This window comes from Chiloscyllium plagiosum, unplaced genomic scaffold (genome assembly GCF_037043375.1).
Source record: "Chiloscyllium plagiosum isolate Xiang-an unplaced genomic scaffold, Cpla_swu_hap1 HiC_scaffold_7, whole genome shotgun sequence".
NCBI lineage: Eukaryota > Metazoa > Chordata > Chondrichthyes > Orectolobiformes > Hemiscylliidae > Chiloscyllium > Chiloscyllium plagiosum.
Window position 1 is genome coordinate 41,214,008 of NW_028270145.1, and position 144,179 is coordinate 41,358,186.

The window sequence follows — 144,179 nt, forward strand, 5'->3', positions numbered from 1 at the left end:
ATTTCACTCACTGTGTTTCTATTTTGGTCAAGTCCGGTATATCTATGATACTTGATCACTTTTGAATGGTGATTATTTCGAAATGTTGGTAACTTGATGTATTCCCAACTCTAAATTGGCCCCGTTATCTAAATCCACTAAAATTCGAGGTACCTTAACAGTTTCCCAACCCCTATGTGTCTTTGAGAAGCTGCTTTTCTGGTTAACTGTTATTTTGTTTCAGAAATGGTAAAGTTTGTTGCTCTGAGTGCGTGTGCAGTTCTGCTGATCTGGAATCCGAGTGCAGGCTCCGAGCTGTGTGTTGGCAACAGGACAATAGCGGGCAGTTTCTCACCCTATCCCCGTTCTGAGGGTCGGAGAAGGGGCGGGGGGAGCTGCAAAACATCAGCACAAGGGGTTTCCGAATCAACGCGTTCTGATTCTGGGACATGATAGCGAATTGAAGGCGGGCTGAGTGATGTCACAGGAAGCGGGAGGCTTTCCTTTTCTCGGTGATGCTCTTGTATTGATTGCTTGCTCCCTGACAGGGTTCCCAGCTCTAAACTTAAAGCCGACAGTAGCGAGTGCAGTTTGCACACTCCGAGAGGGTAGAGCGTGAGAGCCAGTCCTTGCCCTGGATTATCCCCTCACTTTGCAGATCCTGTATTGAGTTAGCGAGCCGCACAGAGTCTCCCCTGCAATCCTAAGGATTATTCTACTGGAACCACAATCCAGCTCCGGCTGGTAAGTAGAATACACTACTTATTCTGTCATCTAACTGGAGAACATACACACACACACACACACAAATCCCCCAGGAAAGCCATCTACCGATATATCACACAGAGCTTGTTGCTTGATCTTTCACAGCCGAGTTAGCATCTGTAAAAATAACTGCAGTCTCCAGTGTAAAGCATGTGAGCGATGTTTTCAGAAACTCGCCACTCTGTTCCATCAGCCAACTGTCTCCTTACCACTAGAGTTTCATCTGAGGGCGGGTGAATTAGATTTGCACCTATTTTGCTGGGTTTTGGGGAAAATGTGCTGCATGTTTTTATTTGGTTTGTTTGCAGAGGATAGTTAGACTTACACTCCTGGAAGCGGGTGCTGTAGCTGAGATTGTAACATGCCTTGCTATTTTAAGACGACCGGAGCTTATGTCCCTATGTTCTGGCAGAATAAGAGTTTAGCAACATATACCAAACAGCATGGAAATCCCAAACGCTCAGGATCATTAATCATGAGGGGGAAAAACATCCGCGCACACTTTAGCATAGCCATCAAATGGATTGTCCTTCATATATGAACTGATTTAATAAAATGATTAAGTATACACAGTAATGTCTGCAAATATATTGCAAGCTTCTCCGTGGAAGATGGCAGGAGTGGATGGTTAGCAGACCTTGTATTGAGTATTGATTCAGTTACTTAAAAAATACATTTTCAAATAAATGATGCTCACTTTTGCATTCTACCCAAGTTTAAAATAGTATCACACTGTCAATACACAAATAGTATAATATCTTTGCATATTACAGGTGGTATCTACCTGTAAATATGTTAATCATCCCGCGGATGTTACAGCCGCTTCACGGAGATGATTAATTGTCTACCAAACATTTATCCAGCAATTTATTAAGGGAGAGAGGACCCGTTTGATACAATGAAATGTTGAACTTGAATACTTGTCGGCATTCATTCGACCATGCTGACAATCAGATTTGAACTTTTCTTTCAGTTGAATTTATTGTACTTCAAATAACAATGGCTTGGAAAGTACCCTTTGTTTTATGGTTGGCTTCATTTCGTTGTAAGAGGTAAGGAAAAGCAAGGAATGCAATCACTTATACAGGCGTATTTTTATGATCAAAACTTTTAACAGCAAGAAAATTGAGGGACTTACTAAATATTCCCTCTTTAAAACACTGGTATATACCTTGGGTGTCTTGTAATAGAAGCAAATGTTGACTTAAAGATAAGGTAAAATCTGTAACATTCTTGCGGGGGCCGATAACCCTGTTATCAATCGGGTGATGTAGTATAGAATGCTGCCTGAAGGGGGTGCCGCAAGGATGGCTTTATAGCAAATGGTGGGGAAAATGTTTTTATTGTATTTCGTTCATTAACAAGGCATCTAAAGTAGCTGGAAGCTCTCCGGACACTAACATCAGTTGATTGTTGTATAGCCATTTGGCAGGTGTGTGTGTTTTTTATAGGGTCTGGCAGAATACATTTGCTCTTGCAAGGAGCGCAAATTCAGGGGCAGCTTCTGAAGCTGCAAAATGCTGTCATTACATAACTGTACATTGTAAGGTTTGAATTCCTACTCGTTTAAAGTGAAAATAAATATGTTTAACTGAATACAACACGTTTATCTTCCTCATATTATTCACCTCAGCCCCCTTGTGCACATTTGATCAGGGTAAACACATTTATAATTCTAAAACTCAGTGACACTCCTGCAAGGTTAAAAACAATGAATGCCAACACAAGAGGGAAAATCAAACAAAATGCTGGAAAAACCTCAGCAGGTTTGGCAGCATCTGTGAAGAGAAAGCAGCGTTAATGTTTTGCAATCAGTGACTTCTTCAGAACTGACTGTAGCTAGGAAAAGGTTAGTATCTATGCTGAAGAAGGGGTTTTGGGGGTGTGGGGGGATGGAGTGGGGGGAGGAGTATAATATAGGTGGAGATAGCGCCCAGAGATAGAATAGCAATTGGACAGAGAAGGGATCCAGTAAAGGTCAGCTTGGGAGAATCATGGTGTTCATGGTGACCATTAGGGGCCGTCAACAGGTTGCTTGTATTTTTTAAAAATTTTATCAAACAATACAGTTTACAAAACAGTTAACATTAATAGCTGTATACAAAGAAACAACAATTTTACAAGGGAGAGGGGCAGCAAAGCCAGGCCCCAATCCCCACTGTTCAACCAGTTTTCAGAAAAATGAGGACAAACCCGAAATTCCCAGTTTCAATTATCACAAACAGTAACAATAACAAGTACATATAAGACAATCCAATTCACAGGTTGCTTGTAATAGCAGCCTATGCGATGACAAGACCTGGTGTGTCAAAACACAAGAGAAGGTGCTTAGGCACTCAAATTATTCAACTCAACATTAAGGCCCCAATGAGATGCTGCTCTTGCAACTTGTACAGAGGTGTGCTGCAGCAGTGCAGCAAGGTTGAGACAGGAATGTTGGCCAGAGAACATGTCGAAGTGGCAGGCAAACTAGACCTGCTGAGCTTTTCCAGTATTTTCTGTTTTTGTTTCTGATTTCCGGCCTCAACAGTTTTTTGGGCTCTTTGTTTAAGGAAAAGATACATCACAAAAAGCAGAAAAAGTTGCAGAGGCTGGTTTGAAGAAAAGTCTTCAAAAAAAAGGAAGAGGAATTTTAGGGAATGAATGCCAGAACTGAAGATGTTGTGGGGATAGCAGCTGGAGGGAGGAATGTGTAGAAGGTCAGATTGAGAGGAATGGAACATATATCAGTGATGGAGGAAATTGTATTGTTGGAAGAGGTTACACAAATGGATGGGTCAAGTAGTGGAATTACTTTAGCTTTAAGATAAACATTTTATATTGGAAGTACGCAGGGTTAATAGCCAAGATACGTTGAAAGAGGCAGCAGTAATTGTTAGCTATAAGTTGCTGTGGGATAGGATGTGAGCAACTGATTTACAGATGAGTACTGACTTTTGAGGGTGGACAATAGGAAGTTTAAACTTCATAAACACACAAAAACTTTCTGAATGGTAAAGGAGTTTGAAAATAACATGTCCTGTTGATCTAAAAATGAAATTTGAATTGGCTATATATAGTTAAAGCATTGCAAGGTATAAATTGGTGATGAGACAGAAACTAGTGTGAAACAGGCATCACACCTGGATGGTGCACTCAAAGATGTTGATCCAACATTTTCTGCTAATTGAGCCCCAAGGCTTTAGCTGCAAAAAATTGGGAAGCAGTGGATGGTAATGGAGCATCTTGCAGTTAAGACCTTGGGGGTGGAAGGGGTAGGAGTGAGTGGGAAGCTATAAGTTGTGTGAGCCTGGGCTAGCATTGAAACATTATTGTGGTAGAGAAGGACTGCCTGGTTTGTTTCATGAGTACTACATAGAGCATCCATTGGGCGGCACGGTGGCTCAGTGGTTAGCACTGCTGCCTTACAGCGCTGGGGACCCAGGTTCAATTCCAACCCCAGGTGACTGTCTGTGTGGAGTTTGCATGTTCTCCCTGTGTCTGTGTGGGTTTCCTCTGGGTGCTCTGGTTTCCTCCCACAGTCCAAAGATGTGCAGGTTAGGTGAATTGGTTATGCTAAATTGCCTGTAGAGTTAGGTGTATTAGCTAGGGGGAATGGGTCTGGGTGGATTACTCTTCGGAGGGTCAGTGTGGACTCGTTGGGCTGAAGGGCCTGTTTCCACATTGTAGGGCATCTAATATAATTAAAAGGTTTCCAAATTATTGTTCTGTGTTTTCAATGATCTCTCATTATATAGGAGTTATCATCAATCAGATTGTAGGAAACATACAGTTTAACCAGTCTTGGAAACACACTAGCTGCAAATAAGGAGAAGGGGCACATGTGCAATTCCTAGTGTTAATGTTACAGATCTAATCTTCACAAGCAAAAGCTCAAATTCCATGAAGAGCAACTCTTTTTTTATTCACTCTTTGGATGTGGGTGTTGCTAGCGGTAAGCTGCTGTCTTGAACTGCTGCAGTCCATTTGATGAAGGTACACCCATAATGCCATTAGGGAAGGAATTCTGGGATTTTGAACCGCACCCCCCAACACTGAAGAAATGGTGATATGTTTCCAAATCTGGATGCCGAGTGGCTTGGAGGGAAACTTGCAGATGGTGGTGATCCCATGTATCTGCTGTCTTTGTGACCTTCAAGATGAAAGTGGCTGTGGGTCTGGAAGGTGATGTTTAAGGAGCCCTGGTGAATTTCTGCAGTGCATCTTATAGATTCTGCACACTGCTGCCACTGTACATCAGTGAAGAGAAACTGAATGTTTGTGGGTGTAGTGCCAATTAAGGGCTTGCTTTGTTTTGGATGGTGATAAGTTTCTTGAGTATTGTTGGAGTTGCATTCATCCAGGCAGGTTTTTCTTTTATCTATTCTGACTTGTGCCTTCTAGATGATGGCTAGGTTTTGGGGATTCAGGATGTGAGTTACTCCCTACAGTATTCCTAGCCTTTGATCTGGTCTTGTAGCCGCAGTAGTTCTATTTCTAGTCAAGTTCAGTTTCTGGTCAGTGGTAACCTCCAAAGGTGTTGATAGTGGGGGATTCAGTGGCAGTAATACCATTGAATGTCAAGGGACAGTCATTAGATTTTGTCTTACTGGCAATGATCATTGCCTGGCACTTGTGTGCTCTGAGTGTTCCTGACTACACATAAAGTTATGAAAGGTTTTTCTTTTATCTATTCATCAGATGCTTTCAGCAATTCTTTGTGTGGTGGTTATTACAGGCATTAACATCAAGTTTGATAGCTGAATGCTAAAACAAACATTAAGGTCCTGATCAAGGAGTTGAATGACAATTTTATGGGAGTGCTCTGGATATTTGACAGTCACCAACTGCCAATATGAAGACTGACTTCTGCACCTTTATGTTTTGGCCAGTAATAAAAGATTTTTTTGCTCCTAACAACTAAAAATGCTGGAATCTTCAACTGGTCAGTAAGCATTTGGAATTTGAAGGTGTTTTAAATATTTGGGTATTGTTTAATCATTCACAAAATAAACTAATTGTACACTTCGGGGATTTCTGTTTTCATTTCAGATTTATAACATTTGTCTTCATATTTTTATCCAGTTCTGTGTTTTTTTTTCAAAATTTGCCTTAGTTCCAATGTTCTGGGGTTTTATAAGCTGAGAGTTATATGTAAGGAATTCGGCTAAGATTTTTATTATCGGTTGCTTTTTTGGATGGATCCCGGCAGAATTATGTGATACAGTCGACGAGTGCAGAATGTGTAATTATGTTGTCACATAACTCAGGGCTGTAACAATTCTATGGTCATGTGATCTGAGCCAGGTATTTGTGTCCTTCGTATATGCCCTGAATGCCTCCCTAAGTTTCTAAATTGTGGACAAGTAGATGTGGGCGACACGGTGGCCCAGTGGTTAGCACTGCTGCCTCACAGCGCCTGTAGACCCGGGTTCAATTCCCGACTCAGGCGACTGACTGTGTGGAGTTTGCATATTCTCCCCGTGTCTGCGTGGGTTTCCTCCGGGTGCTCCGGTTTCCTCCCACAGTCCAAAGATGTGCGGGTCAGGTGAATTGGCCATGCTAAATTGCCTGTAGTGTTAGGTTAAAGGGGTGGATGTAGGGGTATGGGTGGGTTGCGCTTCGGCGGGTCGGTGTGGACTTGTTGGGCCGAAGGGCCTGTTTCCACACTGTAAGTAATCTAATCTAATCTAATGTCTGGTCGTAAGACAATGTTAATATAAATTGTAAAGTTGCTTTATTTCATTGCTTGCACGGGTGTAAAAAGTAACAAGTGATATTTAGAATTCAAACAATATATCTTTGTTTAATATTGCAAATAGACTTAACATGCTGAAGTTCCCCACCCTATTGGACCAGCTTGCTTATACAAAATACCTTAATAAATGCTCTCCTACACAGTGACTCTTTTGTGTATTTTGTGGGACTACCTTTGGAGCTTTCCATTTAAGAAAACTGTTTCCTTTTATTCACTAACCATAGGGAAAGTTTATGCAAATAATCCCTGTTGAGCATTGAGGGCCAGTGACCTCCCAGTACAACACGTATAGGAGTTGTTTACCAAAGGTCAGGAGAGGTTAACCAAGTACTTATCATTTACAGTCTTTGGGGAATCAGGATTAAAACCAAGTCTATTATCACTTTAAGTATTTTTAATTTGCTTTGAAGCATATCCCTTAAATACAAATCTTCTTTTCCAAGTCTTTCATATGACAATATTGTTGATAGACTATCACAGAACACTAAAAGATATGAGCTGCTTCTCATAGTGATTTTGGTGAAGAGGTAATAAGAAACTGCTTTTGTTAGCTAGAATATCCGACTAGCCAAACTTCCAAGAGTAAAAACACTGTTTCTAAAACTGTATGCTTATATTCTGTTAGAAATGATTGCGTTTGTCAACAAACTTCACATAATGAAATCAAATCAAGCATGTCTAACAATAACATTGAGATAAGCAAAATGTTAGCTAAATGCTGTGATGAGCTGAAGACAAATACAACCTTAATGTGCCTGTTGTAGTTCAAGTATCCTTACAGTGTTTTAGATTTTGCTTATGATCAAAAAGTTGTTTCTTCATATGAAACAATTCTCCCACAGGTTGGAACTGGCACGTACTGAGAACAACGTCTGAAGTGTCAATAATATTCTTCTGCTTATTGATTCTATCTGATCCATTGGGTGTTCCAACTTTATCAATTTTGTTACCTGCAATCTCATGTTTGTTTTGGAAAGTACACAACAGAATTAGGAATTACTCCTTAACCGTCAACAGAATAACCTTCAATTGCCATAGTATAGCTATTCATTGAACATTGTGTGCCTGTTCTTGCCATTATGAGATGCTGAAATATGGGGCCTGTCCAGTAATGTCTGAACACAGCAAATAACAATAAATCCTAGAAGTGTGTGTGCTCTGAACCTGGGATCACCAAGGCCTTAGCCTTAGTGTAAATTAAGGTTAAGTGCCATGATAAATTTGGAATCTGAACAACACCTGGAAGAGATTTAACACCAATACAAACTGGGGAGAGAATGAATTTCAATTTTACTCAATTTCAGCCTTTCTTGCTAATCCTGTAATGCTAATGTAAAAAAAATTGAAAGAACTGTGGATGCTGGAAATCAGAAACAGAAACAGAAATTGTTGGAAAATCTCAATAGGTCTGGTAACTATAGAACTTAAGCGTTAATGTTTCGGATCCAGTGCACTGCAGAATTTAAGTTCTGAAGTGCGCTGGATCTAAAACATTAACTCTGATCTCTCTTTGCAGATGCTGACAGACCTGCTGAGATTTTCCAGCAGTATCTGACTCTGTGGGCATTCTGTTTTGTAGAAAAAAGGTTAGATCAAGTTATCAGAGCTAAAATGGGAGCTTCTTAAAACTGAACATTAACAATTACTTCTGCTAGTTTCTTCCATGGATAGGTATTGTGTGGTTTAATGGATCATGTTCTGGAAAAACAGATTCAGAGAAGCCCATATTTTGTGTTAAGAGATCAATGGAAGTCTATTCTAATTGCTGCAAACCTTGTTATTCATCTTAGACATTTTTACCTTGATACATTGGATATGATGTGAATGCAATGATTTTCCAAGAAAGTCATACACTCCTACCTTCAGATTTATAAATCATATCAATAAAGACGGAGACTATCACCAGTCATAATGAAGATAGCCACAGCTCTGTGTTTTTTCATGCTTCAAGAAACAAAAGGAAGGATCTGTCCAAACCCCAATCTTCCAGGATACATGTATCACGCAGATTATACACGTTTTGCTTGCCCAGAAAACCTCAATTCATTATTGAAACACATGAGGCAACATGACAGGAACTACTAGTTTACCAGCTGCGCATGATGCGAGACATTATTGATGGTATGGAGTGGGTCACTCTTGTGAACTGTTTGTGGCCCTTTCCTGTAAGCTACCTTATTCACTTTACTTGCAGTTTACAGTTTACCAGACATTTGGGAGATGCAAACTGCTGGGGAAACCAGGCTGTCTACTGCAATGATAGCTGTTTCTCCCATAAGAAATCCATGGGTAAGAGGTAAATAATCATATAATGAGGCATGCAATGTTACCAAGTTCTTAGAAAATTGACCCTTAAAACATGGCCAGATGCTGGCACAAAGTTAGGAAGTGCGACACTGCAGCCTACAAAAGGTTTCCATAATGTTGTTCGAGGGCTTTAAGCATCTTATTATCTCGGGCTGTTATCGTGGATCACTTTCTGGGAGACCTGCAGTGTTTACCAGTCTCAGAAGGACAGCAGATCCAGTGACAAACAGGGATGATGCAATTTCTGGGTTGACTTTACAGAGTTGAACTTCATAATCAAGCTGAGAAAACGTTGTGGCATAATGTTATGAATAAAGGAACTTCTCATGTCACTAAGTCAAGGAATATGCACTTGTCCAAGATAAATCATAATTATGCAAATAATAGGTTTAGCCACATCACTCCGAATTACCATTTTGTCCACTCTGGGATCTGCTCACATACAGCATTGTAAAACTAAGGTAACATAGAACAGAAGCTGGAAGGACTTGACATTGAGATTCCAAAAATTGATACAGATATTAATTTGTCTTTTATCAAAAAAATGTTTTCCTCTTTATTTTAGAAGGTGTAGATGATTAGGTAGTCAATCCTTAGACTATTTTCATATGGGAAATCAGGTTTAGATAAACTGTGAATGTTGTTGGAGGGTGTCCTGGACAATAGCAGAAAACCTAAGAAATCTCTGAATAGCAGAAAACCTGAGAGGTCCTACTTATGAGAAAGCAGCACAAAGTGTCTCCATGAAAAAAACCTAGCTACCAGGGTATATGAATCAGAAGATTTTGTTTGAGAATGTCACTGGAGTAACCTGTAAAGAGGCTATCATACAATTTTCATCCAACCTGCAAGGAAATCTGCAGCTCAGTCCCTTAGAGGAACAGCACAGCAGTCACTGTGCCTCAGTAAGTCGTCACTGCACTTAAGTTCATGGCCAGAGGCTTATGCTAAATGGCAGCAGGCAACTACAGTCAGGTCAGTCAGTTTGCTCTCATTACAGAAGGCAAATAATTACTTTGCTTTTTGTAAGGATAAGAAGACTCATTGTTTTGGACATGGGGGAAAGGCAATTGTGTGAACAGGATTGCTGACTGCTTGCTGCAAAATAATCCATTCATGTGGTCATAAAATCTCCCAAGATAAATCCAAATCATTATATAAAATGAAAGTGATTTCATTCTCATAATGGTCTGTAAGCAACCACAGGTTTCTGTCCATCAGAGTCCAGTATCTAGGGAGTAGCCATGATTTATTTATCTTTTGACAGTCCAGTGCCCTGGCCTTCCTTCAGAATAAAAGTGAAACCTTTTCTTCAGACTAGATTAGATTACTTACAGTGTGGAAACAGGCCCTTCGGCCCAACAAGTCCACGCCGATCCGCAACCCACCCATACCCCTTTAACCTAACACTACGGGCAATTTAGCACGGCCAATTCACCTGCCCCGCACATCTTTGGACTGTGGGAGGAAACCGGAGCACCCGGAGGAAACCCACGCAGACACGGGGAGAATGTGCAAACTCCACACAGTCAGTCGCCTGAGTCGGGAATTGAACCCGGGTCTCTGGCGCTGTGAGGCAGCAGTGCTAACCACTGTGCCACCGTGCCGCCCACAAACTAGAGGTACCAAATATTGCTGTGACTGTTTCTGCCATCAGTGAAGCAGCAAAATGTCACAAAAAAGAAATAAAAACTCAAATTAAAGTGAAATACTTGGAATGCTGAAGGATATTAATCATTATGACTTTTCCCTTCATCCTTATTTCTAGTTTAACACTGTGCAAAATGAAGGTTTGAGATCTGAGAAGCAGATAGCTGCTTCATTTACAGTAAAAGGCTGGTCAGGGCTCCTGTGGTGCAATGGCAGTATCCGTACCTCTAAACCTGGAGGCCTTGATTCATATCCCAACAATTCTGACCAGGCTGATTTAAAAAATAATATGATTGAGGTAGCCCATGTCTCATGTCAATTGAGTCAAAGGATAAATTTATGATGGATAACGTTTCTGGGGTTGGATTCTTCACCTCAGCCTGGGAGTCTAAAACCGGGGTTCGTTGTAGTTTTGGAAGATAGAAAGTCAGTACCATCTCCTTATCTGAGCTTCAATTTCTTACATTGAACTACACAGAACTCGCACCAGAGGTAAAGGCCATTGAATCAAATTGATCGTTCTCGTGTGTCTGCTCTATTTGAGCCTCCTCCCATACCACTCCATCTTATCCTTTTAGCATAGCTTCTATTCCCTTCTCCTTCATGTATTTATCTGGTTTCTTCTTCCATGCAAATAGGTTATAATAGATTTTCAAGAACACAGGTCTGATGAAAATAAATGATATCCTAATCCATAAGTAAGAAAGGGCCTTTGTAACCCCATTGATTCCACTGCTTCCTTTAAGCTAGCATCCTCTAATGGCTCTATAAGAAAGTGCATTCGGCTAGGCCTCCTACTGTACATTTTCTTTTCTTCACATGTGTTTGATGTTGTACTAGGTTTCTTCTGAGACATTTGCACTTATCACCCAAATGAACTTCAGCTAAGGACTGATATTTCCTGGATAACTGCTCAGGAAAAATTGCATCACTCTCACCCAGTAGCCCCTCCCCATCTGATCTGTGCCCATCAGATTGACTCTAAAGAACTGGTAAGTGTGACAGAGAGTGTGCTAACCAACTCATGAATTACCAATGATTGTTCGTGCTGTTGAGCGTTTTGCTATTGAGTGCAATTCTTTTTACTGCTCTGCTTCCAAATCTGTGAAGTAAGTAAAAGAGAAATGCAACATATTTCTTGCTCACCTTTATTTTCTTATTGTTCTGCTGGTGTAAAGATTCCCTTACGTCTGAACTTCAGAAAAGTAGCACAAAACAACTCTCGGTACAAGAACTCTCATGTATTGTTTCCTGACCACCTCAGCTGAGTGCAATCCCAATATCTCAATATTCTCCTTCAACTGCATTAATGAACAAATGTACACTGTTCAGCTTGCTCCCAAACCTACACACAAATCTTTGCCCATGCAAGAAGAGAGCCAGAGAATAGTTATTTGACAACAATTGGAACACTTTTATCATAGCTTTTATGGAGCTCCCACAGAGATTTACTTATTTCAATGCATTATCATACTATGACTGGACTTTGAATGAGCTATAATGCAATGTATATTACTGCAGCAACGATAGTGCACAAGGGAAGTAGAGGAATTCTGGAAGCAAATAACAGATAAAGACAGAACAGTTTTCCATTATAGTTGTTGAATTTTGATGAAGGAGATGGCCAGGAGCTGCTGCCATATTAAGATACATGTTAAAAAAAATCAAATTCCTAATTTTGGCTTTTAGGATACTTCTGAGATTTTATTTTAGATGAACATTGCAGAGGTTTACCTTGTGGCATTATTTGCTGAATGAGCCTTTTAAAGATCCATTTCATTTTAAACTCTGTGATGTGAAATTTGGATCCATGCCTCCCCTGGAGATGGTATTTCAGAAGCTGAAAGACCTATGAAACAGCCATGCTTTTCCCACAGCCATTTGCACCCCTTCTATCTCAGCATCATATTCTGAGAAGCTACTTGCACAGATATACTCCATGTCTCTTAGAAATCTTGCAGCTGGTGCTGTCATCACATCACTCCACCTCCAGCCAATTTGACATTGTACTTGCAAACCTGGAGCGCTCAAACATAGACAACATAATCATTTACAACTCAGCCAAGAATATACATTCAGCTGCAGGAGGGCCCCTGCATTATCATTACTTAAGGAGCCAGCCAATCAACTTACAAATAAGGTAACTTAGAATACCTTCATTATTGCAAAGTCTCTGGAAGTACTCTGAAATGTTCTGTTTTCTTTGGTGATGAGTTCCTGAATTTGATGGGGACTGTTCCTGCATCCGCACAGAGAAGACAGAGGATTTGGTGACTTGTCGACACAATTTAGAGGGAAGCAGAGACATGGAAATGGAACAGAAGCCGCACAGAAGGCAAGCTCTGCTTCATTCATCTTCCAAGTTGGACGTTGACTCTCTATTATGCTCCATGACAATGTCTGGAAACTGTTTGACAGACTAACCAATACACTCAGCATCTCAATGTGCATGCCTATCAGAATTCTCCTACATTTTGCCTCGTTGAGGTTCTCATCCTGCATCATCTGCAAAGCCACTGTCCAGGACACAAGAACTGTCCTGTCTGGGCTATCTACAGCCTGCTGCTGCAGCGACCCACAGTACATGTGGTTATCAACTCTATACATGTTGCTAAGATACATGCAGTAGCAATATCAGAGCTACTGACTGCGAGTGTAAGATGAAGTGACAGTGCCTTTTTATCAGTGCTGTGCTGTTACTCACTATTTGGGTAGGTAGCAGCAAGGAATCAGAAGAGCAAGGTTGGTATGAAGGAAAGTATAAGAGGAAGAAATTTATAGATTGTGGTAATACTATCACCAATTACATTTCAGGGCAGACAGTAGGAAGACTGTTAGCAGAAGCTGAGAAATTGTTTAATTATCATTCTCCATGTTCTCAGTGATACCAATTACCCCAGGCTCTGTTGCAGTCAGCCTGAAGGTGCAGAGAACCATCTCCATTGTAGGGCTGAGGAGAGGCAGAAGTCGTTGTCCTCTACCAGTTGCACCCTGCTCCCTTCTATTATGTGTCACTGTATCCTACAAGGGAGAGGACAAAATTGTATTGCATTGTGTCCAGCTGATGTGCCTACTGCAGTTGGAGAACAACCAGAAGATGTGTGGAGCAGTTGGATCTTGCTGTGAAGCTGATATAATTAGAATGTGCATTGGAGATGGCTATATGGAAGTTTGATTGGAGTGCTGCGTGCCAAGGAGGTACTGTTGAGTGAATCATGAAGATGCGTGATTCATTGAGAGGCTTGAGAGATTGGTGGGTTGGAAATGTCATGTGGTGTTGCATTCCCTGTCTATTTGTGTAAGTTCATTATGTTAATTGTGTCACTGCTAATGTTCTATAACTTTATAGAATAATGCAAAAATATTAATTCTGTTTACTAGCACTGAATAAATAATTATTTTAATATTGATGGTTATTTCATTATCTTTGTACATTATCTGCATGATTTTTATCAGCAAAATTTAGGTTGGCAAAAATAAAATGCTGTTTAGAAGCAGCAAAATCCAGTGAATGAAAGAGAAAACTTGCATTTTTTATAAGGTCTGTCATGACCTCAAATGTCTCAAGGAAGTTCACACCCAAAGAGGAAACGTTGAACTTCAGAGGCTGAGGTGTGACCTTATAGAAGTTTATAAAATCATGGGGGGGCATGGATAGGGTGAATAGCCAAGGTCTTTTTCCCAGGGTAGGGAAGTCCAAAATTAGAGGGCATAGGTTTAAGGTGAGAGAGAGGAAAGATTTAAAAGGGACCTAGAGGGTGACATTTTCATGCAGAGGGTGGTGTGTATATGGAATGAATGCCAGAGGAAGTGGTGGGGGCTGGTACAATTACAACATTTAAATGGCATCTGAATGGGTACACAAAGAGAAAGGGTTGAGAGGGATATGGGCCAAATGCTGACAAATGGGACTAGATTAATTTAGAATATGTGGTCGGCATGAATGAGTTGCACCCGAAGGGTCTGTACAAATTTATGACTCTAAGTGTTGTTATTATTGAAATGTGGAAAACACAGCAGCCAATTTTCACTCAGCAAGCCCTACAAATAGAACATCAGTTGAGCTATATGTATTAGTCTATCGGGGATAACTCCCTAGCTTTGCTTTGCCATGGGATCTTTAAGTTCACTTGAAAGAGCAAATGGAAGCTCAGTTGATTGCTGATCTAAAAGATAGCACATGTTCCCCTAGTACTATGCTGAAGAGTCAGCCTGGAAAACCCATGCACATTTGAAGGTCAGACGTTGATTTGTTAGTGAAAGGGCAGACATTGAGTCCAGACTGGCAACTTGAAAATATTGGTGAACTCAGACGTCAATCTCAATTGCAGAGGTCAGATGCACCAGATTTCATTTTGCACTGCATTTTCTGGCACTGTGCCATCTGTGATCAATTTAGTTCCATCAGAAGTTTCATTCATCTAGCCTCTAGAATTTTATAAGTTGATTAAGAAGGACAGCCCTCTACGGCAGCTAAGTTTCTATCTCAAAGCTGAATTTTTGATAATTGTACATGCACATCAATGTCCTTAATAGTTAATGCTGACTTGCCTATTCTAGAGGATATAATTCAACATTTTGGATTTTCAATAAGCATCCAATTTAAGATATTATATATGAGAAATTAAATATAAACTGACTTCTGTATTATGCTATCCAAAAAGCAAAATTTCCATACATTTTAGCTCTTGCCCATGTCTTTAGCTATATTAAAAGCTCATAAATTATAAGCTCCATATGTCATAATATTGGTACATTAAAACATCATTAAACCTCAGCTGTAATGACAAACAGATGTGTGTATTTGTTAATCTTGGGTAGCACAGTCACAATTTACATTTTCAAATAGAGTAAATGCACAGAAACAGAAAATGCACGTTAGCAATATTAGATATATTTTGTCCCACGATAAGCAGTCTTACACGTATATAATAAATTGCTAAGTTAAGATGATCTGTGTCCATGTGAGATAGGAATTAGCTTTTATATGGCATTCAACTTTACAATACTTTCTGACCTTTTCTTCACTTCAGCAGATTTATTTATTGATTTCTTCTTTGCATGAGATGATGAAGGGAAAAAGAAACAGCCAACTTTCCTGTGCTCTGTATTTAGGGTAAAGTTGACATGAAAAAGCAATCAGAGTTTTCTCCTACATTTCCAACAAAATTTAGTTGTTAACTCCTTGTTAATTCAGAATTTTCTGACCACTCTGCTCAGAGATATTATTAGACATAGGGCCTCCTGATCCATTGTACAACAAGAACCCTGTAAATTCAAAAGGTATCTATCTTTGTGGTATCTAATGTTTCACACATAATGCATGTCTGTATTGTAATCAGATTGGGAGCTGCTGTGTGGGCCTCAGTGAGGCAGTACCCATTTTGCACAAGTACAGATTGATGTTTTACTATAAAGCTGCATACTCAGAACCACTTCTCAACAGTTTAATGTTTGTAGATCTTGGGAACCAGTTCGAGTATCACCTCAGTTGTTAAATAAGTTCAAGTACCTCTGCCAAACATAACTGGGGTGAGTGTATCACCCCTGTGGATTCTCACCCAATGTCAATTAAAACTTAAGCCTGAATTTATGGCATCCTTAATACCTGGAATAGATTTCACAATGATTCTATACTGCGATAAAAATACATTTTCATTAACAACTTCAGCAGCAACTTACTTTTTATAAAACTTTTAATATAACTTTTATTAAACTTTTTTTACATTCCAGGCAGTTTTGTATTAAATATCCCAAAGCTTTAGAAAAGTACTGTCAAGTAAAATTTGACCCTGGCCTGCATAAAACAGCATTATGCTTGCTCAAAGAGGTAAGTTTAAGGTTTTAAAAAGCATCATAAAGGAGGATAGAATGAGGGAGAGATCATGGGGAAGGAATTTTAGTTCTTAAGGCTTGACAGCTGAAGGAAAGTGATTGTACTTGGAAATGCTTGACGTGCTGAGTTCAGAAACTTTGTTTGGGGAGAGGGTTTGCAGGGATGGAAGATGGGAATGCTATGGAGATTTAAAGAAAAACGAGGCTGTGGAGAGATTGAGGGATTTGCAAGATGAGCATTTTAAAATTAACCTGTTGCTTAATTGGGAGCCAGTATAGATCAGACTTCTGTGTGAGTTAAGACATAGGCAGCAGAGTTTTGAATTGTTTTTTCCCGATTTGGAATGTGGATGTCAAGGCATTTGCCAACAAATGGCATCTTTAATCATTTTTTAATTCTCCTTGATGGCTATTTCAGTGTGTATTACTGTGGGACTAAACTCACAGCTAAGCCAGATTGGATAAGGACAGAAGACTTCCTTCCCATTTTCCACTGTATTTATAACAAAATACATGTGACAATCAATAATATGAACCAGATGAGTTTTTACAGCATTCAGTGATTGCCTTCTGGTCACCATGAAAGGGACAAGCCTTTCAATCTCACTTATTGACTGAATTTCTATTCTGCCAGCTGCTTTATAAAAATTAAACCTGAGATTAGCATGGGCCTCTGGATTGCCAGTCCAATGACATTGCCACTCTACCACTGTCTCGCCATAATTCCTTCATGTTTGCAGAGGTGAAACTAGGAGGGACATGCCAGAAGTGTGTTGGAATAGTCAACTCTGCAGGTAATAAAGACTTGGATCAAGGTTTCATCAGCAGATAGCTGAAGCAAGGGTAGAAGCAGGTAGAAGCAGGTGGAATTTGATGCCAGGCTTTCATTAGTACTCAGGTTAGAAAGCTGTGGCTTTTGAGAATTATCAAAAATTTAATGCACCCCATTTAACAGTCACTTCTGTAAAGGTACTAGGAAGCTATTACTCTGCACTGAAAAACATGCAAACTCCAGTTTGAACTCTTGCTGCACAAAAAGTAGTCCTGGCAATGTTATGTGTTTTATTGGGAAATTAATTGCTGCCACATATAAGGCCCTATCGGAATATTAATCCCCTTCCCTTCAAAGCATCAATTAATGGCCAATTTCTAAGCTGCACTAAATTGTTCACTCATTCCCCAAAAGTAGTCAAATTTAACCCAACAATGCAACATGAGAGTTTACATTGCTACTATAACATTAACATTAAAGCATGCCACATCAGCCAGGCATTTGCTTGTGACCTAAGTTTTCTATTGCACTTTGGAGAACTATGATTTCACAATACAAAATGGCAGGGAAGAGCACCTTTGCTGCATTTTAAGTCTATGAATATTCATTTTAGAATGTTATTATCAAATGCAATTCTTCTCTCCTTGCAGGTTTTAAATCTGTTTAAATGATCCAAAATCATTTTCGAGTTAGGCTTTTAACAGAAAAATAACAGTCGAAAAAAAATCCATCGTTGCAAAATGATAAATTATCAGCTCTATTTTGGACTTCCCCTCTGAAATTAGAAATGTTGCAGGTTAGAGATAGGAGGACAGCACAGCAGACAAAAACATTTTTCTCAGGACCATTAATCACTCGTGCATGCTGTCCAAATGCTGCTTATTTTCTGTTGTGATTAAACTAGCTAAAATCGAAAAAAGCACAGCATCTTAAAGGTTGCAGAGGAAATTGAGTGAAATAATGGGGCTATCAAGCTATGTTTGAAATTAGATCTGGAATGCTTCGCTGAAGTTTTCGAAGTAGATGCTAATTAATTCAGTATCACATAAAGATAGTTTCGGTTTAATAATACAAGCTCTTAATTTGAAACAGAAGTACCCTGAAAAAGTTCTTGTGTAATACTTACCTGTGGCCTTGAATTCAACACTCATGTGAAAGTCAAGATCTACTATGATCATGGACAAGAAAATAACCGTAGAGAAAACGTAGATGAATTTTGTGCAAAAGACTCTGAATGTAGTGAGAAAGACAAGGATGAGAATGCATGCATATGAGGAATGAAAGAGGTAACTGTGCAAATGTCTGCATAAAAAATGAAAATGTTAATACATTGCAAAATTTGAGCATCTTTTTATATTATCCTCTGCTATTATCCTCTGCTCCTCTCTCATTTGGGAGGTGTTTGGAAAAATGGTTCAATAATTATGTCCTTGATAATTATGTACCTGTCAGGCAGGGAGGAAAGGGTCGTGCGAGGGAGCCGTGGTTTAATAAGGAATTGGAATCCCTTGTTAAATGGAAGAGGGCGGCCTATCTCAAGATGAGACGTGAAGGTTCAATTGGGGCGATTGAGAGTTATAGGGTAGCCAGGAAGGACCTGAAGAGAGAGCTAAGAGCAGCAAGGAGGGGACATGAAAGGTCCTTAGTCGGTAGGATTAGGAAAAACCCTAAGGCTTTCTATAGGTATGTTAGGAATAAAAAAATGACTAGGGTAGGAATAGGTCCAGTCAAGGATAGTAGTGGGAAGTTGCGTGTGGAGGCGGAAGAGATTGGGGAGACACTGAATGAATACTTTTCTTCAGTATTTACTCAGGAACAGGGCATTGTCGTCGATGTGAATACTGAGTCACAAATAAGTAGAATGGATGGCTTTGAGGTATGTAGAGAAGAGGTGTTGGAAATCCTGGAAAAGGTGAAAATAGATAAGTCCCCTGGGCCTGATGGCATTTATCCTAGGATTCTCTGGGAAGCAAGGGAGGAGATTGCAGAGCCATTGGCCTTGATTTTTATGTCCTCTTTGTCTACAGGAGTAGTGCCAGAAGACTGGAGGATAGCAAATGTGGTTCCCTTGTTCAAAAAGGGGAGTAGGGATAACCCTAGTAACTATAGGCCGGTGAGTCTCACTTCTGTTGTGGGCAAAGTCTTAGAGAGAATTGTAAGGGATAGGATTTATGCACATCTGGATAGGAATAATGTGATCAAGGATAGTCAGCATGGTTTTGTGAAGGGCAGGTCGTGCCTCACAAACCTTATTGAATTCTTTGAAAAGGTGACGAAGGAGGTTGATGAGGGGAAAGCGGTAGATGTGGTATATATGGATTTTAGTAAGGCGTTTGATAAGGTTCCCCATGGTAGGCTACTGCAGAAAATACGGAGATATGGCATTGAGGGTGAGTTGGAGGTTTGGATTAGGAATTGGCTGGATGGAAGAAGACAGAGGGTAGTAGTTGATGGCAAAGTTTCTTCATGGAGTGCCGTCACTAGCGGTGTTCCGCAAGGATCTGTTTTGGGACCATTGCTGTTTGTCATTTTTATAAATGACCTGGAAGAGGGGTTAGAAGGTTGGGTGAGCAAGTTTGCGGATGATACGAAAGTCGGAGGAGTTGTTGACAGTGAGGAAGGATGTGGCAGGTTACAGCAGGATATAGAGAAGCTGCAGAGCTGGGCAGAAAGGTGGCAAATGGAATTCAATGTAGCTAAGTGTGAGGTGATTCACTTTGGGAAGAATAACAAAAAGATGGGGTACTGGGCTAATGGTCGGATACTTGGTAGTGTGGATGAGCAGAGGGATCTTGGTGTCCATGTACACAGATCTCTGAAAGTTGCCACCCAGGTAAATAGTGCGGTGAGGAAGGCCTATGGCGTACTGGCTTTTATTGGTAGAGGAATTGAGTTCCGGAGTCCTGAGGTCATGATGCAGTTGTATAAGACTCTGGTGCGGCCGCATCTGGAATATTGTGTGCAGTTTTGGTCGCCATACTATAGGAAGGATGTGGAGGCACTGGAACGGGTGCAGAGGAGGTTTACCAGGATGTTGCCTGGTATGGAAGGAAGATTGTATGAGGAAAGACTGAGACACTTGGGGCTGTTTTCATTAGAGAAAAGAGGGTTTAGGGGTGACTTGATTGAGGTGTACAAGATGATTAGGGGGTTAGATAGGGTTGACAGTGTGAACCTTTTCCCGCGTATGGAGTCGGGTATTACAAGGGGGCATAGCTTTAAATTAAGGGGGGGTAGATATAGGACTGAAGTTAGGGGTAGGTTCTTCACTCAGCGAGTCGTAAGTTCATGGAATGCCCTGCCAGTAGCAGTGGTGGACTCTCCCTCTTTATGGGCATTTAAGCGGGCATTGGATAGGTATATGGAGGATAGTGGGTTAGTATAGGTTAGGTGGGCTTGGATCGGCGCAACATCGAGGGCCAAAGGGCCTGTACTGCGCTGTATTCTTCTATGTTCTTCTATGTAATGGCTGCTTACAGTTGTGCATGCATAATGTGATGCATTTTTATAATTCCTAAAATTGTCATAAGTTGAGCGATTTGAAATATTGTTCCATGCATATATCATATTAAGTCATATAATGAGTTAGTGAGATACACAGTGAATAATAGGAAAAAATACCCAAGAGGCATATTTCGGTACAATGGGGTAATTCCACCCGAGCAAAAAAGATTGCTGCAATAATAAATGAAGGTTAAACATGTGGCTGAAAGTGAATAGGAGATGAGGATAAAGTACATGCTTTCCTCATCATGACGCGTCCAGATGTTTTTGAGGCATTATCTAACAATTGTTACCCTTGAGGCCCAGGACTGTGGATTATTCTGAAATTAATTAGATTCTGCACTCATACTATGGCATGACCAAAACTGAAATTACACTGAAAGGAGCTGCCAAGTGAACCTATTGCAGGTTATTCAGTAAGGTGCAGTTTAAACTCGAGTGAGGGAACATTACCAAGCTTTATCAAATGTTACTATTGAAAAGTCATGGTAAGAGGTTACATATTTCTGGAACCTTATAGGCTCCAGTCCTGTGTGAGCTGACGTCACTACAACATAGCTTCCTCTTGCATATGCTCAATAGCTTTTCTACAGTAAATAGCTCTTCAAATTCTTTGATGGTAGCTCTTTTAATCATTAGCATTTAACCATTAATATTCAACTTACAGTTCACCTTCTGGCTTTCTCACAGTTTCCACAACTCCATTTGGTGTGATGTATTAATCTCCAAGAGCATTCTTAACGATCTGGGAGAACATATAGGATGCATGGGTTTATTTATTCTTGCTTGGGAGGGAGGGTGCAATTGTGGGGTGGAATGGCTGTTTCTCTGGATTGGACTTCTGAAGTTTCTGCACAGCATTGTTGTTTGCAGGCTGGATGCCAATTTTGTTTACTTCTCTGCATACGTCATTGTAGATCAGTTTCATTTTGCCAATGATCTCCATCACTAATAAGGACTTGCTTCCGTAAGGTAGTATGTCTAATTGCTATATCAATTGCCAGAGAACACTGGTCAATTCTGCCGAAGATTTTCAAAATCTGTTGTGGCCTTTCATTTTCAATCTCCAGGGTGTGATTGCAGCGCCTGACTAAATGCACTATAACTGGGCCTTTAGGTCAGTTAGATCTTTTTGAGGTAGTTAGACTGCGATAGTACTTTGAACTGTTTGAGCTTCTTTTTAGACTTGACTTTAAGTTGTCAAGAAGCATTCTGCTTTCTAGGTTTTGCCTAAAGAAGCCTCAGTGCTTCCATAGATTACTGATGGAGATCCAGTTGTAGGCTTTTGTTGGGTTTTTTTACAGACCAACACTTTTGAACATTGAAGATTATTGGCATCTTTCAATTTTGATGCAAAGTATCCCTTATGCTGCACATGTTTATATTAGCTACTTGTTGGACAACGTATCTTGTAGTATCTTCCACCTGGTAAGTTGCAGTCTAAGGTGATATGTTTTGAAATGTTCTTGCTGTATGGAGAAGCCTCCTGTGTTACTGCTTTGGCAACCTACCCAAAAATTACCTATTGAATGTATGCATAGCATTCAGCATTGAAGAGCTGAGCAGATTTGACACCAGTATGAAACTTTGCCATTACAACTCAAGACAAAAAACAATGTAAATGTGGTGTGTTTGCTTCCCCTTGTGCCTATTGGCTTCCCTATGTGTAAGTAGCTCTCTGATTAACCAAGTGGATTAAGTGAGTGGGCTGACCCACAGAAAAGTATTTGAGCCTTCAGATATGGGAACTCTAGTTCTTCTCGTAGAATTGAGTTACTCTGGTGAATTGCACTGCTTACATGAGCATAAGGTCCCTTTCAGACTGTAAAAAATCTGGTAATATTTAATCCTGCACACCCTCTACAACATACTTCCATATGAGATCCTCTTCCACTTTTCAATATTGGCAATTACCCGCGAGGGCAGTATAAATTATTTTGAAGGGAATCAGTAGTTTCCCTAGAAGTTGGCTGCACCGAATAAACAATTCCCAGTCAATTTTCAAAACTGTTCTCCCTTAATATTTTTCATTCTGTTTAATAATTGTCTTTGCTGAATCTCTGAATAAGCATTGTGGGATTTGTGTTACCTTGTGAGATTTGTGTTACCTTGTGACTTGCTTTCCTTCCACTCACGTTTTAATTCCAATTGCAGAGTATTTGATGTTTGTTGTTGTGACTCAATGAGAATATCACTATATCGAGGTCAGAAAATTTGGATTCAAGTCCCACATGTTCCAGACGTGTATCATGATATGTCTGAACAGATTGATTAAAAATATCTATAGTGGGGTTTTGCTTTAATTTTTCCAAGGTGTCAAGGATTTTAATTGCATCATTGACTGTTGGAGTTTCTTCTTCTTCTGGTAAAAATAGCATCAGCAATGCTATCGATCATGTACAGCAATTCTATGATCCAGTCATAGTCTGCCTTTGTATTGAGACTTGAAGCAATATGATACCGAGTAAACTGTGGATGCCATTGTGTACAAAAATGACCAAGTCAAAGCCCTCTGCATTCTTGAGAGAGTTGGTGAAGACCAAATGTATTTACTCTGTGGCAAAAGCGACCAAAATGCTTCTTTTCATTCCGATGCATTTTAAGCTTTTGTGCAGCTTTCCCTCTCCAATGTCCATTTATACATCCCTGCACTTCTGTGATTATGCCTTTCTGTATATCTCTCTGATTAGTTGGATTTTTATCATGTATTGTTGCTTTTTTTTTCTGACTGTCCCATTTCTGCTATTTTTTTCCCACTTCTGCACAGGCTTACTCTGTACATGGTTTGGTCTCTAAATTGGCTTTGATGTCCATTGCTTCTTGCTTCATGTTACTGCTGAGGTTCTCTCAGGTTTCTCCCCACTTTTTGGATTATACTGCTGATGTGGCATTGTTTTTCTTTGTACAGTCACTGTGCTTTACTTTATGTATGCCTGACTGCTTGTCTCTTGTTCCATGGATTTGGTCAACGCTTCTATCATGCAGTGAAATGAGGGTTACACTCTTATGAGTGAACATTAATAAGTTTTATTAAATATAACTATTTACAATGTATAGTCCAAGACAACATCTTTTGAGAATCTTGCAGATTCAGGCTTCAGTTTGATGTGATCTGATGTCACGGTGATGTGGAGGACAAAGTTAAAAATCACACAACACTAGGTGATAGTCTACTGGGTTTATTTGGAAGCATTAGATTTTGGAGCACTGCTTCTTCATCAGGTAGCTGTGGAGCAGGATCATAAGACACAGAACTTATAGCAAAAGATCACAGTGTCATGCAGCTGAAACAATATATTAAACCTAGATTACTATTAAGTCTTTTATCTTTTAGAATGGGTTGCATGTTTCAGTTCATTACTATGTAAATCCCAGAACTTCTTTTAAATCACATTCTCGAGATAACTTAAAGTTTTATCAAAAAAGGTGCCATCTCAACTCAAACAACGTATTAAAGGTATGAGGTTAGAGTCTGTCTGTATACCAATCTTGAGTCAGACTGGTTCTATTTCCAAAGTAGGAATTTATAAGATGTTACATGGATTGACTGCCTGCAGATTGTGTGTTTTTTGGGCAAAATAGAATGTATATTTCCAAATACAATTCTGCAAATGTAAATTCACTGCATAAACTTATATGTGTGTGTGTATGCATGTGAGGGAGAGAGAGATTGTTTGTGCATGTGATTGTGTGCATTTAAGTGTTAGTGCACATGAGAGAATGTGTGTTTGTGTGTGCTTGGGTAGAGTGTGTGCATGAGTGTGACAAAGTATTAGCCTGTGAGAGGGTGTGTGCCTGGGTGTGTGTGTGGGGGATGTATGTGCGTGTGTTTGAGAAAGCATGTGTATGAGAACGGGTCTGCGTGAGTGTGTAAGTATGTAACAGTGTGTGTGTATGTGTGTGTGTATATACTGTAGTAGGGTTACCTGTCATGTGACATGAGCCCATGGTCCCGGTTGAGGCCGTCCCCATGGGTACTGAACCTGGCTATCAGCCTCTGCTCGGCCACTCTGTGTTGTTGCGTATCCTGAAGTCTGCCTTGGAGGATGGTCACCCAAAGATCCGAAGCCAATTGTCCCTGACCGCTGAAGTGTTCCTTGACTGGGAGGGAAGATCCCTGTCTGGTGATTGTTGTGCAGTGTCCATTCATCCAGTATCATAGCGTCTGCTTGATCTTGCCAATGTATCCTGCCTCAGATTATCCTTACCTGCAGTGTATGAGATAGACAACATTGAGTTGTCTATCTCATAAGCCCTTCCTGAAGAAGTCCCAAAGTCCATCTGATAATCTTAAACAATGTAAGATGTAACACAGTCTGGATTGTTTTATAAATGTTGTTCAATTACAGAATCACAGTTTATGGTGTTTTGAAGTGTCTCGCATGGGCTGGTTGGGTATGATTGGTATGCTGAAGAAGGGCTTATGCCCGAAACGTCGATTCTCCTGTTCCCTGGATGCTGTCTGACCTGCTGCGCTTTTCCAGCAACACATTTCCAGCTCTGATCTCCAGCATCTGCAGACCTCACTTTCTACTCATGTGACTCAGCCAATGTTGTCTATCTCATACGCTGCAGGTAAGGATGCCCTGAGGCATGGTAATTGACAAGACCAAGCAGAGCTATGACAACAGATGAATGGATACGACAGAACAATCACCAGACAAGGATGTACCCTCCCAGTCAGGTAACACTTCAGTGGTCAGAGACATTCAGCCTTGGATCTTCGGCTGACCATCCTCCAAGATGGACTTTGGGATAAGCAATAACGCTGAGTGACAGAGCAGAGACCGATAGCTAAGTTCGGTATCCATGTGGCTGGCCTCAACTGGGCCCTTGGGTTCATGTCACACTACAGGTGACCACACTACACTATACACTCTCATGCACACACACACAATCACACATACATACATATTCTTATATACTCACACACACACAGACTCTTTCTCATACACATGCTTTCTTAGACTCACGCACATACACTCCCCACACTCACACCATGCACATACCCTCTCACAGGCTTATACTCAGTGAAGCTCACGCACACATTCTTTCCAAATACACACACACACAAACACACACTCTCTCACTTGCACTAACACTCACACACATACACTCACATTCACACTTTCTCTCTCTCTCCCTCACTTGCACACATACACACATATAAGTCTGTGGGGTAAATTTGCATTTTCAGAATTGTATTTGCAGAAACATTCTATCTTGCACAAAAAGCACACAAGCTGCAGGTAGTCTATGCAGGCAGTTAGTCCATGTAACATTTTATAAATTCCGACTTTGGAAATAGAACCAATCTGACTCAAGATTGGGATATAGCCAGAGTCTAACCTCACATCTTTAATGCATTGTCTGAGCTGAGGTGGCACTTTTTTTTGATAAAACCTTGTTATCTTGAGAATGTGACTTAAAAAAAGTTCTGGGATTTACATATTAATGAACTGAAACTGAATATATCACTTCAGTTGCATGACACTGTGATCTCTTGCTATAAATTCTGTGTTATGATCCTGCTCCACAGCTTCCTGATGAAGGAGCAGCGCTCCAAAAGCTAGTGATTCCAAATAAACCTGTTGCACTATATCCTGGTGTTGTGTGGTTTTTAACTGATGTCACTGTGACATAGCTCCTTTCACCCAAGAAAATTGGTAATCTTCGAACAATTAACCCTTTACTTTACAGATTATATTCCTAAAGTAAAGAAATTCTCTCATCACTGAGTGATGTAAGCTTAGAAATTGATCTTAGAGACAAGTTCAGAGGTGGCCTAAACAAAAATAAAATTTAAGTAAAGACAATGAACTAATATATGAGGATGGCTGTAATATAGTCACAGCCATGGAAATAGTGGAAAATGATAATAGTAAATTGTGAAAGAGTTCCTTCCTAAACGAGCAGGGGAAGTACACTCAATATCAACGACGCCTCCTAGCAGAGCGCTTTAGGGAACATCTCCAGGACACCCGCACCAATCAACCACACCGCCCTGTGGCCCAACATTTCAACTCCCTCTCCCACTCTGCCGAGGACATGGAGGTCCTGGGCCTCCTTCACCGCTGCTCCCTCACCACCCGACGCCTGGAGGAAGAACACCTCATCTTGCGCCTTGGAACACTTCAACCCCAGGGCATCAATGTGGACTTCACCAGTTTCCTCATTTCCCCTTCCCCCACCTCACCCTAGTTCCAAACTTCCAGCTCAGCACTGTCCCCATGACTTGTTCTGCCTGCATATCTTCTTTTCCACCTATCCACTCCACCCTCCTCCCGCCCCCGACCTATCACCTTCATCCCCTCCCCCACTCAGTTATTGTACTCTATGCTACTTTCTCCCCACCCCCACCCTCCTCTAGCTTATCTCTCCACCCTTCAGGCTCTCTGCCTTTATTCTTGATGAAGGGCTTTTGCCTGAAATGTCAATTTTACTGCTCCTCGGATGCTGCCTGAACGGCTGTGCTCTTCCAGCACCACTAATCCAGAATCAATGAGAAGCAGACGGCAATCGCCAAATTCGCAGTCTCAGAGTCAGATATTTAGATTCTACCATTGCTTCCGTCACCACCAACCATTTAAATGCCTTTAATTCCAGTGGAGAAGCTCTGCCTATGGGAAGGTCGATTATAGACAAACAGTATGCAGCAGTAGAGGAAACAGTAAAGCTCCAGATTACAGCCATGCATCAGTCAATGTCATGGTAGTTGTAAATCTAGTTCAGCAGCTTGGAAATCTTCCAGTAAACAACTGATAAATTTAGATGGTATCAAGCAGGAAGCTACACTCAGTCAAAAGGGAGAAAGGCAGCATATGGAGGTTGGGAGTAATAGGACTGAAAATATTTTTCAGGGTATCCACAATAAAGAAGAAAGTTGGAGATTCACAACTTGCTTTTAACCTTGTTACAACTGCATCTGTGTCTGCTAGAAATAATTGCTTGGCAGTACAGAACTTAAACATAACTAAAAAAGAGACAGGATGTCAAAACTTTTAAATTTGCAATCATCAGGACCCAAGTTTAAATGGCATGAGATGAGACTGCTGATTGGTTGGGTTATTGTTGGCATGGCGTTGCAATAAGAACAGTTAACTGACAACCTTAGTTCTCAATGCAGGCAGCTAGATTCTGATTGGTCAGTGTGTCATCATGGGAATGAAGCACACATTGGCAGTCTTCATCATCCTTTTCCCAAAGATAAAGTTGCAAGGCATACATGATTTTCTTTTGCCTACATAAACCAAGGTCTTGAGTATGCATGTATGTAGCTTCTATCAAGCAACAAATGCATTAAACTCCCAAAGTCCATCTGATAATCTTAAACAATGTAAGATGTAACACAGTCTGGATTGTTTTATAAATGTTGTTCAATTACAGAATCACAGTTTATGGTGTTTTGAAGTGTCTCGCATGGGCTGGTTGGGTATGATTGGTATGCTGAAGAAGGGCTTATGCCCGAAACGACGATTCTCCTGTTCCCTGGATGCTGCCTGACCTGCTGCGCTGTTCCAGCAACACATTTTCAGCTATGGTTGGTATGCTGAAATATATGGTGGCTAATATTGTTTGATATAGTCCACCAGTCATTGGGATATGGAGCCTGTATACCCGGCACTGCAATGAAACTGAAGCTCACTAATCATCCTATTTGCTTCTGTGATCTGCAAAATGTTTTTCTTTCTGGCTTGACAGCAATATCCTGTTAGTTGGGAAAAACACTTGTGTACTGAAAAGGAGCAACATGAGACAGCTAGCTTTACCTATTATTCAACCTTTGAGACATCCTCCCTTTGCAGGCTAATCTGAAGCAGACTGGGATCAAATCAGGCCCAAACATGATTGAAAATGGTCCTTTCATAAATTTAATCCAGGTAGCCATTATCATGCAGGAATAGCTTTCATGTTCCCTATCTCAAGCTTACAAGGTGAGCAGATGTTTTGGGCCCAGCTTAGAAGAACAGGGACAACTGGGAATGTGAACAGTAGAGAATCCATGCATTGTGCTATTCAAAAAGCAGATGGATCCGTTCAGCCTTGCAGGTAAAGGGTAAACAAAATGATTGAGTATTATACTACCGTCACTGCCTACCAGTGAAGACTTGTTGTCTAATTTAGCCAATGGAAATGAAGTCAGTAAGATACATATGTCGAATGTATATTTATAATAAGAATTTATAATTAGAATTATAACACAAGCAAATAACTTCTTACTTTTCATACACAGAAAGGGTTATATGAAATGTTGCTATTTGGGGTGTTTACTGCATCCACCAGTGTTCCAGAGCATCACAGGTCAGGTAGGAAGTAGGATAGGGGAATTTTGCTGTTTCTGAGGTGATTCTACTTCACAATAAAACAGAGCACGAGCATGTAGTAAGGTTGGAAAATTCAGATATCAACTTCAACTGTAAGGAGTGAAAGCTAAAAAAGGTGTTGCTTCATGGTGTTCAATTTAACATACCAAATTCACCAAATAGACAATGGAAGTATCCACCTAATTTAGGAGAAGATTGAGGGGATTTTGAAAGTAAAGAGATCAGAGAACAAAGGAGAACTTCGAACATTCATTAGGATTGTTATGTATTATTCTAAGTTCATCCCCAACTTGGTAATACATTTGTTCCACTGGATCAGTGAAATAGATTGGAGATATAGAGTCAGAGAGATGTACAGCACGGAAACAGACTCTTCGGTCCAACCCGTCCGTGCCGACCAGATATTCAAACCTAATCTAGTCCCACCTGCCAGCACCTGGTCCATATCCCTCTAAACCCTTCCTATTCGTATACCCATCCAAATTCCTCTTAATTGTTGCAATTGTACCAGCCTCCACCACATCCTCTGGCAGCTCATTCCATACACGTACCACCCTCTGTATGAAAAAGTTGCCCCGTAGGTCTCTTTTATATCTTTCCCCTCTCATCCTAAACCTATGCCCTCTAGTTCTGCACTCCCCCACCCAGGGAAAATGCCTTGTCTATTTATCCTATCCATGTCCCTCATGATTTTATAAATCTCGACAAGGTCACCCCTCAGCCTCTGACGCTCCAGGGAAAATAGCCCTAGCCTATTCACCCTCTCCCTACAGCTCAAATCCTCCAACACTGGCAACATCCTTGTAAATCTTTTCTGGAACCTTTCAAGTTTCACAACATCCTTCTGATAGGAAGGAGACCAGAATTGCATGCAATATTCCAAAAGTGGCCTAACCAATGTCCTGTACAGGCACAACATGACCTCTGGACTCGTGTACTCAATACTCTGACCAGTAAAGGAAAGCATACCAAATGTTGCCTTCACTATCCTACCTACCTGCGACTCCACTTTTAAGGAGCTATGAACCTACACTCCAAGGTCTCTTTGTTCAGTAACACTCCCTAGGACCTTACCATTAAGTGTATAAGTCCTGCTAAGATTTGCTTTTCTAAAATGCAGCACCTCGCATTTATCTAAATTAAACTCCATCTGCCACTTCTCAGCTCATTGGCCCATCTGATCAAGATCCTGTTGTAATCCGAGGTAACATTCTTCACTGTCCACTACACCTCCAATTTTGGTGTCATCTGCAAACTTACTAACTATACCTTTTATGCTCGCATCCAAATCAATTATATAAATGATGAAAAGTAGTGGATCCAGCACCGATCCTTATGACACTCCACTGGTCACAGGCCTCCAATCTGAAAAATCACCCTCCACCACCACTCTCTGTCTTCTACCTTTGAGCTGTCTTGTGGACTGTCAGTAAACAGTTGAAGAAGGAAAAAAGTAATGGACAATGATGGTTTTGACCCACAATGACCCCAAAGAAAACTTGGTCTTATTAAACAATGTCTCACCACAGGGCTTAAGTGTAATTTTATCTCACACAAAGGAAGATGGTGTGCAGTAACCTGGGGCAATTCCTTTGCATATTTCAACAAATTCAGAACTAAAATTGTTCACAGGCTAAGAAAGAGGTTTTAACAATCATACATGATTAAGTAAGTCCCTAAATACTTGTACAATATGTAGTTTACTTTATTAACCCTTATGATCGTATTCGTTTCAAGGAAGGAAGTTTTATCCTGGCAGCACAGCTTTGGAGATGGACATTGATTTTGATGGTCCATCTATATGATATCAAATCTTGTAAGTACGCACATCATGCAGACACAAATACTCTTTAGAATTTTCCTGTGAAAATTGATTAATTTCCAGCCACTGAATTAACTGTGAATTAGTTTACATAGACAAGTGACATGCCGGTGTCAAGAAGTGGCACTGGAAAAGCACAGCCGATTAGGCAGCATCCGAGGAGCAAGAGAGTCGACGTTTTGAGCATAAGCTCTTCATCAGGAATACCAGTGACTGCCAAATAAATTTGTGAAGAAACTCACCAGGAAAGTGATCATTCTGTCATGAATGGCTGGCCTGAAGAATACGATGATGAAAAATTGCAGACATATGGCATATGTAGGTCAAGGCTGTCTCCAAAGTGGTTTAGAAGCCAGTTTTTCACTGAGTTTTAAAGAAAAAAAACTATTCACGGGCTTAATGAGTTGAGGGTAGTTTGAATGAAAGCAGTAACAAGAAGGTACTACTAACATCCAAATGTAAATAGAAATATCAAAGAATTTGTGAAAGTTTGAAAAGTGTCAGAATGAAAAATTATCAAACTAATATTCTTCTCACACCATTGTCAAATATAAGAAAACTATGGAAGTGGGTAAATGTTCAAAGTGGAAGGGAAAGAGCACTTTGTTTTAGTTGATAACTATAGCCTTGTAAATATTGAGTCTGTGTCCAATACCACAAGTGCCAAATCCATCGAGGCTTTGAGAGGCTGGTTTGCAATTAATGGAATAGGAGAGAGGTTTTGGTGACTGATAATAGTCCACAGTTTTATTTTGTTATTCATTCATGATGTAGACATTGCAGGCTAAACCAGCATATGTTCTGTAAATGTATAGAAGATGAGACATCTGAAGAGTTTAAAGTATTTCTGAGTAAGAATGTAATCAGGTGTACTCTAATATCAGCATACAATGCAGCATTAAACAATGCTCCTGAAAGAAGCATATGGATTACAACAAGGCCTTTGAAAAGTAATTCCTAGGTGACAAATCATGTTTCTTTTTTTCTTCTACATAAGTTAGTTAATGTTTAGCTTTCTTACAGAATGATCCCACAGTCTACAATAGTTTGTTCATCTTATTAGTGTTTAATAAACACACTGCTAGGACAAGATTTAGTGTGGTTCAGCCTGGTGTTAATAGCAAAATGAGAGAAAAGCAAGACATGATACACATGGCATGAAACTTATAGACTCCAGAGTAAGTCAAAAGATGATTGTGAAAAGCTCTGAGATGATAAGGAAAAGTATATGATTGGAGCTGTTGTAAAGATGAAAGATGCATTCACATCACTTTAAGATTGGAGAGAGGCGCCATTAGTGTCACATAGATTACATATTTGAGAGAGAAAATCTGACACAGGTAGACCATGAGAAATCTCCTACAGTCTTAAGTGGAAGTAAAATAGTAAAGTCTTGAACAAGCTGAAGATTTGATGCATCACAAAATCATTTTGTTCAGCAAAGTGGATTGGGGTATTAAATCGAATCAATGAATGTGTCAAATCCAACCATTAAGTCGAGTTAGCAGTCGGTGTCAAAGTTCAGAGGTGACACAGTCACAGAACATAGTCAAGTTAATGAAAATGTAAGGAGACAACTAAAAGAAAAGTGAAAAAAAGCCACAGGGGCTGATTAAAGTGTAGAAGGGAATAAAAAAAATGTTCTTTTTATTGTTTCTTGTCAAATGATGATATTTTTGATAAATATATGCTGGAGTAAGAAAAAAACTTTACATGTAAATTACTCTGGTAAAATGGATCATTCCTGTTTTGGTTATGATAAAAACAAGTATGTGCCCCAAATTATTATGCTTTCAGGGAATGCTACTGTTGGTTTACTCATATTGTGTGAACTTATGTGCGTCTAAAATTTTATAATTTAATATGTATATTGTTCCTTTAAATAGGGATGGATTGTCATTTTAGTTGAGTTGTGCAGTGGAATAAAAACTGAACAAGCAATCCAGCTTCTTAGGCTAATGCTACGGGGATGTGGGTGCAAATCCATCATGATGAAATTTAAATTCATTGAAGGAAAACTAGTACAGTGAGTTGGCCCAGTGGTGACAGTGTTGACTGTGGTAAAGACCATCTTGTTGACTAATTTCTTTTGGGAAGGCAATATGTTGTCCAATCTAAACATGACTTCAGACTTCCAGCAATGTGGTTGACTCTTAACTACTTCCAGGCAATATAAATGCGAGCTTAGCCAATGACACCCATATCACATGAATGCATTTTGCAAGAATCTGTTTTACTGCTGTCCTGTGAAATGACATGCTTCCCTGCTGTCTCCTTGCCCCCTGTCCTGGCATGCTTCAACATTACTAAGATGTCTGGGGTGTCAGTGGCCTTTGGGGCAATTGGTACCTTAAAGTGATGAATGTTGCCTCATTAAAAGCTTTGCTGTGGAGTCACTGGAGTGAACCAATGGTGGGAGATGCCTACACCTTGATATCTCCTTAACAGGCCACAGCTATTTTCCCCATTCCTGGTTGCCACCTGCTTCAGATCCTTTCTTTGCAGCAGGGTCAAGTTTGCCTCTGGCATTTATATTGGGCCTTTAGAGTGATGGGGACCGCCCGCCCCCTGTAACATCCACCGCATTGTTTCACTTCATTGGGCTTATCAGAAAGTTGTTGACTTGAAACGTTTGGGCTGAATGTTACTTTGGCAACAGGCGGGGGAAAGTGGCACTAGAGTGGTGCGAGTGGCATGCCTCTCTTCTCCCTGCCACAGTCCCACTGGCAGGAGAGGTGGCAGATGACCCATCTGCCTGCAGCCAAATTGAGCCTCTCATGTTGCCAAATAAAGGCTTTGTTCCACTCCAGCCAATGCTTTGCCAGCTACTGGGGCTTGATATCATTTGGGAAATCAGCCAAGCAAACCCTCATCCCCCCATCCTAGTGGGCAAGTGAGGCAGGAGTCGTTTTCCTTTAGCACTCTTTGGCTGACAGTGGAGCCGCAACAGCAGCTACAGCCGCCGCTGATGCATTGGCACCATGTTAGCCCTAGCTGTGTCCCACCTGACTGAACCTGGTACTTCGAGTCCCCACATAGTAACCTCTCAGTGCTTGCAGCTGCCAGTGCGCTCTTATCCTCCAGGTACAGCCAGCCCCAGCAACGGTCAGTCAGTGCTAACCATGGCACAGCTGGAACTGATGGGCAACTGTTTTTTTCAGTCGGGCCAGTGGGTTTTAGGGATTGGGCCAATAGCTCGCAGTGACACTAAATATGTCAGCAAAGTACTGCCCTGGATTGTGTCAGGTGACAGTGCAAATTCTGCTGCTGTGTAAATTTCAGCCTGTTCATTCAGTTTCTCTCCTTACATTATAATGTTGGATCCAATGGAGTACTTTTAAATTTGCTGTTCATACTAGGATTTCCAGTGTCTGCAGTATTTTTGCATGTTTGTTTTTGCTGTCTTTTTTTTATTTTGCATGTAACATTCGATTCCCAAAGAAGAAAAAAAGAAAAAAGAAAAAGACTTTTGTCTAAAATTTAACTACAACCTCAAGAAAGATGCAAACAAGTGATTTCCAAAAAGTAAAGAAAATAGTGTCGTGCAGGTAGCAGAAACACTCTTAAACAATCCGTGTGAACCACAGTCTGTTTGACATTTGGTGGATTCAACAGCTGTGGAACTGATGTGTTCCTGAATGCATCATTTGAGTTAAGATAAGCAAGTTCTGAATGGGATATGGAGCAGATAAAAGCAGCACATCTGTCAAACATGTTGTGTTTGCACTATTTAATCATTGTGTTAAGTTGACCTATGAGGTGATGTATGCTAGCTAGACATCCTGGCAAATACGAAAAATCATGTGACCTCTGTAGAAAGCAAGACTTACCTTTAATGTCTTCCATGTTAAAAAAAAAGCCCACAATGCTTCACAAGTAGACACAGGCGAGTAAATGTGAAAACAGGGAAAAGAAGAGGCAGAAAGCATCAGTGAAAGCTAATTTTTGAGCAGGTTTTTAAAAGTAGAAGATGGAGATGTTTTGGAATGACACCTTAGAGAGTAGGAGCAGATAAAGGCAACTGGATAAGGTTGGAGAGATAAGGTGTGGGGTAGTCTGAGGGTTTTCTTGTTATAGGAGCAGACTCTGTTTTAGCGTATATAATTTGAGGGTGAATGCTGTCAATGCCAAGAAACACATTTTTAATGGCACTTTTATACTTCTGTCATGCAAGGATTCCATGTAGACCAAGACAAAATGTATTTTAAATTGTTATGGAGACCAGAGCGGGTGGATGATATTATCATGGATATTTCTTTGAAACGGCTTATTTTAAATAATATAGGAGAAAGTGAGGACTGCAGATGCTGGAGATCAGAGCTGAAAATGTGTTGCTGGAAAAGCGCAGCAGGTCAGGCAGCATCCAAGGAGCAGAAGAATCGACGTTTCGGTCATGAGCCTGAAGAAGCTCATGCTTCCTGAAGAAGGGCTCATGCCCGAAACGTCGATTCTCCTGCCCCTTGGATGCTGCCTGACCTGCTACGCTTTTCCAGCAACACATTTTCAGCTATTTTAAATAAAGGTTTTTCACTCAGGTTGTCACCTGAGAAATAGGCCACAGGAAACTCATGACTTTCCTACAAAATAATACAGGATAACTTTTCCAAAGTCCTTTTTATATTTGCATCAATCCTCTGGATCAAATTCACAAGACGTTAGACCTCAAATGTGTAGATTGACCAAACCAAATGTTTACGTGTATGTGTGTGGCTGACATTCTGCAAAGAAAATTTTGTGAAAATCTGTCACAAAGTAACTTTACCAGTGTCTAAAACAAATAATTAGGAAAATATTAATATAAAGGTAAGTTGGAACAATTCGTTTTTCTCGCGAGCTGAATTTAACCTTACAATCTGTGCTGAATGGAGCAGATTTTACATGTGTACTACACCCCCCTGCTCAATGATTGGCCAGTCTTAAGCATTTAATTCACACCCATTACTTTTAACACAGAGAAAAGCTAGAGCTATTGGAACAAAAAAAAGATATGTATTGGAATGAGGAGTTCGGCATGTTAATAGGCAGCTTTTAAATCTGTTATCCAGTACAGTGAGATAGCCGAGATTAAAGGAGATACAAGGATGTATAAGTCATTACACTCCTCCTGTCATTTAAGATCCTTGTATTGGGATAGTGCTGTTCACTGTTAAAGCAGGAGTTAGTTTGTGAAGACCATATATCGGCAAAGGAGGTTGTAATTTTCTGGCAGCTGTACTCCTGGATAGCGGAAGAGTTGGACGTTGAGATTTTCAACATTTCCTGCGGATGTCAGAAACAAAAGAGAGGATAAACACTTGTTTAAGGTCAGTTTCAACAGTGGCTGCTGAGTGTGGCAAGGAGGAAGCAGGTCTCTTTTAAGAGGAAAACAAGCTCAGGCTGAAATAGGTAATCAGATTTCAGAAACAAAGATTATCCAAGGAAAGTTAACACTTTATTTTCCAATTAGTTTGTTACTTTCAATTGTTACCTAGATGGTTCACTTGGATTTCTGGCTTTGTGCTTGGGCCTTCAGGACCTCCATGGCTATCTTCTGTTCCTCAATAAGGAATGTATGCTCATTTCTGTCACTTTTGGTGCTCATGGAACTACTATAAGCTCAACTGACATGCACCTTGGTCTTTGATAATACCATTAGGACTTTGGGTCAAGCAGTCCAAATATCATGGAGTTGTCCAGGACAGATGCCACATGCAGACTTTGGTGCTTTGGTACAGGAACACGATGTGGTTCCCAGGAGCACAAGACAATCTTTTCTTGTTGTAGGCAACATTGTAGGACAACCTCTGGCGATGTCTCAGACATTGAACCATCACTGTTTCTTAGTCCACTGAAGGCATTGGTGTCCATCACCAGGTCTGGCTGGATCCCTTTAGACACCACTGGGTCATGCTGTTATTTGCTAAAACTGCTCATCATTACAGGATTACCCTGGAATGCAAAACAGATGGAGTTTAATTTAGATGTTGCATTTTGGAAAGGCAAACAGGGCAGGAATATACAGTTAATGGTAAGGATCTGGGGACTGTTTTTGAACAAGGATGTTGCTGGGACTGGAGGGTGTGAGCTATAGGAAGAAGTTTAATAGGCTGGGGCTATTTTCCCTGGAGCATCGGAGGTTGGGGTAACCATGTAGAAGTTTATAAAATCATGAAGAGCAAGGATAGGGTGTATAGTCTAGGTCTTTTTCGCTAGGAAAGGGCAGTCCAAAGCTAAGGTGAATAGTCTAGGTCTTTTTCGCTAGAAAAGGGAAGTCCAAAAAGATTTACAAAGGATCTAAGGGGCAACATGTTCATGCAGAGGATGGTGAGTGTATGGATTGAACTGCCAGAGGAAGTGGTGAAGGCTGGTACAATTGCAACATTTAAAAGGCATCTGGATGGGTATATGAATAAGAATAGTTTAGAGGGATATGGGCCAAATGCTGGCAAATGGAACTACATCAGTTTAGGCTATCTGGTCAGCGTGGATAAATTGGACCGAAGGGTCTGTTTCCCTGCTGTATGATTCTCTGACTTTATAATTCCCCAGTTCCTTCTTACACCTCTCTCCCCAGCTCTCCTGCTTCCTTTGTCTTCACCTTGAATAGCAAGTATAAGGAGCTCATGAATTTCTTTGCCACTAAGATTGATAAATTCCAAACAGCAAGTATATAAAAAAGGAATAAAGTACTGAAAGTAAGCATCTGTTCCTTAGAAGATGAGACTGAGGAATTAAAAATGGGGAACAAGGGGAGAGACAGAACTTGAACTAATACTTTATGTTCAACTGCACAGTAGAAAGCACAAAAATATTTGAAGAATGGTGGAACATCAAACAGCAAAAGGGAAGGGAGGAAATTAAAATAATCTTGATAACTAAAGGGAAGGTATAAGGAAGATTATTAGTATTAAACACTGATAAGTCCAATGAATCAAATAACGTTATCATAAGGACTTTAAAAAAATTGGATGTCCAGGTTTTGGATATATTTGTGGTAACCTTTTAAAGCATTCTAGATTCTGGAGAAAGGTTCCAGTGGATTGGAAAACCCCAAATGTAACAGCTCTATTCAAGAATGAAGGAAGATAGGAAGCAAGCAGCTAGGCCTAACATCCATCATTGGGAAAATATTAGAAATCATCATTAAGGAAATAATAGCAGAACATTTCAAAAATCGTAATACAATCAGGCAGAGTCAACATGGCCTGCTGAAAGTAAAGTCGTATTTGGCAAATATATAGAGCCGTTTGAGAATGGAACAAGCAAGGTGGATAAAGGAGAGTGAGTAAAGATGATTTGTTTGGATTTCAAACTGGAATTCCAATGCCACTTTAAAACTTGCTGCAGAAGATAAGAGCTCATGGTGTTGAGGGTGGTACGATAGTGTGGATAGAGGGTTGGCTAACCGATAGGAAACAGAGTCAGGATAAATGAATCATTTTCACTTTAACAAAATATAACTAGTTAGTGGAATGCACACAGAGATCAGTGTGGGTCTTCAATTATTAATGATCAATATTAATAACTTGGCGGAAGGAACCAGCTGTATTGTGGCTAAATTTGCTGATGTTGCAAAATGCGTATTAAAGCAAATTATGGGGAGTTTGAAAAAATATGCTAAATGATATAGATATGTGAAGAGAGCAGTATTAATTTTCATGTATACACTGATGACATTCAACTCTATCTCACCATCACCTCTCTTGACTCATCCACTATTGCTAAATGATCAGATTGTTTATTCAAGGAGTAGTACTGAATGAGCAGAAATTTCTCCAATTAAATCTTTGGAAAAATGATACTTTTACATTAAGCCTGGACTCCAAACTCTGTTTTGTAGTTACCGACTTCATCCCTCTCTGTAGCGCCAGTCTGAGAGTAAGCCAGTTTGATTGCATTCTTGTTGATACATTCGATTCAAACACATTCATGTCATCACAAAATTTGCCTATCTCCCCCTCCATAACAATGTCTGACTTTACCCTGTCTCAGATCATCTGCTGCTGAATACCCCACTCATGTCTCTCAGCTCAGTTATTCAATGCATTAGTGACTGATTTCACGTATTCTACAGTCCATAGACTTGGGGGCATCCAAAACTCTGCTGCCCTGAAAGAAATTGAACAGGGTTAAGCAAGCATTTTCACAGTGTTTCCATGCACTAGTTGTTTAAGTGGTATTCTCCATTAACAGGATGGTGCCATCTGTCTAAAATGATCTTCTGCCAACATATGTTTGAGCAAAATCATGAATGAATATCATTGCCGATGTGATGCCAGGAATATTGACCTTATTTTCCAACAACTGGCTGATTGAACCAAATAAAAGTTCCTTGTCTGTTTCTTATACACAGAGCATAGACAATAATCAGCCAGCTTGCAAAACCCAATAATTACAGTAACAAGAAATTGAAGATAATCAGTTGAGTTCATAAAGTGGCGTATTTACATTTGCCAGAAGCAAAATACATTCATATGCAGGGATCTGTTCTTTACAAATGAAAGCAATCTGGTCAAATCTTGCACCTTTTTTGAATTATCCAGAAGCTTTGGGAGCCTGTGATTCTTAGTTACTGTCTCAGTGGCAACTTCTCAGCCAATCAGAGTTGATTTGCAGATCAATTCTCACTCTTTTCTTCTGCAGTATGAACTGTTTTAACTTTGGCATTCATGGGTTTGTCCTGATGAGTGAAAGATGAAACACTTTGGAACATATCTCTCTTCCAGCAATGACCTTAGGTGAGTAATCATATTGAGGGAGGAGATGGCCTGGTGATTTTATTGCTCGACTATTAATCCAGAAACTCAGCTAATGTTCTGAGGACCTGGATTTGAATCCCACCAAGACGAATAGTGGAATTTGAATTCAATAAAAATCCAAAGGGTTTTTACAAATACATTAAGGACAAATGGGTAAATAGGGAGAGAATGGGACCCCTCAAAGATCAGCAAGGCGGCCTTTGTGTGGAGCCGCAGAAATTGGGGGAGATACTAAACGAGTATTTTGCATCAGTATTTACTGTGGAAAAGGACAGGGAAAATATAGACTGTAGGGAAATAGATGGTGACATCTTGAAAAATGTCCATATTACAAAGGTGGAAGTGCTGGATGTCTTGAAATGCATAAATCCCCAGGACTTAATCAGGTGTACCCTAGAACACTGTGAGAAGCTAGAGAAGTGATTGCTGGGCCTCTTGCTGACATATTTGTATCATCGATCATCACAGGTGGGGTGCTTGAAGATTAGAGGTTGGCTAATGTGGTGCAACTGTTTAAGAAAGATGGTAAGGACAAGCCAGGGAACAATAGATCAGTGAGCCTGACGTCGGTGGTGGGCAAGTTGTTGGAGGGCATTCTGAGGGACAGGATGTACATGTATCTGGAAAAGCAAGGACTGATTAAGGATAGTCAACATGGCTTTGTGTGTGGGAAATCATGTCTCACAAACTTGATAGAGTTTTTTGAAGAAGTAACAAAGAGGATAGATGAGGGCAGAGTGGTAGATGTGATCTATATGGACTTCAGTAAGGCATTCGACAAGGTTCCCCAAGGGAGACTGGTTAGCAAGGTTAGATCTCATGGAATACAGGGAGAACAAGCTGTTTAGATACAGAACTGACTCAAAGGTAGAAGGCAGAGCGTGGTGGTGGAAGGTTGTTTTTCAGACTGGAAGCCTGTGACCAGTGGAGTGCCATAAGAATCGGTGCTGAGTCCTCTACATTTCATCATTTAAATAAATGATTTGGATGCGATCATAAGAGGTATAGTTTGCAGATGACACCAAAATTGGAGGTGTCATGGACAGCGAAGCAGGTTACCTCAGATTACAACAGGATCTTGATCAGATAGGCCAATGGGCTGAGAAGTGGCAGATGGCATTTAATTCAGATAAATGCGAGGTGTTGCATTTTGGGAAAGCAAATCTTAACAGGACTTATACATTTAACGGTAAGGTCCTAGGGAGTGTTGCTGAACAAAGAGACCTTGGAGTGCAGGTTCATAGCTCCTTGAAAGTGGAGTCACAGGTAGATAGGTTAGTGAAGAAGGCGTTTGGTATGCTTTCCTTTATCAGTCAGAGTATTCATTACAGGAGTTGGGAGGTCATGTTGTGGCTGTACAGGACATTGGTTCGGCCACTGTTGGAATATTGCATGCAATTCTGCTCTCCTTCCTATTGGAAAGATGTTGTGAAATTTGAAAGGGTTCAGAAAATATTTATAAGGATGTTACCAGGGTTGGAGGATTTGAGCTAAAGGGAGAGGCTGAACAGGCTGGGGCTGTTTTCCCTGGAGCGTCGGAGGCTGAGGGGTGATCTTATAAAGTATGAGGGGCATGGATAGGATGAATAAACAAAGGGAACTAGAGGGCATAGGTTTAGGGTGAGAGGGGAAAGATATAAAAGAGATATAAAAGGGGCAACATTTTCACGCAGAGCATGGTACGTGTATGGAATGAGCTGCCAGAGGATGTGGTGGAGGCTGGTACAATTGCAACATTTAAAAGGCATTTGGATGGGTATATGAATAGGAGAGGTTTGGAGGGATATGGTCTGGGTGCTGGCAGGTGGGACTAGATTGAGTTGGGATATCTGGTCAGCATGGATGAGTTGGACCGAAGGGTCTGTTTCTGTGCTGTATATCTCTATGACTCTATGACTCTATATTGGGAATTAAGAATCCACTGATGACCATGAATCATTTGAATGGCTCACTAATGTCCTCCGTGAAGGAAATCTCACATTGTCACCTGTTCTGGCCTACCTGTGATTCCATAACCACAATAAATTGGTTGACTCTTAGCTGCCCTCTGAAATAGCCTAGCAAACTACTCATCAGTCACAATGAGGTTTCAACACAGAAGTGAAATGGGATGGAACACCTGGCACAGAAAAAGACAATGGCAGAAACATCCTTGTCAAATCTGCAAAGTCCTCCTTTCTAATATCTGAGGACTGTTGCCAAAAGTTGGTAGAGCTGTTTCACAGACTAATCAAGCAATACCTGACAGACTAATAATCAAAAACTCAATATCTTATAGACAAAGTCCCAGACACCACCATTGCCATCTCTGGATATTTACCATTGGTAGGACAGACCCAGCAGAGGTGGCACCACAATGGTATACATTTAGGAGGGAGTTGCCCTGGAAGATCTCAACATTGACTGCGAATCCCTTAAAGTTTCATGGTTTTAGGTTAAACATGCACAAGGAAACCTCCTGCTGATTACCACATACTGTCCTCCCTCAGCTGATGAATCATTGCTCCTCCATGTTGAACAACACTAGCAAGGGTGCAAAATGTGCTCTCCACGGGAAATTTGAATGTTCACCACCAAGAGTGGCTCAGCAGAAGTACTACTGATTGTTCTGGTTGGGTCCTAAAGGACGTAGCTGCTAGTCTTTGTCTGTGGCAGGTGGTGAGGGAACCAGCAAGAGGAAAAACATACTTGACCTCAGGTTTACCAATGTGCTGGCTGCAGATGCATCTTTCCATGACAGTATCGATGACAGCGACCACTTTTGGAGATGAAGTCCTGCTTTCACATTGAGAATACCTTCCATCGTGTTGTGTGGCACTATCACTGTGCTAAATGGGACAGAGTTTGAATGGATCTAGCAGCTCAAGATTGGCCCACTGAGACTGCTCAGCCATTCAACAAGATCTTTTTGTGGATTCAGCTCCACTTATCTGCCCACTCACCTAAACCATTAATTCCTTTACTGTTTAAAAAGCTGTCTTTGCCTTAAAAACGTTCACTGCCTTAATTGCTTCACCAGACGGGGAATTCCACTGATTCACAACCCTTTGGATGAAAAAGCTCCTTCTCAACTCATTCCTAAATTCGCTTCCCTTTATTTTAAGGCTATGCCTTCTAGCTGCAGGAGAGTTGTACTCTAGCATAATCTGTAACCTCATGGCCCAGCACATTCCCCACTCGATCAATACTATCAAACCAGGGGATCAAACATCGTTCATTGATGAGTACAGGAGAGCATGCCAAGAGCATGGAGAAGCTCACAGGTTTGGCAGTATCTCTGGAGAGAAGGCAGAGTTAGCATTTCAAGTTTAGTGACCCCATTCTGAATAAGGGTCACAGGATTCAAAACATTAACTCTGCTTTATCTCCACAGATGCTGGCAGACCTGCTGAGTTTCCCTGTTTTTGTGTCCTGTGATTTCTTTTGTATTGGCATTAAAGTTATTTTACTTTGAGGCTCAGTAATGTTTTGTAGCTAATTTACCTTCTTCAGTTAAATATTTTAATTCAAATGAGTCTATCAGAGTGGTCTAGGTTCATAAACAATTAACAGTTCATAAACAATGGTGCTATCTTCAAGCAAAGAGCTACACAAATGTGTCTCAGTTTCAAGCTCATTAGAAAATGTTTCGCTTAGAGTTGCCTCTACAAAGCATTTCTGCTCATATTTAAAATATGAATAACATCGGAATGAACAATATCCATATTCAAGATTGGATCATGTTTAACTTGATCTTCGACAGAATGTATTTTACAAAAGTAACAAGTGCCAGGTTTGGATAGATTACAGCATTATAGATTACTATTATTTTCAGATATGTTTATAAACAATTTTCTTAACTTCAATGTTATGTATTGTCATGTGAAAATGAGCTCATGCTGTACAGATTACAGTCTTGGGAATGTGACTTTGATTATAATATGTTCTGAAATTATTCCAAATGACTTGTGATTAAATGGAATCTTTCATGCCTAGAAAAATTAAAAACCGAATTCCCCAGCTGTCATTTTCTAAATCACTGGGGTCATGACATTTTGAGACAATTTTATTTTTAAAGATGTTACCATTGATCAAAAACTGAATTAACTGTTTAAGTACCTTGCAAATTAAAAAAAAAACTAGTCAGAACATGGGAATTCAGCGATAGGTAAGTCACCATCTGATTCACCAAAACGTGTCTACCACCTACAAGGATTAAAATCAAAAGGGTGAAGGGATATCATCCACTTGCCCTGGATGAGTGCAGCTCTGACGACACTCAAGTAGTTTGACACCATCCAGAACAAAGCAGCCATCTTGATTAGCAACATTTATCATCTTCAACATATGTTGCCTCCACTGAGCAATGCACAGTGTGACCCATCTACAATAGGCACTGTAGCAATTAACCATTCTTCTTCAACAGCATCTTCCAAACATTTAACCCCTACTACCTGAAAGCACAGAGGCAGCAGATGCATTGGAATACCAGCACCTGCAAGTTCCCCTCCAAGCTACAGACCAACTATGATGCAATTCCTTCCCTGTTACAGGCTCAAAACACTAAAACTTTCTCCCTAAGAGCATTGTGGGTGGTCCTACATGCAGACTGCAGTGGTTCAAGAGTTTGGATCAGTATCACTTTTTCAAGGGCAGATAGGCATGGAAAATAATTGCTGGTCTAGCCAGCAGCATTGACATTTCATGAATGAATTTGAAAAAGTATTTGCGATCTGCAAGTATCTGTATGAATGCAATTCAGTAAACTGCATAGAATTATTATATAACATAGGTTATTCAGCACAGAATAAAAGCCATTCAGTCTAGTGCACATCAACATTTTTGTTTCATTTGAGCTGCCTTGCTACCCTTTCTCAACTAAATTTGTCAGTATAATCCTTTATTTTCTTTTCTCACATAGGCTTACCTAGCTTCCTCTCACTCATCCTCTCCCTGGGGTTTTGAGTTCCACATTCTGACTACATATTATGTAACGTGCTGGATTAATACCACAGACAATGGGAAGGGGCTCGTTTGATAACTTTATTGCTGTAATGTTATGAAATCTATGCCTTTATCTGTGAAATTATACAGGTTATGAGCGCACTGAAGTATTTGCCCAATAGTTTTAAAGTTTTTGCCACTGATGATCTGACTTTGGTTCAAGGTGATGTCAGAAGCTCTATTTGGAGTGACACCACAGGGATATAGCTTTATAATATTTTGTCTCCAGACTACTTGCTTCATTCACTATTCCAGAGGTGCAGGCTGCTTTTATGGAAGGCAGTATGCATCAAGATTGCTGCTGATGCCACTCCTGAGAAATGAGTGAAAGGTGACAAAAATTGGAGACAGATTATGGTATGAGAGAAATTAGTAACATCCAGGTGGTCACAGAGGTCGTCAGTTGCACCATGGACCAAACTACTTGCATGAAAATTCAGGTCAATGTACCTTTGGCAAGCATGGGAATGGGATGTTGACCCATTTCTTCCATGCAAAAGCCCTGCTTCAGCCGATACAACAGTTTGGAAACTCTTAGTTTCCATTTATTTTGGGTTTCTAAGAGACTTAGGTAATGAAAGTAAGGATGCTAGATTCATGGAGGAGAAAGTGAGGACTGCAGATGCTGGAGATCAGAGTTGAAAAGTGTGGTGCTGGTAAAGCACAGCCTGTCAGGCAGCATCCGAGGAGCAGGAGAGTCAATGTTTCATGCATAAACTCTTCAGACTGGTTACATTTGACCTACAGGGCGAATCATGGCCCAGTCTCTGGATTGCAAGGATACTAATTGCTGGGCTCTGATAGAACTAAGAGCCTGACTGACAGTGGCCAATGTCCTGAACTGGAATCAGACCACCCCCTTGACTGACAGTGGTGACACCCCTTGACTGACCACAGACCCCCCTTCACTTCACTAAGAACTTGCTGTTGGACTTTCAGACATGGCCATTTGCCTGAAACACATGAAGTGTATTTACCATATTAGCTGCTGACACATATTGTAGGTGTGACATTGATATAGCATGATGTCCGTACAGCAACCTGCCCACCCCTTGGCTTTTTAAGGTTCTGAACTGATAAACTGACTCTCTCTCCCGCTGTGCCAAAACGTGATACAAACTAGAGATGCTGACAGCTTGTCAGTTAGCACTGAAGAGTCTATGGGTTAAAAGATAATGCAAGCTAAAAAGCCCAACAGCCTCCAAGCCAGTGTAAATTGAATGAGTGCTTAGAGAATAAGTTAAAAGTCAAAAGGTGCATAAGATGTGTCTGCATCATTACATGCAAAATGACCCAGCAGAAACTCGCAAGTTACATGTGCCCCTGAGCTCCAAAATAAAATTCCGAAGCACTTCAGTTGTGTGTGAGATAGTCCAAACGTAGCCATGATGATGTGGTGAGGCTGATGTTTGATGAATTCCAATTTTGTAGATGAAGCATTGAAGAGTACAGTATCCATGGAGCTTGTGGGGAAATGATGGTGGAGCTGTCCAAAGGGGAAAATAGAAAGCTGCTGGCACCACATAGCAGCCTGGCTTTCCTGTCAGGAATTTGTGCTGCCTGGTTTTCATTGGGAAGGGAGAATTTTGAGTTGCACAGAAATGAGTTTTTAGCTGATAATGAGATGCAAATTGTAGGAAATAAGGTTGTTGCTGCTCATTAGCAAAGTTCAAAATGCATACTTTTAATATTAACTGGAAAATCAGAAATTTTATTTGCAACATCGAGATCAGAATTTTCTGTTTATTATATATTTTACCAACTAAATCACCAATGCCTACTCAAGTAATGTGAAAATTCCAGGGTTTGTCTGAATCCATGGCACCTGAGCACTTGGAGGAATATATGGATTGGAGTAGATCAATTATTGTAAAGAAATAACTTGTTCAAAATCAATGATATGGCACTTCTTATTCTGAAGTCATGTACTTAGGTACTGGAATGATGGAAAGAAATAAAGTTAAATTCAAAACCTCCCAATTTCAAGGCAGGAAGAATTGAAATGGAAGTAGGCAGAGAAAACACTCCGAATAATGCACTTCCTTAAGAAGTCTTATAAAGAGAATGACTTGCTTAGAAAGAGGAATGCCTTTTGGTATATCAGCCACACATTATAAAGTTCTTTTGGATGCGTTTATTATAACAACCCTGTTTAAAAATATATTATCAATCCTCTGTGTCTATCAAAATATTTTTAAATGTAGTGTCTAATTTGGGAATTCTGTGTAAAATAAACACATGCAACTTTAAATGCTTCAAATTTTCTTCTTTGGATATGCAAAATGCTTCTTTGGCAAGCAACCAGAATATGTGAGCATTTATTGAGGAGGTAAGTTTGCGATTGCTTTTTGGCTGTTATGGAACAAAGGGATACTTGTCAAATCAGTGTATACATGACAGCCTTAGTCATAATTAAGAGCTTAAAAATGTGTTGCTGGAAAAGCGCAGCAGATCAGGCAGCATCAAAGGAACAGGAGAATCGACGTTTCGGGCATAAGCCCTTCTTCAGGAATGAGGAGTGTGTGCCAAGCAGGCTAAGATAAAAGGTAGGGAGGAGGGACTTGGGGGGAGGGGCGTTGGGAATACGATAGGTGGAAGGAGGTTAAGGTGAGGTGATAGGCCGGAGAGGGGGTGGGGGCGGAGAGGTTGGGAAGAAGATTGCAGGTCAAGAAGGCGGTGCTGAGTCTGAGGGTTGGGACTGAGAAAAGGTGGGGGGAGGGGAAATGAGAAAACTGGAGAAATCTGCATCCCTCTCTGGCCTATCAGCCTCACATTTTTAAGCTCTGATCTCCAGCATCTGCAGTCCTCACTTTCTCCTTAGTCATAATTAATACCTGTGCATTAAGTTAAATGTTTGTGAGTATTTGAGTTTCAGCTTTGGAAAGCCAAAAACAGATGTGACTACAGATATTAGATTACCAAATTAACTGCTGTATTAGATTAGATTACATTACATTACAGTGTGGAAACAGGCCCTTCGGCCCAACAAGTCCACACCGACCCGCCGAAGCGTAACCCACCCATACCCTTACATTTACCCCTTACCTAACACTATGGGCAATTTAGCATGGCCAATTCACCTGACCTGCACATCTTTGGACTGTGGGAGGAAACCGGAGCACCCGGAGGAAACCCACGCAGACATGCTGTATGTTGAATCCATTCTATTTTGCTGTACTACCCAAGCCATCAGGAAAAATATTCTCAATAATTATATTTTATACCAATCTACTATGAAAATGTATGGCATGTGTGGTATTTCAAAGATGGCTATTCCTGTTACTTGCTGGTATTTGCCATCTCTACTAGTATGTGATACTGGGTAAGCATTGTTGCTGGTAGTTCACTGTCAGCAACTCCCCTTTGGCATTGCTTTGTTTCAGGGCTATATACCGATTGGAGTTAAAGCACATACCATTATGTATCTACAGAAAGGGGCATTGTTCTTAGATAACACACAGATTTATTGCATGAAAGGAATGAGTACAACTACATTTGGTCAGGCCTAATTACTGGAACTTTAAGGAGTTGGCACAGAGACCTTTGCCTCCTCTTAAAGATGGAACAGACCTTCTTCACCAACAGACTGTATATGGCGTCATTGTAATGGGTGGGACCAATCTAAAATGAATATTAAACCTTCACAACCATTGTCTTTTGAACATCTCCCTTTAGTTAACCCATTAAACAATGGGTGAAGCAAGTGTAACATGAACATTGACCATTTCGGAATCATTAAATCTGCCTGAGAATTGTAATTGTTTATAGGTTTATGTCAGCTGTAAAGAATTTATATTGCTTCCCACTATTGGATCCTTATGTTTACATACACTTGACTAGCAGAGTTTAAAATTGTGAAGAATTCAGATGAGAATGCTTGAATTGTCAGAACGTTTAGAATTATGTATCCGTTTAAAGAATGCCCAGGGATCCAACGAAGAATCTTTAAAACCCAGATTGATTCTGATAAAATGCAGTTACACGCATTCAAGTCTCAGGATTGGGGCATCAGTTGAGAACACATTGTTGGATTGTATTGGCACAGTTTCATTGATGTGGAGCGAAAATTATTTCACATCATAAATTGTATTGTAAATGTAAAATAGACAACTGTCAGTTAGCTCAAAAGTGTTCCAAATTCAAAACAGAGCATTGTTACTTAGATACTTACAAATTTAAATTGCAATTCAAAGCTCATGGTGTTTGTATGAGTACCATATTAGAAAGCAACAATGTAGTATTCCTGTGATATGTGATAGTAAACAGACAGCATGCAAGATCCCTATGATATATGATATTAAACAGCAAAAATATGGAATCCTTATGATATATGATATCAAGCAGGAAAAGTGCACAATCCCTATTCTGAGATGAGTCTTAATTTAATATGTTCCAGTTGTTGTTTGTCACTCAAGCTATTTTTTCTATCACTTTTATAGGCTGTCATATTCAATAATAAACTATTCTGGACAACGTCTTCGATGGGAGGGAACTGGATGTTTCATTTTTTGTTCTTTGTTTCCATTTCAAAGGTAGGTTTTAAAATTTCCTGAGATTAACTCAGTTAGCAAATACATCAAAACCTTTTTGGCCATTCTCATTTGATGTTTAGAAATTCAAGTGCGCGACACAACTTATAAATAAAAGCAGTGTTATTATGCTTATGAAATGGTAGAGCTGCATAATTTGTTTGGATGGTGAACTTGCTTGTACTGGAAATTTACATTATTTATGAGCCAGCTGTACTGGGATGACGTGCAGAGAATTCTCGCATTTTCGTCATGAGAACTCTTTAATGGGTGCACAAATATCAATACCATCGATATAATTGACCTTAAGTTGCCTATGTACCTATTCAGTAAAGGCCACTCAATAATCTAGTTTGAAGGTTTATGCTTGAGTCAGTACATGTGGTATATTTGAAGTAATGAACCATGGCACAACATGTTCATGGAATTTCCAGTTTTGCACTGTAACAACTATAAGATTTTTTTCCTGTTGAGGAAGACTGCAGTACTGAATGGTGGGGATGAGAGTTTTAGCATAGTTGGGGAGGGGGTTTGCTGGGTTGTTGGTGATCTGGTGTCTGAAATGACAAACTAACAAGCTCATTTCTTGGCACTAATGGAAATGCTGTTCAGTATTTCAAAACAATGTAAATTATTAAGTATTAGTTAAGTTTTGTTGACAAAGATTTGCATAAAAGCTTAGTTTAACTGATATTCATCTCCACAGATCTACACATGTTCTATGTCTCCAACAATATATTTGTTTTGTATCAGTTTGCAGTGGTCATGACTGAGAACAGTACACGGAGTGTAACAGCAGAACTGTACCAAGGATTTGGCTTCACCAGGCAAAAAATAATGACTGCGCAGTATGAATGCTACCAGAAGATTATGCAGGCTCCTGCACGTAAGGAAAATGGTAAAGGAAGAAGTGACTGTTTTGTATACATGCTAATGTGTCAGTGATTGCCTTTTTATTCAGGGTCCTGCCCCACTGCCAGCAACACATTCTTCTAAGTTGTTGTTCAATTGACACTACTCAATTTTACATTGATTGTAAGGCAATCTGCTTATGGTTAATGAATAATAAATTAGGTGACTGCAATTTAAAATGGTCAGTTAGAACTATCTTCAACGTTTATAGGGTGAGGCAAAGTTGAGGAGGAAATGTTAATGTAGCAGGTCATAGTCACGATACTATATTGGCATTGAGATGAATACGTAGTGCTTTCAGCCAAGTTATGGAACTCATACGTGAAGCTGCCCAATTCAGATCCAGGGAACAGGTGTGAGGCCAGCTTAGGGAGGTAGTCTCACATTGCCTAGACTTTGCAGCAGCCACTGCACAGTAATCATTGGTGGAAAGAAAACCTTTTAACCTTCATTTTATTTTTAGGAAAGAGTCATTAAAACTTGAACCTGTATGAGGATGCCATTGTATGCAGTGCTGCTCATTCTTCCACAGACCTCTGATTTCTTTGATTAGAGACTGACAGAGAAGCTGGCAGTACCACTCAGACATTTAGTTTCACACTGGACATTGTAATATCGTGCTGCTTTCTACAAATCTCTCAGTTCTGGTTACTGCCACTTCCAAAAGCTGCAAAGTGTGTTAGTGTCAAAGAGCATTGTGGATACAAGTGTGCATGGTGTTTGCTTCTTCTAATGGATTCATAGTAAAAGTGTGAAATCTGTTTGAACAGAATTTAGGGTTGATTGGTAGAGAATGACTGACACTCTGGCAATGTTACAATAACTCTGCAGAGACAGTAGCTGAGATATACCAGAGAATTTCTCCTTTCCCTCATGCTGCTTCAACTTTACGGTGTCAGAAATCCCTGTAACCCATGGAAACAACATTGCCACTGTATTTCTAGTGAAGTAACATTGAGAGGAACATCTCAGCATTTGCTGCTCACTTCTTCAAAGGGTTCATGCAAGCCCCACCTCTGCTCCTAAAATCACATGAGTCGTGGGCATGTGGAAATGCCATCACCTCCACGACACCCAAAGAGATAGGAGTAACTCATCAATCCTGCTCTGCCATTCAACGTCATCATGGCTGATCTTAGGCTTCAAGGCCAGCTCCTGCCCACTCTCCGTATCCTTTGCTTCCATGAACACCAAAAATACATTGTCAATCCCAGTTTTAAATATATCCACAATAGATCCTGAACCTTCAGGGTAGAGAATTCCAAAGAAACATAACCCGACTGAAGAAATTTCTCCTCATTTCAGCCTGAAAGGACTAACCTTCTATCCTGAGACTTTGCTGCTGTGTTTTAGATTTGCTGACTAATCGATCTCACAGCATTTACCCCATCAAGCCCCTTCAAAATCTTAATGTCCTAACATTTACAGCCATTCAAGAAAACAGTCATAACCAATGTTTCAAGGACAGCTCGAGATAAGCAGTAAATTCTATGCTACTGATGTCCAAGTTTCAACAATTAATTTTTTTGTTGTTTAAATAAAAAAATGTGCTTTGGAGCACTAAAGATGTTCCAAAGCCTTGATCTTATTTGTCGTCTGTAAAATATAGTTATCAAGGGAAGTTGGGTATGAGTTAAATAGAAATGATTGATGATGATCTAACCTAGGGCAGGCTCATGGGCTTAACAGCCTCCCCTTGTTCCTATCTTCCCACAATATGGGGGAGAACTGGTCATCAGAAATTACAACAGAAACTGCTGGAAATAAAGAATGGGTCAGACAACACCTTAGGGAAATAAAGTGTGCTGTTCTGCATTAGGTTTGAGCTTATTATCAAAAGTCAGAAGAGTGGATTTATTCACCTTTTAAGAGATACACACTATTTATTCTTTAAAGTATAAAAAAATTCAAAATATTTGTTCTTTTATTGATTGGACAATTTATATTTCAATCCATTGGCTTTACTTAGTATTTTATTGGCATTACTGATATTCATTCTAATTAAGAAAACCACAGGGAGCACGCAAACCTTGAATGAGATTAATCTTTGTCCTTTTCACCATTGTGCCTTTTCCCCTTTGCTCTGCAATTGTACAGTGTTATCTGTCAGCAAATCTAGCAAAAGGACTTGAGGGTTTATAGTTAGTGTAGCTTGATCATGGAATGTAGGACTCTGTCACTAAGCTCTTGAAATCTAAAACAAATTTTGTCCATTTTTTTTAAAAACTCAGCTTCACATTGTTATATTTAGCATGAGATTATTGACTAAATGTATTTTTTTACAACTGCTGGCTTCATGTTTGTACGTAGCCTTAACATCACATGATGAAGTGATAGAAGGGCATTTAATTCTCAGATTGTGGAAATTCTGGCATCATAGGGTTGGTTATTAGATGCTCCTACCAGCTGTGTTTTCAGTGGGGAAGCATGTGAGATAAGGAGACTGGCTAGCCCATCCCATTGTCACCTATCCCCAAGTTCCCTCCTATAATATCGAGCTTGGACATGTACCAAAATCGGCAGCACACTCTCAATATGTAAATAAATAATTAAGGGTCTGTTGTGCTAGTTTGAAGCTCAATAGATCCAAATGTTACACTTGTCCATCAGAGGCATACCCTAATAAAGCAGTACTCCACTTCCTTCATTCTTTAGAACACAGCAAATTATGACTGGGTTTGACAAACCTAAATTATATTACACCACGGAAAAGATTTGCCCAATCGATGCCAAAGTTTCTGTTTAGCATGATTTCCCACTAAGGTTCCAAGCCTCCGCCCAAAACCTCCGGACTTATCTCAATTCAGCGCTCCATCATTAGTTACTTCCTAATTGGCCTGTGTGGCCCAATGGAACATTGGCACTGACAGAATCATCGGAGCTGCTATCAGATTGGCCAGCAAACCCAGAGTTTGTGCTGTGTCCCCCTTTGTAGAAGTCCCATTGTGATGTTATTTAGCTCACCAGCAGCAGTGAAGGGCTGCAGGATGGGTTTCATCCAGGCCTGTCGGTGGACTGTTTTCCTTTCTTCCGTGGAAATAAATTGTCTGACACCCATCTGTACACAATTTTAGTAGGATTTCATTAGACCGTCATTCCTGTGAGGTACCCAAATGATCCCACCTCCCTTCTCTTTCATTATAAGTCTTCAATTTGTTCCTTTTCAAATATACAGCAAACTTTTCTTTGAAAGTCACTGTTGGTGCTTCTTCCATCAGATTTTTAATTATGTCTTCCAGATGGGAACATCTGACTGGATAAAAATGTTCTCCTAGTTTTCCGTCAAGTGACTTTGATAATTATCTTAAATCTCTGCTCCCTGCTTTCTGATCTTCTTGCCAATTTTTCATTATTTATTCTCAAGGGAAGCTTTAATTGGATAAATATTTTGCACAAATGTTTTCTTTGCTTAGGAAGGGAAACCACTAAAAGTACCATGCCCTGATCATTTTGTTAGAACCATATCTCAATGTGATATATATCAATATATTTTAGGGTAAATGCTGAGAGATCCTATAGAGCCACTAGAACTCTTAAAAAGAAGACTTTGTGTTTGTTGAGTGGAATTTAGATAAATACGTGAGGGAGAAATACAAGATAAAAAAAGATGGATAGAAGATCATGCTAAACAGAAACATTGGCATAGACTGGGCAAAGCTTTTCTGAGGTGTAATATAATTCAGGTTTGTCAAACCCTGTCATAATGATAATGCCCTTTCTAAAAATAAAAGACAATGCAGTGGTATCATTAATTGCATTTGGGCAAAGGTGGCAACAAGTAATCTTACTGGATGACAGAAATATTTTCTAGTATTTCTTACAGTGTTATTAATAATTCCTTTTTTTCCTTAGAGACAAGCATTGCGTGTAGCAGGACTTGGGATGGATGGTTGTGCTGGGAAGATGCACCTCCTGGAACAGTGGCTGTCCAGCATTGCCCTGATTACTTCCAAGACTTTGATCCATCAGGTATAGTCAATATTGCTCTGTCAATCCCAACTGCAGTAATCATGACTCAGACTTTAAGCAATGTTCAGGTTTATATGAATGGGTATATTCATGAAAGAGTCTAGTCATCTTTGGCAATTCTGGATGTGGATGACTTTTGGATTGACAGCTGATGAGAGAGAAAAATTGAGCAGTTTGGGCCTGTACTCTTTGGAGTTTGGAAGAATGAGAGGAGATCTAGTTGAAGTGTATAAGATGCTCAGGGGGATGTGGAGTGAAGTTTCCTCATGTCGGTCAGTCTGGAATGAGAGGTCATGGTTTTAGGCTAAGTCGGTGGCAGGGGTGGAAACCGGTTTGAGATAGACATGAGGGGCATCATGGATCTTTGGAGTTTATTATCCCAGAGTGGGTGTGGATGCCAGGACATTGACTAAACTTAAGATTTTTAATTAGTAATGGGTGGAAGTGTTACGCAGAGTGGAATTGAGGCCAAGACGAGATCATCTGTGATTGTGTAAAATGGTGGAGCAGGCTGGAGGGGCTGAACTGCCTATTCCTGCTCCCAGTTCTTACGTTCTTATGAAAGTGGCTACTGCCCCAATTGGCTGGCCAGAAAGATGTGTTGCGCTGATCTTATGAAAAACAAGACTTGCATTTATATTCTAAATGTTAAAACCATTTATTATGGAAAAGTACTTTAAAGCTATTAAAATACTTTTTGATATAATGAGGACATTGTTGTAATGTAGCAAATATAGTAATTAATTTGCACACAGGAGTCTCCCACAGTCAGCAATGTGCTAATGACAAGGTAATGAACAGAATCTTATAGGGTTCAGAGTGATGTGGAATTCCTGATGAAGGGCTTATGCCCAAAACGTCGACTCTACTGCTGGATGCTGCCTGGTCAATGAAACTTGACAATAACCAGAGTGGGTATCTGGCAGAATCCGCTCACTGCTTATTTTGAAGCAACTCCATGTAGGACAATAGGCATCAACATGGCTGCATGGGCACCAACTACATGCAGCCCACATCCAGAGACATTGGCATTTAACATATGCTAGCCTTGAAATACCCTCATGGCACATCTCCAGTCCATTTACAGGATGCTCTACTGGCAACTACCATTACACTGCTACAACAAGGACATTGTACACTCAGGGACATACACCCAGGTCATGGTCTACACTAGACTATACATCCAGGCTATTCGCTTGCTGATATGGTACGCACTCACTTTGAGCTTATTTGGATGCCCACAACATTACTGTGCCTTGCCTTTTTGAACTTTGATCTATTAGCCAGAGATACCAAGCTCACATTATTTCTGTCTCGCCGTGCCCTCTACCACAGATACAAAGGAACTTGTCACGGTTGTCAGCAGATCTCGGTCAAGTCAACAGGGATAGCCTTTACTCAGGAGGCCCCTCTGCAGGAAGTTGGGGCAGCCTCCAATACCAGTCCAGAAGCTTACACATGGTCAGTCAACATACTACTTGGAGAAAGTAAGGACTGCAGGACTGTTAGGAGAGGGTAGACCAGAAGAAAGTGAGTGAGTGTGAGATATTGGACAGAAGGTAGTGGCACCCATGCTGGTGGAGTGGAGAATGTCATTGGCCTTCTTCCTAGGGTGTTGGGCATTCTCCTAGAAGTCTGAGAGCACTCTAACCCAGGTGACAATATTGGACCAGACTGACATGGCCTGGTGTTATGGCTGCCATGATGGTCCAAAGGAGAAAAGGAAGTCCTGATGAAGGGCGTATGCCCAAAACATTGACTCTCCTGCACTTTGGATGCTGCCTAGTCAATGAAACTTGACAATAACCAGAGTGGGTATCTGGCAGAATCCGTAACAAATGGTAAATCCTGCAATCATGCAAATGGCTAACATATTGGTCCCAAAACTGTGTTAAATTGTTTTACAATGTTTCAATTGGTGCATCTAGCTAGACTTTTAGGTCTCTGCCTGCAAAGCTGGTCACTGATCTCTTTCTATCTTCCATGTCCATGGCCAATCCCAGGAATTGTGCAGGGCATCTCTGGCCTGTCTGGGTGCGGAACAGGCTTTTAAAAATGACGTGACACCAAAGATGCTGATGAATTCCGAGATAGCTGCTGAGTGGCGAGTTGTTCTGAGATCAACATGTGGTAATGTGAAGCTGGAGCCAGGTGTGAGGGATGCCTTTGGGGCAGGATACTTGGTGGATGAGGCGAGTTTTATAAGATTATGGCAAGGAATCTCTCAAGATCTCATGGCAGAAATCCTTCCACAACTAGGTGTAACTTGCACCGAGCCAAAATGCTGCAAGATTCAGCCTAGTCTGGTTTAATGATGTTCACTGGGGGATTAACCTTGGCCAGGACACTGAGGATAGCTCCCCTGCTCTTATTCAATTTTTTCCATCCAGCTGCCAGACACGTCCTCACTTTACTGTCTAGTCAGAAAGATGGCCACTCTAACAGTGCAGCATGCCCTCAGCACCCCACTGGAGTGTTAGTATCGATTTTTGTAGGCAAAAGTGAGGACTACAGATGCTGGAAACCAGAGTTTAGATCAGAGTGGTGCTGGAAAAAGCACAGCAGGTCAGGCAGCATCCGAGGAGCAGGAGAATCGCCTGACCTGCTGTGCTTTTCCAGCACCACTCTAATATAAACTCTGGTTTCCAGCATCTGCAGTCTTCACTTTTGGCTAGTTGATCTTAACCTTACTGCAAATCCTCTGTCAAGGATGCCTACCTTGAAGAAGTTCTCCTCCTCTCTCCATCAATTTTTGTAGTCAAGCCCTGGAGAGAATCTTGAAACTGAAATCTTGTGACCTCAGAGGCAATAAGGCACCAATTGAAACATTGTAGAACAATTTAACACAGTTTTGGGACCAATATGTTAGCCATTTGCATGATTGCAGGATTTACCATTTGTTACTGAGATGCCCTTTTAACATTGAAGAAATGCTTTGCCTAACATTGTCTGCAATATCTTCCAGGGACGTTTGAGTCCTTTCAATTCTGGAAAAAAATCCTATCACGCTCGAAACATTACCTCTATTATCTCTTCACAGACCTGCTGAGTTTCTACAACATCTCTGTTTTCCAGTGCTACCGCCACCTGAGATCTTTGTACTCTTGCCTCTTGCACAAGTCCAATTTTCATTGTTTCACCACTTTTTTTTGGCAGTCTTAGTCCTAAAGTCTGAAATTTCCAATCTAAATCTCTCCACCGTGCTCTCTACCACTTTACGTTGTTCCATTTTGACTCCTTTCACCAAGCCCTTGTTCACCTGTTGTAATCTGACTCAGTGTCAAATTTTGTTTGACTTTCCTATGAAGTTCCTCCAGACATTATTATTATGTAAGCTTTCTGCAAGTGCCAGATAATATTGTTTTAACCCTGATTTCATCTAAACTTTTTGAAATCAAATGCATCTTTCCTGTTATTTAATACTCTGAAATAGGCCTGAATAATTTATTTGTCCATGTATTCACAGTCTTTCCACCTTCATCAGCTAGAAGCTAATTTTTGCACATCACTTTGAAACTGGATAAACAAAGAAATGTGCACCAAAGGAAGTGATCCGATTTTCTGAACATTATAATGCATTGTTATTTGCTGACAAATGTCATTTCAGATACTCATAAGTATCACTGTTGTGGCAAGATTGATGTCAAGACTGTGAATGCAGAACTGGTGCATTGTCACCTTATTGTCATTTGTCAAATACATTCTCATAATATTTGAAGAGGTACCTTTTATGAATTCACAACAATTGTGCATAGATTGACTGCCATATTTGCTGCTTTGCAACAATTTCCTCATTGCTTCAAAATGTACTTTATTGAATTCCAATTCAAAGTCATAAGATGGTAAATAGAGTAGGAATAGCCATTCGGCCCTTCAAATCTGCTCCTTCATTCAATTAGATAATGGTTGATCCTCTACTTAACAATACTTTGCCATTTAGCTCTTGATTTATTTATCTAGAAACATTTTTTGTGAACACTTTCAACCAGGTTCCCTAACCAGGGGAAACACTCTCTTTATATCTACCCTGTTGAATCCATGATGGCTTTTCAGTGTTTTAATGAGATACATATCATAATTTTGTACTCTAAAGAATGTAGCCCTGGTTTATTCCTCTCCATCACATTTTCCTGTGAATTTCGATATTACTCAAAAAAAATTACAAAATGGTCAGAGATAGTACCTATTCTTTATTGACTTGAGAAGTTGGAGCATAGCAAATATTAAAAATAGCAATATATGTTGCTTACCTAGAAGGTCAAAAGGCCAAAACTCTTTTAGAGATTAAAGAGCATCATTGTGAAACTAAAGGAAAATAGGAAGATAAATCTAACATCCTTCATTTGCATTAAAGTAATTCTCAACCCTTCACACCTGCATACTTGATTTGAGCACAGTTATAAATTAAAGTTGAATGTTATTAATATTAAATTCTGGTGTTACTAAATACTTATGATGAGGGTTTATCCTAAGTCTGATACATTCAGTATTTGATTCTTAAAGGAAGCCAAAATCCTCTAATTGATCATGGATTTTTTAGTTAAGATCATTTTGCTAGTTAAGTGCATTGTTAGGCTTCACCTTAATTATTCATTGATTTAATATTACAACAAAGCCTATAGAAGGGAGGAGATTCTACACTCTGGTAGAAAATTTATCATGATAACAATTGAAGGTTAAGATTGAATTACCTCCACATACAATGACCCCGTAATCGAAGAGTATTGATTCATGCCTAATGGATAAGATTAAAATAGACAGCAATACAACCCAGAATTATCAGTAGCATGCAATAAACTTGCAGTTCATAAGGGCAGAAGAACTATGGCACCAAAAGGCTTGCATTGAAATTATTATGCAAAGACATAATTTGGATTTGAATACTGCAATAGTGCTGCTTAAAATTTTGATTTTCCTTATTATTAATGTGCTGTATTTTTGACGTCACCACATTAAAGTAAATTTCGCTTGCCAGCTAGAAATCATTTCACGAGGAATCCACCTCTGGTGTTGCTGCTTACAAGCATAGAATTACAATAACAGATTGTGAACCTAACAATTGCCATTGCATTACAAATGTAAATCATTTAGTAAGTGGCTTTGATGTATTTCAATGAGAGAAGGTACTATATAAATGGAAGTACTAGAACATTATTTATTGTTAGATGAAAGTTCAGAATATTGTAGCTATTAGGCCATGTTCCGCTCTTTTTGTAAATAGGCTGTTATATGCACAGCATTTAATTTGTGATTTAAGGCCCTATTTGGATGATTTATAGAGGTCTCTCTCTGTCAATGGGTACATTGTATCTGGTGAGAATAAATGTGGAAGTAATTTACTTTTAAACTGGATAAGATGATTTTAGCAAACTGCATGGTGATTAGAATTTTTCACAACACAACTAGAGAATATATGTCGTCTGATGATATGCCTCGCTAATAATCAGTTTGGAATTCATGTTTTTACCCAAAACAGATGGGGTGACATGGTAGCTCAGTGATTAGCACTGCTGCCTCACAGCGCCAGTGACCCAGGTTTGGTTCCCACCTCTGGTGACTGTCTGTATGAGTTTCAACTGGGTGCTCCGGTTTCCTCCCACAATTTAATTCTTTGAAAAGGTGACGAAGGAGGTTGATGAGGGGAAAGCGGTAGATGTGGTATATATGGATTTTAGTAAGGCGTTTGATAAGGTTCCCCATGGTAGGCTACTGCAGAAAATACGGAGATATGGCATTGAGGGTGAGTTGGAGGTTTGGATTAGGAATTGGCTGGATGGAAGAAGACAGAGGGTAGTAGTTGATGGCAAAGTTTCTTCATGGAGTGCCGTCACTAGCGGTGTTCCGCAAGGATCTGTTTTGGGACCATTGCTGTTTGTCATTTTTATAAATGACCTGGAAGAGGGGTTAGAAGGTTGGGTGAACAAGTTTGCGGATGATACGAAAGTCGGAGGAGTTGTTGACAGTGAGGAAGGATGTGGCAGGTTACAGCAGGATATAGAGAAGCTGCAGAGCTGGGCAGAAAGGTGGCAAATGGAATTCAATGTAGCTAAGTGTGAGGTGATTCACTTTGGGAAGAATAACAAAAAGATGGGGTACTGGGCTAATGGTCGGATACTTGGTAGTGTGGATGAGCAGAGGGATCTTGGTGTCCATGTACACAGATCTCTGAAAGTTGCCACCCAGGTAAATAGTGCGGTGAGGAAGGCATATGGCGTACTGGCTTTTATTGGTAGAGGAATTGAGTTCCGGAGTCCTGAGGTCATGATGCAGTTGTATAAGACTCTGGTGCGGCCGCATCTGGAATATTGTGTGCAGTTTTGGTCGCCATACTATAGGAAGGACGTGGAGGCACTGGAACGGGTGCAGAGGAGGTTTACCAGGATGTTGCCTGGTATGGAAGGAAGATCGTATGAGGAAAGACTGAGACACTTGGGGCTGTTTTCATTAGAGAAAAGAAGGTTTAGGGGTGACTTGATTGAGGTGTACAAGATGATTAGGGGGTTAGATAGGGTTGACAGTGTGAACCTTTTCCCGCGTATGGAGTCGGGTATTACAAGGGGGCATAGCTTTAAATTAAGGGGGGGTAGATATAGGACTGAAGTTAGGGGTAGGTTCTTCACTCAGCGAGTCGTAAGTTCATGGAATGCCCTGCCAGTAGCAGTGGTGGACTCTCCCTCTTTATGGGCATTTAAGCGGGCATTGGATAGGTATATGGAGGATAGTGGGTTAGTATAGGTTAGGTGGGCTTGGATCGGCGCAACATCGAGGGCCAAAGGGCCTGTACTGCGCTGTATTCTTCTTCTTCTTCTAATCCAAAGATGTGCAGATCAGGTGAATTGGCCATGCTAAATTGCCCATACAGTTAGGTGTATTAGTCATGGGGTAAATGGAGGGGAATGGGTCCAGGTGGGCTATGCTTCGGAGGGTCAGTGTGGACTTGTTGGGCCAAGAGACCTGTTTCCATACTGTAGGGAATTTAATCTAATCAAAAATCTAATCTGCCCATCCACATTATAGCTGTTTCCAGCTCTTCATGCTAATTAAAATTAGATCCAAGGCTTACATCTTAGTAAGATTTAATTTACATGCAATACAATCCTGCACAAAAAGTGTTTCAAAATAACCATTCTAACTTCATTGAGAGGTATTTGTTTTGTTTGTTTCACAAATAGAAAAAGCCATGAAAATTTGTGATGATAGTGGAAAATGGTTTCAACATCCAGAGAGTAATAGAACATGGACAAACTACACTCAGTGTAATGCACACACAAGGGAAAAACGAAAGGTATGAACACTGATTAGAATCCTTCACAACACAACTAGAGAATATATGTCATCTGATGCTATTCCTCACTAATAATCATTTTGGAATTCTTGTTTCTCCCCAAAACAGACAGCAGTAAACTTATTGTACTTGGCTGTGATTGGACATGGATTGTCAGTGGCGTCCTTGCTAATTTCTCTTGCCATATTCTTTTATTTCAAGTAAGTATTGCACAGTTATTATCTTTGCAACTGGAGTTACCGTTTTTGCCCCTATTTACTAGCTCATTTGTTTATAAAGAATATATCTCAAAAATGCGATTTCAGTAAACGTGTCACCCAAGTTATGGTCCAAGGAGGAAGTGGTTAGCTTTTGGCAGAGATGCGGAACCAAATCCTGGAACTTTTGTTTGAAGAATCCTTTAACATTGAGAAATACAGTGAATTGATTTTTATTTTAAAGAATGTGCATTGTTTTATTTGGAATACTTCAAATGCTTTGGCTTGCCTCAGCTGCTATTGTGGAATGTGTCACAGCTGTCAAAATGTAGGGAGAGTTTACAGTGCAGCTTTAGAGCTGTAGTCATAGGGTCATACAGCGCAGAAAAGTTGGATGTGGAAAAGCTGAAAGTCCCTTCAATGAAGATGGAAACTTTCTTTTTCAGCTTTGTAGTTTCAGAGCATCAACCAGGTAGGGAAAGGCCTTAAAGCAGAGCTGCACAATTAATTTCAGTTTTCAGAGTACAGCTGACATAAAAATTGTACCGAGTGCTTTTTTCTATATGTTGCTGACAAAACGGGTTATACAAATAGTTATTGAGAGTGAAGTCAGAACACACAATAACATAGTACATAAAAGTGACAGAATCTATTTACGTTACCCAATGTCCTATAAATTGATAAATCACAGAGATAGCTAATGTAATATTTGTGTTATTCACATACATGAAGCATACAGTATAGCTGTGTATGTCACTCACCTATATTGCAGATGTTTAAGCAGCAATCCTTTGTGCAGTATTGAATCAGAAGCTTTTTACTTCATCAATGTACATTTGATTTTTACATTAACTTTAACGGTATTTAATATTACTGCATTGCAAATGCGAATTTGTTCTTTCATAGTCTTACAGTGTGGGCTACATTAAGATTAGTATGTACTCAGAAATATTGCTTAGCATCTGTGAGAAATCTGAATTGCTACACTGTAAAATGTCAGAAGTGCAACATAAGAAGTTTATTTGTCAATTACATGAAATGAGACATAAATTATTTTACATCCCAGCAGGCTTCCCAAAAGCCTCCCTGACAAAAATGTCAGTGGCAAGACTGTGCCTCACATCAGTTGGTTGTCATGCAGCCATTTAATAGCTGGAGGGCAATTAATGATCTCCATATATGGAGGAGGTCCCTTGTTTATAATAGCAGTCAGCTTTATGCTACCAGGACGGGGATAGCGAACAATGGTCATCACCTTGAGAGATTTTTGCTAATGCCTGATAGGGAGCTAGGTTGAGGGGTATTCAGTGAGGTTAAACTAGGAGGCCATGGCATGGAAGCAAATGGGAAGGATGCAATATGCACATATCAGGTAAGGAGGGGAAACCCAAGGGTGGGATGCAGGCATTGCAGTCATCCTATAATAGATCTGGTAGGGTTAGGGTGATGGCCTGAGTATGTATGGAGCACATTAATTGCCCTCCGTGAGTCTTGATGGGCTTGAATCTTGATTCTGGCCTCCACCTACCTTGCGAAAACCTTGTGATGGGCTGGAAAGAGACCTTGAAGTGCTCATTAAGTGGCCACCTAAGGGCATCCATTAGCCTAAGGATGGAGGGATATCCACACATTCCTCACTAGATGTAAATCTGTGGTGGTGCCAGTTGCAAATGGATAGACAATACACATAACTTTATGCTTATTGGTCATTTGCCCCGATGTGTATTAATTTCTGGCCAATGTTACAGTTAGCCTCCCAGAGGAAGTGAGGATACAAACAAAACTACAAAATGTCCTGCTGCGTTTACATTAAAGAATAAGCACCGATGATAGCTGGAGCTTTGCACATGTCCCTCTTTTGTTTTGAAGTTGGGAAAATACGATAAGCCAAGCCCTAGTTTTGTTCTGTTTAATTAATCTCATCTCAATGACAGGTCAGAGATCATTATTCACTCTCACTGAAATAATGATTTTATTTATTTTAGATGCATCTGGGGACATCATTTCCTTAACCAGATTTTCAGAGGAAGCGTAGCAGAAAATCATTTGTAAAATTCTGACAGTCACCATGAAACTTGCTGAGTAGAAATAAAACTAATGTTGTCTGATGGTGACTTAGATCCAGTTGTGGCCTATAGCATTGATGTGAAGGAACCCACAATATTATAAATATTTGCATCCATACAAGTCTGCTCTCTATTGCAGATTCTGCTATTGCAAGTGTTACTGTATTTCTAAGTGACCTTATTATAGCCATTACATGACGAGAACCATCCTTTAGATGAAATTCATTCATTTGGCAAATAGGTGGTGACTTAAACTCATTATTGCACTTAAATTAGCATCAGTCTTTAAAATATGACTTATACATAATTCACTAAGTGCCACAGTCATTAAAAGAAACAACGGGCTGGAGATAATCTATGGGCCATGTGGGTGAAAATGATCAGAAACAGATGATGAAATAAGTACAGAGATTTGAATTTAGTGCAAGGGCAAGGAGCTAAAAAAAATAAAGTGAGAGGAGTAGTAGGCATCTTCATTTTGTATGGAAAAGGAGATGAGTTGGCTATGGATGTTGAAGTCAAGGTTGAAGAGAGCAGAACATGGATAAACGGTTCGGCAGCATTGAGATGAGATTAAGCCAGAGGGAAGAATTATCATGGAAACAGCAATATTTTACTTCAGTGATGGATAGAATACAGTATCTGACCTTCAGCTCAGGGTAAAAGCCAACACTGAGCTTGCTCGCCAATGGATTCAGCATGAATGAATAACTGCACCAAAGGATGTGTTCAAAGATTAGGGTTTGATGTTCTTAGTGGCAGTTTGGTCCTTTTGATGTTAGAATAAACTTGGACAGAAATATGTCTGAATTGTAAGTTATGTATCAGCTTCTGTTAGCCTGAGTGCATTATGAACAATTTAATATTGAAGAACAGGCATTGTTTGACATGAGTTCTTTATGACCCAGGAAAGCAATTTATTTCTTTCTGTTCTTCTCTTATAGGAGTTTAAGTTGCCAGAGGATAACACTTCATAAAAATCTATTCTTCTCGTTTGTTTGTAATTCCATCATCACCATCATCTGGCTAACAGCCGTTGCAAATAATCAGAAACTTGTTGAAAGTAATCCAGTGAGTATTTATTTAATTATTGTGGTGAACTGTAGAATGAATTTAATACCTGGGTGAAGGGAACACCTGAAGAGTGTTTTGAGTGTATTCAATTCCTTAAGCTTTTCAATGAGGCATTAATGCCTAAGGGGAAGTGTAAAGGGTTGATTTTGATGAGTTTGATGCCATTTAGTAGCTGGTTTTTCTGTATTGCTGCTGAACAGCTCACATATTTTTAGTTGTTACTTGACTGGTGAGGACTAAAGATCCAGTGACTCTGTTGTGGAGCCCAGCAGTTTTATGTTGGTAAACAGAGGGGAATGGGCTTCCAGGGGAAGACTGTGAGTATTATATATCGGCCTCCATCAAAAGCGACTTACCCATTGTAATCAGCCATCTGTGATACTTTGAGGATTGCTGGTTTGACCAATCAAAACGATGTGCACTCTGTCCATTAATAACCAAAGATTTTTCTCCACCAAGGAGAGGGAGTAAATTTAGATATTTAAGAAGGCTGCCATCTGTTTTAAGTTGGAGCAGTATTCACCTATTTTCAAGCCTGCTACAAAATGATGTAGATCCAACAATAACAGGAATAGAGTGATGATCTTCTTGTCAGCCCACTAGTACGTCCACTCCTACGGGATGACACCACTTAAAATTAACTAGGAGAAAGTGAGGACTGCAAGTGCTGGAGATCAGAGTCGAGAGTAGGGTGCTGGAAAAGCACAGCAGGTCAGGCAGTATTAGAGGAGCAGGAGAATCAACATTTTGGGCTAGAGCCCTTCATTTTAAGAGCACTGAAAATCAGCCCGGCCTCCCTCTCATTCGGTAAGAGGCACCGCACAGGAAGTCCCGATTAAGTGAAAAGTCAAATGGAAAAACCCAGTGACCCCCTAAGAACATCATGTATGAAATGAGAAAAATCTTTTTCCCTGTCAAGTCCCACTTTCTGTCCAAAGGTGAGAGATCTGTCCCTAGTTTCTCAAAAGTGAATAAACACTGACACAATTGCCATGAAGAAGAATACCTGCTAAAAAAAAAATACCTGGTTTCTTCAATCAAATAAATGTCCATATTTATAGAATGGATCAGTTGTAATCTACAGATATATTTCTAGCTAAGAAAAGAAAGAAATAGAATCATAGGCTGTGTTGATTTTGGTGGTTCCAGAAACCATGTTTGGGGTTGCATTTGACAGCTGTAGTTGGGGTTCCTACCTTTGCTGAGGCAGTTTCTTATCAGATAGATAGAGGTCCTACCTCTGATACTTACTGGCTAAGCAGTGGACCAACAGTTTCCAGTACAACATTGGGAACTGTGGCCATTACCAATCTGCACTGAGGCCTGGTAGAAGGATCGCCACTGATGATCTCAGACCAACGTGAGTAACACAGCATTGCTCTGGCCAGTAAGCTGGGTCACAATGAGACCCAGAGATGGGTGACTGTCACAGTCAGGGGAATGGTTTCCAAGGGTCTTATTATTTCAGCCCATGGGGGCCTTCATGGGATTCAGGATGCTCAAGAATGTGGGTTTTCCCCACCAGGATGCTGGAATAGCTACCAAGTGGCTTGCTGAAATGGCTTAGCCCGTTTCTGCTGAAGAGATACCGGGCTTCAATTGGCCTTCTGGACAGGAAGGCTGACTTCATCCCTCCCTGCCCAAGACCATCTTTGAGCCTCTCCAGCTTGAACTCAGTTTGGGGAAGTTGGGATGAGCAGGTTCTCCACCCTGTACCTTTCTGCCATCTTTCTGCCTCCCTGAGGCAGTGGGTAGTGTAGACAGATCAATGGATAGAAGGCTGGTTTATGAGCTGTGTTCATGACTCTCCATAATTTCTTGAGGTCTTGGGCAGACCGGTTGTCATGCTTCCGGATAAGACACTTTCTATGGTGCGTCTATAAAAATTGTTAAGACTCATTGTGGACATACCGGATTTTCTTAGCCTTCTGAGGAAGTCGAGGCATTGGTGTGCTTTCTTGACTGTAGCATTATGATGGGTGAACCAGGATAGATTATTGGTGATGTTTACTCCTCAGAACTTTAAGTTCTCAACCATCCCCACCTCAGTGCCATTGATAGACAGGAGCATGTCCTCCACTCTGGTTCCTGAAGGGGATTTGAAACTATGGCCTCTGGTATTGGCCTGCTCACCAGGAGGAATGTTATTTTTTCCTATTTAGCTTTATTAAAATCTCTCACCATTTTGAACATCTCCATTATATTTTCTCTTAACTTTTTCTGTTTCAATTTACAATCTCTTCTCATATTTGAAGTTCTGAATACCGTTTTGGATACTTGTGGGGGGGATGACTTACCAGGGGTAAGTAACGGGGCTCAGGTCTCTGGCACGGAGCCTGTCCCCGTTACTCAGAAGGGAAGGGTGAAGAAGAGCAGAGCAGTAGTAATTGGGGACTCGATAGTTCGTGGCACAGATAGGCGGTTTTGTGGGAACGAGAGAGACTCACGTTTGGTATGTTGCCTCCCAGGTGCAAGGGTACGTGATGTCTCTGATCGTGTTTTCCGGGTCCTGGAGGGGGAGGGGGAGCAACCCGAAGTCGTGGTCCACATTGGCACCAACGACATAGGTAGGAGGAGTGCTGAGGATGTTAGACAGGCTTTCAGGGAGCTAGGTTGGAAGCTTGGAGTTAGAACAAACAGAGTTGTTGTCTCTGGTTTGTTACCCGTGCCACGTGATAGAGATTCGAGGAATAGGGAGAGAGAACAATTAAATGCGTGGCTTCAGGGATGGTGCAGGAGGGAGGGGTTCCAGTTTTTGGATAACTGGGGTTCTTTCTGGGGACGGTGGGACCTCTATAAACGGGATGGTCTACACCTGAACCTGAGGGGAACCAGTATCCTTGGGGGGAGGTTTGCTAGTGCTCTTGGGGGGGGTTTAAACTAACTCGGCAGGGGCATGGGAACCCAGATTGTAGCTTCAGGGTGCAGGGCCTGGAGTGTAGGGAGGTGAGGAACATGGCATCAATTTCCAAGGAGGGTGCCTGTAAACAGGGAAGTGGCTTGAAGTGTGTATACTTCAATGCAAGAAGTATACGGAATAAGGTAGGTGAACTTGCAGCGTTGGTTGGTACCTGGGACTTCGATGTTGTGGCTATTACGGAGACATGGCTAGAACAGGGACAGGATTGGCTGTTGCAGGTTCCGGGATTTAAATGTTTTAGTAGGGTCAGAGGTGGGGGTAAAAGAGGGGGAGGTGTGGCATTGCTTGTCAAAGATAGTATTACAGCGGTGGAAAGGACGATGGATGAGGACTTGCCATCTGAGGTAGTTTGGGCTGAGGTTAGGAATAGGAAAGGTGAGGTCACCCTGTTAGGAGTCTTTTACAGGCCTCCTAATAGTCCTAGAATCATTGAAGAAAGGATTGGGAAGGTGATTCAGGAGATGAGTGACAGTAATAGGGTGGTTGTTATGGGGGACTTTAACTTTCCTGATATTGATTGGGAAAGCTATAGCTCAAGTTCGTTAGATGGGTCAGTGTTTGTTCAATGTGTGCAGGAGAGTTTCCTGACACAATATGTAGACAGGCCAACAAGAGGTGAGGCCATACTGGATTTGGTTCTGGGTAACGAACCAGGCCAGGTGTTAGAATTAGAGGTAGGTGAGCACTTTGGGGATAGTGACCATAATTCGGTGATTTTTACACTCGTGATGGAGAGGGATAAGTGTGTACTACAGGGCAAGAATTATAGCTGGGGTAAGGGAAATTATGATGCGGTGAGGCATGACTTAGGATGTGTGGCTTGGAAAAGTAGACTCCAAGGCAAGAGTGTAAATGATATGTGGAACTTGTTCAAGGGGCAACTATTGAGTGTCCGTGATAATTATGTACCTGTCAGGCAGGAAGGAAAGGGTCGTGCGAGGGAGCCGTGGTTTAATAAGGAATTGGAATCCCTTGTTAAATGGAAGAGGGCGGCCTATCTCAAGATGAGACGTGAAGGTTCAATTGGGGCGATTGAGAGTTATAGGGTAGCCAGGAAGGACCTGAAGAGAGAGCTAAAAGCAGCAAGGAGGGGACATGAAAGGTCCTTAGTAGATAGGATTAGGGAAAACCCTAAGGCTTTCTATAGGTATGTTAGGAATAAAAGAATGACTAGGGTAGGAATAGGTCCAGTCAAGGATAGTAGTGGGAAGTTGCGTGTGGAGGCGGAAGAGATTGGGGAGACACTGAATGAATACTTTTCTTCAGTATTCACTCAGGAACAGGGCATTGTTGTCGATGAGAATACTGAGGCACAAATAAGTAGAATGGATGGCTTTGAGGTATGTAGAGAAGAGGTGTTGGAAATCCTGGAAAAGGTGAAAATAGATAAGTCCCCTGGGCCTGATGGCATTTATCCTAGGATTCTCTGGGAAGCAAGGGAGGAGATTGCTGAGCCATTGGCCTTGATTTTTATGTCCTCTTTGTCTACAGGAGTAGTCCCAGAAGACTGGAGGATAGCAAATGTGGTTCCCTTGTTCAAAAAGGGGAGTAGGGATAGCCCTAGTAACTATAGGCCGGTGAGTCTCACTTCTGTTGTGGGCAAAGTCTTAGAGAGAATTGTAAGGGATAGGATTTATGCACATCTGGATAGGAATAATGTGATCAAGGATAGTCAGCATGGTTTTGTGAAGGGCAAGTCGTGCCTCACAAACCTTATTGAATTCTTTGAAAAGGTGACGAAGGAGGTTGATGAGGGGAAAGCGGTAGATGTGGTATATATGGATTTTAGTAAGGCGTTTGATAAGGTTCCCCATGGTAGGCTACTGCAGAAAATACGGAGATATGGCATTGAGGGTGAGTTGGAGGTTTGGATTAGAAATTGGCTGGATGGAAGAAGACAGAGGGTAGTAGTTGATGGCAAAGTTTCTTCATGGAGTGCCGTCACTAGCGGTGTTCCACAAGGATCTGTTTTGGGACCATTGCTGTTTGTCATTTTTATAAATGACCTGGAAGAGGGGTTAGAAGGTTGGGTGAGCAAGTTTGCGGATGATACGAAAGTCGGAGGAGTTGTTGACAGTGAGGAAGCATGTGGCAGGTTACAGCAGGATATAGAGAAGCTGCAGAGCTGGGCAGAAAGGTGGCAGATGGAATTCAATGTAGCTAAGTGCGAGGTGATTCACTTTGGGAAGAATAACAAAAAGATGGGGTACTGGGCTAATGGTCGGATACTTGGTAGTGTGGATGAGCAGAGGGATCTTGGTGTCCATGTACACAGATCTCTGAAAGTTGCCACCCAGGTAAATAGTGCGGTGAGGAAGGCATATGGCGTACTGGCTTTTATTGGTAGAGGAATTGAGTTCCGGAGTCCTGAGGTCATGATGCAGTTGTATAAGACTCTGGTACGGCCGCATCTGGAATATTGTGTGCAGTTTTGGTCGCCATACTATAGGAAGGATGTGGAGGCATTGGAACGGGTGCAGAGGAGGTTTACCAGGATGTTGCCTGGTATGGAAGGAAAATCGTATGAGGAAAGACTGAGGCACTTGGGGCTGTTTTCACTAGAGAAAAGAAGGTTTAGGGGTGACTTGATTGAGGTGTACAAGATGATTAGGGGGTTAGATAGGGTCGACAGTATGAACCTTTTCCCGCGTATTGAGTCGGGTATTACAAGGGGGCATAGCTTTAAATTAAGGGGGGGTAGATATAGGACTGATGTTAGGGGTAGGTTCTTCACTCAGCGAGTTGTTAGTTCATGGAATGCCCTGCCAGTAACAGTGGTGGACTCTCCCTCTTTATGGGCATTTAAGAGGGCATTGGATAGGTATATGGAGGATAGTGGGTTAGTGTAGTTTAGGTGGGCTTGGATCGGCGCAACATCGAGGGCCCAAGGGCCTGTACTGCGCTGTATTCTTCTATGTTCTATGTTCTATGTTCTATGTTCTATGAATTGCTGATAACATTCTTTCAAATATCATTGGTACTGTTTCTGAGGTCTGTCCTTCTTTTCTGAAGTGAGGAGTCCTAAATTGTCCACAGTACTTTCAGTTGACGCCTATCCAACAATTTATAAAGTTCTCCCCTGACTATCTTTTGCTTTGTATGATTCAGCCATTCAGTGTGATATATCATGCAGAAATGCTCACCTCTATTGAATTGTTACTTTCAGATTGGGACAAAATGATCACCTCTAAAAGAATAGCAAACTCAGTAAACATTTACTTCGGAAGAGAGCATTTTCTCTCAATTGAACCATATCTGCAATCAAGGTTGAGATCAGTATTCAACACTGTGCTGAGAGTGGCTACTGATAAAAACATTGGGGCTCATTCTGGGGAAGGTGGTCTTCACTTGAACCAGAGGGGTATTAATATCCTGGGTGGAAAATTTGCTGGTGCTGTTTGGGTGGGTTTAAACTACCTCAGCAGGGGGATGGGAACCTGAGGTGTAGTTCCAGTGCACAGGAGGATGAGAGTAGGGAAGGCATGGACTGGATTTCACAGTCACAGGAATGTGCTGGCAGACACCAGGCTGGTTTGAAGTGTGTCTACTTCAGCGCCAAAAGTATCTGAAATAAGGTAGGTGAGCTTGCAGCATGGTTAGGTATCTGGGACTTCAATGTTGTGGCCATTTTGGAGACATGGATAGAGCAGGGTCAGGAATGGATGTTGCAGGTTCCAGGATTTAGATCTTTCATTAAGAACAGGGAAGGTAGTAAAAGAGGAGGAGGTGTGGCGTTATTAGTCAAGGATAGTATAACAGTTTACCACAGGAATTGCAGAAGAAGGAGGCTTATGTGACGATGAGACGAGATGGTTCAGGTGAGGCGATGGAGAGATACAGATTAGCGAGGAAAGATTTAAAGAGAGAGTTAAGAAGAGCAAGGAGAGGACATGAGCACTCTTTAGCAGGTAGAATAAAGGAGAACCCTAAAGCTTTCTATAGGTGTATGAGGAATGAAAGGATGACTAAGGTAGGAATAGGACCAGTCAAAGACAGAAGTGGGAAGTTGTGTGTGGACCCTGTGGAGATCGGAGAGGTGCTAAATGAATATTTCTCATCTGTTTTCACTCAGGAAGAGGAGAATATTGGAGAGGAGAAGAATGAGATATGAGATATTAGACAAGAAAGGATTGAAGTTAGTAAGGAAAAGGTGTTATCAATTCTAGAAGGAGTGAAAGTGGACAAGTCCCCTGGGCCAGATGGGATTTAACCGAGGATTCTCTGGGAAGCTTGGGAGGAGATGCTGGAGCCTTTGGCCTTGATCTTTGAGTCATCATTGTCCACAGGTTTAGTGCCAGAGGACTGGAGGATTGCAAATGTTGTGCCCCTATTCAAGAAGGGTGGTAGAGATGACCCAGGTAATTATAGACCAGTGAGCCTTATGTCTGTTGTAGGAAAAGTTATGGCAAGGATTATAAGAGATAGGATTTATAATTATCCAGCAAGCAACAATTTGATTATAGATAGTCAACATGATTTTGTCAAGGGCAGGCCATTTCTCACAAACCTTACCAAGTTTTTTGAGAAGGTGACCAAGCATGTGGATGAGGGTAGGGCAGTTGACATGGTGTATATGGACTTCAGTAAAGCCTTTGATAAGGTTCCACATGGTAGGCTTTTGGAGAAAATGCAGAGGCATGGGATTGAGGGTTAGTTAGCAGTTTGGATTAGAAAGTGGCTTTCTGTAAGAAGGCAGCGAGTGGTGGTTGATGGAAAATATTCAGCCTGGAGTCTGGTTACTAGTGGTGTGCCACAAGGGTCTGTTTTGGGACAACTGCTGTTTTTCATTTTTATAAATCCACACAGGCATAGGTGGATGGGTTAGTAGGTTTGCAGATGACACTAAAGTCAGTGAAGTAGTGGACAGTGTGGAAGAATGTTACTGGTTGCAGGGGGACTTGGATAAACTGCAGAATTGGGCTAAGAGGTGGCAAATGGAGTTTAATGCAGATAAATGTGAGGTGATTCACTTTGGGAAGAATAACAGGAAATCAGAATACTAGGTCAATGGAAAGATTCTTGGAAGTGTGGATGTGCAGAGGGATCTTGGAGTCCATGTACATAGATCCCTGAAAGTTGCCATCCAGGTTGATAGTGCTGTTAAGAAGGCATACAGTGTGCTCGGTTTTATTGTAGAGGGATTGAGTTCCAGAGCAGTAATGTCATGCTGCAATGATACAAAATGCTAGTGCGGTACACTTGGAATATTGTGTACAGTTCTGGTCAACCCATTACAGGAAGCATTGGAAAAGGTGCAGAGGAGATTTACCAGGATGTTGCGTGGTCTGGAGGGAAGGTCTTCTGAGGAAAAGCTGAGAGACTTGGGACTGTTCTCATTGAAGAAAAGGAAGCTAAGAAGGGATTTGATAGAGACATACAAGATGATAAGAGGATTAGATAGGGTAGACAGTGAGCCGTTTTCTTAGGTTGATGATGTCAGCTTGTACGAGGGGTTATAGATGCAGATTGAGGGGTGATAGATTTAAGACAGATGTCGATAGGCAGGTTCTTTACTCGGAGAGTGATAAGGGCATGGAATGCCCTGCCTGCCAATAAAGTTAACTCACCACATTAGGGAGATTTAAACAATCCTTGGATAAGCACATGGATGATGATGGGATAGTGTAGGGGATGAGCTTAGATTAGTTCACAGTTCGGCGCAACATCAAGGGCTATCACTTGCCGTCAATTTTTAATCCCAGATACAGGAGCGAATTCATTCACTACTCACTGCTTTTCACTGTTTTCTCCACTTGATCAAAAGCTCTTTTTAATATCTAGCCTCTTTTGTAGTCACCAGTTTGAAACAACATTCAAACAGATTTTCAGATAGCTAAAATATTTTTTAGCCACAATATGAAAATTATTGTGTACTGTATTCAGTCGATGAACTATTATTCACAGAACTGTTTTTCAAATCATTTTCTGCTCTTCGCTTGATAATGACTATTGATATATTTCTGATATATGATATCTTTCTGAGAAAATAATATTCTTCCTAAGTAAATGTTTATTGAGATTCAAGTACTTTCAGTGATGTTTGTCTTTTTGCTATTCGAAATTAGTCATTTCAAGTTCCACAAACCTGACTACAAATTGAGCCAATGGAATGTTAAAGCATAGTATGAAGCCAATCAGCCCAAAATATCAATGTCAGCTCTCAAAAATAACTCCCCAATTAGTCCCACTCGCTCACTTTTCCAATATCTCTGCAAGGCCATATCCAATTCTCTTTTTTGAGTCACTCCAATTGCCTTAGATCAAGGGATTTATTTCCGTGTTTGAGGTGATTAATAGCCTGAATGATAACAGGCCCACTTGCGTCTGGGTTAATGACAGTTGTTGTGGGATGAAGCCCCTTCAGTGGTCACTAATTGGCTACAAATCACCCCAATTAGTGGTGGAGTGGAAACTTGGGGCTTGCCTTCCTGGATCTTAATTCTGGTGGAGCTGGAAACAAAGTGGTGTCCAACAGGACCCTATCCACAAAATTAATTATCTCCAAGCTCACAAGCAGTGAAAGCAAAAGATTCTGCTGAACGACAGGAAGATAAATTCAAAACAAATCAAAAAGTGACTAACAGTAATGGAAAATATTGATTATAAAAATGCGTTTGTTATGTCACCATATGAGCAATATTTCCCTTCCCAAAAGTAATCCAGGTCCATGGGCAAAGTGCTGTTGTGCATTGACAGAATTAATTTCATGAGAATGTGAATTTGTATTTACTTTTTAAAATGATCTTGGACTGATAAAGATATATAATTGTCTAATCCTGCGGGTTCGACTTTACCATCCCTGGAGGTGTCATAGAGTCATCGAGATGTACAGTGTGGAAACAGACCCTTCAGTCCAATTCGTCCACGCTGACTAGGTATCCTAAATTGATCTTATTGAATTTGCCAGCATTTGGCCCATATCCTTCGAAACCCTTCCTATTTATGGGTGGCACGGTGGCACAGTGGTTAGTGCTGCTGCCTCACAACGCCAGAGACCCAGGATCAATTCCCGCCTCAGGCGACTCTCTGTGTGGAGTTTGCACGTTCGCCCTGTGTCTGCATGGGTTTCCTCCCACAGTCCAAAAATGTGCAGGTTAGGTGAATTGGCCATGCTAAATTGCCCGTAGTGTTAGGTGAAGGGGTAAATGTAGGTGGGTTGCGCTTTGATGGGTCGGTGTGAACTTGTTGGGCCGAAGGGCCTTTTTCCACACTGTAAGTAATCTAATCTTATACATCCATCCAGATGCCTTTTAAATGTTGCAATTGTACCAATTCCTGTGGCAGCTCATTCCACACACGTACCACCCTCTGTGTAAACAAGGTGCCTCTTAGGTCCCTTTTAAATCTTTCTGCTGTCACCTTGATGCTCTGGCCTCTAGTTTTGGATTCCCATACCCCTGGAGAAAACAACCTTGCTGTTAACCCTATCCATGCCCCTCACGATTATCTAATTAGTCCAGTTGAAGACAGGATAGGAGAGGAGGGGAGGGGGAGGTGGGAGGAAAGGAAGTAGCCTCTGACAGACAAGCCCCTGCCATTGCATACAATCCCCTTGACCCCCTTTTCCACAGGACACCCACCTGACGAGAGAAGTGTAAGAAGTACTTACCTTGTTGTTGGATTCCCCTGAGAGAGTAAGCTCAGACTGGCAAGCTTAATGACCCCGATGTCGCCAGCCTCTGATTAGGTGGCAACCTCTGGGTTGCTAGTGTTGAGGCTTATGACAAATTGAGAGACCTGTCCCTGCTTACTGCGGGGTGGCATGAGAAGACAGGGAAACGGTGTGGGGATGGCATGTTAGTCTCGACCGAGTTACCTTGCTAGGCCTTCAGATGAGGCAGTATATTAGGGCCCAGGGCTTGGGTGGTTCAATGTGCATGGTGTCTTGTGCTTAGTTTGCGATGTAGAGTTGGGGCTTGGGCCAGATAAAGCAACAGGACCCCAATTACTGTTCCTGGCTCTGATGCTCACCTCCACAATTAGGTAAATAAAAGGAAACATTCCACTGGATATTTTCTGTAATTGTTTAAATACAATGCATTTTCTTTTCAATAGAATCATAGACTTGCTACAGTGTGGAAACAGGCCCTTCGGCCCAACAAGTCCATACCGACCCTCCAATTACTAAACCACCCAGACCCATTCCCCCTAACTAATGCCCCTAACCTACACATCCCTGAACACTATGGGCAATGTAGCATGGCCATTTCACCTAACGTGTGCATGTTTGGATTATGGGAGGAAACCGGAGCTAACTTTATATTGTGTCTATTTCTGGCAAAACCTTGTTTGAAATAAGCACAAGCCATATTTGTAGCATATAATTATCTTGTACTACATTTCCGATTTTTCTATCATCCATGATTAACTTTCTTTGAACTGATACTTCAATTGCTCCAATGTGTTAGCACACTGCAGGGAATGCAGAGAAACAGCGGGCTAACTTTGCTGCTGTTTTTTCAGGTTGTCCTCTTCATTTAATTGAACTGCTTAGTTAATTACATGACATTTTCCAGTTTTGGCACTGTGTAATTAACTATGACCCACTGTATTACATTCACTAATCATAAAGCAAGAATTATTGCTTGAATAGCACTGACAGGTTCTAAACCTCGCAGCTTCTGCTGAATAAAATGGCTCTCAGTAAGCTTGTTTGATATTTAGTGCTGGGGCAAAATCTGACCTTGGTTCTGAAAGTTCTTCTCATTTCAGATCCAGCTTTTGTACGCTAAGGTGCCCCTACACAGTCACAGTGCAAGTCTTATCCTTGTTCTTTGCAGGTCAGCTGTAAAGTGTCACAATTCGTTCATCTGTACTTAATGGGCTGCAATTACTTTTGGATGTTGTGTGAAGGTATTTACCTTCATACATTGATTGTCGTTGCCGTCTTTGCTGAGAAGCAGCACCTGCTCTGGTATTACCTTCTCGGATGGGGTATGTATTTTCTAAACTGCAGTTTGGTGGTGACAATGTAGACCGTTTATTATATCAAATGCAGCACAAGCTTACATATGCATTTGTGTTGCAGGAGTGTTTGTGATTTGTGAATTTTGATCTCGCAGTATTAAGTAAAGGCCTGGCATTCTGAAAGTGAATATTAAAATTGGAAACAGGTTTACTTAATGCTTGTAATGAAAAGATTGTGAAGCAACAGGTAGGGTCGTTAGCATGTGGAAGTGGTACTTCAAACCTGTTTTTTTCAGAACTATCAATGGAAGGAGATTATTGCAGAGAAGAATTAATGAAGACGTAAGGCAAATGCTGTCATGCTCAAAACATGAGACGGTGACTACATGATTTGAGAGTTTGTGCTTCCATTATTTTATGAGCCTCCCAGGTCATTTCAGCTTAAAGGTTGAGTTGAAAATGTTTGGATAAAACTAGCAGCTAACCACAGTCTGGCAGATTTTCACCCTGGGTCAACTTGGATTAGCACAGGCCAATTTCCAGGTGCCCTTTAATTTTGGCAGGAGGCCTAGCCTGTTTTGTAGGTGAGGGCTCAGTAGCCAGCTGTGGAATCCCAGGGGAACCCTTTAGCAGTGAACTGCTGCAATATTTGACAGTCGGGTTAAGCCCGTGCTGGCAAAAGGTTGATTCCTGAAAGTAATTGATCTTGAGTTGGGAGGTTTGGAGGGGTGTGTGGGTGGATCTCAGAGTAGTAGTGTCCAGGCCAGGGGATCCCAGAGGGGCTTGCCTGATGACCAGTGAGAAGAGCAGCCCACCCTAAGGCTGCCACCACCTGACATTGAGCACACAGTCTATCTAATGTTCTCCTAAAATGACAAACCAGGTCCATTGTACATTCACAAGATCTGGATTTGGATGTTAAAGGGGTTTACTGCCTAACATAAGCTGCAGCTGGAGTTGGTACTTCATCTGTGCAATGATAAGGCTGGTGGAAGATTGCTGAAGACATAGCAGTGAATGAAATATGACAATACCTCATTACCCACCACTTCTTGGCCAATTTTTACTTGTCTGCAACAGACATAAATCCATTTAGAATGTGTTATAACCAATTGCCACCTTATCAGAGATTTTGTCAGCTGTACCTGGAATCAAAGCTGACTGAAAACCTCAGGAACAACCCAACAATGCCTATTTAAGCAAACTGCATAACAAAATGTTCAGTTTTCTTATTGATATCCGTACCACATTCAAGGAAATGGGTCATGAGCTGTTTCTATGGAAACACTGTCATTGTATCCAGTGCCAATTCTGAAGGTTAATGAGTTGGACAGTGCTCTATTAACTTTACATTAGGCAGAGGAAACAGCAGTCTGCCGATTACAACTTGCGCGGAACAGGATTACCAAAAACAATCTGCATTACAGCCAAACATTGACAATGTGAGCAACAGAATTGCCCAAATTAATGCTCTTCTTTGCAGGTTTCCCACTTATTCCAGCCACAATCCATGCAGTAGCCAGAAGCTTATATTACAATGATAAGTAAGTGATTAATTTGTGTGAACCTTCCCTTTCTCTTTCTTTATAATACATTTAAATTTGCGCAAAAAATCTCATGCTTTATAGTTATTTAAAATAGCAGACAATTTATTCTTTAAATGTTGTCTCTTGTACAGTTGCTGGATAAGTTCAGAAACACATTTGGTGTACATAATTCATGGCCCTATTTGTGCTGCCTTACTGGTAAGTTTAAATGACATTTTATTTTAATTGCATTTAATTTAAAAGGTTCACTGAAGAAACAGCCTATCATATGTATTAAGATACTGTTAAGTTAGCAACCAAATGAGAAAGCATGGTTCCAGAAGAACAGAAAATGACTGATACTTATTTTTGTTTCTGTAGGTGAACTTGTTTTTCTTGCTGAACATTGTCCGTGTCCTTATAACAAAGTTAAAAGTCACACACAGGACAGAGTCAAATCTTTATATGAAGGCAGTCAGGGCTACTCTGATTTTAGTTCCCCTGCTTGGGATCCAGTTTGTGCTGGTTCCATGGAAGCCAGAAGGCCGAATAGCTGAAGAAATCTATGAGTTTGTAATGCATATTTTCATGCATTATCAGGTAATCTTCATTATTAACCTGTAATTTGCGTTGTACATAGATTAAGAAATGAAGGCATTTCAGTGAAATGACTTAACTGTTTGAGAAGCATCAACATTTTCTTTCCCTTTAATAGAGGTTGAGAGTTTCCCTTTGAGTGTAATATCTTCATTTACAGCAGAAAGATAAGGCACTTGTCAATGTCTAAATAAGAAAGAATTAATAAAGTCAGCTTTAAACTGTCTATGTTTTTGTCAAGTTAAAATAATGCTAAAATACATCCTACACATAGAGGTGAGGGGAAAACAAAAGTATTGGTAATTTTGTACTGTGCTAGAATATTGACATACTTCTCAAACAGTTAAATAGTTTCATTGGATGCTGCCTAATCAAATAGTACAACTGGTTTCCATTAAGCCTCAAGCTATATATACGTTCATGTGAATATTTCAGACTGCTTCTGGCAGATTTTCAGTTCAAGTTGTAATGCATCAGACTAAACCCTCTCAAAGTATGTTAAGGAGATAACCTAAGCCATAACCTTTTCTTGTTTCAAAGCCAAATGGTAGGTGTTACATTCTAAATGCATTTCAGTTGATCAAACTACCAGTGTTTGAAGCAAAACATGCTTTATTCATGCACAATAGTTAAATTGCATATAAAAGAAAGAAGGACTGGAGTAACTTAACTCGACTGGAAAATCTAACAAAATAATAGAATATGTAACTGCTAAACAGCAACTGTTCCAATATAATAACAACTCATAAACACACCCTTGGCAAAGCAAATTCAGTAAAATAGATTGTCTCATGTGTAATTCTCTAGTCCAGGAGGAAAGAATATGAAGAGAAAACCTTCAGCGAGAGAGAGAGAATTCCAGCTTTTAGCTATAGGAAAGAAGAGAGAAGTGGCAGCTTTCACAAACCCAACAACTGCTCAAAGATATACTGATATTCTCGTTCTTTGGGAGTTTGACCCCACCCATTCAGGTTGCTTCTATTGTTCCAACTTTAAAGAAAAACATCCAAGGCCTCACAAGCTGTTTCCTTTATTGGCTTGACACAGACCGCTCATTGCGTCTGTCTCAACCTCTCTTCATAAAATAAAACAGGACAAAATACATTTCTTAAAGCTGTATCATCACCACAAAGTACAGTTTACTGTAATTTGAAATTTGCAACTCCCAGAAGCAAATAATGCTCTACTTGATGCAGCTGAGCACGATTTTAAAATGCCTTGCTCTGTGAAGCATCTTTTTCTGATGGAGTTTATTGGTAAAGTTATGTTAACATGTAATTTTGTATTTATTGTCTTGAACCTATTAATGGTAGTGATGTTTTGTATCTGTCATATTTACGATCAAGCAGATCTTGCTAATTACAAGATACAAAACATTGCTATCGTTAATAGGTTCAAGACAACAAATACAAAGTTACATGTTAACATCACGTTATCAATAAACTCCATCTACCATCCCATTACACATTTAACTGGTCACTTAATTCTTATGTGGGTACACAGTCACTGCCCCCTTTTTATTTATCCTGTGTAAGGCCTCACGTTGTGAATGCTTGCATCGAATCTATCTGCTGACCAGTAAAGGCTAAGCATCGCTAACCACATTCAAACAATGCAAATGCAGAGAAGTCCTGAAAGGGTATGTTTCCCTCATTTACATCTGCTTTCCATAAAACTGTCAAGATATTGGCAGGCATATTCTATGGCACCTGGCCAAGATATCGAATGGAACATGTGCCTGATGACAGAGATGTAATGTGGATATCCTCAAACGCATTTCCACCTGACAAACCCACTATAGGTCTGCCAAAATTGAGGTTATTTAAGCCTTTTAAGTGACCTATTCTTGACCATTTCTGCTTCCATCAGCATTTTACCCAGAGGTGTTGGTGATTGCATGGTAAAACTGTCATCTTCTTACTGGTGAAGACACCCTTCTCTGTGGCTGTCAACGTCTTGGAACAGAAAGAGTTATATTTTCAGCAAGAAATAATTAGAATTAGAACTGCACTCGCTGTTGAATATGGATCCTTTACTATGTCATTGTAGCAGACTCCTTCTGCTGGTTTATATAAATACAGTTAAAAATCACACAACACCAGGTTGCAGTCCAATAGGTTTATTTGGAAGTACTAGCTTTCGGAGCACTGCTCCTTCATCAGGTAACTGTGGAGCAGGATCATAACACACAGAATGTATCACAAAAGATTACAGTGTCATGCATCTGAAGCAATTTTTTGAACAAACCTTGATTGCTGTTAAATCTTGTTCAAGACATCGTTTCAGTTGCATGACACTATAATCTTTTGCTATAAATTCTATGTCTTATGATCCTGCTCCACTAGTTACCTGATGAAGCAACAGCTCTCTGAAAGCTAGTGCTTCTAAATAAATCTGTTGGACTATAACCTGGTTTTGTGTGATTTTTAACTTTGTCCAACCCAGTCCAACTCCAGCACCTCCACATTATAATATAAATATGGAATATCAGGTGAGAAAAAGCACTATTTTAAATGTAAAGCAGTGGCCATTCTATGGCTTGCACCTGGCCTCTGCAGATGAGCCCCACAACAACAATGATGAACTGCACTGAAAGATGCCCTATACTCAACACTGCCACCCCCCACTTACCAGTTTTCAGGGCTTGTCTTCCTGACCCCAGCATAATAAGTAAAAAAAATTAGCTTGCCTTTGAGAATCCCTAGAGTGTGGAAACACGCCCTTTGGTCCAACAAGTTCACACCGACCTTCCGAAGAGTAACCCACCCAGACCCATTCCCCCATCCTACATTTACCCATGATTAATGCACCCAACCTACAGATCCTTGAAAGCTAAGGACAATTTAGTATAGTCAATTCACCTAACCTGCACAACTTTGGATTATGGGAGAAAGCCAGAACACCTGGAGGAAACCCACACAGATATGGGGGAGAATGTGCAAACTCCACACAGACATTTGCCTGAGGTTGGAATCAAACCTGAGTCCCTGGTGCTGTGAGGCAGCAATGCTAACCACTATTTTTAACTTTGTCCAACCCAGTCCAAATCTAGCACCTCCACATTATAATATAATATGGAACCTCAGGTGGAGAAAAAGCACTATTTTTAATGTACAACAGTGGCCATTCTATGGCTTGCACCTGGCCTCTGCAGATGAGCCCCATGCATGGAGACACCCTTTTCCCCCAAAGCCTCAGCAGCCAGCGGCAGCCACCCTGAGACTCACTACGCAGATGTGTGAGCTTGGATTCTACTCTTGGTCATGATAGTGGGATCATTTACCTTTGATAAAACTCTGGCCTATAATTGACTTATTATTTTATCTTTCTTGTTTTAGGGCCTATTGGTGGCAACTATATTCTGCTTCTTCAATGGAGAGGTAATGTACTTTGCATGTTCTAATAGTTCATTAGAAACTATTTAAAGGAATATAATTTAGGAAAGACTTTGGGCTCATCGGGTGCCTTATTTTCACAGATCTTCTGTTTCATAATAACCAATGTATCCAACCAACTAATTGACATTTGTGAAGACCATTTCTCCAAAGACTAAGCTCATCTGTCAAAAATATTTCTTAAAATATTCTTCAGAAGGAAAGAATTGTGCATGGCATTATCAATCCACTGGAAAAATTTGGATTGCTCAGTAGTAATTGAGCAATTTCTATAGAAACACCATAGTTGTTGTCTTTTCATGTACACTTGTTCCAATAAATGGAGCATGCTATAACTGACCTGTAAGTGTTCTGATTTTGACACTAATTTGGAAACATAAAATGTGCTCATAATTTTATCACTTTGAGGAACAGAAATACTGATAAAAGTAACTTAATTGGCATCTTTCACCTTACAATTCCAAGTACAGCCCAGTCAATAGTATCGGATGAACTAACATCAACATGTTTACAAAGCTAAAGATATTACTAAAAACAGCCATACAATTTCAAAAGAACTGTAATTTCTGTCAAAGTAAATCTTAACCTAAAATTTCCCTTCATTTTCTAAGCATCTTTCTTGTTTATTAATAATTATCATATCTGGCTGTGTAATTTTGAAGGCTTTTGCATCTGGAAGCAGTTTTGGTAATCATTTATATACTCTCTTTTTCATAAAGAAGTAAGATGGCATACTGTAGATGCTGGAAATCTGAAACAAATACAGAAAGTGCTGAAGAAACTCAGCAGGTCTGGAAGCATCTATGGAGAGATAAACAGCATTAATATTTCAAGTCTGATGTGACTATTTTTCAGAGGAAACATATTGGACTCTAAATGTTAATTCTGTTGTCCTTTCCACAAATGCAGCAAGGAGAAAAGTTTGCTTTAAAACCCCATTTTAATTCTAGAGTTTGTACTATGGCAGAGTATGACATTCAGTTTAGGATATCAATATTTACCATTACATAAAAGAAAATAAAGACACATCAGCTATTATGGAGATTCAAAGTGTACTGCCTGACGGTGTAATAACTTCTTAATATTAGAGGATCATTCTCGAGATAATATTGATGGCTGTAGCCGTGAAATGAAGTGAGCCTCTGAAGCGATCGGTTCCAAACTGAAATAAATAGAATTACCAACTCCGATTTATCCTGTAAAGATTGAGATGAGATGTCATAGCAAAAGCTAATGCAAGAGGAATGATGTAGGAGTCTTGCTTTTCTTCTGACAGGTTCAAACTATTTTAAGACGTCACTGGATGCAGTACAACATTCAGTTTGGAAACAGCCTGACCCATTCAGAGGGCCTGCGTTCTACCTCTTGCACTGGTACTTCAATTACAGAAGTACACGGAGGTCTGTATAGTCATGAATCCAATGGTGAATATGTAAATGGCAAAACATGCCATGACATTGAAATCATTGGTCTGGAAACAGGAGAAATATGCACCTAAGGATTAACTACACACACGCTTGTATTGTTGAAGATTTCAACGACAGTGAGCATCTTCCTTTCACTTCAATGTAAGAGTTCAGCTGAGTCAGCGCTGAAAGTTATTTTCATCATCAAAATGTTACTTCTGAATTGGTTATTTCATATGAGATGAAGGGAAGGACCTGATGGATATATCCATGACCTGCAGGAATTTAGCTTTGTCTGCACTCAAAGTTATTTTCATCGTCGATACGCCTCTCTGCTGATTTTCAAGTGATTGTTTCGCGTGAGATGAATGAAGAACATAATGGATATATCCATAGCCTTTGACACAGTTGGAAGAAAGTATCCTGTACTGAAACAAGAGACTTGGAAATATTCTTGCATTTCTGGTCTTCTGACCAATGTCTCACAAACTGTCAGGCTGTGAAGGTCGGTGCAGTAGTAGATTCTAATTCCGCAGGAAGGTGGTCTTTGTCAGGTTGATAAGCTAGTATACTGGTTACTATACAATCACTCACTTGTGCCACTATTGTTATACACCTTACCAATTCAAAGCTCTCTGTGGTGTAACTTTCACTGATGTAGAGAAAAAAATCTTAACATTCCCTCAGGGTTTCAGTTCACTGCCCTAATTATATACTAGTTTTACGTTTTCTACATTTTATATAAAGCAGGCTCTTATAATTATTACACAAAAAGCTATATAACTATCTTGCAGTATTGAATTTTTGAATGTCATAATGCTGGAAAGTAAAATAGTGCTCAATTGTAACTTTGTTTACTTTGTAAATACAATTTGTGAAGTGTTGGCATATTTATTGCTTGCATAGTAAATATAGTAACAATGTAAAAAAGTATTCTCCTTACTTTTTTAGCTGGACAGTGCTTTGAAACATTGGTGATCATGAAAAGCTTTATATGAATGCAAGTCTTTCATTTACATTTTCTTGTTTTTTTGTAAAGATGCAATATTATATTTTTGATTTGTTTAATGTGTGATGATATTAACCATCAAAAATTGACCTATTTGCTGCCTTATATGTGTAATGCTTCTCAGTGATTCAACATGACATGAAAATGTATTGAATGTCTGACTTCCTTACAGTTATTGCAGAGGAGGTGGAAGAAAGGAGAAGGTAGTCTCTTAATTTCTTCAGGGAAAAGCTGGTATGAGTTTATTGAAGGCTGGGGGCTATTATTAAGCACCTCTCAATACACATGTTCGATTATTCCAATTTGAAACTCCGCTGGGTGGACAATAAATGCTAGCCCAGCAAGTGATATCCGCATCGTGTGAATGAGTTATAGTAAAATTTCATCTTGATAGTTTTTTTGAGTCCGTTCTATAATTTGTAAAGGTAATGTGACAGTATAGTAAACAATATTGGAATCTATTCATCATTATGCAATGTTACAGTGCAGAAATAGTTTCCTTTGTCCACTCTGCGATTTGTTTTGTCCACATTTTGCTTATTCTCACTCAATTGCTCAGTACCCACTAGTATTCTTCCCTTTACAAGGAATTATCCAAATAATTCATTCACTTTTTCATTGCATGTGGCAGTGTTCTAACCCTCTGAATGTCATCACTTTTATCATTTCTCCTGATCAGAATTTACTCCAAGAAATTAAACATTATTTGGAATGGGAAACCAAGCAAATGTTTAACTTTTTAAGAAAACTATTTCAACAGCAAAGGGTAATTTTATAATGGAAGTGGAGATTTAAACTTTTTTTGTTATCATAAACGGGCTACTTAATATTGTTAAAGTAAAATTAAAATAAATAATTCAGTAGTTTAATCTGACAGTTGTCAAAAACATGTTTTCAACATACTTTCAATGTCAAAAGTTGCACAATGGTCCTAACATGTATACAGTCTGACAGAATAAATCACATATAATGTCGGGATTAATGTCTTTTGTGTGTTTGGAATTGAAAGGATTATATAAGAAATATCATAATTTTTTACAACATTTAGTGTTTCTGAAAATTTTAAAAATACAGCTTTCAACCAAACTGTGGGGGATGTACTCTCCTCTTGCCTATTATCTGCTGTATGAATGCCAGAGCTTACTCATATTGTTGTTGTGGCTTTCACGTCTATTATTGTCTTTGTTAAAATGGTCATGGCCAAGTTGTCAAATGTTTTATTTTGTCAGTAAGAGAAACATTTATTGAATTTGTGTGATTATGATTGCAAGGTGACAGTTAAGGACTTAATGAATGAATATTGTTATACATCAGGAGCAGAAAATGCTATATAATGTCCTTTTGTGTTAAAAGGTGATAACAGATCCATGTTTCTGCAGGATGGTGTGACCATAACAGTTTAAGATAATTACACAAAGTTTATAAATATTTGAAAAAATGAAAATAAAAATTGTTCAAAATTTATTTCTGATGTACATCTTATTTGTTTTTTCAAAGTAATTCACAAGTATCAAACTATAGGATGAATATCAAGTTTTATAACAAGTGTCGTGCAGATTTCTTTTATTTTCAGATTATGCATTTCACTGCAGTGAACAATACTGGCAGTGTGTTCTGTCAGTACATACCATGGGAAAATAATTATTGTGATTTTCTGTGACAGAGCCTGTTCATAATGGGATCATCAAATTGGTCTTATCAGTGGTCTTATAAGCTGTTCTTATCCAATACAAAAAAAACTCAAACAAAAGCAAAAATGTCATTTCCTGTGGTGATGTTATTTGCTGTTGTGAAGTCACTTCCTGTTCCTTTTCTCAGGGGGTGGTAGATGGGGGTCTAACTCGATGTATTTGTTGATAGAGTTCCAGTTGGAATGCCACACTTCTAGGAATTCTCATGCGTGTCTTTGTTTGGCTTGTCCTAGGATCCAAAACCTCAACCTGAGCTACAAATCTTCTCACACTTTGATATGCATGTTAAAGCTGAGCACTCAAAACTGCCCTGGGCAGACTGTGTCCAATCCCAGAATGAGAATCAACCAATATAGCCTCGGGTCTGGGAAGACGATGGTGACTTTACCCGGTTTTTACCTTTTAGCTGACAGAAGTGGAATTAAGAAATCCATCCACATAAATGTATCTCATGGGTAAATACAGATCATCGAGGTACAATCCTAAAATGAGAACAAAGATTTTAAATTATTTTTATTTACTCACAGAATGTGGATGTTGCTGGCCCAATTCTAATTGTCCCTGAAGAAATGACGGTGTGTAATTTACCCAAACCACTGAACTGTGTGTTGTGAAGGAACTCATGTGGTGCTGCTAGGCAGTGTTCAGGACTGATTCAGGAGTAGCAGTATATTTCCAAATGAGGATGCTGACTGATTTGAAGGGGAAGTCCAAGGTGCTGCCATTGTCCTTCCAGGCGATACAACCAACAAGTTTTGAAGAATTTGGCAAAGTTGCTACAGTCCCAAAACAAATTTAGAAGAAAAGACAGTCAGCGGCACAGTCATGATTATCAAGAGAGAGAAACAGCAGCAGCCTTCGAAGCAGAAAAAAAGGAGGGCTCAGCATGCTGAAGGCAAAACCTTATTCAGATGCTGCTAAGAAATGTTGGGGGATGAGTATGAAAAGAGAGAAAAGCTAGTCCCTCTTAGAAAATACAGCCAACTCAAGACAAAAGGCTCTATAAGAAGCAACTAACTGAAGGGAAGAGAGGTTGTGCAGTGACAATTACACTGGCTTGAGGCCCAGGCTAATACTATGGGATCAGGAGTTCCAATATTATCACGGTAAGTAGTGGAATTTAAACTAAATTAATAAAACCTGGAAAAAGAAAAAGTGTAATGATAACTATCATTAATTGCTGGAAAAAGAACATCCCTGGTTCATTAGTGTCTTTTCGTCAAGGAAATCTGGCATCCTTCCTTGGTTTGGCCTACTTTTGACTTCAGATCCACAATAATGTAGTTGGCTGTTAATTGCAATCAGCCAGCTACTCTGTTCAAGAGATGGGCAAAAAAAATGCTTGCCTTACCAGTGATGCCCACATCCCAAAACAGTATTATGAAGAGGTTCTAAAAGGTAAATTTAGTGATCCCTAAGGATATAAGAGTAAAAGAATGAAGCAGGAGGAAAGACTTAAAAGAAACTAGAGTGTGGAAGCGAGTTTTCATCCCACTTTATAGCTACCTTGGTTCCATGAAATGGAACCATTTGGGAACATTGAGAAAATAAATTTAGACTGGGGCTTCAGAATTGGGAACGCCACAGCATTTATTTACGTTGAAAATGAGCAATTAAAAAAAAATACTAAAAAAGGCTAGCAGAACAAGAAAGTCAGGGAAAATTGAAGATTTAAGAGGACCAGAACTCTACAATCGAGCCACATTGTGTGATGGGAAATTTGATGGCATCTAGAGAATGAATGATGAATGAATGAATTATATGTTTATTGTCACTTGCATTTTACAGAGAGTAATACTGTAAAATACAGTGAAATGCTTCAAAAGTCACCATAATTTGGTTTCATTTTGAATAGTTTAAGAATAAGGGCAAAAGATATAACTGAAAGAAAGTCCTGAGCCCTGTGCCAGCTCACCAATGTCACCTGTGCTGCCACCCCTCCTCCACCACCTTGCTATCATCTGCACTGGACTACTATAGAGTCATACAGCATGGAAATAGACCTTTTGGTCCCACCAATCAATGCTGACCATAACCCTAAACTAAACTGGTTCCGCCTGCCTATGCTTGCCCCATATCTCTCCAAATGTTTTTTTAATTCATGTACAGTCAGTTCTTTTATAATGCAATGGTTGCGTTCTTGTGCAACCTCATATGATAGAAAAATTGCACTTTAGAATCAGCGCTGAAAGTGTTGGTAGTGTAATCATGTTACAGCAAACACGCGTCTTAAAAGTTCGTGCTTCAGAAACTGCGTCCTCAATTCATCAATCGCATTACAGTAAATTCACATTAACAAAATATGTGTTATAGCAGAACAACTTGTACTTACCTAAATGTTTTTTTAGAACTTTGTGATGGTACCCACATCAACCACTTCCTCTGCAAGTTAATTCCACACATGAACTACTCTCTATGTAAACAAAATTGTCCTGATGTCTTTTTTTTAATCTTTCTCATCTCATCTTAAAAATATTGCCCAATCTTGAAATCCTCCACCCTAGAGAAAAGATACTTGCCATTCACCTTATCTATACCCCTCAAGATTTTATAAATTTCTATAAGGTCACTCCAATATCTCCTACGATCATGCAAAAAATATCTCAGCCTATCCAGCCTCTCCCCATTACTGAAACCCTCTATTCCCAGCAACACCTCTTCTGAACTCCTTCAGCTTAATAATGTCATTCTGAGAATATGTTGAGCAGAACTGGACACAGGACTCCACAGAAGAGGTCTCACCAAATGCCCTGTACAACCTCAGTGTTAGGAAATACCGCTCTTGAGTGGAAGGATGTGGTTGGTGTTTTAGGCCATGAAGGTAGAGAGATATAAATTTTCCTGATGAAGAAGCAGGAAACAAAATTTTGGTTAAAGAAGCTGAAAAACCTAGAAGAAATGACTAGTCAACATTTTGATTATTAAAAGCAGCAAGAACACCTTGAAGAAATTGAGAAACCAAAAATAAGCAGTATAGAGGTACAATATTAAAAAGAAATAGATTTTAAAAAAAAACTGAAAGCAGTAAAGTATTATAGGTCAGCCAGCAAATGTAAAGCCTTATTTAAGAAATCAGTCCAGTAGTATAGAAATGTAAAGTTTAAAAAGTTGGCAAATAAAAGAAATACTCCAACCTTGCCATGGTATAGACTCTAAAAGGTTCTCAGGTCATTGGCAAAGGCAAACCTAAAAAAAAAGTATATTTAAAGCATTACTGAAATAATACAGATGTAAAACATAGAGTCACAGAGTCACACAGCACAGAAACAAACCTTTCAGTCCTACTCATCTGCGTCGACCTGAAATAGCAATCTGATATAGTCCCATTTACCAGCAACTTTACAATTATAAATTAAATCAGCACAATGAAAAGAAATGGAAAGGGTATAGTCAGCATGGCTTTGTGAGGGGCAGGTCATGCCTCACAAGCCTTATTGAGTTCTTTGAGGACATGACGAGAAAAGTCGACAAAGGCCAAGCAGTGGATGTGGTGTATATAGATTTCACTAAGGCATTTGATAAGGTTCCCCATGGTAGGCTCATTCTGAAAGTTAGGAGGTATGGAATCCAGGTAAATGTGGCTGTCTGAATACAGAATTGGCTGGCCAAAAGAATATAGTGAGTGGTAGTGGATGGAAAGTATTCCACCTGGAGGTCACTGACCAGTGGTGTTCTGCACAGATTTGTTCTTGGGCCTCTGCTGTTTGTAGTTTCTATAAATGTCTTGGATGAAGAAGGAGAGGGGTGGATTAGTAAGTTTACTGCTGACACAAAGGTGGTGTTGGAAATAGTATCAAGGGCTGTTGCATGACAACATGACATTGATAGGATGCAGAGCTGGGCTGAGAAGTGGCAGATGGAGTTCAACCTGGATAAATTCATTTTGGAAGGTTGAATTTGAATATTGAATTCAGGGTTAAAGACAGGATTATTGGCAATGTGGAGGAACAGAGGCATCTTTGGGTTATGTACATTGATCCCTCAAAATTGCCACCCAAGTTCATAGAGTTGTTAAGTGTTTTGGCTTTCATTAACAGGGGGATTGAGTTTATGAGCCATAAGGTTTTGCTGCAGCTCTATAAAACCCTGGTTAGACCACACTTGGAATATTATGCCCAGTTCTGGTTGCCTCATTATAGGAAGAACGTAGAGGTGCAGAGGAGATTTACCCAAGATGCTTCCTGGATTGGAGGACTTGTCTTATGAAGAGAGATTGAGTGAGCTGGGGCTTTTCACACTGGAGGGAAAAAGAAACAGAGGTGACTTGATAGAAGGGTACAATGTAATGAGAGGCATAGATTGAGTAGATAGCTGGAGACTTTTCCCCAGGGCAGAAATAGCTGTCACGAGGGGTCATAATTTTAAGGTGATTGGAGGAAGGTATAAGGGACATGTCGGAGATAGGTTCTTTACACAGAGACATTTAAACAACTGCTGGGCAAGCACATGGATGGCAGTAAATTGAGGGGTGTATAGGTAAGATTGATCTTAGATTAAGATAAATGCTTGGCACATCATATTGGAGCCCGTACTGTGTTGTACTGCTCTATGTTCTAACACTTCCTAGCAGATTTAAGGTCAGAGAAGGCCCATATAGGACGTAAGATTGGATTTCATGAATAGTTCATAAGATATAGCCTTAGCTTAAAATTAAATGCAAAGACTTAAGCTGAGCATGTTAATAAGATAATATTTAGTAAGTACATTGCAAAACAGACAAAACAGCAGAGAGTACAGGCTCTTCTAAACATGTCCTGAATTTAAAAACAAATGCAATTCTTATGTTTGTAAGATTTAACAGAGAGGTTTAGCTTCCAGAAGAATCAATATAGATAAATTAATTAAAAACCGAAAGAACAGCAGGTGTTGTAGATCAGTGACAAAAACAGAAGTTGCTGAAAGATATCAGCAGGGCTGGGCAGCATCCAAGGAGAGAAATCAGAGTTACTGTTTCAGGTCGACTGACCCTTCCTCAGATAAATTAATTTATGAGCTTTACAGATGAGTGGAAAACTGTGAATACGGACCTGCAAAATTTATAAAAGACAGAATTGTTGTTCAAATTCTTCATGGAAAACAATGTCAGATTTTTAAAGTCCAAAGAAAATTTAACTTTGGGGAAAGTTATTCAGATTCTGCTGGAGGCAGAAACTAGAAAGACTCATCAAAAGGTCCTGAGAGAGAAGTCCACCTCAAGAATACCACATAATCTATTCATTCTTTATAAAGTATGGACATCACAGAGAGGCAGGCAACAAGTTTACAAACTACTACCTTGTGCTAAAACAAACAGTTTCAGCAGTGAAGGACAGCATGGCTCACAATGTCCCAACGTCACGAAAGGATGCTACATTTGCAAAGCTGTAGGTCACTTCTAGAGGATGTACAAAACTAAAACATAATATCAAAACAAAACTAGTGGTTATATATGTAAAGAGGGCTACATGGAAGAACACTCAGCACCATTAGAAATGTACCTGATTTGATAAGATACCTCAGTTGAAGGAGATATCTGAGGCCAACTAACGAATCCAGATGAGCCAAAACATTTCTATGTCCATGTATATCTTGTTAATTTTGTGCTTGATGCAGGCTGAAGTGTTACGATCCTATCAAATGATTCACCATAAGTTATAGCCTAAAGGTGGATTAACTGATAGAAGTATAAGAATGGTACAGGCTACATACAATACACATTAGTGAATTAAAATTGTGTACATTATTCATAAATAACCAGGATCACGTTTGAGACTATATGCTGTCTCAAGTTGAGCATCATCACTGAGCTGGAGGAGATTGACAACCTTCCACAGAACAACTGGTCTTAAAGCAAATAGTTGTCAAAACACATGAACAATCCATTATTAACAAATCAGTCAAGAGTAACCAAAAGATCACCACATGGAGATTCCCAGGCTCATAATGGAACACAAACAGAAGACAAAAAATCAACTGAGTTTATTTGTGTTCACATCATTGTGAACATGGAGGAACATGGAGGATGGTACAGACCAATGGAAACATCCAAAGCCTCTATCTTCTGAAACAGAGAAGTCAATGCCAGTGACAGAGTTAGTGCTGAGTGAGCAGCAATCTTCCAGTAACATGATTGAGATTCTGAAACCATTGCTTCACCAGTCAAACAACCACAATAAATGACTGAAGAAGCCCAAACTGGTCGACAAATCAATGGCGATAATGGTTAAAAAGAACAATGTCCTTTGCAAAGGATGTTTTGGAGATAAAAGATCTTCGAACAGAGAAATGATCCGTAGATCAAAACAGGTTCAATACCTCTAAAGAAAGGAATCTACAGTTCTTTCAAGTCCAAAGAGAGTACTTTCTGGGCAACATGTGAAAATCTGAACCACGTATTTGTGAAATCAGACGTTGTTTCAGGTGTTCAATCTGAAGGAATTAGTGTTCATATCACATTGGGCTCCCCCATTCTACTGACATCACACAAAGTCTGTTGATCTAGATAAGGAAATCTAGTCTAGATTTCAGAGGGAATAAATGTATTTATACTAGCTGCCCAAAGTCCTAGTGATTATGTTTGACCAAATGTAATTGTACCTATTGCTATCTTGCAATAAACTTTCTTGTTATCTAAGAACAGTGCCATTTTTATACCCTCTATAAAAGAAAGACCCAAGACAAAGCAAGTGCAAAGAAGGATTAGTAATAGTAATTTTTTTTCAAGCAACTCTCACCCAGTCCAACATAGTGGTATGTGTGGTAAATGCCATAATTGGTTGGAGTTGCCATTTGGGAAAATACCATCACAGAAAACTCTGAATTTTGCTCTAAGTTTAAGATTTACACTGATTAGTGATAGTCAACATGGCTTTGTATGTGGGAAATCATATCTCAGTAACTTGATTGAGGCTTTTGAAGCAACAAAGAAGATTGATAAGGGCAAAATGGTGGATGTGATCTATATGGACTTCAGTAAGATGTTTGACAAGGTTTCTCATGGTAAACTAATTAGCAAGTTTCGATCACATGGAATACAGGAAGAACTAGCCATTTGGATACAAAATTGCCTCAAGGTTAGAAGACAGAGGATGGTGGTGGAGGTTGTTTTCAGACCGGAGGCCTGTGACCAGTGGAGTGCCACAAGGATTGGTGCTGGGTCCACTGTATTTCATCATTTATATAAATGATTTGGATATGAACATAGAGGTAATGGTTAGTAAGTTTGCAGATGACACCAAAATTGGAGGTGTAGTGGACAATAAGTACAACAGGATCTTGACTAGATGGGCCAGTGGGCTGAGGAGTGGCAGATGGAATTTAATTTAGATAAATGTGAGGTGCTGCATTTTGGAAAGGGAAATCAGAGCAGGACTTATATGCTTAATGGTAAGGTCCTAGGGAGTGTTACTGAACAAAAAGACTTTGGAGTGCAGGTTCATCATTCCTTGAAAATGAGGTCGCAGGTAGATAGGACAGTGAAGAAAGTGTTTGATATGCTTTCTTTTATTGGTCAGTGCATTGAGTATAGGAGTTGGGAGATTATGTTGCAGTTGTACAGGACATTGGTTCGGCCACTTTTGGAATAGCGTATGCAATTCTGGTCACCCTATTATAGGAATGACATTGTGAAACTTGAAAGGGTTTGGAAAAGATGTACAAGGATGTTGCCAGGGTTGGAGAGTTTGAGCTATTGGAAAGGGCTGAATAGACTGCAGTTGTTTTCTCTGGAGTGTCAGGGGCTAAGGGGTGAACTTACAGAGGTTTACAAAATCACGAGGAGTGTGGATAGAGTACATAGACAAAGTATTTTCCCTGGTGTAGGGGAGTCCAGAACTAGAGGGCATAGGTTTAGGGTGAAAGGGGAAAGATATAAAAGAGACCTAAGGGGCAACCTTTTCATGCAGAGGGTGGTGCGTTTACGAAATGAACTGCCAGAGGAAGTGGTGGAAGCTGGTACAATTATAACATTTAAAAGGCAACTAGATGGATACATTATTAGATTAGATTAGATTACTTACAGTGTGGAAACAGGCCCTTCGGCCCAACAAGTCCACACCGACCCGCCGAAGCGCAACCCACCCATACCCCCGGAGCACCCGGGGGAAACCCACGCAGACACGGGGAGAACGTGCAAACTCCACACAGTAAGTCGCCTAAGGCGGGAATTGAACCCGGGTCTCTGGCGCTGTGAGGCAGCAGTGCTAACCACTGTGCCACCGTGCCGCCCACAAATTATTAGGAAAGGTTTATCAGGATATGAGCCAAGTGCTGGCAAATGGGACTAGATTAATTTAGGGTATCTGGTTGGCATTGATGAGTTGGACCGAAGGGTCTGTTTCCATGCTTTACATCTTTATGACTGTATGACTATTTCACTGATATTTTGACATGCTGTTTCTGCTATCACATTGTCTAAATTATCACAATCTCTTTGATTTTTTTGTGTCACAAAGATCAAGACAATCGTTCAGCTGCCTCTGGCATTTTCCTCCATCTTCCAAGTTCAGCCCAACCATCCCTTAATGTTACTTGCTGTCCTCACCCTGAACTTAAATCTTTCCCTGGTATCTTTCATCTCTCTTGTTTAGCTATCTCTGGGCTCATCTTATTGATGTGACTCACCTCCTGCTCTCAATCTATTTCTCTACAAACTATGGACTACCCAGCTTTCCTTCCCTGCTCATATGTTAGCTAATGTTTCCATCTCTTCATGTACTGTACCTCTCCCATTCAAAACAGTCATCATTCTTCCTTTTCCCTTGAGACTTCTGTACTGTGTCATCTCTACCTGCCCCCTCTCCAAAAACATTGAATACGTTGTTGCGTCCTGAAAGGGAAAATAGACAGTATAGACAATAGGAGGAACTGAAAGGGATTAATAGACAGTGCAGGTTTTCTAAACACAATGTATGTACTGACAGTTTGAGATGTAAACATGTAATAATATGATTGCTAAATATATTCAGGTGTATTGGTTTGAGTAGAATTGGATAATACAGTGTATCCAGTATAATATGTATTCGTTTGAACATGTTTGGATGATATATTCATGCATAATTGCTTGGAGTAAACACTGTGAATGTGATTAGGTGAAGAGAAAGGTGAATAAATGTATAACCTTTTGATTGGAAATGATTATCTCCAGGAAGAGTCAATTGGAAGCTTGTAATCTGCAAAAATGGTATAAACCCTTTATCCTTGCAATAAAGATTTGAGCTGTGCACCATTTTCGGATAGAAATTGCTTGTTGTCATGTCAAATTGTAGACTAAAGTATATCACTCATCAATTTAGTTTAATGAAAAATTAGTGCAAAATTAAATTATAGAGGACAAGAACAGGTAATAAAAAAACCTAATTTGTTTTAGAATTTTCACAGATATTCTAGAGCTGGAACATATAAAACTAACAAAACTCATGAAGATATTGGGATTCTCCAGAACAACAAGTTATAATTGTGGAGCAAAAACTATTTTCTAGAATCAATGCAAACAATATTAGAAATGTAAATAATTGTAGGAAAGTCTGATATCCACAATTTTGAAATAAAGCACAATAACCTGCTCTTTTTAAGAAATAATGATATCCATTGGGAGTAATCCTGTTTTTGTGAATCATAAAGTCATGCAGTACAGACTCTTTGGTCCAGTCAGTCCAGGCTGATGACAACCTCAAACCAAACTAGTCTCACCTGCCTGCACCTGGCCCATATTCTGACAAACCTTTCCTATTCATGTACCTATCTAAATGGCTTTTAAATGTTATAATTGTACCCACATCCACCACTTCCCCACAAAGTTCATTACACAGACAAACCATCCTTTTTGTAAAAAATTGCCCCATATGTTTTTTTTTCTTCAAATCTCTCTCTTCTCATCTTAAAAAATGTGCCCCAGTCTTGAAATCCTCATTGTAAGGAAAAGACAACTACCATTAATAATTAATGAAGGCAAGCATGCCAAATGCCCTTTTAACCACGCTGTCTATATGTTATGCAAACTTCAAAGAATTGTGCACCTGCACCCCTCATTTCCTCTGTTCTACAATACTACCCAAGGCCCAACCATTAATTGTAATGTGGAGAGGCCAGTGTTGGACAAGGTCAAAAATCACACAATATCAGGTTATAGTGCAACAGATTTATTTGAAAACACAAGTTTTTGGAGCCCCCACTCCTCCTTCAGGTGCTAAAAGCCCTACACTTGTTTGTTGTACCAAAATGCACTGCCTCACATTTATCCAGATTGAATTCCATCTGATATTTTTCAGTCCATTGACCCATTTGATCATGATCCATTTGTAAACTTAGTAAACCTTCTTCACTGTCTACTCTGCCACCAATTTTGATGTCATCCGCAAACTTACTGACCATACCATCTATATTCTCATCCAAATCATTTACATAAATGATAAACAAAAGAGGACACAGAACTGATCCCTGTGGAACACTGCTGGTCACAGCCTGCTGTCTGAAAAGCAACCCTCCACTACCTCCCTCTGTCTCCTGCCATTAAGCCAATTATGTATTCAACTGGCAAGCTCACCCTGAATCTCATATGACCTAATTTTACTAATTAGTCTACAATGTGGAACCTTATTGAAGGCTTTCCTGAAATCCAAACAAACAACACCTAATGTTCTGAGCTCATCAATCTTTTTGGCAACTTCCTCAAAAAACTCAGTCAAGTTGGTGAGATACAATGTTCCTCACACAAAACTAGGCTGACTATCCCTAATCAATTTTGCTTCGCTAAATGCTCATAAATCCTATCTTTTGGAATCACTTCCAACAATTTAGCCACAACTGAAGTCGAACTCACAGGTCTACAGTTCCTCTGTTGTAAAGGATTGAGTTGACAGCTTGTGTTATTTATCAGAATTCATTAGAAATAAAATTGGTGAGAGATGTAAAACAGGCTGTCACCTATTTCACAATATCAGACAAAGTCAGAATCCTCTGCTCCTGGAGATAGTGAGTCTGGAGGAAACGGGTAAATGTATTAGGTGTCTGGAGTCATGCCAGAACACCATTGTTTTCTTTCTTCTGCCAGAATTACTTTCAGGGAATGAAGTTCTGTGGTTGACCTCACTGCCTGCTGCCAATTGATGTTATTTCGAGGTAGAGACACTGGTTTAACCCAGCTGAAGTGGGTATGTCATCCTGCTACATGCCCAACAAGTCAGCTTGCATGGAGAACTTTTTAAAACAGATGAGAAGGGGGTGGGTGTCAATCAAGCAAGGACTCTCAGACCCTGATTGAGGGACAACACTTGCAACAGGTTGTCCAGAGAGAAAACACCCGCCTTTATTTCTTACTGCCCCTTTTTCCTGTGAACCTCAAACACAAACCTTCTTCTTCCTCACAAGTCACTGACCTGATTCCTTGGTCTTCTATGATATTGGGTGTCCTTCCAGCAGCAGAGACAGCCTCCTCCATGGCATTCTGGAGTGGGAGGACTGCTATTCTGATTGGCCAGTAACCCTCACGGGTGATCCATTAACAAATGACCAGTGAGCTTCCAAGATTTGACTTCTTTCATGCCACCAGATCACAGGAGAAAGGGTTGTTTTTTTAAAAGCTTGATTTGTTTTCCACTTGACTGTTGATCCTTTACTGTTGACCTCAAGACTAGTTTGAAGCTGATCTTCATAATAGTAGCTGGACGTTCTGTAATAGCCTTGACAAGACTGAAAGAATTGCTGACTTGAAGGGTTTTGTTAAAGAGTCGTTTTTTAAAACTGTACTTTGCTTAGTTCAACTCATTGATCTTCAACAAATATTATTAGAAACTTTATTTGCTATAGAACATGTATTTTAACTCATACAGTAGGACTACTGGTTCTCAACCAATGACAGTTACCAATATACAAACTCAAGGCCTAAGAATTGACTCAAAAATGTTTTATTTCTCCCAAGAAACCAAGCGGTTAATTTGACTAACAGAGACCTTATTGAGGATAGAAATGCTGTCTGTTTCAAGGTCTTGATCTTTTAACTGGCTTGCTGGAATTATATGTCAAGAGTGTGGTGCTGGAAAAACACAGCAGGTCAGGCAGCATCCGAGGAGCATCTGGGGCTGCCACCCTGTACTCAGTCTTAATAAAGTCATAGTACCAAACAGATATTGACTTGAGATTTCAGAAAATGGTGTGAGTAGTGGAACTGAGATTAATTGCTGAAGAGCTGTGAAAAAAGTGTAACTATTGACAGAGCCACATGGAAATGTTTAGTGTAATGTAACTTGCTATAAGCAACTGAAAGAAACAGAAAAAAAACAAAGAAATAAGCTACCACTGAAACACTGGGTTAGCCCTAAAAGCTGCAACCTTTCTCTTAGCTTCAGTTGAAATAAAAGATTGATATGAAGCAGAACTGGCAACTTTGGCAAGTTCTCTGGCAAAACTACAAAACTGTGATGGACCAACTTAACAAGCCAGTTTCAAAGTGTATTCTGTTCTAAAATTCTGGAAAAAAAACAGTTTGTAGAAATTTTGAACATCTTGACGACATACTTTGAATGCTGAGTGAACATAATATATGAATTATATCTGTTTAATATTAGGGCCTGACATGAAGAAAAAGTCAATTGTTCAATATGTCATTTCAGTAATTCATCTCACAGAATCCTGTGAATTTGTGAAACTATAAGATGATGTAATTACAAACAGAATTGTATTAGGCAGAAGAATTTCCACAAACAGAACATGGCTACTGGATACAGAGAAATTTATTGTCAGAAAAGTGATTGGCAAGTACAGAAGAGCTGAGGTTGTAAATTAACAGTTTGATCACATTCATGAAGGAATAGACCAAGTTTAGTATTATGCTGCTATATACTTCTAGCACAAAGAACAATCACTGACTAAAGGCAGGTTACAAATACTGCAGAGAACATTATGTAATTGGTGAAGAAGACATGTGCAGCTATGGGGAAATCGTCGCTCTGACTTCAAAAAAGCTGAATCAATTCACACACATGTGTATATTTCTAATGAAGTATAACAAACAGATCCAGATAGCTACTGGACGGGTATCAGCTGACAATTCTGACAATTCAGTCTACACCAAACAGCAGGTTGATGTTTCGTTACTATTGGAATAATGACTGCAGAAGGAGAACATCAGGTCAATGTCGAGTGTCAGATAGCATCGTGCAACATCATTACCTCCGACATGGTTATTCATAAATGAAAACCTCGAAGGAACGTTTTGACTCGACGATAGCAGGATACTTGTGCTGTGTATGATCCAGGTTTGCAATCAGTTATTTCCTGATTTCTAAGTCATTTGAATGGGCCTCAGATCCCTAGTTCTGGACTCCGGACTTATTTAGGGAATGTGAAATGAAGAAGGCAGTAGATAGGTGTTTTAGGGCGAATGCATCTCTGTGTTTATTTAACACACAAAAGGTAAGTACAATACAGGAAACATAAGCACATACAATGAACAGGGAAATTGACATAATCCTGTACAAAGAACAAGAATACCATGAAGTACACTATTAGCTGATTAAACACAATTTGAACCTAAAGATAACAGTTTTAATTACAGAATCTCTAATCAGGTTTCCTAACCTTTGGGGTCCCAATTCACTGTCACCACCCACTTTTGCCCCCCTGCTAATGAGGTCAGAGACTTTGGGGTCTCAGGTGTTTCAGCTCACCACTGAGGAAAATGCCATTTTAAAGTGTGCCCAGTCGCTGACGTTCTTGCTGTCAGTTCTCCTGGTTCAGAACACGCCTGTGTCTGGTAGCTCTTGTTCGTGAAGCCCTGATTGGCTTTCCCATCACGGATATCTTTGGTCCAATGAGACCCTTTGTTTGGCTTCCCTGTTCATGATTTTAACTTCAGCATCTGTGGTTCTTAACTCTGAAGCTGTTTGTTGGGGCTGGGAGCCTGTGGGGAAGGTGTTTGTTGGGGTTGGGAGCCTATGGGGAAGGTGTTTGTTGGGGTTGGGAGCCTGTGGAGAAGGTGTTTGTTGGGACTGGGAATTTATGGGGAAGGTGTTTGTTGGGGCTGGGAGCCCATGTGGAAGGTATTTGTCGGGACTGGGAGCCTGTGGGGAAGCTGTTGGTTGGGGCTGGGACTCCGTGGGGAAGGTGTTTGTGCCAAAGGGCCTGTTCCCACACTGTAGGGAATCGAATCTAATCAGGACAACAACATAATGGAAGAGGTCATTGTTGACCACAATAAATATTTAATGTGACTGCTATCCAGACCGCATCAGATGAACCTGGCACTGAACAAAAAAAAAGCAATTGAAGATCATAGGCCATGTACTGACTGCAAACACTCTTCACTCAGATGTTGTAAAAGGTGAGAGTTGTAGCAGTGATGAGCAGAAGGTGTAAAAGCAGTACAGCACTTTGTTGGATTCATCAATTATTCAGTAAAATTCTTGGCCAATTGTCATTGGAGTGTAAACTACTAGACCAACTCATAACCATGGATTTGGAAGGAAGTAGCAAACTTTGAGTTCTCGAGTGAATACGTAAGTCCAGAATTCGACATTCCCTCTGAGAAAATGTCAAAATGGGAATACAAACTGTTTGAAGGAACTCCTGAGCTTTCACGTGCATCACAAGTGTCATGTTATGTTCTCACATAATGTGCTGTAAAGGCTTCCCAAGGAGGGCATGTTATGTCTGCATAAGGAACTCTGAGGTATGTCATCGTTTACAAACATATTTTGGGCAACCAACGTTTTCATACATTGAGAGTTGACATTGTGAGTTGTGCCATTAAGACACTATGAATCCTTCACAACTCTAACAAACACTCGGCTCCCTTACAATATTTTGCATAATAGTGTGTGAATCTGACAGCTCTAAAGCATTGATTTTTGTTGTTTACAATAGAATGTGTTTATAAAATGGATAATTCAGGTTCTGCATTTAAGTTGAAAATGTGTTGCTGGAAAAGCGCATCAGGTCAGGCAGCATCCAAGGAACAGGAAAATCGACGTTTCAGGCGTAAGCCCTTCTTCAGGCTTATGCCCGAAACGTCGATTCTCCTGTTCCTTGGATGCTGCCTGACCTGCTGCGCTTTTCCAGCAACACATTTTCAGCTCTGATCTCCAGCATCTGCAGTCCTCACTTTCTCCTCTGCATTTAAGTGCCTTGCAATTATTACAATTGCCCAGCTTACATGATAAGGAGGTAATTATAATGAAGTGGTCACAACTGCTCAAGGCTTTAATGTTGAATTTGCATGTTGGGCAATGGGTGACCTTCTGTTGATGTACAAATTGAAGCCAGATAGATGGTGTTACTGAATTAGTAAGGAACGATTACTGCAATTGCCCGTAGAATGGTCTCCAATTCTAATGCATTTATACCCTTCCTTTAATAAGAAGACCAAGGGGCCCTCTTGTGTTTCAGTAGTAGTGTCTGTCCCCTGATCTGGAAGATCCACGTTTAAATCCCACCTGCTCCAGAGGTGTGAAATAACATATCTGGAGAGGTTGATTAGAAAAATAGGGTAAATGTTTTAAAATGGAGACCAAAACTACACAGAGATTTCCAGATGTGTTGCATTATAACTGTTCATTAGTTATTGAAATTTGGTTGGAGCATTCTTGAATCTAACTGGCATAACCTGACATTCGTTCAATATATTGGGAAAAGCAGACATTTCCTTATTGTTGATGGTACCTGCCAGTTTCCTTTTAACAAACACATTTTAGATAAGATTGACTCATTACTAATTCTATCAATGCAGTGGAAACAAAATATGCTTCTTTAGCCTGTCAAATTTGTTCATCATTTTGAATACTGTACCTAATTAAGGTCACCTTTTATTCTTGTCTCCTCCAATAACAGGACCAGTTCCTCTAATCTTGTCTTGTATTTTAAATCCCCCATTCCTGGTATCATTCTAGTAAATCTTCTTTGCACTCTTTCCAAGGCTTTAACATCATCCTTCCTTCAATATTCCAAAAGAATAATTTTGCTGAGAGCATTCTAAGTAATTTTTGCCTTTAAGGCACTAATACCCCTGTCAAAATTGTTTTATTTAATTCTCTCAAATCTAAGTTTGTCCAGGCTATTTTTGTAAGTTCCAAAACAACTGCATGGCATTCTTTTCTCTGAACATTCAACAATTCTTTAACTGCAAAACAAACTGGAGAGAGTAAAACACAGGAGCCACTCCCAAAACTTCCAAAATCACTCTGCACCTGACAAAATCAGTCAGAATCAGTTTTCTCTTTTTAAGTCAATATTCTCTGTGGTTGGCTGGTGAACATCAATCCTCACTTTGTTGGCCACCTCAACATCCAATCAGCTGCCAGTCCTGGGAATGGCAACACACCGTAGGGAATTGTCCACAGTTTCCTGAGATTAGCAATTAAGTTGCATTATTTTTCAAGCTGGTCACCATCAGAAACATCTGTATTTGTCTTCTTTTACTCCAAAATTTATAGCTCTTTGTAGTCCAACTGGTTCCACCAAAAATAAAGGGAGAAAAAAAGAAAAATAGTCCACACTACCTCTTGTAAGACTCAAGGATAGAGGCCACCTTGACCAGCTCAATGAGTTTGCTCAGCATTGCTTTCCAAGTTGTTGTAATTTCACCAAGTTCCTGTTCCCTTCCACCTCTATTTTAAAGCTGTTTTGGAATAATTTTTGTATCTTCCCATGAAGACAGAAGTAAAATATTTGTTCATTTCATCTGATATTTCCTTATTATCCCCTTTCTCAATGTCTAGAAGGTCAATGCTCATTTTACTTAATGTTTTCTTTTTTAAATACCTGAAGAAACTCATGTTATTACATTTCTTGTCAACTTCCTCTTGTACTCTAAATTTGTTCTCCTGGTTAATCTTTTAGTCATTGTCAGTCATTCTTTGCATTCTGTCCAATCACCTTTGCACAACGATATTTTTTTTTCTCTAAGGATGTTTTCAATAACTTGTTTGGTTAACCACTGTTGGTGGATCCTCACCTTAGAATTTTTCTTTAAATACTCATTCTGAGTATTGTTTAATATACCCTTACGTATCTGCTACTGCTTCTCTATTGATCTATTCCCTATCCTAGGAGGCATAAGCATTTCAGTTAATTTTGTTTTCATGTCAACACAATGGCCCTTTTTAACATGAGAAACCCATGCTTCTCCATTTCGATATATATGTAAAATTCAGCCATGCTGTGGTTCTACAACCTCAGAGAGTATTTACCCTGAGATCACGAATTAATCCTATCCCATTACATAATGTCAAGTTTAATGTAACCTGCTTTTGGGTTGGTTCCAGAATTCTCAGACTGCATGAGCTTGACCTGCAGGATTTATAGAACATAGAACATAGAAGAATACAGCGCAGTACAGGCCCTTGGGCCCTCGATGTTGCGCCGATCCAAGCCCACCTAAACTACACTAACCCACTATCCTCCATATACCTATCCAATGCCCGCTTAAATGCCCATAAAGAGGGAGAGTCCACCACTGTTACTGGCAGGGCATTCCATGAACTAACGACTCGCTGAGTGAAGAACCTACCCCTAACATCAGTCCTATATCTACCCCCCCTTAATTTAAAGCTATGCCCCCTTGTAATACCCGACTCAATACGCGGGAAAAGGTTCATACTGTCGACCCTATCTAACCCCCTAATCATCTTGTACACCTCAATCAAGTCACCCCTAAACCTTCTTTTCTCTAGTGAAAACAGCCCCAAGTGCCTCAGTCTTTCCTCATACGATTTTCCTTCCATACCAGGCAACATCCTGGTAAACCTCCTCTGCACCCGTTCCAATGCCTCCACATCCTTCCTATAGTATGGCGACCAAAACTGCACACAATATTCCAGATGCGGCCGTACCAGAGTCTTATACAACTGCATCATGACCTCAGGACTCCGGAACTCAATTCCTCTACCAATAAAAGCCAGTACGCCATATGCCTTCCTCACCGCACTATTTACCTGGGTGGCAACTTTCAGAGATCTGTGTACATGGACACCAAGATCCCTCTGCTCATCCACACTACCAAGTATCCGACCATTAGCCCAGTACCCCATCTTTTTGTTATTCTTCCCAAAGTGAATCACCTCGCACTTAGCTACATTGAATTCCATCTGCCACCTTTCTGCCCAGCTCTGCAGCTTCTCTATATCCTGCTGTAACCTGCCACATGCTTCCTCACTGTCAACAACTCCTCCGACTTTCGTATCATCCGCAAACTTGCTCACCCAACCTTCTAACCCCTCTTCCAGGTCATTTATAAAAATGACAAACAGCAATGGTCCCAAAACAGATCCTTGCGGAACACCGCTAGTGACGGCACTCCATGAAGAAACTTTGCCATCAACTACTACCCTCTGTCTTCTTCCATCCAGCCAATTCCTAATCCAAACCTCCAACTCACCCTCAATGCCATATCTCCGTATTTTGTGCAGTAGCCTACCATGGGGAACCTTATCAAACGCCTTACTAAAATCCATATATACCACATCTACCGCTTTCCCCTCATCAACCTCCTTCGTCACCTTTTCAAAGAATTCAATAAGGTTTGTGAGGCACGACTTGCCCTTCACAAAACCATGCTGACTATCCTTGATCACATTATTCCTATCTAGATGTGCATAAATCCTATCCCTTACAATTCTCTCTAAGACTTTGCCCACAACAGAAGTGAGACTCACCGGCCTATAGTTACTAGGGCTATCCCTACTCCCCTTTTTGAACAAGGGAACCACATTTGCTATCCTCCAGTCTTCTGGGACTACTCCTGTAGACAAAGAGGACATAAAAATCAAGGCCAATGGCTCTGCAATCTCCTCCCTTGCTTCCCAGAGAATCCTAGGATAAATGCCATCAGGCCCAGGGGACTTATCTATTTTCACCTTTTCCAGGATTTCCAACACCTCTTCTCTACATACCTCAAAGCCATCCATTCTACTTATTTGTGCCTCAGTATTCTCATCGACAACAATGCCCTGTTCCTGAGTGAATACTGAAGAAAAGTATTCATTCAGTGTCTCCCCAATCTCTTCCGCCTCCACACGCAACTTCCCCCTACTATCCTTGACTGGACCTATTCCTACCCTAGTCATTCTTTTATTCCTAACATACCTATAGAAAGCCTTAGGGTTTTCCCTATCCTATCTACTAAGGACCTTTCATGTCCCCTCCTTGCTGCTTTTAGCTCTCTCTTCAGGTCCTTCCTGGCTACCCTATAACTCTCAATCGCCCCAATTGAACCTTCACGTCTCATCTTAAGATAGGCCGCCCTCTTCCATTTAACAAGGGATTCCAATTCCTTATTAAACCACGGCTCCCTCGCACAACCCTTTCCTTCCTGCCTGACAGGTACATAATTATCAAGGACACTCAATAGTTGCCCCTTGAACAAGTTCCACATATCATTTACACTCTTGCCTTGGAGTCTACTTTTCCAAGCCACACATCCTAAGTCATGCCTCACCGCATCATAATTTCCCTTACCCCAGCTATAATTCTTGCCCTGTAGTACACACTTATCCCTCTCCATCACGAGTGTAAAAATCACCGAATTATGGTCACTATCCCCAAAGTGCTCACCTACCTCTAATTCTAACACCTGGCCTGGTTCGTTACCCAGAACCAAATCCAGTATGGCCTCACCTCTTGTTGGCCTGTCTACATATTGTGTCAGGAAACTCTCCTGCACACATTGAACAAACACTGACCCATCTAACGAACTTGAGCTATAGCTTTCCCAATCAATATCAGGAAAGTTAAAGTCCCCCATAACAACCACCCTATTACTGTCACTCATCTCCTGAATCACCTTCCCAATCCTTTCTTCAATGATTCTAGGACTATTAGGAGGCCTGTAAAAGACTCCTAACAGGGTGACCTCACCTTTCCTATTCCTAACCTCAGCCCAAACTACCTCAGATGGCAAGTCCTCATCCATCGTCCTTTCCACCGCTGTAATACTATCTTTGACAAGCAATGCCACACCTCCCCCTCTTTTACCCCCACCTCTGACCCTACTAAAACATTTAAATCCCGGAACCTGCAACAGCCAATCCTGTCCCTGTTCTAGCCATGTCTCCGTAATAGCCACAACATCGAAGTCCCAGGTACCAACCAACGCTGCAAGTTTATTGTGGCCAAACCCTCGATTGCAAGGACACAGCTCCTCAGATTTTGGTAGCATCAAATGTCTGACTGACCATTACCTAGCCTGAAAGCAAGCCCCTTGATTGACCGTAGCATTGAACCCTGGCTGCTTGGAGACCCCCTTCACTCCATTAAAGACTGCTCCCCTTTGGCTTTCACAAATCACCATTCACTTGAAACACATCTAGTGTATTATGAAAAGAAGAAGTTCATAGTGTATGGGATAACATAAGAGCACAAATACAAGGTTGGCTGTATTGCTGAAAGCATGGAGAAGTGGATCTCTTTCTGATTGGAAGCATATGACCATGGAGTGCCGCATGAATCTATGCTGGAGCCTTATCTCTCTACAATTTACATCAACAGTTTTGATGAGGAGAACAAAGGAATAGTAGTAAATTGGTGCAATGTAGGTCTGACATTGATATAGCACAGTACAGAGCAGCATGGCCACCTCCTTTACTGTGCAGTGCTTCCCACTATGACAAGCTGCAATTAAAAAGCCACTAACATACTGATGTTGCCATTTTAAACTTGAGGGGAACATTGGGAAAGCTTTTCTCAATATCAAAAACCTGAGTTTTTCATTCTCATTATATTTTTCCCATTTCTTAGCACTGCTCACATCTCTCCACCAAGGGGAAAATTCCATCCTACACACACAACTTACTGCAGAGGAGAAAGTGAGGACTGCAGATGCTGGATTCCTGAAGAAGGGCTTATGCCCGGTCGATTCTCCTGTTCCTTGGATGCTGCCTGACCTGCTGCGCTCTTCCAACACTCTCTGATTTCTACCTTCGAGACAGTTCTGTATCTAAATGGCTAGTTCTCCCTGTGTTCCATGAGATCTAACCTTGCTATCCAGTTTACCATGAGGGACTTTGTTGAACGCCTTACTGAAGTCGGCGTTCAGTGGTTAGCACTGCTGCCTCACAGCGCCGGAGACCCGGGTTCAATTCCCGCCTCAGGCGACTGACTGTGTGGAGTTTGCACATTCTCCCCGTGTCTGCATGGGTTTCCTCCGGATGCTCCGGTTTCCTCCCACAGTCCAAAGATGTGCAGGTCAGGTGAATTGGCCATGCTAAATTGCCCGCAGTGTTAGGTAAGGGGTAAATGTAGGGGTATGGGTGGGTTACGCTTCGGCGGGTCGGTGTGGACTTGTTGGGCCGAAGGGCCTGTTTCCACACTGTAATCTAATCAAATCTAATCAAGTCCATATAGATCACATCTACTGCTCTGTCCCCATCAATCCTCTTTGTTACTTCTTCAAAAAACTCAATCAGTTTTGTGAGACATGATTTCCCATGCACAAAGCCATGTTGACCTTCCCTAATCAGTCCTTGCATTTCCAAGTACATGTAAATCCTGTCCTTTAGGATTCCCTCCAACAACATGCCCACCACCAATGTCAGGCTCACCAGTCTATTGTTTCCTGGCTTTTCTTAATCACATTCTTAAATAGTGGAACCACGTTAGCCAACCTCCAGTTTTCTGGCACCTACAAATAGCTTAGCAGGGGTCACAGCAGTCACTTCCTTAGCTTCCCACAAAGTTCTAGGGTACACCTGATCAGGTCCTGGGGATTTATCCACCTTTATATGTTTTAAGATATCCAGCACCACCTTCTCTGTATTATGGACATTTTTCAAGATGTCACCATCTATTGCCTCACGTTCTGTACCTCTCATGTCCTTCTCCACCATAAACACTGATGCAAAATACTCATTTAGTATCTCCCTCATCTCCTGTAGTTCCACACGTAGGCTGCCTTTCTGATCTTTGAATGGGCCCTATTGTCTCCCTAGTTACTCTTTTATCCTTAATGTATTTATAAAAACTCTTTAGGTTCTCGTTATCCCTATTTGCCAAAGCTATCTCATGTCCCCTTTTTGCCCTCCTGATTTCCCTCTTAAGTATACTTCTTCTTCTACTGCATGGGTTTCCTCCGGATGCTCCGGTTTCCTCCCACAGTCCAAAGATGTGCAGGTCAGGTGAATTGGCCATGCTAAATTGCCCGCAGTGTTAGGTAAGGGGTAAATGTAGGGGTATGGGTGGGTTATGTAAGGATTCACTCGATCCCTCCTGTCTTGTTCTACAGATCTGTTCACTAAAGGAATTTTTCAGCTATTTCCGCCCTGAGGTCAATGATGCAAACCTTATTCTAATGACTATTGCAGATGCTAATACAATAATATCCCCCCCTCCCCCACAACCATTAGACTTTTTTGTTTACAGAATTTAAAAAAGCCATTGTCAAATCCATAAGATCAAAATATACAGTCGTGCATCCCAGAAGATCTGGTAAACACAGTATCAAAAATGGTGATTGAGGAACATACGCTTCATCAGGTTTTAAAGGATTATTTTGTTGTTTTTCCCACTGGATTTGACCCGATGCTAACCTATCATCATTATTTACGTTGGATTTACCCTTCACATGCACTTGCAGCGATTCTCCTGAATTGTCTTCAAAAACAGGATGTTTCCACAATACTACAGGCTTTTCACTCTAGGACTGAATTCCTAGCTGATTTATGAGAACTGTCCCAATATCGAAACACTTTTCATTCAAATCAAAACAGCTTTCTGCAATGTCATAGATGTGGACTGATACTTGATATTTGCTAAGGTTTTGCAGTTATTTTGACATCTTTAAAACGTGTCTCAATCTTTTAACACCTTGGTGTAAAAGACAGTATGGAGCAATATTTGGTGGAAGGTATTCAAGCACTGGAAGAAATGTTTGGTGTCCACTATAAATTGTTGGTAGTGCATTTTCCAATAAGACGAAACTTCTGTTACAACGAATATTTTTATAACACAATGTTTTTTTTCTCTAAAAATTGTAGATGATATGCCAGTAAGTCTTTTGTTTTTGATTCCTATCCTAAATGTCAGAATAGCATAGCTCAGGCCAGATTGCCTTGCCACTCAAAGTCAAATAAATGCCAACATTCATTGTTCAGGCTTAAATGAAAAATAGGGAATTTATCAAGTTACCAGAGGGCAGCCCATCCATCCACAGTTCACCCAGACTGAATGCCTACAGAATGAATTGGAGGGTGAAGCAGTGCAGATTTAATTTTGATTCTGACAGTTTACTTTTGAATCAAATTACCATTCTACATATTACAAAGGCCGCAAAGAACTATCAGCTTGGATATAGCACATTTCAGATTGGCTTCAGCATGTTCTGTGATGTAACATATAGATCTTTCACCATTATCTGTCTCTCATTCCTTTTGAAGCCTCATTACATTTGGTATGATAATATTGCAAATTGTTTTGCCTTGTGCTATGGTGCTGGACTATCATCAAATAAAACCCTGGCGAGGATACATTATTAAAGCAAGCAGTGCACAAATACTCACTTCACTAATGGAGAAACTTAAAAATAATTTGTACTGGGGTTGTACTACAGTCTACAAACTTTAATGTACAATCAATTTCACACATATAAAGCAACTGCTATAAGCCACATGTTAAGTTGGTAGTTAGGAAGACAAGTGCAGTGTTAGCATTCATTTCAAGAGGGCCAGAATACAAGAGCAAGGATGTACTGCTGAGAGTGTATAAGGCTCTGGTCAGCTCACATTTGAAATATTGTAAGCAATTTTGGTCCCCATATCTAAGGAAGGATGTGCTGGCCTAGAGGTGGGGGGTGGTGGGGGGATGGTGGGTTCAGAGGAGGTTCACAAGAATGATCCAGGGATAAAGGGCTTGTGATATGAAGAGCTGTTGAAGATTCTGGGTCTGTAGTCAATGGAGTTTTGAAGGATGAACATGGATCTCATTGAAACTTATAGAACACTGAGGAGGCCTGGATAGAGTAGAAATGAAGATGTTTTTACTAGTAGGACTAGGACCTGAGGGCACAGCCTCACAATGAAGCGATTACTTTTTAGAGCTGAGATACATGTAACATAGAACATAGACCAGTACAGCACAGTATAGGCTCTTCAGCCCTAGATGTTGTGCTGACCTTTTATCCTACTCTAAGATCAGATTAACCTACATACCCTTCATTGTACTATCTTCCATGTGCCTATCCAAGAGTCCCTTAAATGTCCCTAATGTATCTGAATCTCCTACCACTGTTGACAGTGCATTCCACACACCCACCGCTTTCTGAGTAAAGAACCTACCTCTGACATCTTCCTAAACTTTCCCCCCAATTACTTTAAAATTATGCCCCCTCATGATAGACATTTCTGCCATGGGAAAAAAGTTTCTGGCTCTCCACTCTATCCAGGCCTCTCAACATCTTGTGCAACTCTATCAAATCACCTTCTTTGCTCTAATGAGTAAAACCCTAGCTTCCTCAACCATTCTTCATAAGAAATGCCCTCCATTCCAGGCAGCATCCTGGCAAATTTCCTCTGCACCCTCTCTAAATCTTCCACATTTTTCCTATAATGAGTTGATCAGAACTGAACGCCATATTCTAAGTGTGGTCTAACCAGGATTCTATAGAGCTGCAGCATAACCTCGCGGCACTTAAACTCGATCCCGATACTACAGAAAGCCAACACACCATACACCTTCTCAACAACCCGTTCAACCTGGGTGGCAATTTTAAGGGATCTATGGACTTTTGTGAGGAACAGGAGGATGCCAGAGTGAGGGAAGGGCCGATCATGGATACGAGAGGGACCTTTCACCTGAAGTCAGAGTAAGTAGGGGAGGTCTTTAATGAATACTTTGCTTCAGTGAGATGAGGTAGAATTTCCTCAATTGGTGGTGAATCTGTGGAACTCATTGCCACAGACAACTGTAGAGGCCAAGTATCTAAGACAGAGATAGATACGTTCTTGGTTATTAGAGGAACAAGGGTTACAGGGAGAAGGCAAGAATTGGGATTGAGGAACATAACAGCTCTGATTGGATGGTGGAGCAGACTTGAATGGCCAAATTCTGCTCCTATATCTTATGGTCTTATCCCAGATCTTAAATGACTTTTTACACTGACAAAAATCTGGATGTGGGCTGATCTTCTCATCTCCCACTTAAGACTGCTGAAAACAGTTCAACAGTTTCAGGATCAATGCTGTGCAATTTTCTTTTTTATTATAGTCATATAGTGGTCTATCATCTATATGTATTACTGACAAGACTGGCAATAAGTAGTCATCCATTACAGTCTAACACACTGAACAGAATTTCATTACATCTGGTCTATTTCTTGCATAAATATTTTAATAGATGCGATTCTCAGACACAAAAATAAACCACGTTGAAAATACAAGATTATGTGAATGGTAGTTAAAGGACATATTCTACAAATGCAAAGTAATAAACCACTTAATAACATTAATCGCATTCCACTGGCAGAACTTTGAAGAGCCTGAAGAAGTTTGAAAATGCTCAGACAAAGAAAGGCATTCAGAGCATAATTTTCAACTGATAGATGTTTGTATTAAATAGAAGATAGTCTCATCTTGTCTTGGCTTTGAGATTGGAGGCAGCAATGCAAAATAGATTTGTAAAGACGAAAGGCAACAAACATGTTAAAAATTTAAGTGCTTGTTCTTATAAGTAAGGGTGGAACATCTAAGGTGTTATTCGTATTGAATTAGAAATGTTCGAAAACAGCCCACCCAATGTTTCAAACCTTCAAAATGAACTTTCGGTCTGTGAGGAGTGCTATTTGATAGCCAAAGGAATCTCAGAGGGATGCAAGTTGGCAGTTGAATGATGTTTCCAATATATTATTCGATATACTGGTAAGAATACTTCAGTGAAATTTATGACACATTTTGCTCATGAACATAGATGTGACAAACATATATGATTTTTAAAGTTTTTAAATTGATAATGATGTTTTCTTCAGAAATACCAATAGTTCACGTGCCTAATAATCTGAAACAGTTAATAATTTGTAATTAAATGGCGCATTTAAATGATAAAAAGTAATGACGCAGAAGACAAAAGCAAACTAAAACCAAAAGGGAAAATGCTGGAAAATCTCAGCAGGTCTGGCAGCATCTGTAAGGAGAGAAAAGAGCTGACGTTTCGAGTCGCCCGAGGCTGGAATCAATCCCACCACTGAGATACCATACGCTCGGCATTTGAAATAATAGAATTCCTTCCTGAAATACCTGACCAATAAGGTTGCCTGTTGAGAAATTGTTTCTCCCCCAACCTCTCTTTTCAAACAACTTGTTCTTTTTGACAGGGCTGATTGCATTTTCCAAACTATGCTCAATTCTCCAAGATAGCCCTACAAGGTCACCCATGTGTGGAAACAACTTCTTTGAGCACAAGAATTTAAACAACCAAAATGTGCTTTATCATCAAGCACATAATGCCCTGTACACTATTCGAAATGTAACTGTATGTACGAAACTCCCATAAACAGGTGTCTCTGTTTAGCAGAATTAATCTAAGAGTTAATGTATGATTCTTCATGTTCTCTTTAAAAATGTTGCTGTTGGTGGGTGGTGTCCCTCATTCTGTTTATGTGGGGATTAGTTGTGCCAAGTTAATACGGGCTGCAGTGTGGAAGAAGAGAAAAGCAACACAGGCATTCTGTGCTGATTCATATCAGCATTTCCTGACTTGATATGATGGTGGTTGTTGATGGATGTATGCACATGTAACTCCATTTACTGAAATGGTGTCCTGTACATTTTATCCGAAGTATGCTTGCTTACCTTTGTAGCTGAGACACCTCAAAAATAGGTGTCTTTTTATTGTCCTGCCTTATGCCTGAAATCAATCTCTCAATGAAAATCCTTAAGCTGTACTCATCATTCTAGGAAGTTAGAGTTTGAATTCATCCTATTAAATTTCTGTTCGGCCAGAGTGCTGAAATTGCTATTCTCAGTGCCACAAGCGCCATCCTATGTAACTGTGAGAAAGGCAAATGTTCTTCCATTTTCCCAATGTATCATTGGTATGGTTGACACCCCAATTTCCTCCAATATCCTTTCACCATCATTAGTCTGGGTGGGGCTGCATTCGTTTGGTTCCCTTATTGTTATAACCAGAGAATTGCCTGTGATGGATTCCCTTCCTGATCTTAAACCATGTGGTGCTCCCAGGGATATATCCATGGTCCCTTCCTATTTCTTAGATACATGCTACAATGAAAATGCATCAGATTTCACATATTGGCCATCTCAGCTTTATTTCTCCACCATCTTTCTCAAACACCCAGTGGTCTTTAAGTTATAAGGTTCCTTACCTGATATCCAAAAGCTGAATGAAAATAAATGACCACCCTGTAACTATTGGGAAGAACAATTGTATATTTAAATATTGTATAAGATATTATAAATTTAATTTAAATATTTATGTGTACAGGGGGTTCCTGATTTACAAACATCCGACTTACGAATACCTGTACTTACTAATGCAATCTCATATAGATGTGTATTAATATTAATTTTAAAGATCCGACAAGCTGACATTTCCTCATGCTTATGAAGGACTACTTTATAGTGCTCCAACTTGCAAACAAATCAACTTGCAAACTGACTCAAGAATGGAATCTGATTGCAACCCAAGGGCTGCATGTATTTATATTGCTGAAAACATTTTCAAACATGTTCACCAGAACAAATGCAAGAGTGTCAAGTTTTGAATGATCACAACAATGCATGCTAGAGGAGAAAAAGTTGCTGATTGGTTTGCAAGTTGACACTGATTGACCAAGTCAGTCCCATGAAAAAAGCAATGAATAAGTATATGATTCCCATGTTCCAGGGAAACTCCAAAGCAGTTTGCAGACAGAGAATGGATCCTTGCATATGTTATCTCACACAAGAGCAATATGAGCTACATTATGAGCTTAAGTGATTGGTTGTTAGTATAGCTATTTGCACACTCAAGGTTGTTCAGCAAGTGATGCACAAATGCAGAATCATATTTAACAGGAGATGATTTGTTCTGGATTTTACAGTATGGAAAGGTTGATTACAGACTGTACTTAGCCTATTATGACAGACCAAAGGCACATGCAGCTTGATATCATCTGCCAATCATTGTTATTGATAGCCTATGCACCTGGTCTCACACAGGAACTAAAATTCACTTACAATGTTGCTCAATGGTATGGGTAGACAGAACATTACTTTGGCAGTTGGCAGTACCCTGTTAGTAGAAAATACCATTTACAAATCCACTGCAGAGTAGCATTGGAAAATGGCTTGCTTTACCTGTTCAAATATTTGAGAAACTGGGCTGATACTTGTGGTGGCAGCTTGAGGTATTGTAAATTACTAGTAATGTGAGATGATACCGTGATTTTGAAGACTTTTGAGAGTTGTGTATTCTCTTAACTAATCAGATTAAAGGATAGTCAAATGACATGGTGTCAACAAAGAATTGCAATTACAATGGATTAATTGAATATTAAATTAGGTGCAGTCAAAGAAATAAAGAGAGGAAGAGAATGGGTAAATCATGAAAGAGCGGGAAAAAAGAGATAAGAAAACAAAAGTACAGCTATTCATTTTCTTTTTAAGTCTCCAAAAACGACTAGCTAAAGAAAGTAGACTACGATTCTTATACAATTTTTGCGATCAGAGAGGAGGACTGGCAATCTTAAAACATGTGTTGTTGAAAGGTACTTAGATATGAAATAACTTTAACTGCTGTGAAATTTTAACTTATATCTATAGTGCATATAAAGGTGCTGAAAGCCATTCATTGCAGTTAACTAGTTAGCCTGAGCGTGAGATTTTTTTTAATGAAGGCAATAACAAAGTGCATTTCTGGTCACCACACTTTAGGAAGGACGTATACAGTGAAGATTCATCAGGATGTTTTTTGGGATGGTGTATTTCAGTATGAAGAGAGGTGGTTTCTTGTCAATTTCTGCATTTTCCTGTGTACCTACTCATCTGAATTTGCTCTGTCATTTACAGTTAAATGAGGGCAAGTGCTTTTAGCTTTGCTATTAGTCTGAGAACACATTTTGTGCCATTGCTCTGATATCAAAGACAGAGCTTGTGCTCTTCATATTGGATGAGCCAGAAATCCCAGCAGAGCATTTTTTTCCATCATTTTTCTGTTAATGGAATTCAGGTTTTAAAAACCCAGCTCATGTTGAAAAAGGAAATGAATCATTCTGTCAAGTATAAATTTATCTTTAGTAATAAGTTTGAGGTTTCTCCTGTGGACTCAACTGCTGTCAACAGCAAAGATCAACAGTGCAAACCTTCATGAATGTCACTAGTTGAAAGTTGAAAAACAGCTTTGTTCAGAAAATGTTGCTGTTAGCCAAATTTTTATAGAAAGTATTTTCACCATTATTTTGCAATTTGGCATTCAGGTCTTCATTTCTTTAAAACTGCCTGTCCAATTATTTGTTGTGAATTAGTTGTACTCATTTGGGCGACATGAGAAACAATTCAATTGTCATTGATGAAATGCTGACGATACATCAGGAAAGAGTGGGACTAACGCAATATGAAGTTTCATGCCCTCGCCTTTCCTGAAAAGGAACTGTTGTCCCATCCCTTAGAGTCTCTCTTAAAAGAAAATAATCATCTCCGCTGGTCAGCAACACCCTTTTTACACGTTGCTCAAACATTGTTCCATGTTGTCATTTTATTTCTTGTGGAAACATAGATTCATTTCCAACTGAACAATTTACTCTCCTGTGGAAGAAGTCATCTTTGCAACAGGAGATTTAATACCATTGGTAACTTAATGAGCAATCTGTCTTTTGATAATCCTACTAATAGGCTGACCAAAACCTCTTCTTGGTAACATGAGTTTAGGCCCAGAAGATTGCTATTTTAATTAATTGTAGTATTTAGAATCATGGAATCATCAAATCATACAGAATAGTATAGAAGAGGCTCTGCAGCTCATTATGTTTGTATTGACAAATCTACTCCACTTGGCCCATAACCTTGATTTTTATGACATTTCAAGTGATCATCCAAGTGCTTTTTAAAGATTGTGAGGTTTCCAACCTGTAGTGATTGGGACCAACTTGACCTCATTGTCTACAAGGTAATTGATTGGGGTTGTTAACTAGGGCCAATTAGGAAAGCCTTGGCTGACCAATATGACCAGGAGATTAGAATCTCCTCAGTTGAGGATTGACTCTGAGCTGGCTGGCCACAACCAGTGTACTGCGCACTAGTAAATAAAGGGTGAGTTGGTGATGGGACCCACCTTCTGTGCAGTTAATTCACAACCTCAACTGTGCTCCCAAGTGGAGCACTCCAGATTCCCACCCACTTCCACCTCAAAATATTTTTCCTCAAATACCCTCCAAACGTCCCTCCTTTCACCTTAAAGTTATGCCCCTTGTTATTCACCCTTCAACTAAGGGAAACAGCTGTTTCCTATCCACCCTGTTTATGCACCTCATTTCAACATATACATCTCACTCAAGTCCTCCCCTGCCAATGTCCGTTCTAAAGAAAACAACACAAGCTCATTCGGCTTCTCTTCATAGCTGAAATGCTCCATTCCAGGCAACATTCTGATAAGTCTCCTGTGCACCCTCTCCAGTGCAAATACATCCATCCTACAGTGTGGTGACCAGAAATGCACATAGTACTCCAGCTGTGGCCTAATCAAAGCTCCAATGTAACTCCTCTGCTCTTTTAATCTGTGCCATGACTGATAGAGGTAAGTGTCCTGTATGCCTTCTTAACTTCTCTATTTACTTGTGCCGCTGCCTTCAGGGGTCCGTGGATAAGGATATCAAGATCCCTCTGACCTTCCTAGTGCCCTGCCATTCATTGAGTCCTCCCACAGGGTAGATAGGATAGTGAAGAAGGCGTTTGATATGCTTCCCTTTATTGGTCAGAGTATTGAGTACAGGAGTTGGGAGGTCATGTTGCGGCTGTACAGGTCATTGGTTAGGACACTGGTGGAATAATGTGTAAAATTCTGGCCTCCTTCCTTTCGGAAAGACGTTGTGAAACTTGAAAGGGTTCAGAAAAGATTTACAAAGATGTTGCCAGGATTGGAGAGTTTGAGCTAATGGGAGGGGCTGAATTGGCTGGGGCTGTTTTCTCTGGAATGTCAGGGGCTAAGGGGTGACCTGATAGAGGTTTACAAAATCATTAGGGGTGTGGATAGGGTAAATAGACAAAGTATTTTCCCTGGTGTAGGGGAGTCCAGAACTAGAGGGCATAGGTTTAGGGTGAAAGGGGAAAGATATAAAAGAGACCTAAGGGGCGACTTTTTAACACAGAGGGTGGTATGTGTATGGAATGAGCTGCCAGAAGAAGTGGTGGAGACTGGTACAATTGCAACATTTAAAAGACATTTGGATGGGTATATAAATAGGAAGGGTTTGGAGGGATATGGGCCAGGTGCTGGCAGGTGGGACTAGATTGGGTTGGGATATCTGGTCAGTATGGACGGGTTGGACCAAAGGGTCTGTTTCCATGCTGTATATCTCTATGACTCTATGACTCAAAATTCTATCTGCCTCTGATCTGCTCATCTGATCAATCCATCTATATCCCTGGTAACATAAGTCTTTCCTCCTCACTGTCAACCATCCAGTCAATCTTTGTGTTGTCCACAAAATCACTTATCACAGTAACCCCCTTCTCCTGTCCAACCCAGCTCCCTTCCAATGTTCTCTATAATTTATGTATATCACAAACAAGAAGGGACCCAACACTGATCCCTATGAAACACTACTAGGCATCAGCCTCCAATCACACTTTGCCTTCTACCACCACTCTCTGAATCCTGTCATCAAGTCAATTTTAGATCCAACTTGCCAATTTACCCTTTATCCCACGTGTTTTTACCTTCTTTATCAGTCTCCCATGTGAAACCTTGTTAAAGGTTTTGCTGAAAGCTATATAAACTACATCAATTGCTCTACCCTCATCGAAATACTCAGCTACCTCCTTGAAAACTTCAATCAAATTTGTTAAGCATGACCTCTCTCTGACAAGACCATGCTGACTACCCCGATTAAACTTTGCCTCTCAAAGTAGAAATTAATTCACTACTTCAGAATGCTTTCCAATAGTTACCCTACCACTGATGTGAGAATCATTGGTTTGTAATTCCCTGGTCTATCTCTAGCAGCGTTCCTGAAAAGTGGAACCAAAAAGCTGTCCTCTAGTCCTCTGCCACCTCTGCTGTGGCCAGAGGGGAATTCAAACTTTGGGCCAGAGTCTCTGGAATTTTCTCTCCCATCTTCCGAAGCATTTAACTTCCCTAAGAAACAAACATCTTTGGGCACATTAATGAAGCTTCCAAACTTTTGAGGGTTTGATAGATTGAATTATTTGAATGGCACAAAATTGCCATTCTTGCTGTTGTTGAAAGTTTATTTCATACAAATTCAAAGCCTGTTTTACTTTTTAAATCTTTGTTGTCAGTGAAAATTGCTATGCTTGCTACCATACTTGAATAAGATTTGTTTATGCACATTGATACAAGACAAAATTAATTAACACTCTCATATCTCACAAATAAAAATCATACAATTCCTACAATGTGGAAAAAGGTCATTCAGCTGATTGAATATGTATCGACTCTCTGAAAAGCATTTCACTCGGAGCCAGACCCACCCCATCCCTGTAACCTTGCATTTCCTATCGTTAATCCATCTAGCCTACACATCTTTGGACTAGGGGAGGAAACCAGAGCACCCAGCAGAAATTCACACAGACAGTCATTAGTCTTTAAATGTCATTGAATCTCCTTTGTAAAATGCATATTTATACAAAGGAAATGTTTTATCCTACTTCAATAAAACTCTTGATTTTTAATAATTGAACTACTTTAAAACGTCACTTAATTTTGCCAACAGTATTTCTTACTTTCTGTTGGTAACAGAACAAACTGGCAGGAGACCATAAACATAGAGATATTATTGACCACAGGTACCTGGAGGGTAAAGGGGGTTTGTGAGGCTCTTAGATCTTAAGCTACGCTGAGTGACCACAACTTCATTGAGGATTTCACTGTAAGCACCTCTGTGATGTAAATGTGGGAAAGACATTGCTAAAATTAGCAACCTACTGTATGGAACTAAGTCATTCCTGCCAGTAGCTTCATAACAATTTTTGATTTGATTTGAATAATTATTGTCACATGTCTTGAGATACAGTGAAATGTATTGCGTTGTGTGCTAACCAGATAAATCATACCTTACATAAGTACATCAGGGTAACAGAACAGAATGCAGAATTATTGTGTTTTACAGCTACAGAGAAGGTGCAGAGAAAAATCAATTCTAATATATGAGAGGCCCATTCATAAGTCTGTGAACAGTGGGGAAGAAGCTGCTCTTAAAACTGTTGGCATGTGTTTTCAAATGTTTGTATCTTCTGCCTGATGGAAGATGACTGGGTGGGGTCTTTGATTATGTTGGCTGCTTTCTCAAGGCAGCAGGAAGTGTAGACAGAATCTATGGGTGGATGGCCGGTTTGCATGATGGACAGGACTGTGTTCATGACTCTCTGTAGTTTCTTGAGATTCTGGGCAGAGCCGTTGCCATACCAAGCTGTGATGCATTCAGACAGGATACTTTCTATGGTGCATCTATAAAAATTGATAACAGTCATTGTGCACATGCCGAATTTCCTTTGCCTTCTGAAGAAGTAGAAGTGTTGTTATGCTTTCTTGATGATAGCATCAACGTGATGGACCAAGATAGATCATTGGTGATATTTGTTCCTAGGAACTTGAAGCTCTCAAGCACCTCCAGCCCGGCACCATTGGCGGAGACAAGGGCGTGTTCTTCACCCCGCTTCCTTCATTTTGCTGACATTGATGGACAGATTGTTATCTTTGCAACATACCACTAAGCTGGCTATCTCCTTCTTGTGGTTTGTTTAGTTGTTGTTTTTAGATCTGACCCACTAAACTGGTGTCATCAGTAAATTTGTAAATGGAGTTAGTGCTGAATTTGACAACATACTCGTGAATGTATAAGGAATATAGGAAGGGGCTGAGTATGCAGCCTTGTGGAGTACCGGTGTTGCGTATTATCATGGAGGAGGTGTTGTTACAAACCCTTACTGACTGTGGTTTGTGGGTCAGAAAGTCAGCGATCCAGTAGCAGAGGGGGAGCAAAGTCTAGGTCTTGGAGTTTGGAGATGAGTTTTCTTGGAATTATAGTGTTGAAGGTGGAGCTAAAATTAATAAATAGAGTTCAGTCATAGGTGTCCTAGTTATCCAAATGTTCCAGAGATGAGTGTAGGGTCAGGGTGATGGTGTCTGCTGTGGACCTATTGTTACAGTAGGCATGTTATAGCAGATCAAGCCAATCTGGGAGGCTGGAGTTGATAGGTGCTATTAAGGCAAGCTGGGAGGCTGGATTTGATGGGTGCTATTAAGGTAAGCTGGGAGGCTGGAGTTGATGGGTGCTATTAAGGCAAGCTGGGAGGCTAGTGTTGAGGTACTCCTAATACTGCAACTTGAACTGTAACTGGACCTGCCATTTTCCAAATCTATCACTGCTTCGTAAAATTCCACTTTATACTGATCTTAAATGAAATAACTTTTAAGAGATGCCTCTTCCCCTTGATGAACCTTCCCACTATGGTGTCCAACAACACAGAAAGCTTGTGTAAACCCAAGGACTGTGACCTAATGCTATCTGTTCTCAAAGGACCTCTGCAAGAAGATAACAGTGGCTAACATAGTTACAATAAAATGAGAATTCCTCATAAACAACATCAAACAAATAAATAACAGCAACAACTTGCATTTATATATCATCTAAAACATAGTAAAACCAAAGAGGCTCTTCTCAGGAGCATCAGCAAGCAGAATTTGACATAAGTTGTGGGAAGCATCTTAAAGGAAAAAAAAATAAGTTCAAAGGGAGAGAGACTTAATGAGGCAATCCCCAAACTTAGAGGCTTGGTAGCTATAGCTACAGCTATCAACAGTGTAACAAATAGATTAAGGTTTGCTCAAGTGGCTACGTTTACTGGAGTGCATTTACTTAGGAGCAAATTTCAGAAACAGAGAGGGACAACAAGGATTTGAAAACAAGGATTAGAATTTTAAAATTGAAATGTTGGGGAAATTTGTGTAGGTCTTTTAGACAGCTGGTCTTCCTAATACTAAATTTGAATACATGTTTGTTCATCAAGTGCAGAATGTAAGGTAAAAAGCCTGACAGTTTTGGAAAGGTGGAGAGGTTGAGGTGGTAGTGATGAGGTTGAACTGGATAACATCTGCATGTGATGAGGGAAAGGGATTTGGTGCATGTATATGGGCAGCAGGCCTTTGGATGGCCTCAAATTTATAGTTAAGGGATGATGGAATCCAGGAGTGCACTGAAACAGTCAAGATTAAAGGTAACAATAGATGAAGTGTTCGGCAGCAGGTAATGTGAAGCAGAAATGTATTGAGCTATGTTATGGAACAAGAATAAACTATTACTAAGTAATAGTGCAGATATGTGGTTAACACACCATTTTGGAGTCAAATATAACAACAATCACATTGGTAACAATCAGATTCACTCTCAAAAATCTAAAAATAATTTCAGTCCACAGGGCACTGCAGTGATAAGAAAGGAAACTTGTTTAAATTCAAGTTGGTATAATAGAGCTAATGCATCAGATTTTTACTATAAAGTGTGAAACAGTTATCAAAGGGAGAGTGGTTTGGCAGGAAGTTGGATTGGAATCATCTCCAATCAACAGAGTATTAAGTTCCTTGAGGAGTTAGTTAATGGATTGGGGAGGGTGTGGAAGTGACTTTTCAACTGAAAATTGACAAAAATAAGTACCCCTGGGTATACTGGTGCTCAGTTATTGGATTCAATGATTTTCTGCAGTGAGTTTTTATAAAAGCAGATTACGTTTTACTAACAAGCTGCATCGAGATGGCTGGCCATTTGACTGATTGACATATCCATCTGACCATTGGAATTCCTGCCTCACTTACTTCAGGTTGAAGGGAGTTTTGTTGTGACTCCGTTAGGTACATGTGGAACAGGTAGGTCTTGAACTTGAGTCAACTGGCCAAGAGGTAGGGGCACCATCATTGTGTCACAAAAGCCTCAGTCACAGATCCTCTAATGCTCCTACTCTAGCAAGCAGCTCCAGCCTTCTTTTAGAGTGTGATGCCACTTAGTGCTCTGCAGGATCAGGACCAGAAGTTACTCAGGTTTTATGTTCCTGACACCATTTTAGATATCTAGCTCAGAGTCATCCTTGCAAGAGAGCAACTATCTAGACTGGAGAATTATGAAGTTCTTGTTGTTCTTTTCTGTGAACTGTCAGTGATTTTATTTTGAAAGCTACAGCAGGGAGAATCCTCAGGCTGCTGTGCTTAGGTTTCTCACTCTTGTGAACAAAGTATCACAGAAAATGAAAAGGTTTCAAAACCATCTTGGCTTTTAATGCATAAACATGATGCCTGTTGTTGATACATACACATCACAGAAAATCATGTGCTAAAATACATCAAATAAGCATCATACCTCTGGTTCACAGGTTCCAGCATAATCATTAGTTGATAACGTACAACAACATAAGATTACATTCCATATCTATCTCACCACACCTGGAGGCTAGCAAGTAGCAACTCTAATTAAACAGGGAAAAATGTTCCTTGGCTTTCAGTCAGATCAAATTTAATTGCCGCGCTGCTACAGAACAAAGGAAGCTCTCACACAAGCCCATGCCTTACAGTGACTAATAAATATTGTTACATAAACTAAAAATATTAAGCCCTGATATCACTATACATAGGTCTGCATGAGTCCAAGAGAAAATAGTAACGAGTTGACACAATTATTTTATAACTTTCCCAATGTATTGAATTCCACATAGCAATGCTCCTTCGTTTGGGCAGTGGATACTTCAGCCCAGCAAAATAAGGTCAGCTTAGATTGAATAATGGGAAGAAAAATCTAAAAATAATTTCAGTCCACAGGGCACTGCAGTGATATGAAAGGAAACTTGTTTAAATTCAATGAGTTAAGTTAATTCATAAAATTTGAAAATACTTGTCAATTATGAAGTTGCCATTCATCAGTTGTACTGATGTAAAAGTATATTTTACCCTCCCATTCACCAAGAAATTGAGCATTAGTTACAGAAGAAATGTCCAGGAGATTCGAACTTAAACCTAAAGGTACAATATCTGAATGCAGAAAGCATTCCCCATTGACGGGATCAATTAATCAAAAATAGTGGGAGGGAATGAAACAAAAATAAACCTTTTGAGGTCACTTTGGTGATACAGGTTACAGCGCATTTATATAAAGGTTCACATTTATCTAAATTAGATTGGCTTTGCATTAAATCCATTTGTTGGAGTCTCTGTGTAGCCTTCTGGTGTAAGGTGCCCTCATGATGCCTAATTTCATGTCCACACAGGATGTGGCATGGATTGATGCCTGTGTTGTGAGCATACAATAGTATTTGAAAGCAAGATGGTCTCCAGAAATGTCTATCTTTTCTTTAGCCTCTGTGCCCAAAATTAATGGTGTGAATGAAGTGGTCAGCAGTGCCTGTGCTTGAGAGGTGCTCAACAAACAGGCAGCCCATGGTTTCTGAATATGAGTGATTAAGGGCCCACAGGTCCTGTGTCCTGTCTGCTGCATAGCCCATTGTGTAAAACAGTTTTGATTTCCAGCACAATGGAAGGGGAAGCTGAACTCTGTTTGGGCAGTGGATTTCAGCCTCCACCTGTGTGTGTGTCAGTGAGGCCCTGAACATCCCCTTCCTGGTTGCACTTCCTGTAAACCTCATCAGCTTCACACCTCCATGGGACCCATGTCAGCCTGCATCGGCTCACCTTCTCCTTGTAACCCTTAGCAAATGAAGTGACCGTACATTGTCTCCCTCCACAGGGGGTGGGGTGCGCCTGACAGTGGATGGACTCCCTTCTGCTTTAACCCCCCTTCCCTTCACAATTGTCAACCTCCTATCCATCATGACTCGGTTCCTGAGTCTCTGAACCTGGGATACAGCACCCTTTGCCTTGTTCTCCACAATCCACCTTAGCTTCTCTGGATGGATCCAACGGACTACAGTGACCCACCCTACCACATGACCTGACTGGACAGCCCCAGATGGTAAGTGCCCAGACTCTTGCCACCTGATCATTGTAACTCACCAACCCTCTCAGACTGGTTGATATGGAGTCACATTTCAGACTGCAGATGCACAGTTATCCTGGCTGTGCCAATTCCCTGGGGGTGGCACATGAGGCTGCCCTTGATTTGCTGTGCCTGGACCCCTGATTGACTAGTACATCTGTGAACTTTGGTGAGGATGATTCTCCTAAGACTTTGAGATATGGCTGCTTGCTTGCTTCACATGCAGTGTCTTTGTCACATAAGCTGCTGGCACATAATGCAGGTATGTAGCATACTGCCATACAGCAAGATGTATGCTCCTTTGACTGAGTGATGCTAACCAACAAGGCATGCTGCCAGGTTGTGTGACTGTGTTAATTGGCATGACAAGGTAGGGCATGGATGCTGCAAGCATGTTGCCCAGAGATGTAGCCTTGTCATATCCATGAGCTGGGTGCTTTTCCTTTTGCACAAAGTACATCTGCTGCAACGTTTCACTGTTAGGTGCCAGTGGCCCATGCAATGCAGGTATGTGCTTCCAAAGCATCCTACAAGTGTTTGGGAAGGATGGCTAGGAGTTAGCAAACATCAGTTGCCAACCACCGTGGATGAGGTATGTGTACAACTGGCACTCATGGACTGTGCCCTAAGATACTGTTTGGTGCTGAGCAACATGGAGGCTGGTCACAGCCAGGGGGCAGCTGAAATCACCAAGTTCCCATTCTGACCTCCTTGAGAGAATTCTCAATGTCTGGCTTGTTCACTATGTTGGGAAGTTGCATATTAATGAGATGGGATTGCAGTTAATAATTAATAATCATCCTTCATTTGCAATTTGCTGCTGCTTAGCAAGAACTTTGCCCAGACTCCTCATTCTCTCGTACTCTTTGGTTCTTTCATGTTGCACTTGAAAAGACCATCTGTATTTATTCAGTGCAGCCCCTCCATACCAAGTATGATTTTCAGAGATCTTCTTTTGGGATTATTTGCTTGATCTGCATAGTAGAACTGCTTATGTTGTATAAATAGCTGTCACTTTGTGAAGAGACCACTTGATGCCCAATGGATCATGGAATGATTGCTTTCCATTTATTGTTGAAAACTTTTTTTTAATTGAAGTGCTTGATTGTTCTTTTCTTTTACATGATCTGCTGATCTGTCCTTATATTTTTCCTTTGTTTACCCCTACACTTCTTTATTTTTCATTATTATAGTTAAGTGTTGATGACTGTGCTTTTGAGAAAAAAAATGCCTGTACCAGTAGGTGTCAGCCAGCAGAGGGAGTTCACAGCAAATATGGAATCATGATGTCATCACAGGCTTTGGGATTGAATTGAAGAAACAAAATGGCAGCACTGGCCACTCAATCTCTGTAAGAAGGTAAACTTCTTCAGTTCAGAATAAAAACACTTTTTAGTGCTTAAAATACTGTTTTTCTGTTTGAAACAGGAGGGCTGTATATTTAAAGTGATAGTAGCCTTTGATTTATAGTTTTAAATTTCCAAGAAACCTCTTGTTTGCTAATATTATTTTGACGTGGGAAACATTAATCTTGTAACACCTCATTGCAAAAAAAAGGAAAGGGTACCATCAAAGGCACTTTTCATTATTATTTCATCCTATCATCATCCCTTTTTTACTCATACAGAAGGCTTTGACAGTAGCAATATCTTTATTTTAAATACATAAAGACTTTTCATAACAAATCATATTCTACATTGGTCTATGTTGATCACAGTATTTATTTTCATGAACATTAGCTCTTGATAAAGCATCCACTATTATATAGTCTCTGCTACATGAATGATTTTCAAATTATAATGCCGTAGCAATAGATTCTACAGAAACAGTCTCAAATTCTTATTATAAAACATCATTAAAAATTTAATGAATTATTGTTTGTATGAAAAACAGTGTCTGCAGAGTTCTAGTTTTGAACAATTTTGCCTTTAACACTTCTTACTTTCTTCAAGTAACAGATGTGATTATGGATCCAGGGGGAATCAGTTTAGCTCTGTTGGCTGGATCATTGGTTCATCATTGGTATGATGCCAACAGTATGGGTTCAATTCCCATCACTGGTCTGACGATACCAGGAAGGACTCTCCTTCTCAATCTCTTCCCTTGCCTGAGGTCTGGTGACCCTCAGCTTAAATCACTAACAGTTATTTCTCTCTAATGAGAAAGCAGCCCCTATGGTCTGGTAAAACTGTGGTGATACTACAACAACAGAGTCCTAATTATGCCTGCTTCTTTGTGGGATATGTTAACAATTCATTGTTCCACTCCTACTCAGGGTGCCCACAAATCTTTTTCTTCAAGGAAGAATTCAAATATCAACAGTAATGTCCAAACTATTTCTTGGAATTCAGCCCTCACCTAGAAAAACAATTGGATTCTCCTTGTCCTCAATTCTCACTCCACTATTCTTTTCATTGAAAGGATTATCCTCTGCAACTTTTGCCATCTCCAGCAGGATTCCACAGTCAAACAAATTTTCCCTTCTTCTCCCTTGTCAGGATTCATAGGGCCTATTATCTCTATGACACCCTAGTCCACTCTGCTGAGACTCTTAACACCTCTCTCACTCCCTCTCCACCCAATGTAACAGTTGCCATTTCACCTTCTGGACAAGACTCGAATACACCTTTGAAGTGAAGCAATAGTTTCCTTGTACTTCATTCAATTTAGATTGTTGCACTTGCTGCTCACAATGTGGTCTCCCCTTTATTGGTAAGACCAAATGCAGACTGGCTGACTGCTTTCTGGATTATCTCCACTCTGTCTATGAAAATAATTCCAACCTACTTGTTATTTTCAGCACAGTCAACCCATTTTCAACTGTTCATAGTCCTCAATTTCATCTATATAAAATTCCTTCTTCCCTGGCTTACCATCAACAAACCCTTTGCCTCCCTATTCTTTTCTCTCTCACTGGCCTCCAGAGGATGGCTCAGTGGTTAGCATTGCTGCCTCACAGTGTCAGGAACCTGGTTTGATTCCACCCTTGGGTGTGTGTGTGGAGTTTCTACATCCTCCTTGTGTCTGTGTCAGTTTCTCCTGGGTGTTCCTGTTTCCTTCCTCAGTCCAAAGGGGTGCAGGTTAGGTGGATTAGCCATGCTAAATTGCCCATAGTGTCCAGGGATGAGCAGACTAGTTGGATTAACCATGGGAAATGCAGGGTTCGGGGAATAGGTTAGGACAGTGGGTTAGCATGGAATGCACTTTGGAGTGTTGGTGTGGATCCAATAGGTTGAATGGCCTATTTCCACAATGTAGGGATTCTGTGAATCTATAATTTATAGAATTGAGCTTCTTTTTGATTTGATATGACCCAGTGAACCTTGTTTTTAATAGTTCTTCAGAGGTAGGTAAAGTAATAGCACCTTGTTTTCAATGACAAAAAAAAAGTTTTGGCCTTTGTTTATTAAACAAGAATTCGAGAAAAATGTTCAAATATTTTGAATAACTCATTTTATTTAGTCAAAAATCCAAAAAGACTGCAGAGACTGGAAAGCTGAAACAAAAAACAGAAATTGCTGGACAATCTCAACAGGGTTAGCAGCATCTGTGGAGAGAAATCAAAGTTTAAGTTTTGGGTCCAGTGACCTGATGGGTTCTGAAAAAGGGTCACTTAACCTGAAACATTGACACTGATTTCTTTCCACTGATGCTGGCAGAGATTTTCCAGCAATTTCTCTTTTTGTTTCACATCCTTTGATTACTTTTTATGGGAGGGTGTACACATATATGAGAGCTTTGGTTTAACATTTTTTTCTTCTTTAATGTAATATAAGGGGCCCTCTCACTCCATACCCAAATATCAGTTCAAAAGGAATAAATGGTGTGGATTCATTTGGGGCATCCCTAATGGCAAACACTAACAGGGAATTCCTTCATTCTAATCATTAGAATATTGTTGTCAAGATCTTAATGCCAAGTGTCTATTTCTCCCTGAAATTGTGGACAATAAGCTGAAGAGGTAAACTATTTTATGCCCAAGCTGCTCAATGTTCCTTTGAATATTTATGACTTGACATTTAAAGACTGTGATTTTAATTCCTGGATAAATCATATTTTGTAAATATATGTTATTATGATACTTAGATGAAACAAATACCTGATAGAGGTTTGGAATTCTACACCAGCTGGTAATTAAGGTATTCTCTAAGAAGGTCAGAGAAGGTGAAGAGGGTTATGTTGGGGTGAGGAAAAGGTCCATTATGTGGTAATGAGAAGTTTAAAACACGAAACCTGCAGTGTATGGATCAGTCCAGCTGTGGGATGATGGTAAAGTTCAAGATATTACATAAGGCATGAAGAAACCATCACTGTGGATAGTTTCAAGTTATGTCTATTGCTCGTCCTTCATGTTTGCCTCTCCAGTAATTTAGAGCATTGTGTCCTCCCAGGAGGTGAGGGAATGAAGCTACACTTCTTTACCAGAACCACCCTCCTGAACTTGTTTTCTGCTGTTTATGTGCCTCCTTATCCTGCAAGAGAAAATTGTCAGTGTGATACAAGAATTGCTGGATGATCATGGAAGCTGTGAGATATGGCTGGGAGGCTTGAAGTACTGAATGTATGACGTTGGCTGGACATATAAATGTTGTATACATGCTGATATAATAGAAACATCAAATGAAAGATTGGTGTCTGGCACATTGAGAAGCGTGTGATTGGTAGTATGGTGGGTCGGAGAAATGTGTTCACTGACGTTGATCACTTCTGTGAGAGCTTTCTGAACTTTGCCCAGTGCCACAGCCTGGTCCTCTGGCCCAAATGCAGTGGGAATGAACTGCCATTTCTTTCAATATGGCCCACAGAACTGTATCAAGGAATTCGTCTTTCTGGTCTGCTGCTGTATTGAAACTCTTCCACAAGCAGCTCCGAAACCCACTGTAGCTAGAATTGATCTCACCTTTTAAGAGCTGCAAAAAGCCTTTTAAGTGAATAAAACTCCTGTCACAATCACATGACCCTGGGCTCCCTGCAAAGTATACAAGCCAGTCAGTCATGCAGTTAGAACTGGGCTTTCAATCACAGTTAGAGAGACAGCATGAAGTTTGCAAGCTGCATCCTAGGAGTAAGATAGTCACTATCCCTGTTTCTACAAGTGGCGTTGTCTTTAGTTTTATTAATTTATAAAAAATAATTTTGTTTCATTCACAATCCATCAAGAAGAAGGGACTGCACAGCAGAAACTTGAAGTTAATCTGAAAAAGGAAATAATTTCAATAGCACTCTTAATGATAACTACATTAAATAAAGTATGAAGCTAAATATGCTGCTAATAGCACAATAAAATAAATATATAACTGGCCTGGTAAGTTCTCATTCACGTTTTTTGTGAGCAAAAATCCTCTGAAAATTTGAAGACTTTTCAATTAATATTTTTTGACATTCATCAGTTCTCAAATGGTTATCTAGTAATTGAGGCATGACAATAAAAAATATTCAATTTTACACTACTATAAATTATATTGAAATGTAATACACTGTCTGTGTGGAGTTTGCACATTCTCCCAGTGTCTGCGTGGGCTTACTCCGAGTGATCCGGTTTCCTCCAACAGTCCAAAGGTGTGCAGGTTAGGTGAATTACGTAAAAACAATGACTGCAGATGCTGGAAACCAGATTCTGGATTAGTGGTGCTGGAAGAGCACAGCAGTTCAGGCAGCATCCAATGCTAAATTGTCCATAGTGTTAGGTGCATTAGTCAGAGGGAAATGGGTCTGGGTGGGTTACCCTTCGGAGGGTCAGCGTGGACTTGTTGGGCCGAAGGACCTGTTTCCACACTGTAGGGAATCTAATCTAAAAATCTAAAAAACTATGCATGAATATCGATATTCAATATGTAAAATAATTGATTACTTGCTTCAATGTACAGATTAAAGTGTTGCAATTTTATTTGTTTTCTACTTTGTCAGAACCGAAGGATTTTTTGAAGCGCAAACCTAATCATAATTGTTGCAAATATAAATTGTAGCAGTCAAATATAGAATATAGTTTTCAAATGAAGTTCGAATCTGAGATGCAATTACACTGCTACAAAAACAAGGTATCGAGCTGCAAACTTGGATTTTGTTGCACATGCAGGTGCCATTTTAGTTGCAAAATGATGTTTGTGCAGTGTGTGCATGCCAAATGCCATCTTGCTGAAGGCACCACTATGGACTCCATGAGCATTTACCAGAAGTGTATAGATTAGGAAGATTTTGAGGAGAGTCCATGTGGACTGCCACTTAGACATCATTGCTGCCATTTTCAACGTTGCTGCTCCATTCTAAGCATAGAAATTTGGACATGTTTAAACAATAGGAATGATCCCTCAATAGCACCCTTATAGGGAATAATCAGTCTCTCACTGGTCAACTGTTGATTAATTTCTACGACTTGGGTTATGTTTTTAGAAGAGCTTCTTAGTTTGTAAAGCTGCTTCAAGTTGGTGAGATTGACGGGGAATATGTTGTATTTAAGAAAGGTATTTGTTCTGACTTCAAGGGCTCTGGTCAGAACACTTGCTCTGAGTCACAGGGCCTATATAACTACCATCCTCCTTGGCCTGCAGATGAAGAGGAGATAAAAGCAAAGTCAGCCAAAAGAGAACTAACTGCTCACAGGTGTAGGAAGAGGAGAGTGAAATGGGGTTCCACCAGGAGGCCAACTCTTTCAGGAGGACTCCTTTTATTGCCAGCTAAACTAAGAGCAATGGATGCATTGTATCCATCCACAATGCTCTTCGAATAATGTTACCTCTTACAATGACATGATTAGCCTCAAGAACAGTTCTGTCAATGGATCCAAAGTTCAGCATGAGTCTGACCTTGCTTGTGTCAGGATCCATTTAGGCTGGAATAAATGACATGTAATATCTCCCGTTCACTATTCAGTGTTGCATAAGAGTAGTGAGTGCTATAAATTGTGACTGATGAATGAAACAGGTGGATCATGCACATTTGGTGAATGGCAGGATTTCCCCAGTTGAAGATTAGATGACGATACATACTTGGCTTTTAGGGCTCCACATCCAAATGTCAAGATGAACCACAATAGTCAAGGTTGTGGGTTTAGCTTTTCGCATCCAAATGCTAAATGCTGCTGGTGCACAATGATTTCCCACCATGCTCCATGGCCACCATTCTCTTTGACCCTTTATCCACAACCTGGCATTGGTGAACCACCAGCCTCACCACATCGCCATCCTCTCTCTTGGACCAACTCAGTCACCTTTCCAGACTTTCCACACTTTCATTTGGAATTCCCAGAGTCATGCAGCATGGAAGCAGACCCTATAGTCCATGCCAACAAGGTTTCCAAACTAAACTAGTCCCACCTGTCTACACTTGGCCCATATCCTTCCAAACCTTTCCTAAATTGGAGGTGTAGTGGACAGCAAAGAAGGTTACTTCAGATTACAACAGGATCTTGACCAGGTGGGTCAATGGGCTGAGAAGTGGCAGATGGAGTTTAATTCAGATAAATGTGAGGTGCTGCATTTTGGGAAAGCAAATCTTAGCAGGACTTATACACTTAATGGTAGGGTCCTTGGGAGTATTGCTGGACAAAGAGACCTTGGAGTGGAGGTTCATAGCTCCTTGAAAATAAAGTCGCAGTTAGATAGGATAGTGAAGAAGGCATTTGGTATGCTTTCCTTTAGTGGTCAGAGTATTGAGTACAGGAGTTGGGAGGTCATGTTGTGGCTGTACATGACATTGGTTAGGTCACATTTGGAATATTGTGTGCAATTCTGGTCTCCTTCCTATCAGAAAGATGTTGTGAAACTTGAAAGGGTTCAGAAAAGATTTACAAGGATGTTGCCAGGGTTGGAGGATTTGAGCTATAGGTAAAGGCTGAACAGGCTGGGGCTGTTTTCCCTGGAGCCGTTGGAGGCTGAGGGGTGACCTTACAGAGGTTTATAAAATCATGAGGGGCATGGATAGAATAAATAGGCAAAGCCTCTTCCCTGGGGTGAGGGAGTTCAGAACTAGAGGGCATAGGTTTGGGGTGAGAAGGGAAAGATATAAAAGAGACCTAAGGAGCAACGTTTTCATGCAGAGGGTGGTACATATATGGAATGAACTGCCAGAGGAAGTGGCGGAAGGTCATACGATTGCAACATTTAAAAGGCATCTGGATGGGTATTTGAACAGGAAGGGTTTTGAGGAATATGGGCTGGTTGCTGGTAGGTGGGACTAGATTGGTTTGGGATATCTAGTTGGTATGGACGAGTTGGACCGAAGGGTCTGTTTCCGTGCTGTACAACTCCAAACTCCCGAACATGTATGCTTCTACCAGATCATAGAAACACAAAGAATTGAAGCAGGGGTAGGCCATTCGGCCTTTCAAGTCTGATCCACCATTCATATAAACATGGCTGATCATCCAATTCAATAGGTTGTTCCTGTTTTCCCCTATCTCTGTTCCTGACCGCTAACTAGTTTTCTATCCATCTCACAACACTATCGCCAATCCCATGTGTTTTAATTTTGCACACTCATCTCTTATGGGAGTTTGTTGAAAGGCTTTTGAAAATCCAAATAAACCACATCCTCTAGCTCCCCTTCGTCAACTTTGTTTTGCATGCAGAAACAACTGTGCATTTCATGTATCTATATGTTGTCATGCTTGTGGGAACCCATGCTTGCCTAGCATGCTTTCTCAGCATTCTTGTAGTACTGCACACAGTTTTGAATGCTCAGATACAGGCTGCCAACCTCTGCAGTATAGCTTGCTTTTTAATGCAAAGTGAGAGGCAGGGAACCAGTGACTATAGAGTGCATTGAACAATCAATCTATCTATCAGCCAGACAGGGTCGGTATTCCTGATGAAGAGCTTATGCTTAAAACGCCGACTCTCCTGCTCCTCGGATGCTGCCTGACCGGCTTTCCTTTTTTAGCACCACACTTTTTGACTCTGGTCTTCAGCATTTGCAGTCCTCACTTTCTCCTGTGTCATTGTATTGCACCATGCTACATCAATGCCAGGGGCATTCTGCAGATAAAGCAGTTGTGTGATGGCCAGCACAAGCATTTAACTGAGGTGGATTAGTGGTGCTGGAAGAGCACAGTAGTTCAGGCAGCATCCGAGGAGCAGTAAAATCGACGTTTCGGGCAAAAGCCCTTCATCAGGAATACTGTATTCCTGATGAAGGGCTTTTGCCCGAAACGGCGATTTTACTGCTCCTCGGATGCTGCCTGAACTGCTGTGCTCTTCCAGCACCACGTTTCCAGCATCTGCAGTCATTGTTTTTGGATCAGTGGTGCTGGAAGAGCACAGCAATTCAGGCAGCATCCGAAGATAGGCAAAATCGACGTTTCGGGCAAAAGCCCTTCATCAGGAATAAAGGCAGAGAGCCTGAAGCGTGGAGAGATAAGCTAGAGGAGGGTGGGGGTGGGGAGAGAGTGGCCTAGAGTACCTGGGAGTTGCAGTGAGAGAGAGACTCCCTGAGATTCTTGTAGAGAGAGGAGGAAAACTTCTTCAAGGCAGGCATCCTTGCAAGAGGATTCGCAGTAGGGTTAAAATCAACGAGGTAAAAACAATGACTGCAGATGCTGGAAACCAGATTCTGGATCAGTGGTGCTGGAAGAGCACAGCAATTCAGGCAGGGTGCTCCTCTAGCTTATCTCTCCACGCTTCAGGCTCTCTGCCTTTATTCCTGATGAAGGGCTTTTGCCCGAAACGTCGATTTTGCCTGTCTTCGGATGCTGCCTGAATTGCTGTGCTCTTCCAGCACCACTGATCCAGAATCTGGTTTCCAGCATCTGCAGTCATTGTTTTTACCTCATCATTGTTTTTGCCTATTTAACTGAGGTGTAACTGCAAGATACCTGTTCTGTTTACTGGTGCTCTCTAGTTTCTCAGTGTACGGAAAAAAGGTAGTCACTCAAGGGTTAGAGTCATTTAAGGTTTGATGTTTGATAAAAAACCTGACTTTTCTTTTCATTTCCCCACTGTATTTTGTCACCACAGTCATCATTACTCTCACCACACCAGGAAGGGGTAAGTTCTATCCAATGAGAATCAGTTTCACAGGCCAACAACATTCAAGAGGTAAATGTTTCTTTTTACTTTTCTTCATATTGATAAACGTCCTGTGGAATAGTTAACAAAATCTGCTGTTGTGAACAATCTACGATTTTATGGTTGTATCACGACGTCAGTACATTGCTGGTGCAAGAATTTTCCACTGCGTTTCGAAGGTGCCACTTATTACGAAAGAGGCCCCTGAGCATTTTTTGAATCGAAACCATGACAAGTTAGTTTGTGAGTTGCTCTCCATTTATTCTGAATCCCTAGCCCAGATTTTCTGGTCAGCCAAAAATTCCAGTTTTCTCAATAATATTTCCTACTTTTGGACTCAAAAACATCTGCACAACCGGATATTTTATCCCTGAATTCTGTGGGAATCGATCCATCTGGCAGTCATTGATATCATTCACATAGCTCAGTATAGTTCATGCAAACCTCTGCAGGTGATGTTTATTTCAGCAAAAAAAAGCAATAAAAACAAATGTTACACTGAAATTTAAGCAGACACCTTCTCTGAAATGACATGTACATGGTTGCAACAGCTGAAAAGTTCAATGCTCCTCGATCCCGCCCCTCCTCCTACTTCCTCTTGTGTTTCCCCCTTGCTCTCCCCTTAATTAGGAGGGTGGGGTGATTTGACTCACTGACATGTCTCCAGTTACCATCAAAACCATTCTGTCATCAGTTGACAGGAAGTTCCATTTTGTGGGTGGATCAAGGTTTCCTCTTCCTCCATCTCAAAGGATAGAATAATTTGCAGTTTTTCAGCAAACCCTTAAAAGGCTTTTACTGAAATGACTGAAATCTATTCACTGAGGATTATTTAGGTGCAACAGCATGGAAATTAACTTTTCAACCCTTTGGTTTGAACTCACTTCCTTGGGTCACTGGCTTCACAGACAGCTTTCACTTCTTTTGAAATATTGTTTGCTCAGTAAAGGCAGCAGTTTTCAATTAACTCACACAGTGTCACATTTCTATTTGTCAAAAATATGGATTGAGCATTGAACTCTGTCACAAAAGTAGACTCCCTCCAGTCCAGACCTGAACCTTAATCAGTGTAGATTGGCCCAAGTTACAGATTAAAATTTTACTGCACACTGACATTGAATTATTGCCATCAGCTGGCCATCAACATGGGTTTTGTAAATGATCCCTTTGTAAATACTGGCAGCTAGAATGAAGATATAAGTTTTATGATATTGGAGTATTGTAGATGATTGGTATGCTGATGATGTGTAACTTAGAATGAGCTGAATGTTCGTTTAGCACCCATCGTAATCTGTATTTGGACCCTGACGTCCTCTTTCAAGTGAAGTCCTCTTTTATAATGGTGATTGGAAATTTGAAGGGTCATTTAATCAAAGCGAGTCAAATTAACAAGACATTCAGGAGGGAAACTAGTACCACAATTAAAAATGATGCAGATTTTTGTCTTCAATGTCTGGGTAATATTCTGAGAGACCATGCACTTGATGAAGGTCACTTAATTTTTATTCATTCCATTTTCATTCCTTTGTCTACTCTGCAAAGAAACACAAGGGTGAAAATGTGCCCCATCACGCTTGAATCTTTCAGCTATTCCTGGTATCAATTGTGGTTTTATAAGCCAGGAATATGAACAATAGATTTATCTCTTAAATCCCTAATCTAATTTCAAGAATATTGAACAAGTGTCATGTTCTGTCTTGTGACTGTCTCACCCCTGTCTTCTAAAATGTTCCCCTCAACAACTCCCAGTGGCAGAGAATTTCAATTTGTCAGCTAGTCTGTGAAGGTGTTTCTGCTGAAATCTCTATTTGATTTTTTTGGTGACAATCTTTTATTAATGGCGTCCAGTTTTGCTGTTTTACCACAGAGTTGACACTCCCCTTCCCACAACTATGCTATCAAAACCTTCCATAATTTTAAGAACCAGTATTCATCCCTTCTCTATTGATAGAAATTTCCATTACTGGTACTATCCTTGTAAATAAACTTTTGCACTGTCTGCATTGTTTCCACATACTTTTTAGAATATGGCGAGCAGATCTATGCAAGTGTGGTCTAACTTGTTGAGGTTTCACGTAAATAACAAGCATTTATTAGAGGTTAATTAGAGCTTAATGAACCAAGAACAACATTCGTGCCCATTTCAGAAAACACTTGCGAACTAGTTTTCATCCCTTTGTTTTGATGACAATTAGCACAAGCAAATTGGAGCAAAGAATTTACTGCCTCATTGTCAATATGGTTGTTTGCCCTCAGTAAATGTCCATAAAATGGGAAACTTCTGTGGCTGCTGAAAATAGGTTAAATTAGCCAATTGACTTAATAGGATCTCAATGATGCAAGTTCCAAGTTCCAATGGGTGGAATACATAGCATATTAATTCTGTCCATTGGTACATGAATTGAGAGGCAGTACTAAATATCAGCCGATCAAGTGAATCACTACAGGCCACTCAAAAACTGATGTTAACAAAGAACCTTCAATTTACTTTTAGAACTTATGATACAAAGCAATAGTAGAAATGAATAATTTTTAGTGTCTCATTTGATAAATCCTATATAATTTTCTAATTGCTTTGTTATTAAACTGAAAATCCTTTATAAAAATATGCCAAACTAGGCTAATATGAGTACTATCATTTCCATGTACAGGTAAACAAATAAATGAGCAAATGGATGGAATTCAGAAGTGCCTGAAATATCCACAAATTTCTTCATATTAATATATTTCAATCTAACATGCTTCCTCTTTCACCTTGAAATTCACAATCACATAACTATTTAAGCTTCAGTAGATTATATTCTGCTTCAATCACTCAATACAGCTACAAAGAATTTAACGTTGGGTATTGGCGCATTGAGGTCAAGATATTCAATCTTTACCTGTTAGTTCATAACTGTACTGGCCAGCCAGACTTGCATTTAAATCTCTAATTTTTTTTGGAGAAGCACAATAGGCAAATGAGACAAAAGGTAACTACATGCAAATGATATACTTTTTTCATGTACAGATAATTTCATGTAGCCAAAGTAATCAGTATAATAATTATACCAAATGGAAATAGCTGCATTAACATCTTGTTTGATATTTCACTGTGACAATTTTTTTGAGTTGGAAATAAAAATTAATGCAAGCAAACAATAATGCAATACTGCAGGATTCTTTTCATTGGATTTCATTCCCTAGAATAACTTTAAAAAATGATCACATATCTAAAGCTCCACCTGTTTCACTGAAGCTATTCTGTAACTTCTTGCTGAGCCAAATTGGTTTTTGTTTATTTCTCATGCTCCAATATATATGCATATTTGTCACAAAAAATTGTAGAAGTGCACTGTATTATTTACTCAAATTGCTTAATTTTATTTGCTGCTGGTTTTGAAACTAAGAAATGTGCAAATTGAGAAATTTTAATGCAGTCCAGTAGAGTATTTTAAGCACCCAGTGACAATATTAGCCACAATGTGGACTTTGACAGGGACATTATGTATTGAATTGAAACAGAAGTTCCATGTATTTAACTGCAGCAATAGAACACAGTTCTTCCCTCAAAAAGTTATTTCACTAATGTAGATACTTTCATTTGTTTCTGAGTGAACTTGCAATAAAACAATTCAATGGAACTGTGTTGAAGTTCAAACTCAGAATGGAAGTAGAATCACTGTAGCTGATAGAAATGCCTCCATGCTATCTACTCCGATTACTTCACACTAATGAACTGCCATATTTTCTGCCTAACATCACATCGGTATTTGGAATAACACAATGACAAGAAGTTACAAATACTGACTGTGACATCTGCACAACATAAGTTAAAGTCAATTTGGTGACACCAAGTCAACGGTCGTTCAGCTTTATAGTTCTGCAGATGTATATCAAATTGTTAACCACAAGATTGTATTGAAACAGGTATGAAATAATACTAACAAAATGGATGAAAATGTTGTCGGACCATGATTGAAGGAAAATGCAGAGCTGAGCATCCATTAGCAGTTACTGTGCGTAGGGCTGCTTTATGTAAGGACAATGTCAAAAATGCCTGCATTTCCTTAAAGGAATGTCACAATTCTGACATATTGTATGCAATAATGTGGAATGGAGCCAATGGAGATAATTCTCACATGTTCCTCCAAAGGCAATCCTTGACCTCAGCAACTAGATACTGTAGTTTGTTGGCTAACACCTTTACCTATCTACAGACTTGTGGCTACATGTAGAAATGTTTCCCTTGAACTTTCCCTGACACTTCTTACTATTTAGCAGTTACTTGAATAAATCTTGACTTTGGCTGGCAATATTACATAAGGGCTAGCAAATCGGAAGGCCATCTCAAAACCTCTCCCCGTTTTTGTATCCATTAGTCATGGGTTAGGTTTGGTTTCTGCAAAGACCTGATGGCAGGGACTGTTTTAGAGATTATCAAATTTCAACTTCCATCATCTAATTTTAGTATATGAGAACTTTGTAGATTAAAATAGTTTGAAAGTGTAAGATCCACCTAAAATGCCTGCAGTGATCAACTGACCAGATTGGCTTCCGGAATTTAGCTCAATGAGAAAAGAATAAATAAAATAAATACACAATTGACTAACAGCTGAAAAAGCACTCCCATTATCACAGGAAATCAAAACAAGATTCCATAGAAATATTTGAAATCAAGAACCCTGACTGGAACACACTCTAGTGACAACCCCAGCTCTTGGTAATGTTCCTTCAGGTTGACTGCAAAAATTATCTACTGTAAAGTTCAAGGTTTAAACCTTGCACAGGAAATCTTGACAATACTAACTAATCAAGGATGAGTCAGAAAAGATGAGACATCCTGATTTACAAATGGAACATGATCAAAGCTTAAATTGGTACTGTGCACCTCCAAGTCTCTCCATTACCCATATGCTAACCTCCTCGCCTGAGGCATCCATCCATTCCTGATGGAATCAGTATTATTCACATTGCATCAGATGAAACCATTGTCTGATGCTTCACTATGATGTTGAACTACATTACTTCCCCAGTTATACTAATGAAGTGTTTTACTAATAAAATACTCTTGATGAAAGAAGTAACATTGCCTGAATGACCTTTGGATTGGTTTCTGTCTTATGATTAACGGCAGATCTAGCTAGTGACATGGAATTGAATGTTTGATCACTATTCGATTTGATCCAAATTGGCCCTCATTACCCAATCAAAGCAGCAACAGATCAAATAAAATTCACTTAAATCTGATTTCAGTGTTTTTTTCTTTGTTGGAAAGTGTGCTCCATTTTTCATGGCTTCATCTGTCATCATCACTGCAGAAGTGAACGATGAGATGAATAAATGAGAGGGAATTGCAATGACCTACTATTGATAGAGTGGTCCAGAACAACAGTCTGTCTCTGTCACATCAGATATGGCTGCCCATATTTAGACATGTTTTTTAAAAATTGAGGAGGTATCATTGAATGAGTCACAGAGTACTGGAGAAAATCAGCAAGTGGTGAATCTAAGAAAGAAACATAACCTATTGGGCAGATAGTTATGTGGCTGCCTTTATCAAAAGCAACATGTCATACTACTGTTCATTGGCAAGATGAATAAAGGCTTATAATATGTTATTGATATTTAGAAACTTGGATTCCAAAATGGTGGAAAAATGCATTTTAGTTTTCAATTTTGTAATGTCAGAAAGTCATTTCCAATAAGTCAAGTGACTTTAAATGTGTGAACAGCAAAGACAACTGGGAAGTTAATTGCTAGGGTGTTTGCTGACTCCCGTTTTATAAAATAGAGATGCATAAGTGATCCTTGACAGCAGGGATGTTGTTATGAGCAGATAAAATAGTCAGGGCTCGGGTAAAAGTCCTGAGGCCAAGACTGTTGAAGATGGGATGTTAAGTGTAATGACATGGGTAAACCTCTCTGCTAATTTAAACCAGCCACACAGAAAAAGTTCACCTCACGCCATAATCTATTAAATTTCGAATGTCAAAGAATTATCCCAGATCTCACTATTTAAAGTGAAGGTTAACAATTTTATTCTTTAAGTCCAAAAGAGTAAATTAAATAACAACTATTTATAACCCCTTTCTCTTAAACCTATCTTTTACCTCCCACTCTACACTACTGGTCCAACTAAGATTTACAAACGTAATTCAAATTTCAAGACCCATCAACTGTTGAATCTTCTATTTGTATCTTTCTCTGTAGATCTTCCTCTGTCATCTTTTCTTCAATATTCTGCTTCACAGGTCTTTCATATGAGAGACATTTCAGAGAGCTATTTGGCTGGCAGTTTATACTTGTGGATTTTCTTAGCAATTCTTCTCCTAACAGTTCAAAATGTTAAATTTTATACACCAAAATATCAGACCATTTCATTGGCTTCATGTCCTCCCAAACTGTAAAATTCAAATTTGATTGGACTTTGGTATCTGGGACATAATTTAAACTGATTGGCCAAATTTGAATTTGTTTTTGTTCGATGGCAACACATAACCAGCTACTTGTTTCAACCAAGTTCAGGACACTCTGTGCTTTCAGTCAGTCCTTGCTAGCTTCCTCTCTCTCTTAAAGCTACACTACACATCTATGACTTCATAACATAAGGTACACAATTAACTAACAAAGGAGCTGTGTGAGCAGCTTAGTTATTGTCTCTTTCTGAACTCCTTTTAAAAAAAGAAAATAGCACTGAGTTTAGAAATTTGCCAAAATGAATTGATTACAGCTATGCCAACTGAAAGAGGAGCATTAGTCTGGAGTCAAGAGTGATCCTTTGAGTGTCTGTAAGGTTATGGGGGTAACAGGGTTGAGTCTTTCTTTCTGATATCTGTACTGGGTTTATTCCAAATAATTCTTGAATTATAAAATGTAAAATATTCTTTTGCATAAGACATTTTTAAGTTCTTTTGTCAAAGCATATTGGCATTCTCTTGTGAATATGTTCAGTGACTGTCCACAATGGGAAAACAAAAAGAAAAAAGAAACAAACTATTGTTATCAAGCCCGGTGTCACTTTGGGATCTGACTTATCTAGTATTAGCTGAGTTCATAACAGTCTGATTGAAAAAAATAAAATGGTGGGCTTACTGACAGATGCAGAATCATTTGATTGATACATGTGATGCTAACACATAATTGACACAAAGCTCTGAGTCTTCAATGAGCCGAGTACATGAAACTTAAGAGATATGCTGACCTTGACTACAACTGGCAAAACAAGGATGCTTTCAATTTTTCTTTGGTAAAAATATGTATGATGAGTTGAAATGAAAACAGTTGTTAATCAACCAAGCTAATGGAGCAAATGAATAAATGGATTTAGGTCACAACCATTCATATTAATTAAGTTTGATCTGTTAACCTCTGTGTCATTTGTAATGCTGAACTAGAAGCTTCATGCAGATGAAAGAATGCTAATCTCTTAAAACAATATATACCTGTTAAAGCTATGATATTGTGCAATTTACTTTACAAGTTTTATTTGTCACTAGCACATTTGCCAACATGTAAAAGGTCAGTATTCATTGCCATTAGCCCAAGTCATCTCACATCTTGATCCTGAGCACAGAAAATTCAATATGATACAAATACGTAGATGATCCAGAGGCAATTGAGAAAGACAAATGAGAGTTTTGAAAGATGCTGCTTTTAATTTCTCCAGCTACTATGTAAGCATGTTGTTATATTGGACAAATCACCTTCAATTTTCTAATACATATAACTACAATCAAGTGAGGAGGGCTTCCCTCTTTCCTTCTCATTTGACTGCAACAGGTTCTCTGATTTTGAAACATCAGGGAATTATCATAATATCTTGCTATCCTAGACAAGTATTAATCTTCCTTTATTTCAAAAAGAATGGAGTATACACGTAAGGAGGATTTGCTAAAATGATACAAGGCACTAATCAGACCACTGCTGGAATGCTATGAATACTTTTGGAGCCTTTATTTAAGGAAAAATATGCTAGCTTGAAGGTAGCCCAGAGAATGTTTGTTATGTTTAAAGAAATATAGAAAATAGGACCAGCAGATGATAATTTAGCCCTCTTGAGCCAGCTCTACAATTCGATATGATTATAACTAATCATTTGTCTCATTACCTTTATTCCTACTTTCTCTCCATTTGGTTTGATCCTTTTAGCACTATATCTAAATCCTTCTTGAAGACAAACAAAGTTTTGACCTCAATCACTTTCTGTGGCAGAGAATTTCTACAGGCTCACCACTCTCTAGGGCAAAGAAATTTCTCCTCATCCCAGTTCTGATCGGCCTATTCTCAATCCATAGACAGCTATAGAGACGCTCTCTTATGAGGAGATATTGAGTGGATTGGTTCTGTACTCATCGGAATAGAATAAGAGGAGAGATGACCTTCTCAAAATGTGCAAAACTCTCAGGGGACTTGACCGAATATGTGCAGAAAATTTGTTTTCCCTAATGGGAGCATCTAGGACCAGAGGGCATGATCTCAGATTGAAAGGTCGTCCCTTTTAAGATAGAGAAGAGTTATTTCTTCTCTGAGAGTCATAAATCTATGGAATGCTTTACTGCAGAGGACTTTTAAGACTGAGTTGTTAAGTAGATTCAAGGCTGAGATAGACAGATTTTTATCAAGGGAATCAAGTCTCGTTGGGAAAAGGCAGAAAGTAGAGATCAGATCAGCCATGATGTCCTTCAATAGCAAAGTAGACTCGATGGGTTGAATGGCCTATATCTTATGAACTTATGACCTAATCAGACAGGAGATTCCTTCACATTCTGCAGAAGATCAAAACTTCTGGCAAGTTCGGAAGAAATGCAATCTTTATTTCTGTGGATTGTAGTGTGGAATGCATGGTAATGCAAGTCGGGGCAGTCAACTCAAGTAACTTCAGTTCCCTACACTTTTAAAATTTCAGTTCATTTTATCAGCTCACAGATTAAAAATCACTGTTTGACATAAAGCATGTTTTTGAGACATCATCTCAAATTACTTTCTCTTTGAACATTTGACAAAATTAAATTTGAACAATTTAATTAGCAATTATATCAAGCTAATATTGTTTTGAATTATCTATTTTAATTATTTTATTTAAAAGTCTGTCTTTTTTCTTCAGGACATTTGTGAATTATAAATTATATCAAATCATTCAGTGCGTTTGATAAGATGAGGTCAAAGCAATTTTCTGACGAAAATAAGGTCAGCATATTTTAGTTTTTGTCAAGATGATGACAATATGATTTGTAATTGTTATTGTACAGATTTTTGTCAAGGAGGTACCACATGATAGAAATTATAATAATGAAATGAGACATATTGGCATTTTTATATATTTCATACAGGAGGAAACAGAAGATCTTTACAACTAAGAACAATGTTTTACTTTTGAAATTGGTCCAGCTGATCTAAAAATTATTTAGCAATCATAGAAACCCATTTTTTGAAAGACCAAAATGGAAAGCAAATCATGAATTATCTTATTACAGTCCCATAGATTTTGACCAATCATTGACCCTGAGCTACACAGGCTAAATGAGATGACCTCTATGTCTTCTGTAGTGGTCCAAGAAAATGAATGACCTAAGAACAGATATTACTTCTATATGCTGTGTCCCTAGCAAAACTCAGAAGCGACACAACACCAAGTTTATTTGAAATCACAAGCTTTCAGAGCAATGCTGTTTCATCAGGTGAAGCACTTTACCTGGTGAAGGACCAGTGCTCTGAAATGTCATAATTTCAAGTAAACCTGTTGGACTATAAACTGATGTTGTGTGACTTCTGACTTTTTCCATCCCAGACTAACGCCAGCACCTCCACATCATGACTGGTGAAATTAAAATCAGTGAGAATCAGGGCAAACTGTTTGGAGTCCTACCTGGCATCTAGCAAGATGGTTGTAGTTGTTAGAGTACACCAGGACATCTCTGCAGGAGTTCCTCAGGGTAGTGTCATAGGCCCAACCATCTTCAGCCGCTTCATCAATTCCCTTCTTTATAAGGTCAGATATTGGAATAAACAATCATCAGCGAACAATGTTCAGCACCATTCACGACTCCTCAGATACTGAAGTGGTCCATATTTAAATGCAACATGATCGGGGCAATAGCCAGCCTTGGGCTGACAGGTGGCAAGTAACATTTGTGCCACACATATGCCAGGCTATGACAGTCACCAGTAAGAGACAATCTAACCACTGACCCTTGACA

The 144,179-nt window shown here is 40.0% G+C and overlaps 1 protein-coding gene and 1 pseudogene across 3 annotated transcripts; one reads left to right on the forward strand and one right to left on the reverse strand.

The window, feature by feature from the left end:
- The first annotated feature begins 520 nt into the window (after positions 1-520).
- On the forward strand, positions 521-85,666 carry calcrlb (calcitonin receptor-like b). 3 transcript variants are annotated; one of them, XM_087988958.1, is made up of 13 exons: positions 521-723; positions 48,856-48,948; positions 49,699-49,831; positions 53,710-53,826; positions 60,999-61,111; positions 61,220-61,311; positions 64,319-64,445; positions 76,149-76,302; positions 77,759-77,819; positions 77,954-78,020; positions 78,183-78,401; positions 81,737-81,778; positions 83,070-85,666. In XM_087988958.1, exons 2-13 carry the CDS (start codon positions 48,898-48,900, stop codon positions 83,289-83,291), a joined length of 1,398 nt encoding a protein of 465 aa, XP_087845084.1. In that variant the 5' UTR covers positions 521-723; positions 48,856-48,897; the 3' UTR covers positions 83,292-85,666. The 3 variants fall into 3 exon arrangements, with proteins under 3 accessions (XP_087845084.1, XP_043549372.2, XP_043549371.2); XM_043693437.2 differs by lacking the exon at positions 83,070-85,666 and adding an exon at positions 81,877-83,053 and having other exon boundaries at positions 49,699-49,843; XM_043693436.2 differs by having other exon boundaries at positions 523-723; positions 49,699-49,843.
- On the reverse strand, positions 36,172-36,505 carry LOC122551477 (large ribosomal subunit protein eL34 pseudogene; annotated as a pseudogene).
- Positions 85,667-144,179: the final 58,513 nt, after the last annotated feature.

Bases quoted from the DNA above. Each gene is read 5' to 3' on its own strand.
- calcrlb (XM_043693436.2), top strand. From the start codon at position 48,898: ATGGGAGGGAACTGGATGTTTCATTTTTTGTTCTTTGTTTCCATTTCA. The intron at 78,021-78,182 runs GTAAGTTTAAAT...TTGTTTCTGTAG, and splicing joins CTATTTGTGCTGCCTTACTG to GTGAACTTGTTTTTCTTGCT. The intron at 81,779-83,069 runs GTAATGTACTTT...TTCTTCTGACAG, and splicing joins TCTGCTTCTTCAATGGAGAG to GTTCAAACTATTTTAAGACG.